Source organism: Schistocerca cancellata, chromosome 4, assembly GCF_023864275.1.
Source record: "Schistocerca cancellata isolate TAMUIC-IGC-003103 chromosome 4, iqSchCanc2.1, whole genome shotgun sequence".
In the NCBI taxonomy this organism is placed as follows: Eukaryota; Metazoa; Arthropoda; class Insecta; order Orthoptera; family Acrididae; genus Schistocerca; species Schistocerca cancellata.
Window position 1 is genome coordinate 160878478 of NC_064629.1, and position 144179 is coordinate 161022656.

The 144179-nt window shown below is 44.8% G+C and overlaps 2 protein-coding genes and 1 pseudogene across 2 annotated transcripts; all 3 read left to right on the forward strand.

The window, feature by feature from the left end:
* Positions 1–5158: 5158 nt before the first annotated feature.
* LOC126186089 (5S ribosomal RNA) lies at positions 5159–5276 on the forward strand (annotated as a pseudogene).
* Positions 5277–16130: 10854 nt separating this feature from the next.
* On the forward strand, positions 16131–62876 carry LOC126183976 (trichohyalin-like). Its single transcript, XM_049926326.1, has 3 exons — positions 16131–16217; positions 47475–50517; positions 61915–62876. Exons 1-3 carry the CDS (start codon positions 16131–16133, stop codon positions 62874–62876), a joined length of 4092 nt encoding a protein of 1363 aa, XP_049782283.1.
* Positions 62877–80216: 17340 nt separating this feature from the next.
* On the forward strand, positions 80217–81704 carry LOC126183977 (axoneme-associated protein mst101(2)-like). Its single transcript, XM_049926328.1, has one exon. It carries the CDS (start codon positions 80217–80219, stop codon positions 81702–81704), a length of 1488 nt encoding a protein of 495 aa, XP_049782285.1.
* The last annotated feature ends 62475 nt before the right edge of the window (positions 81705–144179 follow it).

Here is a 144179-nt window from a genome sequence, read left to right on the forward strand (position 1 = left end):
GAGCAGTTTGGTCAGACCTGCTGTACATTGAAGATTTAATCACAGAAAATTTGTCACCAAGCCCAAAATTTGAATACGTTAAAGCAAAAAGCTGCAACCTAACATCATTAGAAATACATGAAGATACCAGTTTCTCATGTGTGAATGTTAACCTTATGGAAAAGCAATATAACTGAAGTTTATATGTATATTATAAACACCATATCTACGAAAAACACGAGCATGTAGCTGAGGCACTGAGTGGTCTGTAGGCACATTAATAAAGGTGAAAATCTTGCTTAATTTTCAGAAAACCCTTTTCAGAGTTATGTAATACAGAACACACATACAGATATATCCGCCATTGAAGAAATAATTCCATGTAACAGAATTCTATAATTTTCCCTATTTCGGATAGTTACCATACTCAACTCAACAGACTTTCTATTACTGTAAAATTTTTTGGAAATTTGTGGTGAGGTCTTATGGGACCAAATTGCTGAGGTCATCGGTCCCAAAGTTTACACACTATTTAGTCTAACTTAAGCTCACTTATGCTAAGGACAACACATACACCCATGCCCAAGTGAAGACTAGAACCTGTGACGGAGGGAGCAGCGCGGACCGTGACAAGGTGCCTGAGACAAGGCGCCTATTACTCTGAAAATGCGGAAGTTTCATTATTTGTAATGAAAATGAAGCCGAAAGATTGCAGCATAAGTAAAAGAAATGTAAATTTCACAGAAGTGCAAAAGAAAGAACTAACGCATGACTGCCGGCCGGGGTGGGCGAGCGGTTCTAGGCGCTACAGTCTGGAACCGCGCGACAGCTACGGTCGCAGGTTCAAATCCTCCCTCGGGCATGGATGTGTGTGATGTCCTTAGGTTAGTTAGGTTTAAGTAGTTCAAAAATGGTTCAAATGGCTCTGAGAACTATGGGACTTAACATCTGAGGTCAGCAGTCCCCTAGAACTTAGAACTACTTAAACCTAACTAACCTAAAGACATCACACACATCCATGCCCGAGGCAGGATTCGAACCTGCGACCTAGCGGTCGAGCGGCTCCAGACTGTAGCGCCTAGAACCGCTCGGCCACTCCGGTCGGCGTTTAAGTAGTTCTGAGTTCTAGGGGACTGATGACCGCAGCAGTTAAGTCCATAGTGCTCAGAGCCATTTGAACCATTTTTAACGCATAACTGAAGTGTACTCTGTGAAACTGTCATCAGACGATGATATTGTCTATAGGGAGGTCACAACACCAGAAAACTGTTCCAAAATGTAAGAAGAATTTCAGAGGAATGACAATTGGTGCAATGGCTGGCAGCTGTCAATCATACTCAACATCCGATCTCCACTTACATACGCTACTTTCAAGTGAGTAATGACTTCTTTCTCAGTGGAATGACCCTCTTTTGAAACTCCATCAGTTTCCACCAACGAAAGTGTTGGTTTCCAACATGGAGAGATACGTAACAAGCAACAACGAATTTCTCTCTTGTTTATTTGCTTCTGCCTCTCAACCACTCAGCCTGAACTAGGAGGTGAGATGTTACCTACTTCGCTCCCCAAACAAAATGGCTCTACCGGATCCCAGTTATTTCCAAAGTAAAAATCAATGAATATTCCTCTGTTAGCAAAATTCCTCCTAAAATAAGGACTGATTAATCACCTTCTATGCCATGGGTATGACTACAGTATGATACAGATTACCTTACCACCTCATCATGCATCAGACTTGCCTTTTGTCATTCACATAATAGCAGTATATTACTTCTCAAGTCCAGTGACGTGCCTAAACCTACTTCCCCATCCCACTGCTCATGTAAGTGCCACAAGGGAGCCATTAAGCGCTTATCCAGTGTCACTGGAACTCTCAAACAAACTGAATGGTAATAGAAACATTTGACGTATAAACTGAAGGGCTGCATGGTATCACATTGCTAAATCTATTCAGGAGTGCATGAGTAAGAGCCCAGTTGCCTGTCTCTTCAAACATGTTTTGTTTGGCTCTGCGTTTTCAATACAATCATTTATGATGTTTGAACTATTTGTACGTAAAATACACAAAGCGGCAGGTTATTAGGTACTCCACTTCTCCAGGAGACACCAGCTTGTTGAAGTAATTATAGTGTGAGCAGAGAGGCTTGTGTGTTCGTATTAAGCTGAGACTGGAAGGATCTCTCATGCTGGACAGGCCTCAGCAGATGAACCAGATGAAAAGAGTCCAGCGCCCCATCTCTCTCACATCCACTTCAATAGTCCTTCCCCAATTCCCCAGATACTAAACTAAAGGTGTGAAGTAATCCATGCTGAGGTGTATATGGCACATGGGAAGATGTGTCATTAATGGAGTCTCAGGGATACTGGGTGACCTCCCTGAGTAATTAGCCTTGTTTAGCATTGGGTTCTATGGTGTCTACTGAATGGATCCCCAATTCTCGGAGAACCAAAATGAACACAGAAAACAAAAGAAAAACTGAGGGACTTGAGTCCTAAACACCCAAACCTCAGGGTTGGAAATTATGGAAGCTGTTGCCACATTTGGATCAGGTACTAGATCAGTCCCAGAAGTGGAAACTGTTACTTTGAAGTTGGACCAGGGCGAGATGAAATTGTTGTCTTGGACTTAGAAGACGAAACTTCTCCATAAACAAGAAGAAATGGAAGTTAAAGAATGGCTTCATAAACATAAATGGAGGGTACTAAAAGGTCTTGATCCTAAAACCACCAAAAAAGAAAGACTACCTTGGAGTGAAGGGTGTAATCAGACCCATTCTATCTCCAAGGCAGGGAATAAGGGAACCAGCGAGGCATCTAATACTTATACTCCTCATGATGAATGGATCAAGAGAAAGCTGAAGCTGGAAATATGGAAACAGACTTATAGTACTACAGTCTCTGTTTTAAGGATAGTGGTTATCCAACAGGGACATACACTGGTCAACATCATTCTGCAGCAGATGGAAATGGTTCAGGTGGCTCTCTTTGAGAAAACTGGGAGGACAACTCCAGGACTTGTCTGCACACAAGTTTGCGAGCCTACAGTAATGGATGAAGTAAATAGTTAAAAAAATGTCAAGACTTTAAAAGAGGCTGCTGTTAGGATGATTCCCGGCGGGGTCAGGTATTTTCTGTGCCTCGTGATGACTGGGTGTTGTGTGATGTCCTTAGGTTAGTTAGATTTAAGTAGTTCTAAGTTCTAGGGGACTGATAACAATAGATGTTAAGTCCCATAGTGCTCAGAGCCATTTGAACCATTTTGTTAGGATGATTTTGATGAAAATTGCAATGACAGATCAAGTGCTCAGACAGACGAATTATGCAAGTGCACAAAAGACTGAGGTCTGATCAACATGTTGGACGCACCACTACTTACACGACTGTCACAGAAAGTAAACTTTCGCCAATTAACTAGTGCACAAGGTGAGTACCAGAAATGGTCACTGATTGACACAAAGTGCAATGTTAAGTGGGCAAGCGTTTGTGGACCACTGTCGACATGATGGAGATATCTGTATTTTTACATTATGAGGGTTACGATACGTGGATATCTTACGTCAATGCAGAATAATAATAGCAATCAAAGCAATGACCTCAGCCAATAACTCTGAAATAAAAAACTCCAGAAATCATCTTACTTAGGTTAAAAATTGATGGCTACTGTTTCCTGGGATGCAAAATGGTGAACTTTTAGCTGATTTCATGAAACATGGGTCAACAGTTACAATAAATGTTCACTTGAATACACTCAGTCAGCTGAGGCGTGCCATCCGGAATATAAACAAGGAACTGCCTCTACTGCGAAAACATGCATCGACATATCACTGCTTGTACATTTTTTACGCTGGTAACTTTCCAAATAATGCACCCCTCAGTTGCCTTATTGTCAGTAGTTATCAACACTTCTATTAGTTCTGAGCTATTAGCTCAACAGGTTCTTAAAAATGGTAAAACAGACAAATGTGGTGAAGAACCCAAGATTCAGAGGCAAGAGCACATAGAAACGAATGAGCTCTGCACTCCACCTGCCGAAAAACAGCTGCAAAAATTTATACAGCAGAGTAAGAAAATCAAGGCAGCTGGCTTGGATAACATAAGAATAAAGTAGATAAAAATATTCCAAAAAATATGGAGGCAAACTAAGATAATTGCTATGTTGAAACTGATACTCAGAGTTATTAGCCTCCATCATTATGCCATCTTTATAAGAGATTTGAAAGGATGATTTTTAACTGTGTCTCCGAACACTAATACCTTATTTGCACCTCAACAGGTATGTTTCTATGTTACTATGCCCATATTAGCATACCCGGCTAGCCGTGCGATCTAACGCATTACTTCCCTGGCGAGAAGGCGTACCGGTCCCTGGCTCAAAACCGCCCGGTGGAGTAGTGTCGGGGTCCTGTGTGCCGGCCAGCCTGTGGGTGGTTTTTAAGGCTGTTTTCCAACTGCCTCAGCGAATGCGGTCTGGTTTCTTTTATTCCGCCTCAGTTACACTATGTCGGTGATTGCTGTTCAAACAGTCTCCACGTACGCGTACCTCATAATTACTCTACTGCGCAAACATTGGTGGTTCCACCCGTCTAGAATGAGACCATACGAGGGGGGGGGGGGGTCCACTGGGGGCCGAACCACACAATAACCCTAATAACCCTGGGCTCGGCGTGGGGCGGAGGTAGGGTGAGTGGACTGCTGTAGCCTGTTGTGGCTTTGTGTACCACTGAGGGCTGCGACGGGGATGAAGCCTCTCCATCGTTTCTAGGTCCCCAGTTCAATACATACATACATATACACATTCATACACGCATGCCCATATTTGTTCACTGTTACAAACTTGGAATCTCTGTTACAGTAACAAAATGGGATTATTTTCCTGTACATGGTAAATTTCTGTTCCTGTATCAAAATTACAACCAGCCATAAATTTTACATTACAGAATATGAAGTTTAACATGAAAACATACTCGGTTTCTTAACTTCCAAATCCAAACTGCCTCCACTGCCTGAACGTACTAGTGCAGATACGGCAGACTTGTCACACAAACTAATATGGTCAACCACCAAATCCAACATCCCAAGAACACTTGGCCAGGAGTTTTTTGCATAGACTGAAATTAGATATGATACTCATCATTTAACAAATTAAATACCATTAATTTCAGTCAGTGGTGGTCTACAAGCCAACGGCCTTGCCGCAGTGGTAACAACGGTTCCCATCAGATCACCGACGTTAAGCGCTGTTGGGCTGGGCTAGCACTTGCATGGGTGACCAACCGGTCTTCTGAGCGCTGTTGGTAAGTGGGGTGCACTCAGTCCTTGTGAGGCAAACTGAGGAGCTACTCGATTGAGAAGTAGTAACTCTGGTCTCAGAAGCTGGGATACGGCCGGGAGAGGGGTGTGCTGACCACATGCCCCTCCATATCCGCATCCAATGACGCCTATGAGCTGAGGATGACATGGTGGCCGGTCAGTACCGTTGGGCCTTCATGGCCTGTTCGGGAGGAGTTTAGTTTCAGGTAGCCTACAACTGCAGTCAAAGTGAAGAGTACTACTACAACTTTAAACAGTAAAATCAGCATTGCCCATATCACAGTATTTGCTTATAATGTGACAACGATTATTTTGTCATCAAGTTACATAGTTTTCTTTTGAAATTTTTAAATGGCATGGATTGAGCAGAAAGGAAATTTGTTAAAAATTGATAAAATTTACTGTTCTTACTAGCCTGTGGCATGAAGCGTCAATGTTTGCCTTATTTTTGGTATCGAGATTGAGAATAGCTACCCTGGCACCACATTCTTTAATGTTGCTCTTAACAGAGTGCAGTGACATAGGTAGATTGACAACTGTTACTATTCCAAGCCCGGTAAAAAGGAGGTGACAGAGCTCCATAAGACCAGTCTTGGATATTATATCGACAAACTTTATTTAAGTTTTTAAAATATTGTTGATATGAGGAGAAAGCCATCACATGAGTAAGTCTGAAAGAACCTGAAATACGGTGTGCCATATGGAAATGATTATTACTAACTACATCTCTCAGTTTCCACATGAGGTAGGACACTCATGACTTGGTTGGCAGACTAACCCCAATTCAGTTCGGTGTCAATGCGAATTCCTAAAAGTATGAAACATTATTCTCAGGCAAATGTAACATAAGCTACTGAATTTTGTCTGGATTACAAAAAAAAAAAATTACTAGCTTTAGATCAATTTAATGCTGAGTCAAGTCTTTCCCACATGCACTGTAATCTTGTCGAGAGCTGGGCTGTCACGATACAAAGTAAAGTTTTATCATGTGCATAAACTAACAGTCTGAGATACACAATGAGGCAGGTCACTGGTAGCTACAATGAATAACATGTCCCTGTGGGCCAGCAATACAAATGCTTGCTGACGACTAATATCTATTTCTAAGTGAGAAACGGCCTTCTGTTCTGCAAGTTGGAGAATTGAGTTAGACTGATGGGGACCAAACTACGAGGTTATCAATCCCTCCATTCAAGACGGGAAGATTTCTTAGAGAGGAAGGACACAGAATAAAAACTTTGATGTGCCCGATTGTAACAGAGAATTGGCAAAACCCAGTGACAGAAGCAGGTAGACGTGAGAGAGGGTTAAGAGGGAGCAGGTGCGTGAGTTGCTTCACCCAGAAAGCAGCTGTAGGCCTCCAGAACATGTTACGCAGTAGGAGACACTGAAAAGTCCCCTTAGAAAAATTGTACATGACTGTGCTTAAACTGATACACAACATTTTTAACGTAACGGAATCTGACTTTCAATAATCCCTACAAAAGAATGGCCCTGACTAACATTAACCTATACCTTTCACAAATCACTTACCTCACAAAAATCTTTGTTACTCAAGCTACTGCAATACAGCGAGCGCCACTACTGCCAGCTAAATAAAAGATTCAAACTACTGAAGGCACTAACTACTGATAGGCATAGTTAGCAAATGAAAGATTTTGATACAGAACAAACAATGTATTTATCTTAATAGTGTTCAAAAGTCATTATATATATATCAGTTCATGATATCCAGTCTTACAAATTTACTGTCTCTGTCCAGATCATCCGCTCTCAAAACCCCGCGATCTCACTCCCCACATCCACCACTGCTGGCGGCTCACCTCCAACTGCGCAACGCTACGCGCTGTTAACAGCCAACTGTCCAGCACTACAATAGCGAATATTATAACAATGCTAACCAGCCACAGGCTGCACACAGCACAGCCAGTGGTTTTCATACAGAGAGCTACGTGGCGTTACCAATATGAAAACCTAAACAGCCTACTTACAACATATTCTCTTCATGCAACTGGTATTTCCTCACCCTACATTACCACAAAAAAACTAACAGCGTGGACAAGTTGATAAAATCTCAGGAAAAAGAAGTTCAAATGTGTGTGAAATCTTATGGGACTTAACTTCTAAGGTAATCAGTCCCTAAGCTTACACAATACTTAACCTAAATTATCCTAAGGACAAACACACACAACCATGTCCGAGGGAGGACACGAACCTCCACCGGGACCAGCTGCACAGTCCATGACTACAGCGCCCTAGACCGCTCGGCTAAGCCCACGTGGCTCAGGAAAGAGATCAATAGAAACTAGATAATAAATCAATGAAAGATGTAAAAGAATAAGAATAATTTAAAAGTGGGAAGGGCAGGAGCCAGGCCGGACCACTGAGCAAGGTCAGCCATGGACCCCCTGGATCAGGGCAGGTTACTGGGCACCCCTCATAATCCCTCAAACATCCGACAAAGCCAATGTGCCATACCTCACAGAGAGTAGAAACTACCTTCACTGGTAAAACGTAAAAACAGAGCAAACACTTTGGCATCGTCCGCTAACCCCAGAGATGGCGTGTCAGCAAGTTTCAGGTTTCGCCTTAACGTAGCCAAATTAGAGCAGTCCAATAAGATGTGGCCCACTGTCAGCTAGGGGCCACACTGGTAGTAGGGTGGATCCTCATATCATAGGATGTGGCCATTGGTCAGCCAACTGAGGCCAGCGCAAAGCCGACAGAATGGTAGATTCTTTGCGAGAAGCATGAAGGGAAGAATGCCATATAGTTGTGATCCACGGCACACCATTCCATGTTCCAGACCTCCCATAACTGATGGTGTGGAAGTGACTGAAGGTACAGTTCTGGTACTCCTATATTCAAAGTTGGCATCCTTGTAGCCAACTTGGCCAGCCAGTCAGCATGTTCAGTAAAGGCGACAGTCAAGCTGGATGGAGATCAGAAAGGAGATCCTGGATTTTGATTTTGTGGCATACCAACCATGCATGGGCATAATAGTGAGAGACTGAGAGGTGTACTGCAGCAGCACTGACAGCAGATAAGTGCAGGATGTTGTCACTTCAATAATTCAATGAGGGTGATGCAGTGTTGAGAGATATGTTAGCTTGTAGAAACAGCAAAGTCAGTGGTATTGCAGAGCCTAGTGGGGCAAGGCAGATTTCGACTTTGACACTAGCAGTAATGTTTTACAGTATATGATTGGTAGTAGCGCATGTGCACAACAAGTGTGCCACTGCCCACTGTAAGTACTGGTCAGTTTTATAACAGAATTATTCTTAGTCTTGCTTCCCTATCAGGATGACAGGGCTGTGCCAGACAAGAATGCCACATTGACCTGCCAGTAGAAGTCTCCAGTTCGAGATCATGGCAGGGCAAGAACCTGACAAACGAAATTCCTCCCTGGACTTTGTGCTACGGTGCAGCAGGCCACACTAGGTCATCTCCAGCAGCACAGGTGACTCCTGCCCAGAATACAGCTGGTCACCCCATGTGCACACCAGCCATTGCATGTCATCGCAAGATGGGCATCTCCACGTCGTGGGTACCCCCGCCGTGATACTGCTGGACATGGCCAAGGGCTTTATAAGATACACCATCATTGAGAATACGCTGCTGGTGCAGAAATCATGTCACTGTCTTACGTAATGATGGTGCTAGCACAGTGGAGTACCATTTCAGCATCACAAGGCATACACAGCCAGCGCAGTAGAATTCAGCAGCCAGCCAGCCATGGCCTGGTGTATCAAGCAGTGCAGATGCATCAGTATAAGAACTTGTTACATTTGCAGCTGCCTTTCTTTGGAGCCTCTTGGGCTCCCACCTCATCTCCATCATTAGCTCACACAATCCTCGCTCACAGCTGCCACACCCTGCAAGGGTGCTGTAATTTGACTTGATTTGAGCAGGGAGGTATAAATAGCAGCAGTCCTTGCCCACTATTGTCCGCAATGAAACTGGGTATGTTATGTTGTTTCACTTCCTCTGGTTCTAGTAAAGCCAACGAGTGTCCTTAAAGAGTAGTAGGAGGCCCCTTACTAGTACTTTATTAGACACATTTCATAAGAACTTGAAGACCTTGATATTCTGTTTCTTTTGATCTCTGTGTGGTACGGCCTCATCACCCTCACCACACAGCCTACCAATATGAGCTGCTTTTCTATACCCATTGTGTGTAGGTGAGATCCTGGAGAGGTTCAGCTAAGAGGTGTCGAGGATAGCGCTGGTCAGTAGCCTGAAGACTGCTCATGGAGTGACTGATGATTAGGAAAGTCTTGCCAGCGGAAGAATGATTGTGACTAAGGGCTTGAGTGAACCACAGTGTATGCACTGCATTCGTTCTGCAGGGAGTGTAGTTCATGTGTACCTTGCATGTGTGTAGGGAAAACTGGTTCATTCATCGATCGTAGAGCTGTCAGTGTGTACCACTTCCAAATCCGCAAATGCATCAAGGCGCCCCCTGTTGCAGAGTGGGGCAGCTATGTGACAGGATTGTTAGAGCGTATGGTAGAGGCGAGGTGGCAGCCCAGGAGGCTCCAGAGAAAGGTAGCTGCAAATGTAAGAAGTGCTTATATTGATGCACCCAGGTACAGGTGGCGAAAAACCATGGCGTCAGCAGTGTGTTTCTGTGAAAGTATAGGTCCAGACAGATCTGAGGACAGGGTACACACCATGTGGGAGAATGCAATTGCTCCCTGGCAATGGGTGACAGTGGGGGAAAATTGGGATTCAGAGCAGAGACATTGTATGCGAACTGCGACCCTGACTCCAGTTCTGGACCCTTGTTGTGGGAGGTGTATCTCCTTACTAGGAGAAAGTACATGGTAGTTCAGATGCTCAGGGGACCAGTGAATGTGTATCGCATAGTTTAGCAGCAGTTATTGATGCCTTATATGTAGTGGAGCAACCCCAGCCTCCATGAGTAGGCCATTCGCTGGGCTGGTCCAAAATGCAACTGCCACAAGTCGGACCTCACAGTGGTGTATAAGTACAGCGCCCGCAAGTCAACATGTTTTACTACAAAAATTTTTTAAGACCAGAAGATGACAGCAAAGACTGTTGAAACTGGTTGTCTTGAATAAAATGTATTTTGTGAGATCTCGGCTTTTGAATGGTTTTTAAAAATTAGAAGAGATAGGTCTTCAGTACTCTCATAAAGAGAAAATTCAAAGCAGTGGCTATTACTGCATTTTTGCTTAAACACAATCGGGCATTCCTATGCAGCACTATTGCTGGTGGCAAGCTATGATGCCTTTCGTAAGAATAAATTAACACCTGAGCCATAATAAGGGACATATACTCGAGCAAACGGCAGCGTACACATGTTTTTCACGTAGGTACTGGCTGAGAAAGGGTGTTGTGCACAAGCAACTGCTTACCAGGGGTGTGGCATTTGTAGCCAACAATTGAGACACCTATTGGTTGCAGTGTAAGAAAACTGTGTCGGGTGTTGCTACTACATGATAACTCACTCTGCTGATTTCAAAACAGTATTAACCTCTCACTTTTGCTCCAATGGTGGCTAGGACCGACGTATCACAACATGAAAGGCGAGATTAGTAGCAACTTCTATGTGGAATGACTTTCCTGGACTCAACCATAAACTGATAACCTTAGGTCTCACCTTAAGTGAAACTCACAAAGATTATTCAATGGTAATGACATGTAAGATCAAGTGAATTTATCGGGACGATTCTGTGCCATCCAGCAAGTAACTATCGTCGGTCGCACATTTACCAAATTTATTCACTGTTGTTGCCAATATTCAGTTATACTACCTGCAGGAAGAATACTAGGCAATGTGTGCCTTGAGTGGGCTTGGAAGTGATTAGGCTTACAGCTTACGTTTCATAGACGTGGCTGCTGAGGCTCATAATACCAAAAGTATATTTCATTGAGTTTTATTGACATCTCTGTTAAAATGGTTCAAATGGCTCTAAGCACTATGGGACTTAACTTCTGAGGTAATCAGTCGCCATCTCTGTAACTAGCTCCAGGGACTAGAGTGAAATCTCTTATTATACTTAGGCGCACAAACTGCAAATTAAATACAATAAAATAATAAGATTTAACAACTATTTCTGCTTTTCTGCCTAAGTTCAAGGAATAGTGGAAACATCATTCACAGTTGTGGATAATTCTAGTGTTTATAACGTAAACATTATAAGTAGGCAACACGTCTTTTGATCATTATACACGCCAACCCCCCCCCCCCCCATGAACCACAGACCTTGTCGTTGGTGGGGAGGCTTGCGTGCCTCAGCGATACAGATAGCCGTACCATAGGTGCAACCACAACGGAGGGGTATCTGTTGAGAGGCCAGACAAACGTGTGGTTCCTGAAGAGGGGCAGCGGCCTTTTCAGTAGTTGCAGGGGCAACAGTCTAGATGACTGACTGATCTGGCCTTGTAACACTAACCAAAACGGCCTAGCTGTGCTGGTACTGTGAACGGCTGAAAGCAAGGCGAAACTACAGCCGTAATTTTTCCGGAGGGCATGCAGCTTTGCTGTGTGGTTAAATGATGATGGCGTCCTCTTGGGTAAAATATTCCGGAGGTAAAATAGTCCCCCATTTGGATCTCCGGGCGGGACTACTCAAGTGGACGTCGTTATCAGGAGAAAGAAAACTGGCGTTCTACGGATCGGAGCGTGGAATGTCAGATTTCTTAATCGGGCAGGTAGGTTCGAAAATTTAAAAAGGGAAATGGATAGGTTAAAGTTAGGTAAAGTGGGAATTATCGAAGTTCGGTGGCAGGAGGAACAAGCCTTTTTGTCAGGTGAATACAGGGTTATAAATACAAAATCAAATAGGGGTAATGCAGGAGTAGGTTTAATAATGAATAAAAAAATAGGAATGCGGGTAAGCTACTACAAATAGCATCGTGAACGCATTGTTGTGGCCAAGATAGACACGAAGCCCACGCCTACTACAGTAGTACAAGTTTATATGCCAACTAACTCTGCAGATGACGAAGAAATTGAAGAAATGTATGATGAGATAAAAGAAATTATTCATATAGTGAAATTTAATATTCATGGGAGACTGGAATTCGACAGTGGGAAAAGGAAGAGAAGGAAACGTAGTAAGTGAATATGGATTGGGGGGTAAGAAATGAAAGAGGAAGCCGCCTGGTAGAATTTTGCACAGAGCGTAACTTAATCATAGCTAACACTTGGTTCAAGAATCATAAAAGAAGGTTGTATACATGGAAGAAGCCTGGAGATACTGACAGGTTTCAGATAGATTATATAATGGTAAGACAGAGATTTAGGAACCAGGTTTTAAATTGTAAGACATTTCCAGGGGCAGATGTGGACTCTGACCACAATCTATTGGTTACGAACTGTAGATTAAAACTGAAGAAACTACAAAAAGGTGAGAATTTAAGGAGATGGGACCTGGATAAACTGACTAAACCAGAGGTTGTACAGAGTTTAAGGGAGAGCATAAGGGAACAATTGACAATAATGGGGAAAGAATTACAGTAGAAGAAGAATGGGTAGCTTTGAGGGATGAAGTAGTGAAGGCAGCAGAGGATCAAGTAGGAAAAAAGACGAGGGCTGATAGAAATCCTTGGGTGACGGAAGAGATATTGAATTCAATTGATGAAAGACAATACAAATTTAATTGATGAAAGGAGAAAATATAAAAATGCAATAAATGAAGCAGGCAAAAAGGGATACAAACGTCTCAAAAATGAGATCGATAGGAAGTACAAAATGGCTAAGCAGGCGTGGCTGGAGGACAAATGTAAGGATGTAGAGGCTTATCTCACTAGGGGTAAGATAGATATTGCTTACAGGAAAATTAAAGAGACCTTTGGAGAAAAGAGAACCACTTGTATGAATTTCAAGATCTCAGATGGAAATGCAGTTCTAAGCAAAGAAGGGAAAACACAAAGGTGGAAGGAGTATATAGAGGGTCTATACAAGGGCGAGGTACTTGAGGATAATATTATAGAAATGGAAGAGGATGTAGATGAAGATGAAATGGGAGATATGATACTGCGTGAAGAATTTGACACAGCATTGACAGACCTAAGTCGAAACAAGGCCCCGGGAGTAGACAACATTCCATTAGAACTACTGACAGCCTGGGGAGAGCCAGTCCTGACAAAACTCTACCATCTGGTGAGCAAAATGTATGAGACAGGCGAAATACCCTCAGACTTCAAGAAGAATATAGTAATTCCAATCCCAAAGAAAGCAGGTGTTGACAGATGAGAAAATTACCGAACTATCAGTTTAATAAGTCACGGCTGCAAAATACTAATGCGAATTTTTTACAAACGAATGGAAAAACTGGTAGAAGCCGATCTCGGGGAAGATCAGTTTGGATTCCATAGAAATATTGGAACACGTGAGGTAAAACTGACCCTACGACTTATCTTAGAAGTAGATTAAGAAAAGGCAAACCCACGTTTCTAGCATTTGTAGATTTAGAGAAAGCTTTTGACAATGTTGACTGGAATACTCTCTTTCAAATTCTGAAGGTGGCAGGAATAAAATACAGGAAACGGAAGGCTATTTACAATTTGTACAACCAGATGGCAGTTATAAGAGTCGAGGGACATTAAAGGGAAGCAGTGGTTGGGAAGTGAGTGAGACAGGGTTGAAGCCTATCCCCGATGTTATTCAATCTATATATTGAGCAAGCAATAAAGGAAACAAAAGAAAAGTTCGGAGTAGGTATTAAAATCCATGGAGAAGAAATAAAAAATTTGAGTTCCGCCGATGACATTGTAATTCTGTCAGAGGCAGCAAAGGACGTGGAAGAGCAGTTGAACGGAATGGACAGTGTCTTGAAAGAAGGATATAAGGTGAACATCAACAAAAGCAAAACGAGGATAATGGAATGTAGTCGAATTAAGTCGGGTGATGCTGAGGGAATTAGATTAGGAAATGAAACACTTAAAGTAGTAAAGGAGTTTTGCTATTTGGGGAGCAAAATAACTGATGATGGTCGAAGTAGAGAGGATATAAAATGTAGACTGGCTATGGCAAGGAAAGCGTTTCTGAAGAAGAGAAATTTGTTAACATCGAGTATAGATTTGTCAGGAAGTCGTTTCTGAAAGTATTTGGAGTGTAGCCATGTATGGAAGTGAAACGTGGACGATTAATAGTTTAGACAAGAAGAGAATAGAGGCTTTCGAAATGTGGTGCTACAGAAGAATGCCGAAAATTAGATGGGTAGATCACATAGCTAATGAGGAGGTATTGAATAGAATTGGGGAGAAAAGAAATTTGTGGCACAACTTGACTAGAAGGAGGGATCGCCTGGTAGAACATGTTCTGAGGCATCAAGGGGTCACCAATTTAGTATTGGAGTGCAGCGGGGAGGGTAAAAATCGTAGAAGGAGACCAAGAGATGAATACACTAAGCAGATCCAGAAGGATGTAGGTCGCAGTAGGTGCTGGGAGATGAAGAAACTTGCACATAATAGAGTAGCATGGAGAGCTGCATCAAACCAGTCTCAGGACTGAAGACCACAACAACAACAACAACAACAACAACACACTTCAAAAAAATTTTACTTATGAATGCTGTCATTGGCTCTATTCTCGAAACAGAGGAACACAAATGAAAAGATAACAACATAGCAGTGACTGCAAAATGTAAACACCCACATAGAAATTTCTTATTTTATGAACAACAATGTTCGATACCAAGTAGTCTGCTGTGCATTGAAACCACACGCCATGTCCGCAAAACGGGGTCTCCAGAAAGAGTGGTGACAATTAAACCAACTAAGGCAAATGGAGGCGTAGTTGTCACCAGAACATGGAACAAGGAACACAGAATGCTGACAGTAATGTCTGGAATAAGTCATCGTTAAGCAAAACCGTCACTCAATCTATAAATACCGAAAGAACGAAAAAAATTATCTACTTGCAATGATTACAAAATGGCTGATATGGATCTGAGCACTACGGGACTTAACATCTGAGGTCATCAGTCCCCTAGAACTTAGAACCACTCAAACCTAACTGACCTAAGGACATCACACACATCCATGCCCGAGGCAGGATTCGAACCTGCGACCGTAGCGGTAGCGCGGTTCCAGACTGTAGCGCCTAGAACCGCTCGGTCACACCGGCCGGCTGCAATGATTACAATATACTAGTTCTGATTCTCAGTCGAAAAAACCAAAAAGCGTCTATACTGAAGAGGTTTTCAACTTGCATTGCATTTGGGACAGAACCCAAAATAACAACTAGTTCACCAAGTTGAGATTCTACACAGCGTCTGTACAGAGTTTTAATAATTTAACCCTTGACATTAGTAGGTATTCCAAAAGAGTTCAAGCGTAAAGCGTATCACAGACGATGTCATCGATGTATCATCGATGAGTCATGGGTTTTCCTTACAAAGGTCAATTTCCCTATGTATAGAATGACGGGAAATCCAAATTTGGACAGAACATTCAAAATATGTCGGGGAAATTAAGTAAATAGCCCAAGTGCACTAGTGTGGTAGTATGGTTGTTGTCCTAAGGATAAATTGGTGGGAAATTGAAGAAGGCATGTTGTCATTCTGCTTAATTTGGAATACTGGTACAGGGAATCTGAGCCTTGGAATACTAGTGCAGTCTTGCTGTGACGTCAGAATACAAGATGGCGTTGCAAGATCGCAGACGGGGATAAAACATGGCTGACACAGTGTGGCTGACCTGGAATTCTGTGCAGTCTTAGTATGACAACACAACCCAAGACTTGGCACACTGTCACAGCCCTGCTATGAGATGAGAAAACAAGATGGTGACGCAAAATGGCAGATTTGGAATACTTGGGGAGGAATTTCAAGACTGGTACAGACTCTATGATGTCAGAATCCAAGATGACCGACCTGGAATACTGGCCCAAAGAAGAGGCACTGCACTGGTTCTATGACATCACAATTCTACTCAGACCTATTGTGAAATCTGTAAGAAAGTGGAATTCCAGCATACTGGCCCAGACCTGAGATACTGGGACAGGTTATGTGACGTTAGAAACCAAGTTCCAGAATACTGGCATACGAACTCTGAGATAAAGGATGATTGTGCGGTCCAGTCCCGTCTGCCAACCTATTTGACATGTTTTCCTGGGCTACTATGCACTCACAGGTGGGTGTGTGGCCATTGTTTCTCTTCATTCTAAGTTAATTTCCTCCCACTTTTCACTTTAACATCATACTGGGAGTGAAATGATCTCACGTAGAGGTGTATGGCTACTAATAGAATTCCTGTGAACTGCTTCCCCTAACTCCAATTTCTCTATCTCGCCCTGGAGGTGCACCGGTGACAGTTATATCCACAGAGATGTCATGTGTATACTGTTCATTCAACTACCTTACACGAAGTGGAGTAATCCTTGCAGCCACACCCCTTGTCCTAAATTCAACTCTGCATGTGCTTTGTTGAAAACAACTTCAAGGAGTACGATAGTACAATTCATCTTTGTTTAAACAAACAAATACCAGGTTAGGGAGAAGTCCCCTGTTTGTGATCGCAATGATCTTGATAAAGAAGTCCGCCCACGGCTGCTAAGAGCCACGTCACCGCACACCACTGCTGAGGCCGGAAGTCAAGGTCGCAGAGTCTGATGTGCTGCGTTAGCCAAGAAAGTCCCGAGTTAAAATGAAGGAAAACTTGGAAACACTTGCACTTTAACCCAAGTGACAGGTAAGGGGTAACAGCAGTGAGAATGAGAGAGGAATGCTGGGATTGAGAAGCACTTGAGAGTCGTTCCAGCCAAGTCTATGGAATAGATGAGAGAGAAATGCAGCTACTGTGAAGCACCAATAATCTATAACCCACGCATACATACACGTACATACATCATTCATACACACGTTCTGGATGGAAACTGAAAATCAAGAAATGGATATTCGTCCTCCCGAGGATGGACACTTTTGCCGAGGCTCTGGGAGGAAAAAACTGTGCATATAACATTCACCACAAAAATAAATTGTGTATTCACCACAAAAATAAATTGTGTATGGGATGTAGTGTGGCTATTTACTGACAATAACATAAACAACATCAACCAGCTGTCAAACATGCAAATTTATATAAGGAAATCATGTAGCATTGACAATTGAGGATGAAACACCTCTACACTTATTTACAACTCGAATTGGACCCATCAAAACGTGGCAAATAGAAATGATGAAGAACAGTGGCATATTACGAGAGTTACCGCCTGTACCCTTCTTTTCTTCGGAATTTCAACACGTAAAACTATCACTAGTTTTATGCTAAAGAATATGGCCCAGAAACTAAAGGTGAATCGAGCCTTCATTCATTCGTGTAGCAGGAAAGTATGACGCTCCCAGAATACTTCGGATATGAAGCACGTGGTACAGCACGGAGTGCTTGTGGGTGGCGGCGAGTTCACACGCTTCTTCGCGAGTGCCAGAGAGCAACAGTTTACGATATACTCTATGCACTGAATAAAGACCTGCAGAATATAACGTCGTCACACGTCCCACTGGATCTTTATGTCGGGCGACGAAAGGACCACGAGATAAGTCGTATCGTTTCCACAGAAGTCACTGGATTTTAACGTCGGTTTTAAGGTGAAATAAACAGTCTTACCGTGAAACCAACGAATAACATGTCGAAAGTTACGCTATCTAGGATCGCCAACAGACAGAGTGAGTTCCTCACCTTTAGGAGAAACATGGCATTTGCTAGGACCTCATCAATTCATTCATAATTACCGCATAAACATTCAGCATTTTGCTCATATTGTAACATCTTGGAGCTCAACACTGAATTTGTGTGTTGGTCCACCTCCTTTCTGTGCCGTGATTCTGTGCTACATGGGTTAAACAAGCTCTTGATAGCCTGAAAGAGAAGGAATACATACTGATTTTATTCTGTCCCCAGAAAGGGCTTGATGTCCCGCAAAACTGAACAGCTGACTAGCTCTAGCAATACAAACCTTTGGATGTTCCAATCAACTCGATGATATTTCTGTTGTTACTTCAAACACGCAGAATAGGTGTGGCTCTGACATATAGTAGTACTATCCATTGCACTATCACGTTAAGGTATTTGCATTTCTACCGCAGACAGGAAACCACCACAACTTGGTGGCTGATATTTCGATACATATTTTTAATAGGCAGTGCAAACTATTTATCTGGCAACACATGTTCTACATCATGGAACTTTCGAACTGAGGGAGAAATAAAAGAAAACCAGGGAAATGAATATGTACACATACACACACATAAAGAATATTAATTGTTGAGAAAGATGAATGGCTTAATGCTTACAATTCGGTGTGCGAGCCAGTTTATTCTGCCTTGAAGTGTTAGATCTCAGATGCTGCTGCTGATCATCATCATCATTCTCATCATCGTCATCATCATCAGTGGGAAGGTAGATGGTCGAAGTGCAATGGTAACTGAAGCAACTGTTTTGGATCGCATTCATATCGTGACGTCAGACATCTTGGATTCTGGCGTCATCAAAGACGTTATGGATTATATACTTAACACCTGCAGAGTGACATCATGAAAAAACCGTTACTGTGGTCAGTGCCTTACTATGTTGGAAAAACAGGTGAGAATAACATGTTAAAAATTCATAGCAGAAACTTCGTTCTTGAGGGTAATAAGCCTGGACAATGTAGATGAGTAGTGGATGGAAATCTGCTGGATATCTTAGATGTCCTATGTACAATGTAAAACACTTATAATGTATGTGAGAAATCACTTTAAAATGCAGTGGCAGTTGGACATGAGATCACATTCAGTTTATAGGAAGGATGGTTGGAGTTTAACATTCTATCTGCATCCACATCAAATTTCCACCACACTAAGGCATGTCTATAACGAAAATCGGTGTTAGTTAAAAAAAAGTTGTACTGCTATCCATCAAAAGATTGTGTGGATCGCCATGATACAGCTGGCTGGGAACATGCAGTTAGTCGAAAACCTATTGCAATCTTAATGCGTCATGGGGTCTACATTTTGATCTATTAAATCTACTACTACACATGCTAGTATGGTACCGTACTAGAAGAGCCAAAGCTACCCACACATCTGTATGAACTGTTATAGCGTATTTTTCTATTCAGATACCCTTACAATTCATCAGACATGAGACGTGTGATATGCGGTGTCTCGTGTGTGTTGTATATGGTATTAAAGACTTTGATGCTGTCTTGCTCCAGCATATTCTTGATGGTTAGTAAGCCTGTATATAACAAAATATGGAGACTATCTTGTACCACTTCTAGCTGGTCTTTTTTTCTATTCCACGTACATACGGAGCAATGGGAGAAGGAGTATGTGCCTCTGCTAAGTACCTTTAAGCGTTCAGTTCTGGTGAATCTGTGTGACTTGTGCTCTGAAATGTAGGTCCCTATGGGGAGACTCAACCTATGGTGGTCATAGACTATGTGATCAAAAGTACCTGGTCACCCACAAAAACATACGTTTTTCATATTACGTGCATTGTACTGCCACCTACTGCCATGTGCTCCATATCAGCGACCTCAGCAGTCATTAGAAATCTTGAGAGAGCAGAATGTGGCGTACCGAGAAACTCACGGACTTCGAACGCAGACAGGTGATAGGGTGTCACTTGTGTCATAGTCTGTACTCGAGATTTCTACGCTCCTAAACATCCCTAGGTTCACGGTTTCCGATGTGATAGTGAAGTGGGAAGGTGAAGGGACACATACAGTGCAAAAGCGTACAGGACGCCCTCGTCTGTTGACTGACAGAGTCCACCGACAGTTAAAGAGGCTCTATGTGTAATAGGCAGACATCTATCCAGACCATCACACAGGAATTCCAAAATGCATCAGGATCCTCCGGAAGTATTATGACATATAGGTGGGTGGTGAGAAAACTTGGATTTTATGGTCGAGCGGTTGCTCATAAGCCACACATCACACCGGTAAATACCAAACGACGCCTCGCTTGGTGTAAGGAGCGTAAACATTAGAGGATTGAACAGTCGAAAAACATTGTGTGGAGTGACGAATCACGGTACACAATGTGGCGATCCTATGGCAGGGTGTGGGTATGGCGAATGGCCGGTGAACGTCTTCTGCCAGCATGTGTAGTGCCAACAGTAAAATACGGAGGCGGTGGTGTTATGGTGTGGTTGTGTTTTTCATGGAGGGGGCTTGAACTCCTTGTTTTGCGTGGCAGTATCACAGTACAGGCCTACATTGATGTTTTAAGCACTTTTTTGCTTCCCACTGTTGGAGAGCAATTCGGTGGTGGCGACAGCTCTTTCAACACGATCGAGCACCTGTTCATAATGCACGGCCTGTGGCGGAGAGGTTACACGACAATAACGTCCCTGTAATAGACTGGCCTGCACAGAGTCCTCACCCGAACCCTATAGAACACCTCTGAGAAGTATGGAACGCCAACTTCGTGCCAGGCCTCAACGACCGACATTGACACCTCTCCTCAGTGCAGCCCTCCATGAAGAATGGACTGCCATTCCCCAAGAAACCTTCTAGCTCCTGACTGAACGTATGCCTCCGAGAGTGGAAGCTGTCATCAGGGCTACGGGGGGGCCCAACACCATCTTGAATTCGAGCATTACCGATGGAGGGCGCCACAAAATTGTAAGTTATTTTCAGCCAGGTGCCCGGATACTTTTCATCGTATAATGTATCTTAAATACTCTTCGATATGTTGCCAAGTATTCGTTAGAACACGAAGTTAGCATTTCTGACTTGTGGCCAGTGTTAAATACATTGCGTGCTGTGGTCTGCTGACGGTTTTCGTGTTGAGGTGCTGTGTGGTGTAGCACTGGTGACTGTTGTTCGAGTTGAAATGTCTTGGATTATAAGGGAACAGGTTATTACTATCGTAAGACGTTGCTGTTTCATCACATACGTTCACCATTGTTGACGATCATTTCGTAGGGTATAATGTGAACACATTGCAATTTACGAACTGTAATCAGATATGCTTTTCATAAACCTATAAATGGGTTCTGTCAGCAGAATTGAAGTATTTCGCGTTGTAACGCTACTGCCCGCTAGGGCGTACGTTAGCGCTCTAAAGCCTGTACTGTAATAAGTTCACGGGCTTCACCTTATAAACAAGGATTTTAGTACATAAGTTGACCGTGTGTACCTAATTGGAAGCAATTCGGACTTATATCCAGTCAGTAACTACAGTGATGCGTCAAGCAAATGTAAAGTATAATTACTCGTTCGCATGGACAAGAAGTACACACAGTAGATACTACCAATGATTAATAATTCGGTCGCCAGCCTAATTAGGCATTGAGTGAGTTTTTCCTTGTACAAGTGGGTGCATGTACAAGCATAATAACACGTAGTAATGTTGCGTTTTGTGGCAAAGTTTGGAACCGGAAAAATCCACTGAACTAAAGTTTTCTCCTTTTGTACTAATTTGGACGAGCTATAAATACACAACACCACACTGCAATGATTACTACGAACTGCATTTTGTATATTGATCAGACTGAAATCGGGCATAGATTACCCTAGAATTAGCAATCTTGAAAGTACACATACAATGTCACTATTAAGGATGGATAAACACTAACACACTTAAGTTTAATATGGAACTTAACTTTGCTGGTCAAATCTGATCAGTACACTTCAAGGTTTGAAAGAATGGACAAGAGAAGGGGGGGCCCTGAAACTGTTATGGTCGTTATACTGAAACTATTAACTACTGAAGGTAAATTAACACTCAGAATTATTAACCTATGGATTACTACTCTTTTGTCTCACTTCTGGATTATTTAACTATCATTCTTTCTGTCTCAAATTAATTAAGAGTCATTGCTAGCTCAATTCAAAAAATTATCTTCCAATTTAATCAAACTGTTGTTCTTTACTAACATTTGCATTAACACACAGAACTTTAAACTTCTTTATAGCATAGATTTGTCTGCTAATAATTCTCATTAACACTAACTTTAAACTTTCAGTTCGGAATACTCGGGTTGCACAATATGTGGTAAGGACCCTGTCTAGGTCAGTGATAAGGATGATTAATTGTTAGGGCAATTCTGGTAAAAGTCACATTATTATTGAACAGTTAGAAACATTTTCGACACTGGTCCACACAGATACAATTCTAAAGATGAATTAAATGTTTGACCTGTGCAAGTCGGTGCGGCGGATGGCGGGCAGCGAGATAGCGAGAAGCACAGCACACATACAAGCACGGCTAAGGCTCTCACTGCATCGGCACTTTCCTTCTTCTTAGCGTCGTAATCTTTCCAATTTTGCGCCTAAGAATATAGCCATGCCATGTAGTCGTCGGGATCGGCACATCCGAGGCTCAATGGAATCCACTTTTCCTGGATAGCCTCCTCGATACGGTACGTGTTCCTCTGACCGATGCCCAACTCCGACTGTAATACTGAGCCCGTTGTGCCGAACCGCGCCAGTGTGCGTTTTCCCGCACTCGCCTGCCTCCACCTTTTCCCGCTCCCCTACAGGTAGGGTATTCACCACAGGTTTTCTACTCAACATATATTAATACCTTTCCTACGTATGGACCAGGCGTATAAAATACAATTTTCACATCTTACAAGAGTTTCAACATTAAGTAAACTTCCCTTTGATTACCACATTACTTGAAATCTAACATAATAATAATATTCATTTCAAAAGTTGCTTATAGTTTCTTTAACATAACGATACGAAAATAAAAAGAAATTCAAAACATTGCTTACATTAATCTCTCGAAATTCAGAAAGAAAAAAATTTATAATATGTACAGTTGTTATTGTTACAGCGTCCTAGTTAGTAATTCCACATTCTTAAACTTTACGACTCTTGCGTGTGGAACTTACTAGGTTCATGTATCATTAAGGATGGCGTTAAATTACCATCAGCATTTTCGCATTGTGCGTGATCTGCACACCCAGCTTGTGTGGTTAGTCTGATTCTTAAGAAAGAAGAAAAAATGGTCTACCAATTCAAAAACTGCACTACTCGTCAGGAATGTGTATGAAATGATCAGCTTCCAAGATGTTATGGTTTCGGGTCTGCTGTACGAGGGTGAATACCTCGACATCATAATTAAATCATTAGTACTACTATACATCAGAACTACACCTATTCTACAAGTTTGAAGTTAAAGCAGTAATGTAAAATGTGTTGTGCGAAATATCATCGAATTGATTCATACAACTGATGGTTTACATGGCTAGCGCTAGTCAGCAGTTCAGTTTTGGACAATGTCTTACGCTTTTTATGGAGACAGATCAATATGCGTTCTTTCCCTTTCAGCCTATCAAGAGGAGAAGGAGGAGATTAGTGTTTAACGTCCCGTCGACAACGAGGTCATTAGAGACGGAGCGCGGTGGCGCAGTGGTTAGCACACTGGACTCGCATTCGGGAGGACGACGGTTCAATCCCGTCTCCGGCCATCCTGATTTAGGTTTTCCGTGATTTCCCTAAATCGCTTCAGGCAAATGCCGGGATGCTTCCTTTGAAAGGGCACGGCCGATTTCCTTCCCCATCCTTCCCTCACCCGAGCTTGCGCCTATCAAGAGCTTGTTTAATGAATCACGATGCGGAAAAGAGGTGGACCAACACAGGAAAATTCAGTGTTGAGTCCCGAGATTTTACAACATGAGCAAAATAATAAATGTTTATGCGGGCATTGCGAATGAACTGATGAGTTATAGCGAATACCATGTTGTTCTTACAGGTGCGGGGCTCACCATGTTGGTTCACAATCCTGGATAGCGTTACTTTCGATACGTTATTCGTTGATTTTACCATAAAACTGACGTAGAAGTTCAGGACTTGCTTTCTGAATTCTGTAGGAACGGTACTGCATAACTTGCAGTATTTCGTTGCCAAACTTAGAAATCCAGCGGCATTTCTGATGTCATTATACTCTGCAAGTGTTTATGTGGCTAGCAGTCGCGAAGGAGACAGCGAGCGCGATCCCTACAGCACCGCTCGCGAGCGCTCCACTTTCTTTTTTCTTTTTTCTTTTTTTTTTGTTGGGGGGGGGGGGGGGAGCTTTTCTTTATTGTTATGTCAGTTCCGAACGACGAGGACGAGCTGGCAGCGGACAAAAACAGTTCTTCAGCACAAGGTTACAAAAACTGTATTTAAAAGTGGTTAAAACATATAAAATGTGACAATAATACGATTTTGTAAAAAATACACATGTGGACAATAATGACGATTTAAAGAAAAAAGTGACAATAGACGACGAGGATTTGTGGAATACACATAGATGACAATACCGATAGTCTTAAGACTCGTTTGACGATTTTAAGTTACAGTTAAAATACAGTCATTCCTGAACATGAAAGATATCATGGTGTAATGGTGATGCGAGGTGTCACACGAAAAAATTGTCATGATGAAAGTGCGATGATCAGTATGACTATGGGGCCTTGTAGAATCGCAGTTAGTGGCAGAAAGTCGGCGAGGTGGGTAAAGGGGGAAGGAGAAAATTGGAGGATGGTGTGAGGTGGAGCGTTGTGATTAGGGTTGGAAAGAGGGGTCTATCTTGGGATGGATTTGATCGCTGGGGAGGGAGAGTTGGTTGAAATTACTGCGCGAGAGGATGGATAAGGCATGGAGGTGCGTGGAAGGTGGAATATGGGTGTTATGGTGCAGCAGGGTACCTTGAGTGGGTGCCGGAACTGAATTTTGCTATTAATGTATCGGATCCGAAGGTGCTCTAGGAAGAGAAGATGGTGTGGGAAGTGGATGAGTTGGTACAGGATGCGCGTTGGGGAAAATAGGCGGATGCGGAACCTGAGGCGCAGTGCGTATCTTTCCAGGATTTCAAGTGACATAGAATTTAGGTGAGGCAGAGATACAGAAAACGTTAGCATAGGTTAGGATGGTGTGGATGGATTTATGGTTGAGGAGAATGGTAGAAGGATGTAGACCCCAGGTCTGTTAGTAGATTTAGCAATTTTAGTCAGTTTCGGGCTTTGTGTTGTGTTGGAGATGTGTGTTCCATGATAGTTTTCTGTCGAGAGTTAGGCCGAAATACTTTACTGTGTTAGAGGGATGGGCGCTCCGCACTGCAATGCCTGATTTATACGTGCAGTATGGGAGCATCATACCTCCCCGTTACACGAAGGGTCAGGGCTCTATTCGCTTGTAGTTTCTGGACCATATCGACAGGATGTGCTGTGTTCTGGTGTCTGAAACTGGTAACAGTTTTTCGTGTTGAAATGGCGTGAATAAGGCTACGCGCCCTTTCACTCTCGTAAGATGTCACTGTTCTTCATCATTTATGTTTGTCACGTTGTCATGGGTACAACTCGCGTTGTAAATAACTATAGGTGTGTTTCATTCTCAATTGTCGATGCTACATGGCTTCTGCACGTAAGTTCGTGTGTTTGACAGCAGGGTGTTTGTTTGTTTTGTATTGTTTAAGGGCGCAAAAAGAACAGGCGTCATACGCGCCTAAGTCCAAATTATAGAACACAAAGACAGAGAGGAGTTAAGAGACGACTATACGTTGATGCAGACTGACATAAGAGAAGGCAGCTAAAAACAGGGATGTGGATAAAGGGGTACTAAAGATACCATACAGAAACGGAGGGCCAAAACTAAAAATTAAATGGCCTTCACCATATTGCTTTGAAAGATAAAAGGTAAAACGTAGTCGACAGCCCGCGTGTCGTTTGCTCAAACGGCCGATAACTCATACGGCAAACCCAAGTGGGAACGTAAACGGTTAAAAAATGGGCATTCCGTCAGGAAGTGGCGGACAGTTAAAACTTCGGCACAGCGTGTACAAAGTGGTAGCGGAGCGCCACTTATGAAATGACGATGGCTAAAAAGGCAATGCGCAAAACGCTGCGAGAGGCTTCATAATCCAGAGCTTATTCCCGTGAAGGGAGGACCAATGGCGATGCCAAAGGGGCACCACCTCCTGACAGACGGCAACACAGAGATCATTGGGGGGAATATAGGAAATAGTGGACTGACGTATGATGACCGCAGCTTTGGCAGCAGCATAAGAAGCCTCGTTTCGTGGCAGACCGACATGACCAGGAACCCACATAAACATCACAGTGGCTCCACCAAGAGTGAGAAAGTGACAGTTCTCGTGGACAAGTGGCACTAAGAGATGGGCTGTGTACAGCGCATATAGACTTTCAAGCACGCGGAGAGAATCTGAGCAGAAGACACAACTGTGTCGCCGGATGTACTTCGTGGTCTCATACAGCACGAAGAGCTCGGCTGTAAATACTAAGCAGTTTGCCGGAAGCCGATATCGAAAGACGTGGGCGACAATGACGAAGGCACACCCGACACCACTGTCAGCCTGAAAACCATCAATGTATTGAGACGGCTTAGGAGGGACGGACTGCAGACGCAGAAACAAAGCACACATAGTCTAGTTTCGAACGGACAAGGGACCGGTACAAACGGAGGAGGGCGGTTTCATTTACACCTCAGGAAGTACCATTGAGGACACGTAGAACACTGAGGCACCGTGTACAGCGGGCTGCCAGGTAAGACATATGGGAGGGCCAGAAGTGTTTCCTATCGAGCATGAGCCCCAGGAACTTCGTAGTTTCAACGAAAGGAAGAGCAACAGGCGATAGCAAAGAGGACGACGCTCAGGACGGAAACCTGAAGCACACCGGTTTCCTGGATAATGATGTCCGACAAGGTAGAACTCACACGCCACAGTCTGGGATTTTCGCAGAAAACCATTCATGACATGAGTGGACAAAGTAATGAGATGGTCAACTAAAAACGGTGCGCTCGAAACCCACACTATGCAGTCGTTAGTAAATTGCGAGACTCGAGCCGCCACACCAGCCAGGCATGATCATACATTCCATCACCTTGCAAACACAGCTGGTGAGAGAGATGGGACGGTAGCTAGAAGGAAGGTTTTCATCCTTACCGGCCTTAGGTACGGGTATGACGGTGGCTTCACGCCAACGTCTGGGAAATGTGCCCTCTGACAAGATGTGGCTTTACGTGTTAAGCAGAAAGTGATTGACTGCAAGAGAAAAGTGCTGCAACATCTGAATGTGGACAGCGTCTGGCCCTGAGGCGGGGGTGAACTGAGAGCATGATCTAGCTCCCTCATAGTAAAGGCGGTATTGTAGCACTCGCGATTCTGGGAAGAGAAGGGTATCGCCCAAGCGTCCTCCGTTCGTTTCCGATGGAGGAAGGCAGCGTCATAGTGAGAAGAGCTCGAAATTTTCGCAAAATGGCGGACCAAGGTGTTGGAGGTAGCAATAGGGTCTATGATGACATCGTCTGCTACTGTCAGGCCAGAAATTGGCGAACGGATCTTGGTCCTAGAGAGCCGTTGGAGATTGGTCCACACGATAGAGGAAGGGGTGGAACTGTTAAAAGAACTAGTGAATGAAATCCAGCTACCTTTTTTGCTACCCCAAAGAACGCGACGACACTTTGCATGCATCCGTTTATAATGAATGCAGTTTTCCATCGTAGATGATGGTTAAAAAAGCGGAGAGCACGTCTCTGCGCGCTTTGCATCGTGGAATGCTTCAGTCCACTAAGGGGCTGGGACACGGCGCGGTAAAGAGAAAGTGCAAGGAATGCAATGTTCTGCAGCAGTAAGTATATAGTTTGTGAGATATTCCACCTGGTCATCACAACTGAGGAAATTTTGTTCTTCGAAGGTCGCCAGGGAGGAGTAAAGCAGTCAGTCAGCCTTAGTAAGCTGCCATTTGGGTGTGCACCCAGGTGGGGCAGACGTCATCAAACGGATAGCACATGGGAAATGGTCACTCGAGTAGTTGTCAGAAAGAATGGACCACTCAAGACGACGGGCAAGCTGGGCAGTGCATAAGGATAGGTCCAAATGGGAATAGGTGTGTGAGGAGTCAGAAAGGAATGTGGGTGCTCCAGTGTTAAGGCAGAGGAGGTTGAGCTGATTACGAAGATCAGCCAAGAGGGAACCTCTGTGATAGGTTCTGGGAGAACCTCAAAGGGGATGATGCGCATTAAAGTCACCTAGTAGCAGAAATGGCGGAGGTAGCTGCCCGATAAGCTGAAGGAGGTCCGCCCTGGTGACATCGAATGATGGAGAGACATAAATGGTACAGAGGGAAAAAGTCAGGTAAGGAAGGAAAAGGCGAACTGCAACAGCTTGAAGATGGGTAGTCAGGGAGATGGGTTGACAATGAACGTCATCCCATATGAGCAGCAAGACGCCCCCATGAGATGGAATACCAGTCTCAGGGGGAAGTTGAAAACGAACTGGTAAGAAATGTGAAAGCTCAAATCAGTCGAGAGGACGCAATTTTATTTCCTGAAGGCAGAGTGCAAGGAGATGCTGCAACACTAAAAGCAGCCGTAAGTCCTCTTTGTGGGACCGAAGGCCACAAACGTTCCATTAGAGGAGAGTCATGAGGAGGAAGATATGAAAGGGTGTCACATCGATGGCTGCCTTTGTTGGACTTCTTCGAGCCTTTTGGTTAGCAGAGGAAGACTCAGGTGTTGTTTGGTTGGAGGGATGTAGGAGTGGCTTCGCCCCTTGAGGCGAGAGTTTGATGGCTTGTTGCACAGCTGGATGGGGGATTGGCGATGCTACCTCGACACTGGGCGATTTCACAACTTCAGAGCTGAATTTGAGCGAGCAGTAACAAGAACAGAACTATAAATACCACATTGGAGAACGCAGGGTTTGCGACTAGCCAATAGCTTGCGAGCGGCTGGGTATGGCACCTTTTACTTTGTCCGGGTCTCCTGTTCAGCCCACTCATCAAGATACACAGGAAAATCCCGAGAGGAGGTGGCATGGCTGTCATTGCAGTTGATACAGCGGGGAGAAGGAGGTAGTCAATCGGCCTCGTGCGCATCCCTACCAGAGGTTACACATTTGGCTGGGTGGCGAAAAGATGTTCTAGTGTGGTTGAAACGAAGACACTGGTAGCAGCGCATCGGGTTTGGAATGTACAGTTGGACTGTGATAATTTCATAGCTTGCTTTGATCTTGGATGGACGCACTACTCTATCAAAGGTGAACAAAAGAATGCAGGTGGGTACTAAGGAGGAATCTACCTTTTCCAGCACCTGATAGACTGGAATGACACCATGATCAGAGAGGTAAGATAGGATTTTGGCCTCGATCAGACCGTCGAGCAGCCTAATGTAAATAATACCATGGAAATAATTCACAGTTCTATGGGCCTCGACACTAACAGAATAGCAGTGGAGAAGTGAAGTGGCAAGCAGTTGTTGTGCTTGGGAATCAGAAGTAGTCTCCAAAAGCAAAGTGCCATTCCATAAACGAGAGCAGGATTTCAGAGGGCCGGCAATAGCATCAGCACCTTTCAGAATAAGAAACAGATTTACCGTTGTGAAGGACTGTCTGTCATCAGTACGTGAAGCCATCAGGAACGATGGTGCAACTGGAAGGGTCTTTGAATCGTTAGCCTCATTCCGTTTATGTTTCGTAGACGTTGACTGTGAGAATGATTGGCTCATTGCGAGAAAATCCCCCAGGATAGCCAGTGTCTCCGATGGCGCACTCCTTCCGACTGGGGGCTCCATTCACAAGGGACCAATCAGCAATTTGGGAAGGTAGTAGCTCAGGCAGTCACCTCTCCCTGGGCCTGGCCTGTACCAGGGGGTACGTGCGAACCCTACCTGTCGACCTGGGGCTGGGAATTACTCGTTACCCAGTCACCTGTTACGTGTCAGACGCTTCGGTGAGCTGTCAGGAGCGCACAGGGAGGGAGAAGAAAAAGAGGAACCTGAAACGGCGAAGTGGAGAAACGACAGGAGAAGGGAAACAAAGAAAGAAAACGGGAACGAAAAAACAGGGGTGAGGCTATACTTATGTCAGTGACCAACAATGTGGAATATGAAACTGTGTGCCGGACCAAGACTCGAAAACGGGACCTTTGTCTTTTGCGGGCAAGTGCTCTACCAACTGAGCTACCCAAGCACGACTCACGCCCCGTCCTCACAGCTTTACTTCTGCTAGTACCTCCTCTCCTGCCTTCCAAACTTTACAGAAGCTCTCCTGCTAACCTTGCAGAACTAGCACTCCTGAAAGAAAGGATATTGCGGAGACATGGCTTAGCCATAGGCTGGGGGATGTTTCCAGAATGAGATTTTCACTCTGCAGTGGAGTGTGCGCACACTCCGCTGCAGAGTGAAAATCTCATTCTGGAAAGTGGAACATTGCCAATAATACCCCCAGACATGTTCTCCATGGGAGGGTAAAAAGAGTAGCAAGAGGACAGACATGCATCATGGAAGGGCCAAGATGCTCAAAAGGCTGGGACATCGTGGTAGCCAAGCATGAACCCGCCAAATAGTGGCAAGCCTCCTGGGGGGAGGGGGACATGGGGAACATGGGGTTTTGATGGTTACGTTATTGTCACTTAACAGGAATAGTCCAATCAACCCACAATTTACACAGTTTATTTTTGTGGTGAATTGTACAAGCATGGCACCCGAAATAATAATAATCATCATCATTATTCTATTTTTTTGTTGCTTCAGAGCCCATGTGCAAGTATCTGCCGTCAGGACAATGAATGTCCATTTTATTTGTTTTTATTTCCATCCAGTGCTTCTCACTAGCTGTCCTAGCATTCCTCTCATTCCTTATTGAGTAGACTTGGCTGGGGCTACTCTGAAGTGATTCTCAGTCTCAGCATTCATCACTCATTTCCACTTCTGTTACCCCTTGCCTGTCAGTTTAAGGTACCAGCGTTTTCATGTTTCCCATCATTTTTAATGCGAGACCCTCATGGTCTATGCAGCACGGCAAGCCCTGCGAACCTGTGTTTCGATGTCAGCAGTGGTGCGGGGGGAGTGGGAGGACTTCTCAATCATGAACATGGCTACCACACTCAGACCTGATATTTGTTTGTTTCAACGAAGATGAATTCTTACCATCTTACTCTCTGCAGTTGTTTTAAACATAGCACATGAAGAGTCAAACTTAGACAATGGGCGTGGCTGCACCGATTACTCCACTTAGTGTGAGGTAGTTGAATGAACGGTATACATATGAGGTCTTTGTGGACAGAACTGTCACCAAGTTAGATGAATTGGAGTTAAGAGAAGCAGTACGCAGAAATTCTGTAAGTAGCCATACACATCTGTGTGAGAGCATTTCGCTCCCAGTGTGATGTTAAAGTATACAGTGGGAAGAACTAAACTTAGAGTTAGGAGAAGCAGTGACCACAGAACCCTGAGTGAATAGTAGCCGAGGAAACCACGTCAAGTAGCTCAACAGACAAGACTAGACCTGCACAAACATCTTTTGTCTCAGATGTCATAGTGCAAGTATTCCGGAACTTGGATTGTGGCCAATCTGCCGGAATTCCACATTGTTAAAAATAGCACGACAGTCTGAGCAGGATTGTGATGTCATAGAACCAAGGCGAGTATCCCAGCTCTGGGCCAATATTCCAGGTCGGCCTAGATGCCCGGATTCAGGAATCAGATGTCATAAAGCCTGCCCCAGTATTCAGAGTTTTGGATTTCCTCCCCCTACTGTTCCAGGTCAGCCATCTTCTATTCTGACGTCATAGCAACACTGCACCAGTATTCGGAGTCAGAGACTCTCTGTCCTAGTACTAAAAGTCAAGCAGTGTGACAATGCATCTTCTTGAATCTCCCCCCTCCCCCCCGCCGTTTTACTTAGGACAACAATAACCCTACTTCCACAACAGCTCAATTGGTCCATACTGAATTTCCCACCAACATTTGAATGTCCCGCCATTTTATACATATGAAAATTGGTCTTTGTTAGTGTGTTAAGGGGTGGGGGTATGTGGAAAACTCTTGATTCGTCGATTATGACACTGATGACATACTTTGGGCCAGAACTCTCCTCGAATACATCTTGACATTTTCACATGAACGATGCCTCTAACTTACCAAAACATTCAGACGCGAATTATAATTACGCTGATGTGTAAAAACAAGCAGTCATTTTACCTTCAGCACCAGGCTCAATCAGTTTACACGCAGGAACTAAAAAATTCAACCGTGCTCGGAAATATGACACAGTTACTTGTCAGCCAAAACACCCACTCGTTAAGACTGACACAAATTGCGGTTAACGCCACTGTTGTAAACTCGATGCACCTGCCCCTAGGAGGCGTGAAGCTTTACTGTCGAGGCAGGGACCGGCTGTCGCCGTTCGAGTTAATGAGATGTTCCAGGTGGTCTTAATGACATAGGTGTGGCGGGGGATAACCTAATGATGTCTGATTCTTCCCACCTGCTGATGCACAAGAAATTATCACGTTCTATTACTATTGGATGTGGCAACATACCCGTATTTCTCTATAACGTCTCTGTGTTTGCCATGAATTGTGAATATACATATATATGCATATTACATAAGAAGTATCCCTGACAACGATATTTTGTTTACATATTTGAATTTTCCACGGTAAAATGGTCTAGAAGCACATACTTTAATATCAGAAATAGAACCCATGTCGAACAGTGTTATCGAGTTATAAGGACACAGCATAGGTGGGAGGTCGGCTGGAGAATTTGCCAAGACTGTTCGTATGCTGCTCATTCTTGAAGCCAGACTACTACTACTACTACTACTACTACTACTACTACTACTATTTGAGATTATAACCCAGACAATGTTTGCCTGTGAAAGAATTGCTAAACTTCAGGTGAGCAGCACCAACACCTCTGTACCTCACTCACAACACAGACCCATTAGATGACAATCGCAGTGAAATGCTCTATGCTTTTATCTTTGTGCCAACAACTTAATTTCTTTCGCAGCTATCTATCACCTCGTTGTAGAGGCGTGAAACAAGTGTTATGATCTACCACACCATCGTTCAAGCCTATTCCCTCCCTCCCCCTCCCCCCCCCCCCCCCCTCGCTCCACACCACATCCACAGTGGGTGCCTCATAACTTATTTTTACCTACACGGTGATTCCGTGATGATGGTACAAACTTTCAGAAATGATGGAGAAGAGTAAGTGTATCAAATTGAGGTAAGGGACCGTAGTCCATAAACGACAGAGTCGCAATTTATAAGCGAAAATCTTTCTGACACCTCTAAGAATGGGCCAGTAACAATAGGCTCTAAAGTCAGGGCAATGAGTACTTTTTCATCCTTGATACCGTGAAACACCTCTTCCACTAAAGTCTTCAATAGCTCTTACGGTATGCACTTTAGACAATTTTTTCTTGTTTCGCTTCGTACTACCTCCTCCTAAAATAAGAAAATCAAAGAGCTTGCAGTGAAAGACGTCCAATGTCAAAGGTATCAGAGCTACTTTCGCTTATAACTTTCGACTCTGACGTTTCAGGACCAGGGTCCTTTACCCTCAGATTGTTACATTTACCTTTCTTCATCATCGCCGAAAGTTTGTACCATTATTACGGTATCACTCTGTTGGTAGAAATCTACGTTCATTGTCATAAATTGAGACGCATCCACAGTGGGTGTGGTGGGTAGGGGAAGGGAGTGGACGTGAGTGATGTGGTAGCCTGTAACACTTGATTCTTGCCTCCACAACGGGGTGACAGTCGGCTGTGAAAGAAATTAAATCGTTGGCAGAAAGATGCACGCACAGGGCATGTTGCTGTGCTTAATTGGCATATAATGGGTCTGTGTGACACGTGGGGTGCAGGGGTGTTGATGCTACTCATCCACTGTTGTGTACTTTTGTCGCTGGCAGAAATAAAGTTTGGGATATAACCCAATGCAGTGGCAGTTTGGTGTCATGAATCAGTGGGGTATGGATAGTCTGAAAACTCTAGAACCGTCTGCCCAATCTGTGTGATTACCTTACAACTCCGTAATTCTCATGTGAAATTTCTGGTAGCTTAGAGGCATCGTTCAAATGAAACGTCGGCGGCTAAATTAATAACACACTGCGCAGGCGCTGCATGTAATCTCAACACCACACTTAGCTTTATGATTCTGTTGTCACTTCGGGTTCTCCCTGTTTTAAGCATACTGGACATCGAAAAGCTCGTCAACGTAGGCACTTTTTGCTTTTGACAGTGTATCAGCAGCGGATATATTGTACTCATAACGAGTAGATGATACTTGTTCTTTGAATATTTATAGACAATGCCAGTTTTGCTTTAGGATGACATATCGTAATCATTATCGTCAGCATTTTGCGTTTCTTGTTGCACGTTTTGATAACTGCTTCTTAGACGACTGCTTATTGGAAGAAGCTGGAATATGTGGACTGAAAATATTCATTTGTTTCGCTCGCAATGGATTTTTGAGCCCAGGATTCCTGTCACTGCATATGGCTTCCTGCACAGTAGCCTGTCTTGCTTCGGAACTTTATTTTGTTCGTAGCTTACGAAGTTCCCTGTGTACATTCATGTTTTGGAGTCGGATCCGTGTTTTTGTGTCTGTATTAGGACGGTTCTCTTTTAGGGATAGTACTGATTCGTGAGTGCGTACGAATTTTTCTATCTACGGCTACCAAACACTATCACTGTAATTGTAACATACTCTGTATGTATCACAAATAACAGCGAAGAATCAGGTTTTTATTATTATAACGTGATGGACAGAACGCATTGTGGATGAAGTAAAGAAATTTTAACTGACGCATATTTAAATATTTTCTTTGTTAAAATTCACAAGATAAATGAATGACGAACATACCCTTAACGCACTCTATAAAGCCACTGCTACATTTTTTGTGGTTCTCGGTAACTGCGTTATTCCTGTTCCTAATTTGGTCCCTTTGCTCCCAAACCAATCATCCAAATATGGCTTATAGTCTGGACTTCGGCGTTGGTCAGCTTATCGCTTGACATGTTACTGACCTGACAAGACTAACTCAAAGAGTTAGTAAATTGATGTGAAAATTACGAGTATTTTGAGTAATTCAAATAGCTAAGGTATATTTTAGTCATAGGGTAGTTTTATTACTGCTATGAGTAACAATGACTTTGTTGGGGACACTACTACTGAGAATGAAGTTATAGAACTCGCGTACAACACACTAGCGGATGAGAGACGTCACACACCGGTGCTCTTGCTGTTCCTGTCGAATGCCTTTAAAGTGCGTAAGTCGTATGTAAATCAATTCAACATGGGCTTAAACGCAAGACAAAAGATGCCAAAACTACAGAAAAATCCACAAGACGTCAGTAATTATTTGCTGGGTCTTATTCACATGCTCTTTTCGAGGATTTATTAAAGGGATCTGCTGTTCTCTTGCATATACATGGCCGTAAAAAAAAGTACGCGGAACGAAAGGAGGAAACGCAATGAAAGGGATGGAGTTTACGTCCATGCTGGTCTCACACATGTTCTATCAGGGACAGATTTGGGTACCTTTCTGAGCACATGAGTACATCAACACATGCACAGATCAGAGAGGCACGTGCCTTGTATGGAGGAGCATTTTCCTGTGAAAAAATGGCAGCATGATACTGTAGCACGAGGGTAATACAGGGTGACGAATATTGAACTATATGAAATAAAATCGTAACTTCTGAACGGTTTGCATTAGTACATTCAAATTGCACGGTTGGTCGTGGGCTATTATGGGAGTTAGTATGGTTTGGCTTAGCAACGAAGCCCACTTTCATTTGGATCGGTTTGTCAATAATTGGTGTACCTTGAAGACAGAACCTGTATTTCGCGATGGATAAGTCTCTTCATCCTCAACCGGCGACTGTGTGGTGTGCAATGTCCAATCACGGAATAATCGGTGTGATATTCATTGATGGCACGGTGACTAACGAATGGTACGTGGTGGTCTTGTAAGTTGATTTCATCCCCATTATCCATAGTGACCCTTATTTCGACAATGTGTGGTTCATGCAAGACGTAGCTCGACCCCATCGAAGCAGGAGTGTTTGATATCCTTGGAGGAGAACTTTGGGGGACCGCATTGTAGCTCGGCCGCAATATTCTCCGGATCTGAACACATGCGGCTCCTTTTTGTGAGGCTTTAATAAAGACAAGGTGCACAGCACTAACACTAAAACCATTGCTGAGCTGAAAACAGCCATTCAGGAGGTCATCGACAGTATCGATGTTTCGACACTTCAGCGGGTCAGGTAGAATTTCGCTGTTCATCTGCGCCACATCATCGCCAGGCCTATCGAACAAGTCTACCTAAATCCGAATATCTGTAATGACGCTTACATGTTGAATAAAGCGTGTGCACGCTGTAGTTTGTAACTAATTTACGTTTTTTGTTCATATAGTTTAATAATTCACACATGTGGCCGCAGGATATACTTTGCCATCAAAGTTCCGTCAGTCACTACCAGCCATAACCTGAAGTCATGCCAAATAGCTCCCCCACTCGATGAAGCGAGCAGTAATGCCACTGGGCTTCTCCAATACATTTGAAGAATGGGATTTCTCACCGGTCGACGCCACACGTCGCCCACGACGGTCAACCATAGTAGTGCAGAAACAACACACCTCGCTGAATACAATGCGACGCAATTCAGCCGCAGTGTCTGCTTCCTTGTCATAGCACCACTCTAAGCGTAGCCTTTCTCGTGATGTTAATGGCAGCCTACGCGTGTGTCTTAATGTTTAATCTGGCTGCTGCTTATCTTCGACCTATGATGCGGGATGACAGGTAATGTTGTAAGGTGTCCATTACTTATTCTCGGATGGCAAGCACAGACGTAAGCTGTCACGACGCGCTTTGTGCAAAATGCGGCAACTTCTGTTGTGGTCATTCTCAACGAATAGGAACCTTAATGACGAGTACTACTGCCCCCATGCAGTCCAAAATCTGGCCACTGCCACAGCTGAATACCGCACAGATCTAGATATTGCACCATTCGACCGCCTGGCCAAGGAGCCAGTGTGGGGCCCGTTAGATACTTTCTGGTGCAGATAACGCTGCCTCTGAAATGTACGCAGAATCTCACTGGCGTTCACAGTGATCACTTATCTGACTCTGCTCACACCACTTACCTACCGTACCAGCCCTTGAACTAACACGAACAGCACAAATGCATTCTGGTGGCTGTTCTGTATAATCATTTACATATTCGCCAACGGTATGTACGTCTGCAAAGTTACATTGCATCTGATCATGTCTTCTGGGTGCTTCACTTTGTCTGGCAGTGTAATTTAGATCTACAGTGATATTTCTTGTACTGGAGACTAGAGCGCCGCATGTGGGCGGTGTCTCGATTGATGTATAACCTGATACCAAGTAAACTCAAAGGTCGTATTGGCAAAAAATCAAATAGCTCTAAGCACTTAGGGACTTGACATCTGAGGTCATCAGTCCCCTAGACTTAGAACTACTTAAACCCAACTAACCTAAGGACATCACACACGCCCGAGGCAGGATTCGAACCTGAGATCGTAGCAACTGCGCGATTCCGGACTGAAGCGCCTAGAACCGCTCGGCCACAACGGCCGGCTCGTATTGTCGGCTCAGCAATAATGAAGTAGTGAAGTTTTGTATCTGTATTATCTGTCGTGGTCCTGTCAGTGATCAGTTAATTTTCGACACTTTAAAGCAAACATGTGATCGTAAAATACACAATATAAATTGAATTGTGTGAAGTCCCTTTTGTCGCAACACGATGTGTAACACAAGTACTTCTGCATTTCCTGTTGAACAAATTATTACCATCTGTGTGAACGAGGGCTTATTTTTGTCTCATGTACTAATACGTCACATACCTGATGGACACTTAAAATGGAAATTTCAGTCGTCTGAAATGCCGATATCGCCACTATTACTGTGAGGGTTCTAATAGAGACGAAAAAAACCACTGCTGTCAGATTGTGAAGGTACCATGACAACAACAAGTCCCCCATCTCCTCCAGAACAATATTTTTATATGAAAGGGCGTAATATTTGTCAAGAATCCTGCCATAATCTGTACATGTGAGGTAGGAGAGCGGGTGTCGTCGATGGAGCCGATCTCCCTTCTTTAGTGAGCTCTTTGTACTGTACACGGTAGTAAGGCAAATTTTAGCAGCACTGTTATGGCTCTGTTAGCAACTAAAACTCACCAGATCCAGAGACTGAAGCAGCAAGTTTTTCCAAGCGTGTGTTTCACCAACCTGGGATTTTTCAAAACGAAGATTGTCTACAGGTAACGAATCTTTGCACGCCGAGAGTGTAAATGGAACAATGGTTTAGGCTTTTGTTGTAAAGTGCCTATATTTGTAAATATTACTGGCAGTTTATGTTTAATATGTATCACCGTTGATGGAAATAACACTTTAGGCAGCCTGCAAATATGACTAACTTCATAAAAGGTAGATGATGTAGGCGTGAGCGGTTATGGAAGGCGACAGCTTACTGACTCATTGGAACCACTCTTAATACTGCATCACGGATTTCGAAATATGAATATGTGAATATTTCTTATTTCAGACAGACCTGAGTAACCTAAACGACAGATTATCACTTGCCTCTTAGTACTACTGTGCTGCGGAATAACGCACTTTGATACAGATTGTCGTCTAATGGATGAACAATTTTAGTCATTAGCCTGAAGCCACTTGTAAGTATACAGCTGATAATTGTCTGATTTTTGTCTAACGTGATCAACAGGAATTACTGGGAAACTGTCAGTCATTTAGAATAACAGCAACAAGAACCACAGGAAGGAGGGACTGCTACATGGCAGCTGCTCACTATTACCCCATCGTCACCAGAACCCAACGTTTCCTTTCCTAGCACCAAGATACATTATTTTGAGGACATGTACCACCAGAACAGGTTCATACAAATCAACTTAACTAGGTGTTTTAAGCTGTTTTATTGGCATTAAAAATCCGCCTAGCTATAATAAAATACATTGCCTGCAATGAAATATTTCTTAGTTTAATTTATACTATAAAGTAACAGTTACAAAAGTCGATAAAAATATCTAAATCAGTGAAGTTTTAAAACACAACGTAGCTTAATAACTAAAATTGAAGAACAAAATTTTCATAAAGCTGTCACTCTTAGACCAAATATTCTGCAGTGAAGTCTCTGCTTTTCCTCTTGATATGAAAAGCCCGAGCCTTATATAATCACATTTTAAAATTTCGTATTTCTTGCATCATACATTCTATTTTTTGATACGTTAGTGCAATAGCTCCAGTCCAGCCTCAGATTGGTAGCTGCTGTGCGGCTGCCGACCATCCGTTTCATGGCGTTAGTCTATGTTTCCCATTGGAGGAAAGGGTGTGATCGCAGCTCGACCTCTCAAGACGAACATGGCCACATACTGTAGGAGCAGCGGCGTCACCTGCAGCTGCTGCGATGGTAGCGTTATTGGCACTGTAGACAAGGTGTACATTAGTGTCCAATTACGTTCTACATGTTCAACAGCACAATCGTCTGCATATATATTACTATATTACGACCCGTTAACGATCAAGTACAATCTTAAAACTGATTGCTCTGAAGTATTCGATGCCCTTCACGCACATGTAATACATTTACATATATATTTCACTCTTCGCACACGCACACATTAAAGTAATTACACAGTTGATGAAAAACTGTTTTTAAATGTTTATAGGCGATCACTTTCTGAAGAACCCTATTTTAAGCGGCCGGCTTCTGTGACCGAGCGGTTCTAGGCGCTTCAGTACGGAGTCGGGCGGCTGCTACAGTTGCAGGTTCGAATCCCGCCTCTGGCATGGATGTGTGTGATGTCCTTTGGTTAGTTAGGTTTAAGTAGTTCTAAGCCTAGGGGACTGATGACTTCAGATGTTAAGTCCCATAGTGCTTGGAGCCATTTGAACCATTTTGTTTTAATCAGGCACATTATATATTTGTTATATACCCCAGATATTACCTAGGGTCATAAATTTCAATATTTTCTCAGTAGTGGCTTGTAGAATACATAACTTTAATGAGAAGCTAATCCCACAGTTGTTAGGAGGATAGCTATACGAGATATCAGCCTGAATGCAGAAAAACTAATTCTTGATGACCAATAGACTGGTCGACAATTTTTTTTATATTTATAAGAAGAATTAGTTTCTTACAGAGGAAATGTCTAGCTAGGTACTCAGTGTTAGGCCCAATTGTGGCATTGTTAAAATACAGTAAACTTCAAGTGTCGCAAAACAAAGAGTGAAGGAGCCACACTGAGCCACGTATGTTCAGCAAGTGCGTCAGTCTACTCTTAGATATAATCTAGCTGAGACCTCAATGTTCGCTATGAACGTAATCGTTTTCCATTTTCGATCTAGTCATGTTTACTGACAGCCAGTTACTGAAGAGATGTTAGTAGTTTTAATTACAATGAATGCACCATGATGGCCTCTAAATTTTTCCATCTGTTAGTGGTAGTTATCTGCAGTACTGCCATAAGCCACCACACTCCATCAGTTTGCAGCATGAAAACTAGCTGAGTGTTAATCGAAATGAGCTGCAGCGTCGAGATGGAAAGATACTGCGCTATCTGATCAGAGGCATCTGGATACCCTTTTGCAATACAGAAACTACCACTGTTGGTTGATTGAGGTTGAAGGGGCCAAACAGCAAGGTCATCAGTCTTGTTACAAAGGTGGTCCATTAGAACGGATTTACATCTCAGAAGAACCATAACGATAAAAGGTAAAAGGCTAAAGAAGTAAAATTGCAGTCATATTGTCAATGGTGAAAACAAAAGGCTATGCCAGAGGCAGGAAATATCCGAGCTCTGATGCAATACAACCAAGACAACCTGCTATTCAAAAGCGTCCGACTGCGCTAGAATGTAGAAGTGCGTATTGTAAAATGAAACTAACCGAATGAAGAAAGCGATAAAAACAGAGTATAAGGGAGAGAAAAGAGGATCTTGGCCAGGGAGGGGAGTCAGGAATCTCCGAACAGTGGGAGACACCCCAACCCTCACCACCCTGCCCCTACTCCAGAAGGAGATTAAAAATCTTAGAACTGAAAATCAGAACCACTTTCACGGAGGAAACAGAACCTGGTCAACCAGCCAGGAATCGTCTGCCAACATTAAGGGTAAAGTATGGGGAAGTCTGTACTTAGTACACAGAGCCAAAAGAAGGGGGCATTCCATCAAAATGTGGGCTACTGACTGGAAGGCTCCACAACCACAAAGTGTGGGTGGCTCATTACGCAAAAGAAAACCATAGGTCGGCCTGCTATGACCGATGCCAATATGACACAGGGTGGTCCAGTCCTTTCGGGAGAGGGTGAAGGAAGAACGCCACGGGAGATGTCAACATAATCTCACGAAGTTTATTAGACAGCGATGTAGCTTCCCAGGAGTTGGCCCATGATTCTGGAAAGTGGAGTTTGATATGAAGCCGTAAATCCGCTGCAGGAGGGGTACAGAAGGGGAGCAAGTGACTGCTCCTCCAGCCAAACGATCAGCAAGCTCATTACCTGGGATACCCACATGGCCAGGGACCCAAAGGAAGTCAACACAACAAGCAGCATGATGATCAGCGAGATGGTCATGGAGCGCGGGGACCAAGGGATGCTGGGAGAGACACCAGGCAATAGCCTGAAGGCCACTCATTGAGTCTGTAAATAACGAAATGTGGTTGAGTTACGACTTTTTTTGTGGTTTTAGGGCGCACAACTTCAACGGTCATTAGCGCCCAGATTATGTTAGGAATGCACCGCGAGTCACAAGTTTAAAACAGCAACCAAACGGAAAACACGATAAAAGACAGACTGACAGGCATAGGATTAAAAATCAGCATCATCAAATGTCCTTAGCGAGGTTTGTCAAATTGATAAAATGAAGAACGCGAGCAGCTGCTCGTGGGTCATCCGCTAAAAGGGCTTCTAGAGTACATGGCAGGCCAAGATCAAGACGCCGTGTGTTAAAATCCGGACAGGACGTTAAAATGTGGCGGATCGTCAGCAATTGCCCACATGGACAGAACGGTGCCGGTGCAGCCGTCAGCAGATGGCGATGGCTGAACCGGCAGTGTCCAATTCGTAACCGGGACAAAACTACCTCCTCCCGCCGAGAAGGGAGTGAGGAGGACGTCCAAGCCACGGGAAGAGGTTTCAAGGCCCGAAGCTTGTTGGCTGTAAGGGCAGCCCAATCGGCATGCCACAGCGATAAAATGCGCCGACAAATGACCCTGCTAAAATCTGACGAAGGGACACAACAAGAAGCTGTCCGAGGCTGGAGGACCGCAGCCTTGGCCGCGGCATCTGCAGCTTCGTTCCCAGGGATACCACCATGGCCAGGAACCCACATGAAGCTAACCGGAGAACCGACGTCCACCAGCTGCTGAAGAGAGCGTTGGATCCGGTGCACGAAAGGGTGAACCGGGTACGGATCACTGAGGCTCTGGATAGCGCTCAGGGAATCGGAGCAGATGACATGCAGAATGTCGGTGGCGGCAGATGTAAAGAACAGCCTGGTAGAGGGCAAAGAGCTCAGCTGTGAAGACCAAACAATGGTCATGGAGCCGGTATTTGAAACTTTGTGCCCCGACAATAAAGGAACACCCGACCCCGTCATTGGTCTTAGAGCCATCTGTATAAATGAAGGTCATATTAATGAACTTCGTTCGAAGTTCCAAAAAACGGGAGTGGTAGACTGAACCGGGGGTAACCTCCTTCGGGAGAGAGCAGAGGTCAAGGTGGACGCGAACCTGAGCCTGGAGCCAAGGTGGCGTGTGGCTCTCGCCCACTCGAAAGGTTGCAGGGAGTGAGAAATTAAGGTGTTGAAGGAGGCGACGAAAGCGAACTCCAGGGGGGTAGCAGGGCAGAGACATACAACCCGTATTGACGGTCGAGAGAGTCGTCAAAAAAGGAACGATAAGACAGATGGTCGGGCATTGACAGTAGCCGACTGGCATACCGACAAAGCAGTATATCGCGCCGGTAGGTGAGTGGCAATTCGCCAGCGTCAGCATGAAGACACTCTACGGGACTAGTATAAAATGCTCCGATCGCAAGTCGTAAACCCCGATGTTGTATGGAGTTGAGGCGGCGTAAGATGGATGGCCGTGCAGAGGAGTATACGAAGCTCCCATAATCCAGCTTGGAGCGGACGATCGACCGATATAGACGAAGTAGGACGGTTCGATCCGCTCCCTACGACATACCACTGAGAACACGGAGGACATTTAGAGAACGGGTACAACGGGCAGCCAAATATGACATGTGGAGACCAACTAAGTTTCCTGTCAAATGTAAGACCTAAAAATTTTGTTGTCTCCACGAATGGGAGAGCAACGGGACCGAGTCGTAAGGACAGTGGGAGGAACTCTTTGTAGCGCCAGAAGTTAATACAGACCGTCTTCTCGGCAGAAAAACGGAAGCCATTGGCGACACTCCAGGAGTAAAGACAGTCAAGAGAACGCTGAAGACAGCGCTCCAGGAAACACGTACGCTGCGCGCTGCAATAGATGGTAAAATCGTCCAAAAAAGGGAGCCTGATACATCAGCTGGGAGGCAATCCATTATTGGATTGATCGCTATGGCGAAGAGAGCGACGCTCAAAACTGAGCCCTGTGGCACCCCATTCTCTGGCGAAAGGTGTCCGTCAGGACAGAACCCACACGTACCCTGAACTGTCGATCCATTAAAAAGGAACGAATAAAAAGAGAGAGGCGACCGCGAAGGCCCCATGTATGCATGGTGCAGAGAATGCCCGCCCTCCAACAGGTGTCTTAAGCCTTTTCCAAATCAAAGAACACAGCCGCGGTCGGGCGATTCCGCAAGAAGTTATTCATAATGAAGGTCGACAAGGTGACCAGATGGTCAACAGCAGAACGGCGCCTACGAAATCCACATTGTACATTGGTAAGTAGGCGTCGAGACTCGAGCAGCCAAACCAATCGAGAGTTAATCATTCGCTCCATCACTTTACAGACACAGCTGGTAAGCGAGATAGGCCGATAACTGGAAGGCAAGTGCTTGTCCTTCCCCGGCTTAGGAATCGGGACAACAATAGACTCGCGCCAGCATGCGGGAACATGTCCCTCAATCCAGATGCGATTGTATGTACGAAGAAGAAAACCTTTACCCGCAGGAGAAAGATTCTTCAGCATCTGAATATGAATAGAATCAGGCCTTGGAGCGGAGGACCGTGATCGGCCAAGTGCGTTTTCGAGTTACCGCATGGTGAATGGGGCATTATAACTTTCACAATTCGAGGAGCGGAAGTTAGGTGGCCTAGCCTCCTCTGCCTGTTTGCGGGGGAGGAAGGCAGGGTGGTAATGAGCGGAGCTCGAAACCTCTGCGAAAAAGCGGCCGAAGGCATTGGAGACAGCCTCAGGGGCCACAAGGACGTCATTCGCGACCTTCAAGCCAGAAACTGGGGAGTGGACCTTAGTGCCAGATAGCCGGCGCAGGCTACCCCAGGCAACAGAAGGAGGAGTAAAACTGTTGAAGGTGCTTGTGAAAGCAGCCCAGCTGGCTTTCTAGCTTTCGTTAATAATACGACGACACTGAGCACGTAATCGTTTATAATTAATACAATTCGCCACTGTAGAGTGGCGTTTAAAGGTGCGTAAAGCACGTCGACGAGCACGTAAAGCGTCTCTACATGCCGCGGTCCACCAGGGGACCGGTACGCGACGTGGAGAAGTAGGGTGAGGGATGGAATATTCAGCAGCAGCGAGAATTACTTCCGTGAGGTGTGCGACCTGACGATCGCAGCTTGTGAAGGTTTGATCCTGAAAGGTCGCCCTGGAAGAGAAGAGCCCCCAGTCTGCCTTGGAGATGGTCCAACTAGAGGAGCACGGAGAGGGAGTATGCTGCAGGAGATGGATAACACACGGGAAGTGGTCGCTCGAATATGTATCAGCAAGTGCATACCACTCAAACCGGCGTGCAAGTTGGGGAGTACATATAGAGAGGTCTAAATGGGAATAGGTGTGAGATGTGTCCGAAAGGAAAGTAGGGGCGCCAGTATTGAGGCAGACAAGATTGAGCTGGTTGAGAAGGTCTGCTAACAAGGAGCCCCTCGGGCAGGATGCTGGAGAGCCCCAAAGGGGATGGTGGGCATTGAAGTCTCCAGTTAACAAAAATGGTGCAGGTAGCTGAGCAATAAGTTGCATCATGTCTGCCCTGGTAACGGCAGATGACGATGGAGTGTAAACGGTACAAAAGGAAAACGTAAAAGTGGGGAGAGTAATGCGGATGGCAACTGCCTGCAGGCCGGTGTGCAACGTGATGGGATCGTAGTAAATATCATCCCGGACCAGCAACATAACCCCTCCATGAGCTGTGATACCTATCACAGGGGTAGGTCAAAACGCACAGAGGTGTAGTGTGCCAAGGCAATTTGATCGCATGGGCGTAGCTTCGTTTCCTGGAGGGCTACGACGAGCGGACGGTGCAAGCGGAGCAGCAACTTCAAGTCCTCTCGGTTGGAGCGAATGCTGCGAATATTCCAGTGAATAAGTGCCATCGTAGGAAAAGGAAGATGAGAGAAGGGGTCACCTCGAAGGCCGCTTAGGGCCTGGCTTCGAGCGAGCACTGCCGCCGCTATCAGGAGGCGGACAGTCATCGTCCATGGGGTCTATAGGGTCATCGGCCATCTCGGGAGGATGGCCGGGAGGGGGAGCTTCCTCCGCCGGTGAACGGCCAGATGTACGGCTACCAGCGGTGCGGCCAGGCGAAACGGATGACGGCCTGGGGCGGCAACCGCTGGGTGGCGCAGGAGGAGAAATGCGCCGTGGCGGAGAAGGAGAACTGTGCTTCCTATGCGCCTTTTTGGAAGGACGTTTGGTGGAAGTACCGGTCGAAGGCTGGGAGGTTGAGGGACGGAGGAAGTCTGCACGGGATGGTTCCTTCTTGAAGGCCCGTGCATCTGACTTCGGGGTCTTCGACTTAGCAGAAGCTGAGGAAGGGGCTGGTGTCTGTGGGGTGATGGATGGAAGAGGAGACGTCGACCGCGCGATCTTAGCACTGGCCGAACGGACGACCGTGGTGCTGAAGGTCAGATCGCATGTCTGGGTTGCTACCTCCCGGGTAGTCCGAGGAGAGGCGAGGACAGTACTATATTTCCCCGCTGGGAGCAGCGCGGGCTTCCTACTAGCCAATAGCTTGCGAGCAGCCGAGGTGGACACTTTTTCTTTGACCCGAATTTCTTGGATACAGCGTTCTTCCTTATAGACAGGACAGTCGCGGGAGGATGCGGCATGGTCACCCTGACAGTTCACACAACGAGGAGACGGAGGTTGACAGTCACCCTCATGGGCATCCCTGCCACAAGTGACACATTTAGCCGCATTGGAACAAGACTGTCGAGTGTGATTGAAACGCTGACACTGGTAGCAGCGCGTAGGTGTCGGGACATAGGGGCGAACAGAAATAACCTCGTAGCCCGCCTTGATGCGCGATGGCAGCTTAACAGTATCGAAGGTCAAAAGTGTCCGGGTCGGTACAAGGTCATTGTTGACCTTTTTCATGACCCGATGGACAGCCGTCACGCCCTGCTCAGCGAGGAAAGATTGAATCTCCTCGTCAGTCAATCCGTCGAGGGAGCTAGTATAGACTACACCACGAGACGAATTCAAAGTTTGGTGGGCCTCCACCCGGACAGGGAACGTGTACAGGAGGGTGGCCCGAAGCAGTTTTTGTGCCTGAAAGGCACTCTCAGTTTCTAGTAATAAGGTGCCGTTACGCAACCTGGTACAAGATTTGACAGATCCGGCTATGGCATCTACGCCCTTCTGAATAACGAAAGGGTTGACAGAGGAAAAATCCTTTCCGTCCTCAGATCGAGAAACGACGAGGAACTGTGGGGCAGGCGGTAGTACTTTTGTCACTGTTGGCTGGTCACGTTTCCGTTTTTGGGTCGAAGTCGAGAGAGATGGAGTAGAATCCATTGTGGAGGAATCCCCGATGATTGCCAGCGTCTCCGATGGCGCGCTCCTTCCTTGTGGGGACCCTCTCAGAGGGCACTCCCGCCTTAGGTGAATGTTTACACCTCAGGTCACACCTCCCGAGAAACAGACGGAGGGACCAATCGGCATGGTCAGAAGGTATCAGCTCAGGCAATCACCCCTCCCCGGGCCTGGCCTTTACCAGGGGGTACGCGCGTGCCTTACATGTCTACCCAGGGCGGGGACTTACGCGTTACCCCGTCACCGGCTACGCGTGCGAACGCGTGGGTCGGCCTTCAGGCACGCACAGGGAGGAAGGAAGAATAGGAAAAAGAAGAGAGAGAGGGAGAAAGAGGACAGACTGTCTCAAACGCCAAGGCGGAGACCAGAGAAGGCAACGAGGAGAAGTCAACGAGGAGAAGTCAACGAGGAGAAGTCAACGAGGAGAAGTCAACGAGGAGAAGTCAACGAGGAGAAGTCAACGAGGAGAAGTCAACGAGGAGAAGTCAACGAGGAGAAGTCAACGAGGAGAAGTCAACGAGGAGAAGTCAACGAGGAGAAGTCAAGGAGGAGAAGTCAAGGAGGAGAAGTCAAGGAGGAGAAGTCAAGGAGGAGAAGTCAAGGAGGAGAAGTCAAGGAGGAGAAGTCAAGGAGGAGAAGTCAAGGAGGAGAAGTCAAGGAGGAGAAGTCAAGGAGGAGAAGTCAAGGAGGAGAAGTCAAGGAGGAGAAGTCAAGGAGGAGAAGTCAAGGAGGAGAAGTCAAGGAGGAGAAGTCAAGGAGGAGAAGTCAAGGAGGAGAAGTCAAGGAGGAGAAGTCAAGGAGGAGAAGTCAAGGAGGAGAAGTCAAGGAGGAGAAGTCAAGGAGGAGAAGTCAAGGAGGAGAAGTCAAGGAGGAGAAGTCAAGGAGGAGAAGTCAAGGAGGAGAAGTCAAGGAGGAGAAGTCAAGGAGGAGAAGTCAAGGAGGAGAAGTCAAGGAGGAGAAGTCAAGGAGGAGAAGTCAAGGAGGAGAAGTCAAGGAGGAGAAGTCAAGGAGGAGAAGTCAAGGAGGAGAAGTCAAGGAGGAGAAGTCAAGGAGGAGAAGTCAAGGAGGAGAAGTCAAGGAGGAGAAGTCAAGGAGGAGAAGTCAAGGAGGAGAAGTCAAGGAGGAGAAGTCAAGGAGGAGAAGTCAAGGAGGAGAAGTCAAGGAGGAGAAGTCAAGGAGGAGAAGTCAAGGAGGAGAAGTCAAGGAGGAGAAGTCAAGGAGGAGAAGTCAAGGAGGAGAAGTCAAGGAGGAGAAGTCAAGGAGGAGAAGTCAAGGAGGAGAAGTCAAGGAGGAGAAGTCAAGGAGGAGAAGTCAAGGAGGAGAAGTCAAGGAGGAGAAGTCAAGGAGGAGAAGTCAAGGAGGAGAAGTCAAGGAGGAGAAGTCAAGGAGGAGAAGTCAAGGAGGAGAAGTCAAGGAGGAGAAGTCAAGGAGGAGAAGTCAAGGAGGAGAAGTCAAGGAGGAGAAGTCAAGGAGGAGAAGTCAAGGAGGAGAAGTCAAGGAGGAGAAGTCAAGGAGGAGAAGTCAAGGAGGAGAAGTCAAGGAGGAGAAGTCAAGGAGGAGAAGTCAAGGAGGAGAAGTCAAGGAGGAGAAGTCAAGGAGGAGAAGTCAAGGAGGAGAAGTCAAGGAGGAGAAGTCAAGGAGGAGAAGTCAAGGAGGAGAAGTCAAGGAGGAGAAGTCAAGGAGGAGAAGTCAAGGAGGAGAAGTCAAGGAGGAGAAGTCAAGGAGGAGAAGTCAAGGAGGAGAAGTCAAGGAGGAGAAGTCAAGGAGGAGAAGTCAAGGAGGAGAAGTCAAGGAGGAGAAGTCAAGGAGGAGAAGTCAAGGAGGAGAAGTCAAGGAGGAGAAGTCAAGGAGGAGAAGTCAAGGAGGAGAAGTCAAGGAGGAGAAGTCAAGGAGGAGAAGTCAAGGAGGAGAAGTCAAGGAGGAGAAGTCAAGGAGGAGAAGTCAAGGAGGAGAAGTCAAGGAGGAGAAGTCAAGGAGGAGAAGTCAAGGAGGAGAAGTCAAGGAGAAGTCAAGGAGGAGAAGTCAAGGAGAAGTCAAGGAGAAGTCAAGGAGAAGTCAAGGAGAAGTCAAGGAGAAGTCAAGGAGAAGTCAAGGAGAAGTCAAGGAGAAGTCAAGGAGAAGTCAAGGAGAAGTCAAGGAGAAGTCAAGGAGAAGTCAAGGAGAAGTCAAGGAGAAGTCAAGGAGAAGTCAAGGAGAAGTCAAGGAGAAGTCAAGGAGAAGTCAAGGAGAAGTCAAGGAGAAGTCAAGGAGAAGTCAAGGAGAAGTCAAGGAGAAGTCAAGGAGAAGTCAAGGAGAAGTCAAGGAGAAGTCAAGGAGAAGTCAAGGAGAAGTCAAGGAGAAGTCAAGGAGAAGTCAAGGAGAAGTCAAGGAGAAGTCAAGGAGAAGTCAAGGAGAAGTCAAGGAGAAGTCAAGGAGAAGTCAAGGAGAAGTCAAGGAGAAGTCAAGGAGAAGTCAAGGAGAAGTCAAGGAGAAGTCAAGGAGAAGTCAAGGAGAAGTCAAGGAGAAGTCAAGGAGAAGTCAAGGAGAAGTCAAGGAGAAGTCAAGGAGAAGTCAAGGAGAAGTCAAGGAGAAGTCAAGGAGAAGTCAAGGAGAAGTCAAGGAGAAGTCAAGGAGAAGTCAAGGAGAAGTCAAGGAGAAGTCAAGGAGAAGTCAAGGAGAAGTCAAGGAGAAGTCAAGGAGAAGTCAAGGAGAAGTCAAGGAGAAGTCAAGGAGAAGTCAAGGAGAAGTCAAGGAGAAGTCAAGGAGAAGTCAAGGAGAAGTCAAGGAGAAGTCAAGGAGAAGTCAAGGAGAAGTCAAGGAGAAGTCAAGGAGAAGTCAAGGAGAAGTCAAGGAGAAGTCAAGGAGAAGTCAAGGAGAAGTCAAGGAGAAGTCAAGGAGAAGTCAAGGAGAAGTCAAGGAGAAGTCAAGGAGAAGTCAAGGAGAAGTCAAGGAGAAGTCAAGGAGAAGTCAAGGAGAAGTCAAGGAGAAGTCAAGGAGAAGTCAAGGAGAAGTCAAGGAGAAGTCAAGGAGAAGTCAAGGAGAAGTCAAGGAGAAGTCAAGGAGAAGTCAAGGAGAAGTCAAGGAGAAGTCAAGGAGAAGTCAAGGAGAAGTCAAGGAGAAGTCAAGGAGAAGTCAAGGAGAAGTCAAGGAGAAGTCAAGGAGAAGTCAAGGAGAAGTCAAGGAGAAGTCAAGGAGAAGTCAAGGAGAAGTCAAGGAGAAGTCAAGGAGAAGTCAAGGAGAAGTCAAGGAGAAGTCAAGGAGAAGTCAAGGAGAAGTCAAGGAGAAGTCAAGGAGAAGTCAAGGAGAAGTCAAGGAGAAGTCAAGGAGAAGTCAAGGAGAAGTCAAGGAGAAGTCAAGGAGAAGTCAAGGAGAAGTCAAGGAGAAGTCAAGGAGAAGTCAAGGAGAAGTCAAGGAGAAGTCAAGGAGAAGTCAAGGAGAAGTCAAGGAGAAGTCAAGGAGAAGTCAAGGAGAAGTCAAGGAGAAGTCAAGGAGAAGTCAAGGAGAAGTCAAGGAGAAGTCAAGGAGAAGTCAAGGAGAAGTCAAGGAGAAGTCAAGGAGAAGTCAAGGAGAAGTCAAGGAGAAGTCAAGGAGAAGTCAAGGAGAAGTCAAGGAGAAGTCAAGGAGAAGTCAAGGAGAAGTCAAGGAGAAGTCAAGGAGAAGTCAAGGAGAAGTCAAGGGAAAGAGTAACGAAGACAGTGAGGTGGAGTAGAACAAAGAAAGGAACCAACCAAAGGAAGGCAGAAACGAGAAGTGAAAAACCAAAAAGACCACGATTATAGGTCGTGGAACCGTCCGTCTCCGGACGCAGGCGCTAACTACCCCCGTGAGGGGGATTGACTCCTTTTAGTCGCCTCTTACGACAGGCAGGGATACCTCGGGCCTATTCTAATCCCCGGACCCGCAGGGGGGGTTCAGTCTAGGTTACCGAGTGCAGTCTGTAACAAGTGCAGTCCTTAACATACAGCCCAGTAGTGGCCAGGGCTGGGGAGAAGTCACTAGCTTATTTATGGCGATGAGTAAGAGTGACACCACAGAGCTCTGTGGGAATCTCTCTCGTCGACACATGGAGAGCCGAGTGTAGCACCAACTCTAAGCTGGACCAACTGAATGGATAAAAAATTTACGAATAAAAATTGTTAGGGAGCCTTGGAAAACATTGTCATGGAGGGCAATTGAATGTGACTATTTCAATCCTTACGTAGGTCAAAAGAGACTGCAATGAGGAAATTCAATTACATTATATTTAATACAAAATGGCCCTGTCTTTTCTGCAGGATTAACAGTTTGAGCATAACGAGCCTGGGAATATCAAATCTTGTGTGTGGTATTTGAAGGTGGTGTGGGCTGCAATAGAACCCAGTGATAGGGGTAGCCGAATCACCGTGCATAATTCAGTTTGGTGAAGGATGAAACTTTGGGGGACGACTAGTGTGTCATTTCTTCCTTACAAAGGTAGCCAGGTAAGTAGAGGGTGCTGAAATTTTACCGAAATGGGTTGCAAGGAGCTCATCAAGAACTGATGCATCGGTACAAAGACCACCCTGAAGTACAGGATGCGGAATAGTTTTAGTTCGATGGCGGTTCAGAAGACAACAGAGCTTGGCCCACACCTGGGATTTTTTTGTTTTGGTTATAGGACGCAAAACTGCTATTGTCATTAGCGCCCGGTCTGTGACTTAGGAAACAGTAAAAAACCGAAAACGGAAACCAGCAGCAATGGGACCGAAAGTCATAAAATTGGAGAAACTAAAAGCAGAAGGAAGGCTTAAAAATCCTCTACAGAAAGGGTTTGGTTGTCCCAAAAAAGCTTCAAATGACTGACGTCATTTCACTGGCACTAATGAACTCTAGAACGCGATCGGCCGAGCACGCGTAATCTGCTAAAATTTACGATATATCATGCGACAGCTGTAGACGGATTAAAATAGGGGCACTCAATTAAAAGGTGTCTTACCGTCCACAGCTGAGAGCAGTGGGGACAGAGTGGGGGAGGATCGCCGCTTAAAAGATGTCGATGGCTAAAAAGACAGTGCCCTACCCGGAGTCTAGTTAAAATTACCTCCTCCCGACGACGCGTTTGGGAGGAAGAGGTCCAAGCACAAGGAAGAGTTTTCACGTCCCGCAATTTATTTTGGGGAAGTGTCGACCAGTGCGCGTGCCATAAATGAACACGACGACGACATAAAACGCGCCGTAGATCGGGACGGGAATCGATGGAATAGCTGGCCGAAGAAGAGAGACTGCAGCCTTGGATGCAATATCGGCCGCCTCATTTCCGCAGATACCAACGTGTCCCGGGAGCCAGAGGAACGCCACCGAGACGCCCCCCAGGTGGAGCAAGCGCAGACAGTCCTGAATCCGGTGGACCAGAGGGTGCACAGGGTAAAGAGTTTGGAGACTGAGGAGAGAGCTGAGAGAATCGGAGCAGATAACGTACTGTATCCGCTGATGGCGGCGGATGTAGTGGACAGCCCGGAGAACAGCGTAAAGCTCCGCAGTATAGACCGAACACTGGTCGGGAAGCCGAAAGTGATTTGGGGTGTCGCCAACAACATAGGCACTCCCTACACCTAACGATGTTTTCGAGTCATCGGTGTAAATATATGTGGCTTCCGTCATTTGTGCACATAGAGCAGCAAATGCCCGACGATAAAAAAGTGAAGGGGTAACATCCTTGGGAAATCGACAAAGGTCACGGAGCAGGCAGATACGGGGACGGAGCCAAGGCGGTGCTATACCGCAAGTTGTCAAGAAGGTTATAGGAAAGCGGAAGGAAAGAGAATGGAGCAGTTGTCGGAAGCGGACTCCCGGTGGTAGTAGGGAGGAGGGGCGGCCTGCATACCCTACATCAAATGAGGCGTCGAAAAATATGTCATGGGCTGGATTAGCAGGCATGGAAGACAGATGGCTGGCGTAACGGCTCAGAAGGACTACTCGCCGATTGGACAGCGGAGGTTCAGCAGTCTCAGCATAAAGGCTTTCCACAGGGCTGGTGTAAAAAGCTCCAGACACTAAACGTAATCCACGGTGGTGGATAGAGTCGAGACGCTGAAGAATAGACGGCCGAGCAGAGGAGTACACTATGCTTCCATAGTCCAATTTCGATCGCACTAAGGCGCGGTAGAGGCGGAGAAGGACCACTCGGTCCGCTCCCCAGGAGGTACCATTCAGGAGACGGAGGGTGTTGAGGGATCGCAGACAGCGAGCCGAAAGATATGAAACGTGGGAGGACCAGCACAGTTTTATGTCAAACATAAGACCCAAGAATTTAGCGACGTCTGAAAACGGAAGGTTGACAGGACCTAGATGTAAGGAGGGCGGAAGAAACTCCTTATGTCGCCAAAAATTAACACAAACGGTCTTACTGGGAGAAAAACGGAAGCCGGTGTCGATGCTCCAAGAGTGGAGGCGATCGAGACATCTTTGAAGACGTCGTTCAAGAAGGCTGGTCCGTTGAGAGCTGTAGAAGATCGCAAAATCGTCCACAAAGAGGGAGCCCGAGACATCAGGAAGGAGACAATTCATAATTGGATTGATGGCAATGGCAAACAGTACAACACTCAGCACGGAGCCCTGGGGTACCCCGTTTTCTTGGGAGAAAGTACGGGAGAGAGTAGTGTTCACCACCACCCTAAATGTGCGCTCTGCCATAAATTCGCGAAGAAAAAGGGGCAGCCGACCTCGAAAGCCCCAAGAGAACAGTGTGCGGAGGATGCCTGTCCTCCAACAGGTATCGTATGCTCTCTCCAGATCAAAAAATATTGCTACTGTTTGGCGTTTCCGGAGAAACTTGTTCATGATGTAAGTGGAGAGAGCAACAATATGGTCAACTACAGAACGATGCATTCGGAATCCGCATTGGGCAGCTGTTAAAAGACTGCGGGATTCCAGCCACCCAGCTAAACGGTAATTCACCATACGCTCCAAAACCTTACAGACACTACTCGAGAGAGAAATGGGGCGATAGCTAGAGGGGAGATGTTTGTCCTTTCCAGGTTTCGGAACAGGAACGACGATAGCTTCCCGCCATCGTCTGGGAAAAGTACTGTCGGTCCAAATTAGATTATAAAGGTGAAGGAGGTAACGCAGACTATGGGTTGATAATTGCAGCAACCTGTGGACGCGGATACCATCCGGTACTGGGGCGGAGGAGCGAGAAGAAGAGAGTGCATGTTGGAGTTCCCGCATGGAGAAAACAGTATTGTAGCTTTCGCGTTTTTGAGAGGAGGAAGCAAGAGGTCACACTTCCGCTGCACGTTTCTTCGGGAGAAACGCTGGCGGGTAATTTGAAGAGCTCGAAATCTCAGAAAGTGCTGACCCAATGAGTTAGAAATTGCGATGGGGTCCACTAATGAATCAATTGCGATGGGGTCCACTAATGAATGATGTGCGACGGTGAGCCCAGAGACTGGGGAGAAACTAGGCGCGCCTGAGAACCGTCTAAGCCGACTCCAAACTTCGGAGGAGGGAGTGAAGGTGTTAAATGAGCTAATAAAGAATTTCCAGCTTGCCTTCTTGCTATCGCGGATGACACGACGGCATCGCGCTCGGAACTGCTTATAGCGGATACAGTTGGCCAAAGTAGGATGGTGGCGGAAAACGCGGAGAGCACGTCGCCGCTCACGCATTGCGTCACGGCATGCCTCGTTCCACCAAGGAACTGGGGGGCGCCGGGGCAATTCGGAGGTGCGTGGTATTGTACGTTCCACAGCTGTAAGAATATCGTCTGTAATATGAGTGACCTCATCGTCGACGCTAGGAAAGTGACTGTCATCGAATGTCGCTAGAGACGAAAGAAGTGTCCAGTCGGCCAGGGCAAACTTCCAGCGTCTCGGGCGCATATATGGCAGTTGAGGCTGCAGTCTGAGGACACATGGAAAGTGGTCACTCGAGTGTGTATCAAGGGCGAACCATTCGAAGCGCCGAGCTAGCGGAACAGTACCGACCGCAAGGTCCAAATGAGATAAATTTGTCGTGGAGGCAGACAAAAATGTAGGGAGCCCAGTGTTGAGGCATACTAGATCCATTTGGTGGAAGACGTCTAGCAAGAGTGAGACACGTGGTCAAGGATGTGGAGATCCCCAAAGCGGGTGGTGGGCATTGAAGTCCCCAACCAGCAAATAGGGGGTGGAAGCTGACCAAGAAGATGAAGGAGATCAGCTCGTGCCATTGGTGTGGACGATGGAATGTATACAGTACAAAGAGAGATCGTGTATCCAGAAAGGGAAAGACGGACGGCGACAGCTTGGAAGGAAGTGTTTAAGGGGATTGGGTGATAATGGAGAGTATCATGGAGAAGAATCGTGAGTCCTCCATGGGCTGGAGTGCCTTCAACAGAAGGGAGATCATATCGGATGGACTGAAAATGAGGGAGAACAAAGCAGTCATGGGGACAGAGCTTTGTGTCCTGAAGACAGAAGATGACCGGCGAGTAGGATCGTAAGAGGATAGACAATTCAGCCCGATTGGCTCGAATGCCGCGGATATTCCAGTGGACAATAGACATAGGGTGAACAGAAAATGGAGGAATGTGACCAAGGGTGCTGTCAACCCAACGACTGCTCAGAGCTTGCGACCGACAGCATGGAATGGCATTCAGCCGAAGGCAGAAGATCCTGATCCATAGGTTGTTCAGGAGCAGCTCCCGCCACCAGCGATCGGCCGGTTGATCGGCCGCCAGCAGTGCGCCTCGGCGACACAGAAGACGGCCGAGGGAGATTTCCGCCAGGTGGTGCTGTAGATGGGACACGCCTTGGCGGAGAAGGAGGTGAACTGAGCTTCTTTGTAGCCTTCTTGGAAATATGATGTTTAGATGAAGGAGGAACCGATGGTTGGGAAGTTGGGGTACGAAAAAATCTTCACGAGTATGCTCTTTTTTCGAAGTCTTCGTGTCTGACTTTTGGGCTCGAGATTTAGCAGAACCCGATGAAGGGTGAGAGAGTGGGCAGGCGAAAGGGGTGAGGTTGAACGGGTGATTTTTGCGCTGGCCTATCTGACGATCGTGTCACTAAAGGTGAGGTCGCAAGTCTGCGCGGCCGCCTGCTTTGTTGGCCGAGGAGAAGCAAGGACAGTGCTGTATTTTCCTGTGTGAGGCACGGTGGGTTGTCGACTGGCGAATAATTTTCGAGCAGCAAAGGTCGACACCTTTTCCTTCACTCTGATTTCCTGGACGAGCTTTCCGTCCTTAAAAACGGGGCAATCTCGAGAGGAAGCAGCGTGGTCACCCATACAGTTGATGCAGCGAGGGGATGGAGGTGGACAAGCACCCTCACAGGCATCCTTGCCACATGTAACACATTTGGCCGGATTGGAACAGGACTGGCTCGTGTGATTGAACCGTTGACACCGATAACAACTCGTAGGGTTTGGGACGTAAGGGCGAACGGAAATTATCTCATAGCCTGCTTTGATTTTCCAATGGGAGTTGAACTTTGTCAAATGTCAAGAAGACAGTGCGGGTTGGAATGATGTTCGTGTCAACCCGTTTCATAACTATGAACAGCCGTTACGCCCTGGTCAGACAGGTAGTGCTGAATTTCTTAATCAGACAATCCATCGAGGGAGCGTGTATATACGACTACATGCGAGGAATTTAAAGTTCGCTGCGCTTCAGCCCGGACGGGGAAGGTGTTGAGTAGAGAAGTACGCAACAATTTTTGTGCCTGGAGGGCACTGGCTGTTTCTAACAATAAGGTGCCATTCCGTAATCGGGAACAAGACTTTACAGGACCTGCAATTGCGTCGACACCTTTCTGAACAATGAAAGGGTTGACCATGAAGAACTGTCTGTGGCTGAGACTCAGTGAACTTACGCTTGTGGGCAGACATAGTGGAAGGTGAGGAAACCATTGCGGAAAAATCCCCCATGATTACCGGCGTCTCCGATGGCACGCTCCTCCCATGTGGGGGCCCTCTCTGAGGGCACTCCCGCCTTAGGTCATTGTTCAAACCTCAGGTCACACCTCCCGACAAACGGACGGATGGACCAATCGGCACTTTCGGAAGGTATCAGCTCGGTTAATCACCCCTCCCTGGGCCTGGCCGTTACCGGGGGGTACGTACGTGTCCTACCTGTCTACCCAGGGCGGGGAATTACGCGTTACCCTGTCACCGGCTACGCACAAAAGGCGTGGGTCGGCCTTCAGACACGCACAGGGAGGAAGAAAGGGAAAGGAAAGAAGAGAGGTCTCAAATGCCGCAGTGGAGAAAAGGGTAAGGAGAAGAAGTAAGGAAAAGAGAAGGACAGAGGAAGGAAGAAGACATACAAGCAAAGAAGGCGAGGAATGCGTTACATTAACGAGCGTCCGTCTCCGGACGTAGGGACAAACCATACTCCCAGATGAGGAGAAATGGAAGGAAAGAGCCAGAGGTGAGGAGGAGGAGGGGCGAAGATAGGGGATGTTGAAGGATGCGGAAAGGGAAGGTATGCAGCCCGTAAAGGAAGGAAGGCCACATTAGCTCGGGGTCCCGTGCTCGCTACGCACGTATCCACAAAAGAGTTGGACTGCCTGGGGGGGGGTGGGGGTGGGGGTGTTATGCTGAGTGTAGACAGGGTGCAACATATCCGCGTAAGACAAAGGTAAGATTCCGAAGTAGTCAAGAAATACAGAATTAGTTGATAGATATATCTCGCTACAAGTACAGAATTAACTAAGACCAGAACGCCAGGTAATGAGTCTGGTGATTGAAGATGTACTAGGATTTTACGCAGGTTTGACTAAGCCAGGTGATATTGTCACAGTGGGTGGGTCGGGCATTGTACTGAACCCAATATACCAGGTGGCCCACGCAAGCCGTCCTCTGTAGTTCTGTTTTTCCCACAAGCGTTAGTGCGAGAAGGGTCGCCTCGTCACTGCTGTCCAGAGGAGAGTGGATGTACAGGAGAAACTCCGAGCTTAGCCGCCATCTGCGTGCGTTTTCCTCCTGGTTGTGCTTTGGTAAGTTCGCGTGGCGTCTGTGACGCCACCGTCTGGCACGATAACGCTTCAAGCAGCAATGTGTCGAGACATGCTTAAGGAGGTCACGACGCAGAAAATGTAAGGTGAGCTAATGATGTCGTACTGGCACCAAATTTCACCACAATCCTGCCAATGCCATCGTAGACTTGACAGACTCTTCACACCCCATTTCACCCATTTTTTTGACGCTATGCGATGGTGGTCAGAACCGCGACGCCCAGCGTTGAAATCACGAGTTTGTTTATGTGTGGTCCAGGGAAACATTGCAGACATACCACCGTTCAGAATCGGCACGGGAAGACCGTAGTTGGTGGCATAAAGGGTGTCAGTGTAACCACTTCTTTCCCTGGTCCACTGATTGCCACACATTTCGCGGTCTAAAACGACAGTTCGCATTGCGATGGCCAACAGGAAGACTTTATTCACAGTCTTTGGCACCGACACCCTCGGGCATTTCAACCCTTCTGTAAGGCCACTGCGGTGCTGCATTACCATCAAATGTGATCGTGCCCGTTGAAGCGCAGCCTGAATTCAATTTTTACTCTTGCCTACAGATTGTTAACGCTAAGGACCGTTAGATACCGTTCAACGAAATTTAACGGGATACGAAACAGCTAAGGTTTCTTATTCTTCTTCAGCGCTCCTATTTTTGTGTCGTCCTGCGGTGGAAACACGGAGGAATACGAAATAGCTGCGAAGAGCTCCTCCAAGACCCATCAGTTTGATAAAATTCTTGGTGACACCCGCCCACCTTTTGACCCGCCAGGTTAGCCGAGCACGCTAACGCGCTCCTTCCTTGGCTCCTTCCGGGTCTAGGATCGAATCCACCCGGCGGATTAACGACGAGGGCCGGTGTGCCGTCCTGCCTCAGTCACATGGCTCGTTGACATCTGAACACTTTCGCACTATTCCATGGATTACACTAGTCGCAGACATTTGGGGTACACTAATTCCTTCCCGGGGGGTACGGGGGTTGTGGCAGGGTGGGCATCCGGCCACCTCTTCAACTAACATTGCCACATCCGATTAACCATGCCGGCCCTGCGTATCCACAGGAAAAACGGCACAAGCAAAAGAAAGAAAATCCACCCACCTTTTATTGATAATTTGAAAAAATATACCTGTACCGACAGGATCCGTAACGAAGTCTTAGTTGCTTGCAGACTAGCTATGCCTTCCATAGTCTCCTATTCCGAATGACCTATCAGGTGTAAGAGGAGCAGTAGCGTAGCCTGCCTGCAGTTTCTCTGTACTCTTGTCGTGGATTCTGTCTGTACAGATACGTTTTTAGGGCGTTCAGCGAAGGCGGGTGGGTGGCACCCAGGGTTTTGACGAACTAGGGCTCCTAGAAGGACCCTTTGCCGTATCATTCACACATGCGTCAACATCGCGCACCCTGTGAACATTCCACAGGTTTGTTGGTTCATTTGGTGGAAGAAACGAAACAGCGAGGTTATCTGTCTCATCGAATCAGGGAAGGATGGGTAAGCAAGTCGGCGGTGTCCTTTCATAGACCCATCCCGGCCTTTGCCTGAACCGATTTAGGGAAATCACGGAAAACCTAAATCAGGATGGCCAGACGCAGGACTGAACCGTCGTCCTCCCGAATGAGAGTTCAGTGTGCAAACCACTGCGCCACCTCGCTCTGTAATGCCACAGGAGCACGCGGAATAGGAGTGATGAGAAAACAGAAGCATCCTCTGCTGCTTCAGATCACTTTCGTGTTTCGTGGAATGTTGTTGAACGGTCCCTAGCGTTTCCACGAGAGTAAAAACAGCGGTCGCAATGCACTCTAAAGGGGTTGGATCATGTTAAATTGATGTGCAGTCCCACGAAATCCTTAAAGGTTAGGATCGTCCGGAGGTTATAAGAAGCGTCATAGGTTGTCAAGAATGTCATTCTATTGCTCATCGCACTGTGAACTGTCGTTTTCTGCCACGAAATTGGTGGGAATCAACACCACAGAGAATGGGTGGTTTGATTGTCGACTTTCATGCCACCTTCTAAGGCGTTTTAGTGTCGCTTCTGAGTGGCTGTTTGAAATATTTTCTTAGGCCACCCACAACAACACAGTGCGATTTCAACGCTGGGCATCTCTGTTCTGTTCTCAATCGCAGAAGTCAGAAGAGGGATGAAATGGAGGTAAGAAGAGGTTTGACGACCTTCCTATCATGTTACATGTCCACGTTAGCTTTAGGCAGAATTGTGGCCAAATTTGGTGCCAATTTGTTGTAATTAACCCTCCTTACACGTCACATGACCTTCTGGACTCTTTCTTCGCATGTATCAACAAATTGCATTTTGATCCTAGTCCGCTGCCGCTGCCGCCACCGCCTCCACCGTTGTTATTGCTTCTTGTCGATAAATCGTCAGTCATATTAGAGACTGAAGTGTTTGGCGGAGGATTCTAAAGTAAAAAAGGTAAACGATGAAACTAAAGCAGTGCCATTTGGATTCGAAGCTGCCACCTCAGCCCGTTACCCAAACGCTACCGCTCGATAGCTGTTCTCATCTGGTATTCAACAGGCTAGTAAAATGATTTATCTCTACTTCTCGGAAGTGCTTGAAGCACATCGTCGCAGAGCAGCATTTTCTACAGTGAAGTAAGTACTACAACTCTACGAAAATGAAAAAATCGGTGACACGTTTGGTGCATACTTAGTTTGTAAGACGAGCCTAAAGAAGTTATTAGTGACAACCTCATACTCTTGATCAATTTGTTAGAGGAACCAATTAAAACATATGATTAATGACATAACATGAGTGTTGTAACAACGGAGTTTTGAGTTTCTTGAGAGCTGCAATGTTATTAGTGTAAACAAATGTTCAAAATGCTTATAAATTTTATGATGCGTAGTCCAATAGATTAAGAATTACAGCATACACCTCAGTTACACAGCTACTCATCTTATGGCAAGTTGGTTATTACCTTGTAAACGAAAATATGTTTAAGGTAGTTTTGATATATACACCCAAAGATTTGGTTTAGCACTTGTGGATCAAATGGTTCAAATGGCTCTGAGCACTATGGGACTTAAATTCTGAGCTCATCAGTCCCCTAGAACTTAGATCTACTTAAACCTAACCTAAGGACATCGCACACATCCATGCCCGAGGCAGGATTCGAACCTGCACCGTAGGGGTCGCACGGTTCCAGACTGTAGCGCCAGAACCGTTCTGCCACCCCGGCCGGCCTTGTGGATAAAAAATGGGTTTAACACTTTCTTTTAAGTGTGAAGTATTCTTGTTTTGTGTGTTATAAATCCTTGAGGCTCTCATAACCATGGTGTTATGGAGCAAAATGTCTATCTTAATGTAATTCACACAAGCCTCCAGAGGTCACATGTGAGATAACATTTGCCTTAACAAGTTATCTCTGATATATAAGCTAAACTTTCTAGACTACACTATGAAAGTTCAATCACAAAATTCAGTTTAGGCCAATACACACTATCTAATGTTTCCCATGCATGGATCTGACTCCGTCCTTCAAACTCTGAAAGGAACAAACTGCTGCACACACACAGACACACACACACACACAGACACACACACACACACAGACACACACACACACACAGACACACACACACACACACAGACACACACACACAGACACACACAGACACACACACACACACACACACACACAGACACACACACACACACACACACACAGACAGACACACACACACAGACACACACACACACACACAGACACACACACACACACACAGACACACACACACACACAGACACACACACACACACACAGACACACACACACACACACAGACACACACAGACACACACAGACACACACACACTTAGCAACATGAAGAAGGAACAGCCGAAATAATAGTAAACAACACAAACATAATCGTTACCGTTGAAAATAGATGCTGCAGCAGCTACATTCGTCGCTGTGGTGAAATCTTTGAGGTTGGGTGTCCTGTGACAGCCTGCACTTTGTACTCTGTTCTCACAGTCTTCGTCGTTGCAACACTGCGGTGTATAGCTACAATACTGTGCTTTGGTTTCAGACCCGTGTTGTGTCCAGATGTCTGTGACTGCCGACTCGAATTTGGAACCTGTGGCAGTGATACATGTGGTACTGGTTTTATGCTGTGGCTCCGCTTCGAGTGGTCGCCCTGCACCGACTGTGACCGCTTCGAGTGGTCGCCCTGCACCGACTGTGACCGCTTCGAGTGGTCGCCCTGCATCGACTGTGACCGCTTTGTGCTACTGGCCAGTGACGACACCGAACACTTCGACGGGTCGGCCTGTGTTGAATGGGACCACTTCGAGTGGTCGCCCTGCGTCGACTGCGACCGTTTTGTGCTACTAGCCAACGACGACACTGACGACTTTGTTGGGTCATCCTGCATCGACTGCAACCACTTCGACGGGTCATCCTGTGTCGAATGCAACCGCTTCGTGCTACTGCCCTTCGACGACAGTGACCACTTTGTTGTACTGCCCTTCGACGACAGTGACCACTTTGTGGGATCCGCCTGCGATGACAGTGACCACTTTGGGGGATCCTCCTGCGATGACAGTGACCACTTTGGGGGATCCGCCTGCGATGACAGTGACCACTTTGGGGGATCCGCCTGCGATGACAGTGACCACTTTGGGGGATCCGCCTGCGATGACAGTGACCACTTTGGGGGATCCGCCTGCGATGACAGTGACCACTTTGTGGGCTCACCACGAGAGGATAGTGAACACTTAGAGGTATCATCCTGTGAGAGTGATTTCCACATTGAACTGCACTGGCAGAGTGATTTCTTCACTGAATCACTCAGCGGCAATGATTTCCACATCTCATCACACTGGCAGTACCGTTCTGAAGCAGACTCGCGGTGTGAGGATGGTAGGTATGATCTCCGCTGTGTTGTTGAGGTTTTAGGCGCTGCTGGCTGCATTGTTGACGTCCGTAAGTGTTGATGAGATGTCTCCTGGAACAGTGGATTTAACAACATTTTACTTTGCTAAATGTCCCTTCAGTGTCACAAAAAACCAGTCAGAGAACATTTATATTATGGCGTATATCAGTGATAAACATACTAAAAACTTATGCACAACTTCACATTCTGACTTTCTATTAGAACTTATGACGAATTCGCCACAAAGTAAACGTATTTTATAGCAGTTTGAATGAACAAAGTAACCAAATACAAATGACAAGGTGACGAAATTTGAGGGTTCAATTAACTATATCAGCTGTTTAGTTAATATTAATGTCCGCATTTTATGTACTGATCACTGAGGTGTTTCCTTAAGAATAAGCAATTCTACAATGAACTATTTTATTAGTTTTGATACAAAATATGATTTCATTGTTTTGGAGGACGTGAAGGGCTACCCTCCCTCGTAAAATCTCTGCAGCGAGATTATACCCGGGAATGCAGATAGCTATTGATTTCGTACTGTCTCAGATTAAAAATATTGCCTGAGTGAGCCTAAAACACACAAAATGTTTAGTTTCTCGATAATTAACGTCATAAATAACTTAAAGTAGTACATAAAAATTAAAATATGAATATAAATAATTATACTTGACCGTAAATGGCCAAGCCCAAGTCCACACAGCATTTTAGTAGTCCCAACAAAAACCGTTACTTCGTGAAATGAAATTTACTTTGATAAAAGCACTGAAACTGTCCGCACTCACGTTTCTGGCTCACTGCTGTTATGAAAGACAGGAAGACGCGAGCTACTCAGTCGATGATCTGCTCTGTTCGAGCACTAATTCATCACAATCTTTTAAAATCCGTACTACACTCGTACAATCATCGCTCAATATAGAGGAAATAATGTCCTCAGTTCAGCTTACAAATAACACGCATTTAAAATATGGCAAACTGTTTACTGACGCCACATTCTTGAGGATATTCGTAATATAGTTAGTTACTTGTTCCACTGATCAATCTCACGGTAACCGTTATGATGTGGAATGTGTGAAGTGCATAAGAAATGCAAACATGAAGGATTTTTAAGAAAGCTTAAAATCCGTGTCACTTACCCAATGCCCTTAGATAGCACAAAATACATCTCGTAGTTATAGATTTATCTACTCCTATTCAAAAATTCCTCTGTGGTATAGGAGTTATCAGATATAGTTTCAATTTAATTTTAAAACTGTTACTGATGTTTGTCAGACATTTTATTTCACCTGGTAATTTATCGAAAAGTATTACAGCAGCGTATTTTATCCCTTTCTGTGTCAAAGACAGGTTAAGTAGAGGATAGTGTAAGTATCTTCTGGTATTATAATCGTGAATGTTACTGTTTTTAAACTGGTCCATGTTGTTGAGAACAAATTTAATTACTGAGTAAATCTACTGGCTCTTGTAAGAATTCCTAACCTTTTAAAGAGATGCCTACAAGATGTGCGGCCTTGAGCCCCACACATTATTGCTATCACTTCCTTTTTGAGCAGTGAATACTTTTTGCCTAAGTGTTTAGTTACCCCAAAATATTATTCCTTATGACATCATATAGTAAACGTATGCAAAGTATATTAGCTTGCTAATTTCTATATCATCAAAATTAGCAATTATTCTGATAGCAAAAGCACCCGAACCTAGTCGCTTTAGGAGTTCCAAAAAATGAATTTTGGAATTAAGATTCTCATCTATATGTACACCCAAAAACTTAGTATGCTCTACCCTGGCTAACGACTTTTGTTGATGAGATATTTATTGAACAAACTGTACTCCTTGCAGGAGAAAATTGGATGTACTGTGTTTTTTCAAAGTTCAGAGCGAGCCCATTCGCAGAAAACCAATCAATAACTTGTCCAAAGATGTTATTTATATCATTTTACATAGCAGTTTCTTTCCCTGGATTAATAATAATGCCTGTATCATCCGCAAACAGTGTCAGTTTAGCTTCATGTTTCAGATAAGAAGGGAGGTGATTCACATATATCAAGAACAGAAGGGGGGGACATGATCGAACCCTATGGAACACCTAATGTATTTTTTTTGTGGTTTTAGGGCGCACAACTTCAATGGTCATTAGGGCCCTGACTACGTTCAGAATGCACCGCGAGGCATAAGTTTAAAACAAGAACGAAAAGGGAAAACACGATAAAAGACAGACTGACAGGCATAGGATTAAAAAACAGCATGATCAAATGTCCTTAGTGAGGTTTGTCAAATTGATAGAACGAAGAACACGAGCAGCTGCTCGTGGGTCATCCGCTAAAACGGCATCTAAAGTACATGGCAGGTTAAGATCGAGACGCAGTGCGTTAAAATCCGGACAGGACATTAAAATGTGGCGGACCGTCAGCAATTGCCCACATGGGCAGAACGGCGCCGGCGCAGCCGTCAGCAGATGGCGATGGCTGAACCGGCAGTGTCCAATTCTTAACCGGGCCAAAACTACATCCTTCCGCCGAGAAGGGCGTGAGGACGTCGTCCAAGCCACGGGAAGAGGTTTCAAGGCCCGAAGCTTGTTGTCTGTAAGGGCAGCCCAATCGGCATGCCACAGCAAGAAAATGCGCCGACAAATAACCCTGCTAAAATCTGACGAAGGGACACAACAAGAAGCTGTCCGAGGCTGGAGGACCGCAGCCTTGGCCGCGGCATCTGCAGCTTTGTTCCCAGGGATACCGACATGGCCAGGGACCCACATAAAGCTAACCGGAGAACCGACGTCCACCAGCTGCCGAAGAGAGCGTTGGATCCGGTGCACGAAAGGGTGAACCGGGTACGGATCACTGAGGCTCTGGATAGCGCTCAGGGAATCGGAGCAGATGACATGCAGAATGTCGGTGGCGGCAGATGTAAAGAACAGCCTGGTAGAGGGCAAAGAGCTCAGCTGTGAAGACCAAACAATGGTCATGGAGCCGGTATTTGAAACTTTGTGCCCCGACAATAAAAGAACACCCGACCCCGTCATTGGTCTTAGAGCCATCTGTATAAATGAAAGTCATATTGATGAACTTCGAACGAAGTTCCAAAAAACGGGAGTGGTAGACCGAACCGGGGGTAACCTCTTTTGGGAGCGAGCTGAGATCAAGGTGAACGCGGACCTGAACCTGGAGCCAAGGTGGCGTGTGGCTCTCGCCCACTCGAAAGGTTGCAGGGAGTGAAAAATTAAGGTGTTGAAGGAGGCGACGAAAGCGAACTCCAGGGGGTAGCGGGGCAGAGACATACAACCCGTATTGACGGTCGAGAGAGACGTCAAAAAAGGAACGATAAGACGGGTGGTCGGGCATTGACAGTAGCCGACAGGCATACCGACAAAGCAGTATATCGCGCCGGTAGGTGAGTGGCAATTCGCCAGCGTCAGCATGAAGACTCTACGGGACTAGTATAAAATGCTCCGATCGTAAGTCGTAAACCCCGATGTTGTATGGTGGTGGTGGTTGTTGGGATGTTTAAGGGGGACTAAACAGCGAAGGTCATCAGTCCCCCATTCCAAAATCAGGCGAGCCGAAAATCTACGGAGCAGGTAAAAACCAAAGGGGGAGGAGACGACCCCCCAGGCGCTAAAAGAACACAAATGGAGCAACAAACATTACAGACAAGAACAGGACAGAGGAACACCAGACAGAAAGAAGCAGAAGAAAGGAAGACGGCCGGAGACTGGTTGACTGACCACGAAAACAAAAAAGGGAAAGAGCCAACCATCTCACGGCACACCAGAACAGCAACAGACACAAGGACAAAAGACACAGAAAAGGAAAGGTGCAGGACCTCCCTAAATCGAACCATAAAACGGACTACCACGGATAAAATTTAAAACGGCATCAGCCATGGAGGCATCGTCAGATAAAACCAAAGCCAAAGTGCCCGGGAGATTAAAAGATTGCCGGAGGGTGCGCAGTCGAGGACACTCCAGCAAAATGTGGCCGACCGTCAGCCGGGACCCACACCGACACAAGGGGGGATCCTCCTGACGCAACAGATGGCTGTGCGTCAGGTATGTATGGCCGATGCGCAGCCGACACAGGACTACCGAGTCCCTGCGAGAAGCCCGCAGGGAGGAACGCCACACATCGGTCGTCCCCTTGACAGCCCGCAGTTTATTCGGGGCTGTCATGCCACGCCACTCAGCAGCCCACATCCCAATCAGCTTACGGCGCAACACCATCTGCTGGTCGCGAGCCGTAAGGCCGACCTCCAAAGCCGGGGCGTCGATCGCCCCTTTGGCCAGCCTGTCTACACGTTCGTTCCCTGGGATGCCAACATGACCGGGCGTCCAAACCAGGACCACCGAACGACCAGAACGGGCAATGGCGGAAACAGTCTCCTGAATGGAGGACACCAGAGGAGAGGAGGGATAGCAGCGGTCGATGGCCTGAAGGCTGCTCAGGGAGTCACTGCAGATGACGACGGACCTACCTGAGCAGAAACGCATATGCTCAAGAGCGCGCAATATGGCCACCAGCTCTGCAGTAAATATACTGCAGCCAGCCGGCAAGGAGCGTTGCTCAACATGAGCAGCATGAGCAAAAGAGTAGGCAGTGCGACCATCAACCAGGGAACCATCAGTGTAGACAGTCTCACAGTCCGAAAATGAGGCGAGGAGAGCAAGAAAACGGCGACGGAGGGCCACAGGCGGAACCGAGTCCTTGGGTCCCTGTGCCAAGTCCAGACGGACGGACGGCCGGGACAAACACCAGGGAGGCGTAGGTGCACGGACCCGGAAGGGAGGCGGAAGAGGGAATGAACCCAATTCCGACAGCAGGGACTGAACGCGGACAGCGACGGAAAGCCCAGACCTAGGTCGCCGTTCGGGCAGATGGAGGACCATAGCAGGGAAAAGCAGGCGACGATTGGGATGATCTGGCGAGCAATGAACGTGGACAGCATAGTCGACGAGCAGACGATGGCGGCGAATCCGCAGCGGGGGAACCCCGGCCTCCACGAGTAGACTATCCACGGGGCTGGTGCGAAAAGCGCCAGTGGCAAGCCTAACCCCACAGTGGTGTATGGGGTCTAACAACTTCAACACTGAGGGGGACGCAGACCCATAGGCCAGGCTCCCATAATCAAGCCGGGACTGCACAAGGGCTCGGTACAACCGCAGCAGCGTGCAGCGATCTGCACCCCAAGACGTGTGGCTAAGGCAGCGGAGGGCGTTGAGGTGCCGCCAGCATTTTTGCTTCAGCTGAGTAACATGAGGAACCCATGTGAGCCGGGCATCAAACACGAGTCCCAAGAAGCGGCAAGTGTCCACCACTTCAAGCAGGTGGCCGTCGAGGTAAAGTTCAGGATGAGGGTGGACCGTCCGACGCCTGCAGAAGTGCATAACTCGAGTCTTGGGTGCAGAGAACTGAAAACCGTGAGTCAGAGCCCATGATGCTGCCTTGCGAACGGCGACTTGCAGCCTGCGTTCGGCGACTCCCGTAGTCGTGGAGCTAAATGAGATGCAGAAGTCGTCGGCATACAAAGAAGGAGACACCGACGACCCCACTGCTGCAGCCAGACCATTAATGGCCACTAAAAATAAGGAGACGCTCAACACCGAGCCCTGCGGGACCCCATTTTCCTGTATGTAAGAGGAACTAGAGGTGGCACCGACTTGCACCCGGAAAGAGCGGCGCAATAAAAAGCTTTGAATAAAAGCCGGGAGCCGACCACGAAGACCCCACTCATGCAATGTGGCGAGGATGTGATGCCTCCATGTGGTGTCATACGCCTTCCGCAGATCGAAAAACACAGCAACGAGATGCTGACGTCGGGCAAAGGCCATACGGACAGCAGATTCCAGCCGCACCAAATTGTCCACTGCAGACCGGCCCCGACGGAAGCCACCCTGGGATGGAGCGAGGAGACCGCGCGACTCAAGGACCCAACACAAACGCCGCCCCACCATTCGTTCGAGCAATTTGCACAAAACGTTGGTGAGGGTAATGGGACGATAGCTGTCCACCGCCAGTGGGTCCGCACCGGGCTTCAAGATGGGGACAATAACACCCTCTCGCCATTGCGACGGGAACACGCCTTCGCTCCAAATGCGATTAAATATCGCGAGAATATGTCTCTGGCAGTCCCTGGAGAGATGCTTCAGCATCTGTGCGTGGATGCAGTCCGGTCCTGGTGCTGTATCAGGGCAATCGGCGAGGGCAGCGAGGAATTCCCTCTCGCTGAAAGGAGCATTGTAAGTTTCAGAACGACGCGTGTGGAACGATAATGGCGTCTGCTCGGCCCGCTCCTTGAGAGAGCGAAAGGCGGGGGGATAAGTTGCAGTCGCAGAGCTCGTAGCGAAGTGCGCAGCAAGGTGTTCAGCAATGGCGGCAGCGTCCGTGCACACAGCGCCGTCCAAAGAGATCCCAGGGACACCCGTAGGGGTCTGGTGTCCATAAATCCGCCGTATCCGGGACCACACGAGCGAGGGGGAAACACGGGAGCCCAAGGAGGAAACATACCGCTCCCAGCACTCCTGCTTACGCCGTGCAATAAGACGGCGGGCGAAGGCACGGAGCCTCTTAAAGGCGATGAGGGTCTCCAGAGACGGGTGCCGCCTATGACGCTGGAGAGCCCGCCTACGGTCGCGAATAGCCTCAGCAATCTCCGGCGACCACCAGGGGACAGCCTTCCTCCGAGGGAGGCCAGAAGAACGGGGGATGGAAGCCTCGGCCGCTGAAATGATGGACGTGGTTAAAACACGAACCACCTCGTCAATGTCACCCTGTGGGGGAGACTCAATGGTTGCAGCGGAAGTAAAAGCTGGCCAGTCAGCCCTGTGGAGAGCCCAGCGGGGCAAGCGCCCAGAAGAATGACACTGGGGCAGCGACAAATAGATGGGAAAATGGTCACTACCACACAGGTCAGGGTGCACTCTCCAGTGGAGGGATGGGAGAAGGCCAGGGCTGCAAATAGAGAGATCGATGGCCGAGAACGAGCCATGGGCCACACTGAAATGCGTGGGAGCACCGGTGTTCAAGAGGCTAAGGTCGAGCTGAGCCAACACATGCTCCACGGCCCGACCGCGAACATCGGAGACAGTCCCACCCCATAGAGGGTTGTGGGCATTGAAATCACCCAGCAGCAAAAAAGGTGGCGGCAGTTCGGCTATCAGAGCAGCCAGGACATGCTGTGCGACAACACCATCAGGTGGAAGGTAAATACTGCAGACGGTGATAGCCTGTGGCGTCCACACCCGAACAGCGACAGCCTCTAAAGCTGTTTGTAGAGGTACAAACTCGCTGTGAAGAGAGTTAAGGACATAGATGCAGACGCCACCAGACACCCTTTCATAAGCTGCTCGGTTCTTAAAATAACCCCGATACCCACGGAGGGCGGGGGTTCGCAGTGCTGGAAACCAAGTTTCCTGCAGAGCAATGCAAAGGAAAGGATGACGGCTGAGAAGTTGGTGGAGCTCAGGTAGATGGTGGAAAAAACCGCTGCAGTTCCACTGGAGGATGGTATTAGCCATGGATGGGAAAGGCGTGAAGGGACTGGGGAGGCAGATTACGCCTCCGGGGCCCCTGCTGCTACTGAGTCACCACCTGGACAACAGCTATCTATTGCATCCGAGGGACTGGCGAGATCCATGTCCTCAGCGGACGCCAGGATCTCCACCTCATCTTTGGACGCAGAGGGAGAGGGTTGCGGTGGGACAGGTGCCACCGCAATTTCAGGATGCTTGGGAGCCTTTTTCTTCGACTGCTTTGCGCGCTGAGCCTTAGGTGGTTCTGGCTGGGAGGGCCTCACTGGGTCAGTCTCTGGGACTGAAGACGACCGTGACGCCCTACGACCAGCGACCGGTGGTTGTTTGACAACCTTGCGGGTGTCCGCTTTGGCACTGGGCAAAGCCTGGGATGGGAGGGTCCCAAGGGACCCCTTCCGAGCGAGAGGAGCCGAAGAAGGCTCACGCTTCTCCGGCTGTGAAGGGGGAACAGATGTCCCTGGTGGTTGGGGTGGTGTTGCTCCTGAAGTAGATGGAGCAGGAGCAACAGGGAGTGAAGTGCCCCCCACAACCAAGGGGGCCGGTGAATGCTGACCGAGCTGAGATCGAACTGGTGTTGCAGCAGCGGCATAACTAGTTGGCATTGGCACAGGATGTAGCCGCTCAAATTTCCGCCTTGCCTCGGTGTAGGACAGGCGGTCCAGGGTCTTATATTCCATTATCTTCCTTTCTTTCTGGAAGATCCTACAGTCCGGCGAGCAGGGGGAATGGTGTTCTCCGCAGTTAACACAGATAGGAGGCGGGGCACATGGAGTATCAGGATGCGAAGGACGTCCACAATCTCGACACGTGATGCTGGAAGTACAGCGAGATGACATGTGCCCAAACTTCCAGCATTTAAAACACCGCATCGGAGGAGGGATATATGGCTTCACATCACAACGGTAAACCATCACCTTAACCTTTTCGGGTAAGACATCACCCTCAAAGGCCAAGATGAAGGCACCGGTGGCTACCTGATTATCTCTCGGACCCCGATGGACGCGCCGGACGAAGTGAACACCTCGTCGTTCGAGGTTGGCGCGTAATTCATCGTCGGACTGCAGAAGAAGATCCCTGTGGAATATAATACCCTGGACCATGTTCAGACTCTTATGCGGCGTGATGTTAACTGAAACATCCCCCAACTTGTCACAATTGAGCAACCTCCGTGACTGGGCAGAGGATGCCGTTTTGATGAGCACAGAACCAGAGCGCATCTTGGACAAGCCCTCCACCTCCCCGAACTTGTCCTCTAAATGCTCCACAAAAAACTGGGGCTTGGTTGACATAAACGATTCCCCATCAACTCGCGTACACACAAGGAACCGGGGTGAATAGTCTCCACTGCCTTCTTTTGCCATACGTTCCTCCCATGGAGTGGCCAGGGAGGGAAATGAACGTGGATCGTATTTCCTGCCGTTGAGGTTAGACCTCGATCGCTTAGAGACTGCTGGTGGTGGCCCACCAGCGAGAGATGATGTACCACGCTTCATTGCGGGTCATCCGCCCTGATGCCACCTACTCCGACCAAGGGCCCTCCCCACGGGCGCCACCCAGCCGCAGCAATAGCCACCTGGCAGGATGGCCATTGCCGGGAGTCCTGATGCCCCAGGGAGATGGGCATCTACTCCTTGGCATACGTGGGGAGTGAACGGCGCAGGCATCAGTAGAGCGATCCCTGTGTTGTCAGGGGGCTACAACCAAGAGGGTACATGGCGGCCCCACCACAACGGGCTGGCTACCGTGCTGGATCTTAGGTGCAAAAATGGCCAAGGTCGTCGTCGCAGTTAAAAGAAACACTGCAGAGTGCAGTGTGGTAATCGCCCAAGAGATCGAAAACGAGCGGGACACCATTGCAACGACGAGAAAGACGGCTAAAGGTCTAATTGCACGACGGATACAGTGCACCATGTAAGGCGCCCTTCCCCAATTGGCTCGCTCTTCGGAATAATTTAGAAAGATGGAGGTCAAACCCGAGAGGGGACCATCACATAAGGCCGAAACATGTGAGACTCCTTTTAGTCGCCTCTTACGACAGGCAGGAATACCGCGGGCCTATTCTAACCCCCGAACCCGCAGGGGGGCCCGATGTTGTATGGAGTTGAGGCGGCGTAAGATGGATGGCCGTGCAGAGGAGTATACGAAGCTCCCATAATCCAGCTTGGAGCGGACGATCGACCGATATAGACGAAGTAGGACGGTTCGATCCGCTCCCCACGACATACCACTGAGAACACGGAGGACATTTAAAGAACGGGTACAACGGGCGGCCAAATATGACATGTGGAGACCAGCTAAGTTCCCTGTCAAATGTAAGACATAAAAATTTGGTTGTCTCCACGATTGGGAGAGCAACGGGACCGAGTCGTAAGGACGGTGGGAGAAACTCTTTGTAGCGCCAGAAGTTAATACAGACCGTCTTCTCGGCAGAAAAACGGAAGCCATTGGCGACACTCCAGGAGTAAAGACGGTCAAGTGAACGCTGAAGACAGCGCTCCAGGACACGTGTACACTGCGCGCTGCAATAGATGGTAAAATCGTCCACGAAAAGGGAGCCTTATACATCAGCTGGGAGGCAATCCATTATTGGATTGATCGCGATGGCGAAGAGAGCGACGCTCAAAACTGAGCCCTGTGGCACCCCATTCTCCTGGCGAAAGGTGTCTGACAGGACAGAACCCACACGTACCCTGAACTGTCGATCCATTAAAAAGGAACGAATAAAAAGAGGGAGGCGACCGCGAAGGCCCCATGTATACATGGTGCGCAGAATGCCCGCCCTCCAACAGGTGTCGTAAGCCTTTTCCAAATCAAAGAACACAGCCGCGGTCGGGCGCTTCCGCAAGAAGTTATTCATAATGAAGGTCGACAAGGTAACCAGATGGTCAACAGCAGAGCGGCGCCTACGAAATCCACATTGTACATTGGTAAGTAGGCGTCGAGACTCGAGCAGCCAAACCAATCGAGAGTTAACCATTCGCTCCATCACTTTACAGACACAGCTGGTAAGCGAGATAGGTCGATAACTGGAAGGCAAGTGCTTGTACTTCCCCGGCTTAGGAATCGGGACAATAATAGCCTCGCGCCAGCATGCGGGAACAAGTCCCTCAATCCAGATGCGATTATAAGTACTAAGAAGAAAACCTTTACCCGCAGGAGAAAGGTTCTTCAGCATCTGAATATGAATAGAATCAGGCCCTGGAGCGGAGGACTGTGATCGGCCAAGTGCGTTTTCGAGTTCCCGCATGGTGAATGGGCATTATACCTTTCACGATTCGAGGAGCGGAAGTTAGGTGGCCTAGCCGCCTCTGCCTGTTTGCGGGGGAGGAAGGCAGGGTGGTAATGAGCGGAGCTCGAAACCTCTGCGAAAAAGCGGCCGAAGGCATTGGAGACAGCCTCAGGGGCCACAAGGACGTCATTCGCGACCTTCAAGCCAGAAACTGGTGAGTGGACCTTAGTGCCAGATAGCCGGCGCAGGCTACCCCAGACAACAGAAGGAGTGAAACTGTTGAAGGTGCTTGTGAAAGCAGCCCAGCTGGCTTTCTTGCTTTCTTTAATAATACGACGACACTGAGCACGTAATCGTTTATAATTGATACAATTCGCCACTGTAGGGTGGCGTTTAAAGGTACGTAAAGCACGTCGACGAGCACGTAAAGCGTCTCTACATGCTGCGGTCCACCAGGGGACCGGTACGCGACGTGGAGAAGAAGTAGGGTGAGGGATGGAATATTCAGCAGCAGCGAGAATGACTTCCGTGAGGTGTGCGACCTGACGATCGCAGCTTGTGAAGGTTTGATCCTGAAAGGTCGCCCTGGAAGAGAAGAGCCCCCAGTCTGCCTTGGAGATGGTCCAACTAGATGAGCACGGAGAGGGAGTATGCTGCAGGAGATGGATAACACACGGGAAGTGGTCGCTCGAATATGTATCAGCAAGTGCATACCACTCAAACCGGCGTGCAAGTTGGGGAGTACATACAGAGAGGTCTAAATGGGAATAGGTGTGAGATGTGTCCGAAAGAAAAGTAGGGGCGCCAGTATTGAGGCAGACAAGATTGAGCTGGTTGAAAAGGTCTGCTAACAAGGAGCCCCTCGGGCAGGATGCTAGAGAGCCCCAAAGGGGATGGTGGGCATTGAAGTCTCCAGTTAACAAAAATGGTGCAGGTAGCTGAGCAATAAGTTGCATCATGTCTGCCCTGGTAATGGCAGATGACGATGGAGTGTAAACGGTACAAAAGGAAAACGTAAAAGTGGGGAGAGTAATGCGGATGGCAACTGCCTGCAGGCCAGTGTGCAACGTGATGGGTTCGTAGTAAATATCATCCCGGACCAGCAACATAACCCCTCCATGAGCTGGGATACCTACCACAGGGGGTAGGTCAAAACGCACAGAGGTGTAGTGTGCCAAGGCAATTTGATCGCATGGGCGTAGCCTCGTTTCCTGGAGGGCTACGACGAGCGGACGGTGCAAGCGGAGCAGCAACTTCAAGTCCTCTCGATTGGAGCGAATGCTGCGAATATTCCAGTGAATAAGTGCCATCGTAAGAAAAGGAAGAGGAGAGAAGGGGTCACCTCGAAGGCCGCTTAGGACCTGGCTTCGAGCGAGCACTGCCGCCGCTATCAGTAGGCGGACAGTCATCGTCCATTGGGTCTATAGGTTCATCGGCCATCTCGGGAGGATGGCCGGGAGGGGGAGCTTCCTCCGCCGGTGAACGGCCAGATGTACGGCTACCAGCGGTGCGGCCAGGCGAAACGGATGACGGCCTGGGGCGGCAACCGCTGGGTGGCGCAGGAGAAGAAATGCGCCGTGGCGGAGAAGGAGAACTGTGCTTCCTATGAGCCTTTTTGGAAGGACGTTTGGTGGAAGTACCGGTCGAAGGCTGGGAGGTCGAGGAACGTAGGAAGTCTGCACGGGATGGTTCCTTCTTGAAGGCCCGTGCATCTGACTTCGGGGTCTTCGTCTTAGCAGAAGCTGATGAAGGGGCTGGTGTCTGTGGGGTGATGGGAGGAAGAGGAGACGTCGACCGCGCGATCTTAGCACTGGCCGAACGGACGACTGTGGTGCTGAAGGTCAGATCGCATGTCTGGGTTGCCACCTCCCTGGTAGTCCGAGGAGAGGCGAGGACAGTACTGTATTTCCCCGCTGGGAGCAGCGTGGGCTTCCTACTAGCCAATAGCTTGCGAGCAGCCGAGGTAGACACTTTCTCTTTGACCCGAATTTCTTGGATACAGCGTTCTTCCTTATAGACAGGACAGTCGCGGGAGGATGCAGCATGGTCACCCTGACAGTTCACACAACGAGGAGACGGAGGCGGACAGTCACCCTCATGGGCATCCCTGCCACAAGTGACACATTTAGCCGCATTGGAACAAGACTGTCGAGTGTGATTGAAACGCTGACACTGGTAGCAGCGCGTAGGTGTCGGGACATAGGGGCGAACAGAAATAACCTCGTAGCCCGCCTTGATGCGCGATGGCAGCTTAACACTATCGAAGGTCAAGAAAAGTGTCCGGGTCGGTACAAGGTCATTGTTGACCTTTTTCATGACCCTATGGACAGCCGTCACGCCCTGCTCAGCGAGGAAAGATTGAATCTCCTCGTCAGTCAATCCGTCGAGGGAGCTAGTATACACTACACCACGAGACGAATTCAAAGTTCGGTGGGCCTCCACCCGGACAGGGAACGTGTACAGGAGTGTAGCCCAAAGCAGTTTTTGTGCCTGAAAGGCGGTCTCAGTTTCTAGTAATAAGGTACCGTTACGCAACCTGGTACAAGATTTGACAGATCCGGCTATGGCATCTACGCCCTTCTGAATAACGAAAGGGTTGACAGAGGAAAAATCCTTTCTGTCCTCAGATCGAGAAACGACGAGGAACTGTGGGACAGGCGGTAGTACTTTTGTCACTGGTGGCTGGTCACGTTTCCGTTTTTGGGCAGAAGTCGAAAGCGATGGAGTAGAATCCATTGCGGAGGAATCCCCCATGATTGCCAGCGTCTCCGATGGCGCGCTCCTTCCTTGTGGGGACCCTCTCAGAGGGCACTCCCGCCTTAGGTGAATGTTTACACCTCAGGTCACACCTCCCGAGAAACAGACGGAGGGACCAATCGGCATGGTCAGAAGGTATCAGCTCAGGCAATCACCCCTGCCCGGGCCTGGCCTTTACCAGGGGGTACGCGCGTGCCTTACATGTCTACCCAGGGCGGGGAATTACGCGTTACCCCGTCACCGGCTACGCGTGCGAACGCGTGGGTTGGCCTTTAGGCACGCACAGGGAGGAAGGAAGAAGAGGAAAAAGAAGAGAGAGAGGGAGAAAGAGGACAGACTGTCTCAAACGCCGAGGCGGAGACCAGAGAAGGCAAGGAGAAGAAGGCAAGGAGAAAAAGGCAAGGAGAAAAAGGCAAGGAGAAAAAGGCAAGGAGAAAAAGGCAATGAGAAAAAGGCAATGAGAAAAAGGCAATGAGAAAAAGGCAATGAGAAAAAGGCAATGAGAAAAAGGCAATGAGAAAAAGGCAATGAGAAAAAGGCAATGAGAAAAAGGCAATGAGAAAAAGGCAATGAGAAAAAGGCAATGAGAAAAAGGCAATGAGAAAAAGGCAATGAGAAAAAGGCAATGAGAAAAAGGCAATGAGAAAAAGGCAATGAGAAAAAGGCAATGAGAAAAAGGCAATGAGAAAAAGGCAATGAGAAAAAGGCAATGAGAAAAAGGCAATGAGAAAAAGGCAATGAGAAAAAGGCAATGAGAAAAAGGCAATGAGAAAAAGGCAATGAGAAAAAGGCAATGAGAAAAAGGCAATGAGAAAAAGGCAATGAGAAAAAGGCAATGAGAAAAAGGCAATGAGAAAAAGGCAATGAGAAAAAGGCAATGAGAAAAAGGCAATGAGAAAAAGGCAATGAGAAAAAGGCAATGAGAAAAAGGCAATGAGAAAAAGGCAATGAGAAAAAGGCAATGAGAAAAAGGCAATGAGAAAAAGGCAATGAGAAAAAGGCAATGAGAAAAAGGCAATGAGAAAAAGGCAATGAGAAAAAGGCAATGAGAAAAAGGCAATGAGAAAAAGGCAATGAGAAAAAGGCAATGAGAAAAAGGCAATGAGAAAAAGGCAAGGAGAAAAAGGCAAGGAGAAAAAGGCAATGAGAAAAAGGCAATGAGAAAAAGGCAATGAGAAAAAGGCAAGGAGAAAAAGGCAAGGAGAAAAAGGCAAGGAGAAAAAGGCAATGAGAAAAAGGCAATGAGAAAAAGGCAATGAGAAAAAGGCAATGAGAAAAAGGCAATGAGAAAAAGGCAATGAGAAAAAGGCAATGAGAAAAAGGCAATGAGAAAAAGGCAAGGAGAAAAAGGCAATGAGAAAAAGGCAATGAGAAAAAGGCAATGAGAAAAAGGCAATGAGAAAAAGGCAAGGAGAAAAAGGCAAGGAGAAAAAGGCAAGGAGAAAAAGGCAAGGAGAAAAAGGCAAGGAGAAAAAGGCAATGAGAAAAAGGCAATGAGAAAAAGGCAATGAGAAAAAGGCAATGAGAAAAAGGCAATGAGAAAAAGGCAATGAGAAAAAGGCAATGAGAAAAAGGCAATGAGAAAAAGGCAATGAGAAAAAGGCAATGAGAAAAAGGCAATGAGAAAAAGGCAATGAGAAAAAGGCAATGAGAAAAAGGCAATGAGAAAAAGGCAATGAGAAAAAGGCAATGAGAAAAAGGCAATGAGAAAAAGGCAATGAGAAAAAGGCAATGAGAAAAAGGCAATGAGAAAAAGGCAATGAGAAAAAGGCAATGAGAAAAAGGCAATGAGAAAAAGGCAATGAGAAAAAGGCAATGAGAAAAAGGCAATGAGAAAAAGGCAATGAGAAAAAGGCAATGAGAAAAAGGCAATGAGAAAAAGGCAATGAGAAAAAGGCAATGAGAAAAAGGCAATGAGAAAAAGGCAATGAGAAAAAGGCAATGAGAAAAAGGCAATGAGAAAAAGGCAATGAGAAAAAGGCAATGAGAAAAAGGCAATGAGAAAAAGGCAATGAGAAAAAGGCAATGAGAAAAAGGCAATGAGAAAAAGGCAATGAGAAAAAGGCAATGAGAAAAAGGCAATGAGAAAAAGGCAATGAGAAAAAGGCAATGAGAAAAAGGCAATGAGAAAAAGGCAATGAGAAAAAGGCAATGAGAAAAAGGCAATGAGAAAAAGGCAATGAGAAAAAGGCAATGAGAAAAAGGCAATGAGAAAAAGGCAATGAGAAAAAGGCAATGAGAAAAAGGCAATGAGAAAAAGGCAATGAGAAAAAGGCAATGAGAAAAAGGCAATGAGAAAAAGGCAATGAGAAAAAGGCAATGAGAAAAAGGCAATGAGAAAAAGGCAATGAGAAAAAGGCAATGAGAAAAAGGCAATGAGAAAAAGGCAATGAGAAAAAGGCAATGAGAAAAAGGCAATGAGAAAAAGGCAATGAGAAAAAGGCAATGAGAAAAAGGCAATGAGAAAAAGGCAATGAGAAAAAGGCAATGAGAAAAAGGCAATGAGAAAAAGGCAATGAGAAAAAGGCAATGAGAAAAAGGCAATGAGAAAAAGGCAATGAGAAAAAGGCAATGAGAAAAAGGCAATGAGAAAAAGGCAATGAGAAAAAGGCAATGAGAAAAAGGCAATGAGAAAAAGGCAATGAGAAAAAGGCAATGAGAAAAAGGCAATGAGAAAAAGGCAATGAGAAAAAGGCAATGAGAAAAAGGCAATGAGAAAAAGGCAATGAGAAAAAGGCAATGAGAAAAAGGCAATGAGAAAAAGGCAATGAGAAAAAGGCAATGAGAAAAAGGCAATGAGAAAAAGGCAATGAGAAAAAGGCAATGAGAAAAAGGCAATGAGAAAAAGGCAATGAGAAAAAGGCAATGAGAAAAAGGCAATGAGAAAAAGGCAATGAGAAAAAGGCAATGAGAAAAAGGCAATGAGAAAAAGGCAATGAGAAAAAGGCAATGAGAAAAAGGCAATGAGAAAAAGGCAATGAGAAAAAGGCAATGAGAAAAAGGCAATGAGAAAAAGGCAATGAGAAAAAGGCAATGAGAAAAAGGCAATGAGAAAAAGGCAATGAGAAAAAGGCAATGAGAAAAAGGCAATGAGAAAAAGGCAATGAGAAAAAGGCAATGAGAAAAAGGCAATGAGAAAAAGGCAATGAGAAAAAGGCAATGAGAAAAAGGCAATGAGAAAAAGGCAATGAGAAAAAGGCAATGAGAAAAAGGCAATGAGAAAAAGGCAATGAGAAAAAGGCAATGAGAAAAAGGCAATGAGAAAAAGGCAATGAGAAAAAGGCAATGAGAAAAAGGCAATGAGAAAAAGGCAATGAGAAAAAGGCAATGAGAAAAAGGCAATGAGAAAAAGGCAATGAGAAAAAGGCAATGAGAAAAAGGCAATGAGAAAAAGGCAATGAGAAAAAGGCAATGAGAAAAAGGCAATGAGAAAAAGGCAATGAGAAAAAGGCAATGAGAAAAAGGCAATGAGAAAAAGGCAATGAGAAAAAGGCAATGAGAAAAAGGCAATGAGAAAAAGGCAATGAGAAAAAGGCAATGAGAAAAAGGCAATGAGAAAAAGGCAATGAGAAAAAGGCAATGAGAAAAAGGCAATGAGAAAAAGGCAATGAGAAAAAGGCAATGAGAAAAAGGCAATGAGAAAAAGGCAATGAGAAAAAGGCAATGAGAAAAAGGCAATGAGAAAAAGGCAATGAGAAAAAGGCAAGGAGAAAAAGGCAATGAGAAAAAGGCAATGAGAAAAAGGCAATGAGAAAAAGGCAATGAGAAAAAGGCAATGAGAAAAAGGCAAGGAGAAAAAGGCAAGGAGAAAAAGGCAAGGAGAAAAAGGCAATGAGAAAAAGGCAATGAGAAAAAGGCAATGAGAAAAAGGCAATGAGAAAAAGGCAATGAGAAAAAGGCAAGGAGAAAAAGGCAAGGAGAAAAAGGCAAGGAGAAAAAGGCAAGGAGAAAAAGGCAAGGAGAAAAAGGCAAGGAGAAAAAGGCAAGGAGAAAAAGGCAAGGAGAAAAAGGCAAGGAGAAAAAGGCAAGGAGAAAAAGGCAAGGAGAAAAAGGCAAGGAGAAAAAGGCAAGGAGAAAAAGGCAAGGAGAAAAAGGCAAGGAGAAAAAGGCAAGGAGAAAAAGGCAAGGAGAAAAAGGCAAGGAGAAAAAGGCAAGGAGAAAAAGGCAAGGAGAAAAAGGCAAGGAGAAAAAGGCAAGGAGAAAAAGGCAAGGAGAAAAAGGCAAGGAGAAAAAGGCAAGGAGAAAAAGGCAAGGAGAAAAAGGCAAGGAGAAAAAGGCAAGGAGAAAAAGGCAAGGAGAAAAAGGCAAGGAGAAAAAGGCAAGGAGAAAAAGGCAAGGAGAAAAAGGCAAGGAGAAAAAGGCAAGGAGAAAAAGGCAAGGAGAAAAAGGCAAGGAGAAAAAGGCAAGGAGAAAAAGGCAAGGAGAAAAAGGCAAGGAGAAAAAGGCAAGGAGAAAAAGGCAAGGAGAAAAAGGCAAGGAGAAAAAGGCAAGGAGAAAAAGGCAAGGAGAAAAAGGCAAGGAGAAAAAGGCAAGGAGAAAAAGGCAAGGAGAAAAAGGCAAGGAGAAAAAGGCAAGGAGAAAAAGGCAAGGAGAAAAAGGCAAGGAGAAAAAGGCAAGGAGAAAAAGGCAAGGAGAAAAAGGCAAGGAGAAAAAGGCAAGGAGAAAAAGGCAAGGAGAAAAAGGCAAGGAGAAAAAGGCAAGGAGAAAAAGGCAAGGAGAAAAAGGCAAGGAGAAAAAGGCAAGGAGAAAAAGGCAAGGAGAAAAAGGCAAGGAGAAAAAGGCAAGGAGAAAAAGGCAAGGAGAAAAAGGCAAGGAGAAAAAGGCAAGGAGAAAAAGGCAAGGAGAAAAAGGCAAGGAGAAAAAGGCAAGGAGAAAAAGGCAAGGAGAAAAAGGCAAGGAGAAAAAGGCAAGGAGAAAAAGGCAAGGAGAAAAAGGCAAGGAGAAAAAGGCAAGGAGAAAAAGGCAAGGAGAAAAAGGCAAGGAGAAAAAGGCAAGGAGAAAAAGGCAAGGAGAAAAAGGCAAGGAGAAAAAGGCAAGGAGAAAAAGGCAAGGAGAAAAAGGCAAGGAGAAAAAGGCAAGGAGAAAAAGGCAAGGAGAAAAAGGCAAGGAGAAAAAGGCAAGGAGAAAAAGGCAAGGAGAAAAAGGCAAGGAGAAAAAGGCAAGGAGAAAAAGGCAAGGAGAAAAAGGCAAGGAGAAAAAGGCAAGGAGAAAAAGGCAAGGAGAAAAAGGCAAGGAGAAAAAGGCAAGGAGAAAAAGGCAAGGAGAAAAAGGCAAGGAGAAAAAGGCAAGGAGAAAAAGGCAAGGAGAAAAAGGCAAGGAGAAAAAGGCAAGGAGAAAAAGGCAAGGAGAAAAAGGCAAGGAGAAAAAGGCAATGAGAAAAAGGCAATGAGAAAAAGGCAATGAGAAAAAGGCAATGAGAAAAAGGCAATGAGAAAAAGGCAATGAGAAAAAGGCAATGAGAAAAAGGCAATGAGAAAAAGGCAATGAGAAAAAGGCAATGAGAAAAAGGCAATGAGAAAAAGGCAATGAGAAAAAGGCAATGAGAAAAAGGCAATGAGAAAAAGGCAATGAGAAAAAGGCAATGAGAAAAAGGCAATGAGAAAAAGGCAATGAGAAAAAGGCAATGAGAAAAAGGCAATGAGAAAAAGGCAATGAGAAAAAGGCAATGAGAAAAAGGCAATGAGAAAAAGGCAATGAGAAAAAGGCAATGAGAAAAAGGCAATGAGAAAAAGGCAATGAGAAAAAGGCAATGAGAAAAAGGCAATGAGAAAAAGGCAATGAGAAAAAGGCAATGAGAAAAAGGCAATGAGAAAAAGGCAATGAGAAAAAGGCAATGAGAAAAAGGCAATGAGAAAAAGGCAATGAGAAAAAGGCAATGAGAAAAAGGCAATGAGAAAAAGGCAATGAGAAAAAGGCAATGAGAAAAAGGCAATGAGAAAAAGGCAATGAGAAAAAGGCAATGAGAAAAAGGCAATGAGAAAAAGGCAATGAGAAAAAGGCAATGAGAAAAAGGCAATGAGAAAAAGGCAATGAGAAAAAGGCAATGAGAAAAAGGCAATGAGAAAAAGGCAATGAGAAAAAGGCAATGAGAAAAAGGCAATGAGAAAAAGGCAATGAGAAAAAGGCAATGAGAAAAAGGCAATGAGAAAAAGGCAATGAGAAAAAGGCAATGAGAAAAAGGCAATGAGAAAAAGGCAATGAGAAAAAGGCAATGAGAAAAAGGCAATGAGAAAAAGGCAATGAGAAAAAGGCAATGAGAAAAAGGCAATGAGAAAAAGGCAATGAGAAAAAGGCAATGAGAAAAAGGCAATGAGAAAAAGGCAATGAGAAAAAGGCAATGAGAAAAAGGCAATGAGAAAAAGGCAATGAGAAAAAGGCAATGAGAAAAAGGCAATGAGAAAAAGGCAATGAGAAAAAGGCAATGAGAAAAAGGCAATGAGAAAAAGGCAATGAGAAAAAGGCAATGAGAAAAAGGCAATGAGAAAAAGGCAATGAGAAAAAGGCAATGAGAAAAAGGCAATGAGAAAAAGGCAATGAGAAAAAGGCAATGAGAAAAAGGCAATGAGAAAAAGGCAATGAGAAAAAGGCAATGAGAAAAAGGCAATGAGAAAAAGGCAATGAGAAAAAGGCAATGAGAAAAAGGCAATGAGAAAAAGGCAATGAGAAAAAGGCAATGAGAAAAAGGCAATGAGAAAAAGGCAATGAGAAAAAGGCAATGAGAAAAAGGCAATGAGAAAAAGGCAATGAGAAAAAGGCAATGAGAAAAAGGCAATGAGAAAAAGGCAATGAGAAAAAGGCAATGAGAAAAAGGCAATGAGAAAAAGGCAATGAGAAAAAGGCAATGAGAAAAAGGCAATGAGAAAAAGGCAATGAGAAAAAGGCAATGAGAAAAAGGCAATGAGAAAAAGGCAATGAGAAAAAGGCAATGAGAAAAAGGCAATGAGAAAAAGGCAATGAGAAAAAGGCAATGAGAAAAAGGCAATGAGAAAAAGGCAATGAGAAAAAGGCAATGAGAAAAAGGCAATGAGAAAAAGGCAATGAGAAAAAGGCAATGAGAAAAAGGCAATGAGAAAAAGGCAATGAGAAAAAGGCAATGAGAAAAAGGCAATGAGAAAAAGGCAATGAGAAAAAGGCAATGAGAAAAAGGCAATGAGAAAAAGGCAATGAGAAAAAGGCAATGAGAAAAAGGCAATGAGAAAAAGGCAATGAGAAAAAGGCAATGAGAAAAAGGCAATGAGAAAAAGGCAATGAGAAAAAGGCAATGAGAAAAAGGCAATGAGAAAAAGGCAATGAGAAAAAGGCAATGAGAAAAAGGCAATGAGAAAAAGGCAATGAGAAAAAGGCAATGAGAAAAAGGCAATGAGAAAAAGGCAATGAGAAAAAGGCAATGAGAAAAAGGCAAGGAGAAAAAGGCAAGGAGAAAAAGGCAAGGAGAAAAAGGCAAGGAGAAAAAGGCAAGGAGAAAAAGGCAAGGAGAAAAAGGCAAGGAGAAAAAGGCAAGGAGAAAAAGGCAAGGAGAAAAAGGCAAGGAGAAAAAGGCAAGGAGAAAAAGGCAAGGAGAAAAAGGCAAGGAGAAAAAGGCAAGGAGAAAAAGGCAAGGAGAAAAAGGCAAGGAGAAAAAGGCAAGGAGAAAAAGGCAAGGAGAAAAAGGCAAGGAGAAAAAGGCAAGGAGAAAAAGGCAAGGAGAAAAAGGCAAGGAGAAAAAGGCAAGGAGAAAAAGGCAAGGAGAAAAAGGCAATGAGAAGGCAAGGAGAAAAAGGCAATGAGAAGGCAAGGAGAAAAAGGCAATGAGAAGGCAAGGAGAAAAAGGCAATGAGAAGGCAAGGAGAAAAAGGCAATGAGAAGGCAAGGAGAAAAAGGCAATGAGAAGGCAAGGAGAAAAAGGCAATGAGAAGGCAAGGAGAAAAAGGCAATGAGAAGGCAAGGAGAAAAAGGCAATGAGAAGGCAAGGAGAAAAAGGCAATGAGAAGGCAAGGAGAAAAAGGCAATGAGAAGGCAAGGAGAAAAAGGCAATGAGAAGGCAAGGAGAAAAAGGCAATGAGAAGGCAAGGAGAAAAAGGCAATGAGAAGGCAAGGAGAAAAAGGCAATGAGAAGGCAAGGAGAAAAAGGCAATGAGAAGGCAAGGAGAAAAAGGCAATGAGAAGGCAAGGAGAAAAAGGCAATGAGAAGGCAAGGAGAAAAAGGCAATGAGAAGGCAAGGAGAAGTCAAGGGAAAGAGTAAGGAAGACAGTGAGGTGGAGAAGAGCAAAGAAAGGAACCAACAAAAGGAAGGAAGAAACGAGAAGTGAAAAACCAGAATGACCACAATTATAGGTCGTGGAACCGTCCGTCTCCGGACGCAGGCTCTAACTACCCCCGTGAGGGGGATGGACTCCTTTTAGTCGCCTCTTACGACAGGCAGGAATACCTCGGGCCTATTCTAATCCCCGGACCCGCAGGGGGGAAACCCTTCGGTGTAAGAATGCAGGTCAGCTTCGGAGATGCCCATCTCCAGAAGCAGTCTATGCGTCGCATGTACGGCCAGCCTGTCGTCAAGTTCGTTGCCGGGGATTCCGACGTGTCGTGGGTCCCAATGCATAGATGGACTCCTGAATGTACGCTATCAGAGGGTGGCGAGGTTAGCACTGGTCCATAGCTTGTAGGCTGCTCAATGAGTCAGTACACGGGAGAAATGCCTCGCCACGGCATGAGCGGATGTACTGAAGAGCACGAGATATGGCCGCCAGTTCTGCTGCTCAATATGTCCTCCATGAACATATGCGAAGCCTACGTGACGATCAGCCATCGAGCTTTCGGTGTAAATAATGTCAGAGCCCCGTAACACGTCAAGAATCGAGAGGAAGTGACAGCTGAGAGCGGCGGGGTTAACTGATTCCGTAGGGCCATGCAAAAGGTTCAGACGAAGCTGCGGCCGAGGTGTACACCATGGAGGCGTACGTGAATGAACCGCAAGTAGAGGTGGTTAAGGGAAGGACTCCAGTTCGGAGACAGGGGACCACACGCGAACCACAATCGTTAGCCTCGATCTGGGCCGCCGGAGCGGGAGATGGACTGCCGTGGGCGGGAAAAGCAGACGGTAATTCGGATGCTAAGGGGAACTATGAATGCGTGCTGCGTAACTGGCGAGCAGTTGCGCACGTCTGATCTGTAGTGGAGGGACACCAGCCTCCACCAGTACACTGGTCACTAGACTCGTCCTAAAAGCTCCTGTCACTAACCGAACCCCTGAGCGGTGCACAAGGTCGAGTAAATGCAATGCTGAAGGCGCTGCCGAACCACAAACCACACTCCCATAGACAATTCGGGATTCGACAAGGGCTCTGTAGAGCTGCAGCAGCTTAGAGCAATCTGCACCCGAATTGGTGTTGCTCAGGCAACAGAGGGCATTGAGGTGCTGCCAGCATTTCTGCTTAAGCTGACGAAGAGGGAGCCAAGTCAATTGAGGGTCAAAAACCAGTCCTAGGAACTGATATGTCTCCACTACAGTGAGTGGACCATTATGAAAGTAAAGTGCGGGTTCCGGATGAATGGCACAACACTGACAAGTGCATGACATACCACTTCGCGGCTGAAAACTGGACTGGATGGCTCCCTGGAGGCGCCACTGAGCAACAACAGTACTGGAGCAGCAGTATGAAATGCTGAAGTCGTCTGCATACAGAGAAGGTGAGATGGAGAGCCTGACAGATGCCACTAGACCGTTAATGGACACTAAAAAAAGAGACCCACTCAATACAGAGACCTGCAGGACTATTCTCCTGGATATGGATGGAACTATGGGAGTCGCCAACTTGGACACGGAAAGTATGGAGCGACAGGACGTTTTGGATAAAAATCGGGGGTAGTCCCCAGAGGCCCCACTCATACAATGTGGCAAGGATTTGTCGCCAAGTCGTGTCGTATGCTTTATGCAAGTCAGGTGTTGCCGTCTGGAAAAGGCTGTCGGATGGCAGACTCAATGGAGCCAGTAGGCCACGTGACTCCAGGACCCAACCCAAAGGCCGACACACCATGCATTCCAGCAGCTTACAAAGAAAGTTGGAGAGGCTTATAGGCTGATAGGTATCCACATCAAGCGGGTTTTTACAGTGTGTGAGCACTTGAATGATGGTGCTCCCCCGCCTTTGGGATGGAAAGACGCCATCGCACCAGATCCGGTTGAAGATGACGAGGAGATGGCGCTTGTAGTCAGATGAGAGATGTTAAATCACCTGACTGGATCCGATCTGTCCCAGGAGCTGTGTCGGCGCAATGTGCAGGGGCACTGAGGAGCTCCCAATTTGTAAATGGGGCGTTATAGGATTCTCTGTGGCATGTTGTGAACGAGGACTTTCCCCTCCCATTCGCCGTTTGAGAGTGCGAAAGGCTGGGGCTTAATTATGACACAGAGGCTCTAGCATGGTGTTAATAAAAGTACTTGGCAATCGCCTTTGCGTCGGTAGGTAACACGCCATTATAGTATAACTGGGAGCACCTGTTGGGGTCTGGTACCCGAAAACACGTTTGATCTTTGGCCAGACTTAGGGAGGTGACGTATGGCACCCAGTGGTCGACATGTATCTCTCCCAACACTCCTGCTTCCATCGTTTGGTAAGGCGGCGAACGCGGGCACAATGCCGTTTGAAGGCTATGAAGTGCTGCAGGGAAGGGTGCCACTTCTGCAACTGTACAGCTCGCCGACGCTCCTTAATTGCTTCAGCGACTTTTGGCAACAACCAAGGGACTGCCTTTCGCCAGGGGGAACCCTAAAGAGCGAGGGATCGTGTTTTTTGCTACAGAAACAATTGTTGGTGTTGTTACCTGCTCAACCTTTCCATAGATGTTACTGTGTGTGGAGATTCAACGGTGACAGAAGCCTTGTTTAAAGCCCATCTGGGCACGTGTCCGTGGGCCTGACGCCAGAGCAGTGACAGGAAGATGGGGAAGTGGATAGATGGGACAAGTCCTGGGCTGCAAATTGATAAATCAAAGGCCGAGTAACTACCATGAGCCACACTGAAATGTGTAGCGGCCCAAGAATTTAAGAGACAGAGGTCGAGTTGTGACAGTAAATTTTCGACATCTCTGCCGCTGCCAGTAAGCACAGTGCCATCACACAAAGGGTTATGGGCGTTAAAAGCTCTGAAAAGTAGGAAAGGTTTAGGGGTTGACCAATCAGTGCAGCTAATACATTCAGGGGTACTGCACCATCTGGAGGAAGATATACATTGCAGACAGTAATTTCCTTCCTCGTCCTTATTCTCACAGACACAGCTTCAAAAGTGGTTTGAAGGGGCACAGTGTTACTACAGACTCCGTTTACGACACCAACTCAAACCCCATCTGACACTATTATAGTCGCTACAGTTCCTTTAATATCCCTTATAGCCACAGAGGGCAGGGTTCCGCACTGCAGGGAACATGGTTTCCTAGACGCAATGCAGAGAGCAGGTGTAAAGCTTAACAGTTGCCATAGCTCAGACAAGCGGTGGAAAAAACCACAGCAATTCCACTGGAGGATGACGCCATCGTCAGACTGGGAAGGCATGGAACATTCAATAAGGCAGTTTACAGCTCAGGGTCACCTAGGGCTACCGACTTATTTCCTGAACAGGCTCTATCCAGATCTATGTCTTCAGTGGACGCCAGACTCTCCACCTCATCTGCAAGTGCGGAGCTTGTAGGTAGCGGTGGTGTGGGTGCAACCCCTATTCCCTTGGTCTTAGGAACCTTCTTTTTGGATTTCTCTCGCTGCTCCTTGGGTTTCTCAGGCTGCGAGGATTTCACTGAATCAGTCTTTGGGACTGAGGATGAGCATGAACCCCTATGACCAGCTGCTTTTGAGCTCTTCAGCCACTGGCAGGTGTCTTCTTTCCCACTACGAGAAACCTGGGAAGGGAGTGACCCAAGGGACCCTCCTAGCGAGAGGAGCCAAAGAAGACTTATGCTTCTCCAGCTCAAGTATGGGGACTGATATCCCAATGGTTGGGGGGGACAGTGCTCTCGAGGCAGGTGGCATGGTAGCAACAGTGAGGCATGTGCCCTGCATCGTCAATTAGGCAGGTGTAGGCTCCTGGCTGTGAGAGGGGACAGGATTGCAATGAACTGATGGGGCGACAACTGTTCATGTAGCTGCAGTGTAAAAGGACATAGCCACAGGATGTAGGCGCTCACATTTCCTCTTAGCCTAAGTGTAGGTCAGTCGGTCCAGGGTCTTATATCCCTGGATTTTCCTCTCTTTCTGGAAAATCCTGCCATCTGGTGCGCAAGGTGAATTATGCTGTCCGCAGTTGACACAGATGGGAGGTGGGGCACATTGAGTACTGGAATGTGATGGACATCCACAATCTCGACATTTGATGCTGGAAGTACAGCAGGAAGACATATGGCCAAACTTCCAGCACTTAAGGCACCGCATCGGGGGAGGGATATATGGCTTGACGTCACAGCAGTAGACCATCACCTTGACCTTCTCGGGCAATGTGTCATCCTCACAGGCAAAGATTAAGGCACTGGTGACAATATGATTATCCCTCTGACCCCAATGGACGCGCCAGACGAAATGAACACCTTGCTCCTCTAAATTTGTGCGCAGCTCGTCTCCACACTGCAAAATAATGTCTGGGAATATTTTTACTCTGGTCCATATTTAAGCTCTCTTTTAGGGCGTGATAGTAACAGAAATATTCCCCAACTTGTCTCAAGCGAGTAATGCCCGCGACTGGGATGAGGATGCTGTTATGATCAAGACTGACCCAGAGCGCATTTTGGACAAGACCACCCACTTCCCCAAAGTTGTCCTCCAACTGCTTCACAAAAAAACGGTGGCTTGCGAATAAGCTACACTGCCATCCTTATCCTGACGTTCCTACCATGGTGCGGCCAGGGAGGGGAAGGATTTGGGGCTGTATTTATTAGCACTGAAATTAGACTGTCCTCCCATGGGAGCCACGCACTCTCAGCCTGTAGCGTCAGTCACTAGAATGGGCCGAGCATATCTGAGAGGCTTACGCACTTACTAAATGCATTTATAACGAACCATGTTATTCTGTGCAGCTTCTTTGTTTCGTCATCGAGTCCCATATGGTGCTGATCCCAAACTGAATAGCATTATTCAAGTACTGGTCCAACGAGCGTTTTTTTTAAGCTACAACCGTGGTGGATGGGTTACATTTCCTGAGGATTCTTCCAATGCACCTCAGTCTGGCATCTGCCACATCTGTGAAAAATTTTAAGTAGTCGTTCCATTTTAAAACGCTCAATACCTATATTAATAGATATTTATAGATGTAACTGCAGCAACTGATTGTTCCACAATCGTATAATCATACAATAATCGGGCTTTCTGTCTATTTATGCTCAATATGTTACATTTTCTTATTTTGAGGGTCAATTGCTACTCCACTAACTGTGTGTCCTCTGCAGGTCCCTCTGCATTTCGCTACTGGTTTCTGGTGTACTCAGTAGCTGTGTAGATTTCGCTCGAAAGCTCTCGCGTTGGAGGAACTGTAGGACATGCTAAGTCGTCAACGCAGGATGGTGGGTCTATAGATTTCTCACTGCCTGTTCCAGTCGCTTTACTGCTATCAGTAAGAGTCACGCCCAGGAAAGAGCCTTGTGAAACTTTGCTTTCCTGTGAGAAAATTTTGGATGAATATCATGAGAGCCATGGAAGCTTTACTCATTTCGGCTAGTAGGCCCGAAGCGGAGTAGGTGATGACTAGTTGACCAGCCCTCCTGAAATTCAGTGTGAGAGTATAGAGCCTTAGTCTCAAGGGATCCAGCACAGTCATTGGCTTGCCATTCGCTGACATTTGCAACTGCCTATGATACAACAGATTGGTCTGTAGCTACCCACTTCCGTGACATTTTTCTTGCTTTGAAACTGAGATGATCGACAAGTAGGACAACGCCTTCTGTCTCCGCTGAATGTGGGTATTCTGTCACACTGTCTTCCAACACACAGTGTATGGAACTCTTCTACGTACTTACAATGCTCCGAAATACAGCTCCGAGCCTTAACAGAATATTTCATCAAAAGTTAGAACACATAACATTAAAGCACCCTCTCTCTGCTATTTTTAGCCACATCTGGCTTGAGGGTGAGTTCCATCCACAGGTATCTCAAGGACAACTGTACACACTCTACTAGACACTTTCAGGGTCAGTTCTGTGTTCTTATAATAGGCTCAATGATGACGTAAAATGGGTGCTTATGTTACAGAAAATCTGGTTTCCTGAAGAACCGCGCGAACTGCTGGATAAAGCAAGATCAACGTTTCATTTCAACAAGGTGGTACAATAGTTATTACAACTCCATGTGACTATGTTACTGTGTGGGTATAAGGGAAGTGTGGAGAGGATGGAATTTTTGATCATGATTTGGTTTGGGTTAGCACCATCTTTTGCCTCATCAACCTGCACCATTTCAATTGCAATGGAATGATGGGGCCCAGAGCATTCAGAGCAGCAGAGACTGGTTAACCTTTTCTTTGTTTCTTCTTGCTCCTCCTCCTCCTCCTCCTCCTCTGAAATTTAGTTTCTGTTGGAGGCGTATCCTGATACAAGCCTGGTAGAAATGTGGAGTGGCCCATTCTGTGGCTTGATGTCTGCGCCTCTTGCAGCTCATGGCTGTCGTTAGGGCGCGGGATTTTTGTTGTTTGGGCAGTAGGGCCAGGGGCTATCGGTTGGATGGGAGACAAGGGGAGAGATGGTGCGGATGTTACTTTTTGGGAGTAAATGGCTGTCATTTGGAAAGGAAGATGGCGATTGGACATGTTCGTGACTTCCCGAATGTTAAACGTTTCACTGTCTTCAACTATTAAGTCTCATTTTCTTCCTGTGAGATGAAAGATCGGTGATCAGAGTTAGGTAGTGATCCTCTCAGTAAATGGTGCAGGAATGTTGTAGACAGAGGGAATTCACATGAAGTGGTCGTCTACTATCTTTCCATTTCGGCTCATTCGTAGACCTACCTGACATGTGACCAGATTTCGTTCACTTGAAGCCTCCGCGACGCCCCCCCCCCCACAGTATGTAGTGATTTACGTCACACCAGTAAACCATACCCTCAACTTCACGAGGTATTGAGACACTAAATCCAAGATAAATGCTCCAGCGCCTGTGTTCTTTAGGCACTTACTGCAACCAAAGGATAAAATAGACAGTACGCCATTCCAAATAAGCAGGTAATTCCGCAGCCAACTGAAGTACAAGGTCCCTGTGGAAGGTTAGGCCTTTGACCGTATGTAGGTTTCTATGGGCGGTAATTGTGACGCGGATTTCCGTAAGTTTGTCGCACCTTAACAATGCCTGTGAGTGGAGCAGCCTGTTTAAATTATGGATCCGTTCCGCATTTTGTATACCGAGATGACCTCGTAATTTTCTTCCATTTCCTGCACAATATTGGCTTGACATCTGAGAAGCAGTCACAGTCAGCCTAGTTACAGACTAGGAACTGAGGCACATGTAGCTCCATGTTTGAGAGGTTGGTTTTCACTTCGAATCATACCTAATAAGAGAAACGCTGCATTAATGTGAGTTGATCACTGTAATGAGACTGCTGGAGCCATATGCCCAGTGTGGTTAAAAACTCTGCAGTGCGATTGGTCCATCATGGTGCCATCCACTCTGACTGGAGACTATCACCAAAGCGACCTCTGCACATGGAGATCGTTGGCCAGAGAATGTGTGTGAAGTAAAGTAAGCACATAGTTCTCAGCAATGAGGATGAAACAGCGACGGTATCAACAGCGCATTCCCTGCATTATATAGTCATGGATCTACCACCATATAGGTACTTGACTAACCCTCCTTCCATCACCCCCCCCCTCAATGAACTAGGTATTTGGCGACCTATCTCTCATACGACTCAAATAGTTTCTAATTAACGGATATCACACATTTCCAGTAAAATGAAATGCAAATAGTTGTCAAAAATTGGCAACGCTACTTTCTTCTTCCCTGCCGCCGTTGGATAAGCAGCTGCCAGCAGAAAGTCGTATGCTCTTAGCTCACTCATTTGTTACATAGTTAAATTCTTAATTTCACTGCGTGTTTTTGGTACTTGCATTGTTTAATTCATAAATTTTGGGCCTATTATAGTAGTCGAGAGTTGTAGCATCGCGTTTTAGTACCTGAATAGTGTAAAATCGCGTAGTCTCCTTCCGCCGCCGAGCAGTGCTCAAGTAGCAGCATTACTGCATTTACTAGGCAATCTTGTATTTTAATAACCGTTTAAATTTTGCATCTGTTTGTGCTCTCTGTAGATTAGTTCAGATGTTCTTTGCACAACAGTTTTTAGCATGGATAGGGACTGCAACTGCTGTGTTCGGATGCAGGCTGAGTTGGCATCCCTTCGCTACCAGCTTCAGGCAGTGTTGGCTTCGGTCTCACAGCTTGAGGCTGTTGCTAATGTGCATCATGTGGGGGTCTGGATGGGGGTTTGTCGGGGACGGCCAGCTCGTCCCACGCATCCCCCGATTAGACTACGACTTTGGCTGCCTGGGATACTGCCCACATTGAGGCTGATCCCTCACCTGTGGTAGAGTGGGAGGTCGTCTCGAGGTGTAGCAGGGGGGGCGAAAGACGTTCCTGACGGCTGAACGGAAGACCTCTCCAGTTTGACTAACTGGTTTCAGGCTCTGTCTCAGGCTGATACTGATCTTCGGCCAGACATGGCTGCTTGTTCTGTTCCAGAGGTTGCCCCTCAGTCCGCAAGATCCGGGAGGTCGCAGAGGGTGGGCTTACTGGTAGTTGGGAGCTCTAACGTCAGGCACGTAATGGGGCCCCTTAGGCATATGGCAGCAAGAGGGGAAGAAAACCAACGTGCACTCCGTGTGCATAACGGGGGGAGTCATTCCATATGTGGAAAGGGTCCTTCCGGATGCCATGAAGGGTACAGGGTGCACCCATCTGCAGGTGGTCGCTCATGTCGGCACCAATGATGTGTGTCGCTATGGATAGGAGGAAATCCTCCTGGCTTCCGGCGGCTATCTGATTTGGTGAAGATTGCCAGTCTCGCTAGTGGGATGAAAGCAGAGCTCACCATCTGCAGCATAGTCGACAGGACTGACTGCGGACCTTTGGTACAGAGCCGAGTGGAGGGTCTGAATCAGAGGCTGAGACGGTTCTGCGACCATGTGGGCTGCAGATTCCTCGACTTGCGCCATAGGGTGGTGGGGTTTCGGGTTCCGCTGGATAGGTCAGGAGTCCACTACACGCAGCAAGCGGCTACACGGGTAGCAGGGTTTGTGTGGCGTGGACTGGGCGGTATTTTAGGTTAGATGGCCTCGGGCAAGTACAGAAAGGGCAACAGCCTCAAAGGGTGCGGGGCAAAGTCATGACATGCGGGGACCAAGCAGCAATCGTATTGCAATTGTAAACTGTCGAAGCTGCATTGGTAAAGTACTGGAACTTCAAGCGCTAATAGAAAGCACCGAAGCTGAAATCGTTGTAGGTACAGAAAGCTGGCTGAAGCTAGTGAAATTCTGCCGAAATTTTTACAAAGGCACAGACGGTGTTTAGCAAGGATAGATTGCATGAAACCGGTGGTGGCGTGTTTGTCGCTGTTAGTAGTTTATCCTGTAGTGAAGTAGAAGTGGATAGTTCCTGTGAATTATTATGGGTGGAGGTTACACTCAACAACCGGGCTAGGTTAATAATTGGCTCCTTTTATCGACCTCCCAACTCAACAGCATTAGTGGCAGAACAACAGAAAATTTGGAATACATTTCACATAAATTTTCTCAGCATGTTATAGTCTTAGGTGGAGATTTCAATTTACCAGATATAGACTGGGACACTCAGATGTTTAGGACGGGTGGTAGGGACAGAGCATCGAGTGACATACTGAGTACACTATCCGAAAATTACCTCGAGCAATTAAACAGAGAACCGACTCGTGGAGATAACATCTTGGACCTACTGATAAACAGACCCGAACTTTTCGACTCTGTAAGCGCAGAACAGGGAATCAGTGATAATAAGGCCGTTACAGCATCCCTGAATATGGAAGTTAATAGGAATATAAAAAAGGGAGGAAGGTTTATCTGCTTAGCAAGAGTAATAGAAGGCAGATTTCAGACTACCTAACAGATCAAAACGAAAATTTCTGTTCCGGCACTGATAATGTTGAGTGTTTATGGAAAAAGTTTAAGGCAATCGTAAAATGCGTTTTAGACAGGTACGTGCGGAGTAAAACTGTGAGGGACGGGAAAACCCACCGTGGTTCAACAACAAAGTTAGGGAACTACTGCGAAAGCAAAGAGAGCTTCACTGCAAGTTTAAACGCAGCCAAAACCTCTCAGACGAACAGAAGCTAAACGATGTCAGAATAAGCATAAGGAGGGCTATGCGTGAAGCGTTCAGTGAATTCGAAAGTAAAATTCTATGTACCGACTTGACAGAAAATCCTAGGAAGTTCTGGTCTTACGTTAAATCACTAAGTGGCTCGAAACAGCATATCCAGACACCTCGGGATGATGAAGGCATTGAAAGAGGATGACACGCGTAAAGCTGAAATACTAAACACCTTTTTCCAAAGCTGTTTCACAGAGGAAGACCGCACTGCAGTTCCTTCTCTAAATCCTCGCACAAACGAAAAAATGGCTGACATCTAAATAAGTGTCCAAGGAATAGAAAAGCAACTGGAATCACTCAACAAAGTCCACTTGTCCTGACAGGATACCAATTCGATTGTACACAGAGTACGCGAAAGAACTTGCCCCTCTTCTAACAGCCGTGTACCGCAGGTCTCTAGAGTAACGGAAGGTTCAAAATGATTAGAAAGAGCACAGGTAGTCCCAGTCGTCAAGAAGGATCGTCGAGAAGATGCGCAAAACTATAGACCTTTATCTCTGACGTCTGTTGTAGAATTTTAGAACATGTTTTTTTGCTCGCGTATCATGTCATTTCTGGAAACCCAGAGTCTACTCTGTAGGAATCAACATGGATTCCGGAAACAGCGATCGTGAGAGACCCAACTCGCTTTTTTTTGTTCATGAGACCCAGAAAATATTAGATACAGGGTCCCAGGTAGATGCCACTTTCCTTGACTTCCGGAAGGGGTTCGATACAGTTCCTCACTGTCGCCTGACAAAGTAAGAGCCTACGGAATATCAGACCAGCTGTGTGGCTGGATTGAACAGTTTTTAGCAAACAACACAGCATGTTATCAATGGAGAGACGTCTACAGTCGTTAAAGTAACTTCTGGCGTGCCACAGGGGAGTGTTATGGGACCACATTAGAAAATTGTAGCGAAATGCAGGAAGATCTGCAGCGGATAGGCACTTGATGCAGGGAGTGGCAACTGACCCTTAACAGACAAATGTAATGTATTGCGAATACATAGAAGGATCCTTTGTTGTATGATTATATGATAGCAGAACAAACACTGGTAGCAGTTACTTCTGTAAAATATCAGAGTATGCGTACGGAACGATTTGAAGCGTAATGATCACATAACAATTGTTGGTGAGGCGGGTGCCAGATTGAGATTCATTGGGAGAGTCCTCAGAAAATGTAGTCCATCAACAAAGGAGGTGGCTTACAAAACACTCGTTCGACCTATACTTGAGTATTGCTCATCAGTGTGGGATCCGTACCAGATCGGGTTGACGGAGGAGACAGAAGATCCAAAGAGCGGCGTGTTTCGTCACAGGGCTATTTGGTAAGCGTGATAGCGTTACAGACATGTTTAGCAAACTCAAGTGGCAGACTGCAAAAGAGGCGTTCTGTATCGCGGTGTAGCTTGCTCGCCAGGTTTCGAGAGGGTGCGTTTCTGGATGAGGTATCTAATGTATTGCTTCCCCCTACTTATACCTCCCGAGGAGATAACGAATGTAAAATTAGAGAGATTCGAGCGCGCACGGAGGCTTTCAGACAGTCGTTCTTCCCGCGAACCATACGCGACTGGAACAGGAAAGGGAGGTAATGACTGGCACGTAAAGTGCCCTCCGCCACACACCGTTGGGTGGCTTGCGGAGTATAAATGTAAATGTAGGCATCTAAGGGAACTTTTATACTCAACTTTGTACCCCCAATGATACAACAACTTAGTTACGTGTTAACTATCTGGAACAACTTGACTCACTGCAATATATCAATCATTTTTAAATGAGGAAAAGTAGTGTATTCAGTACATAATTAAATGAATATATATAACGCTTATTTTAATTTTGGCACAGACCCTGAGATGCCTTCACATACATCTGGGGGGTAGGGCTACCCTCTGTTTTATACCACTGCTTTAATTCAATTAATGAAAATCCTACGGACTACCTCAACCAACCGAAACACTAAGAATGGTTTCAATTTAAAGGAAGAATACGCAGTTCAACCAGAAGAACTACAGACTAGTTTTACTTTAGAATAATGAGTCAATATGCCAAATTACAGTCGACTGTTGTCATTCACTTGTTCCCGTCACTATCTGGAGTAATATTTGAGCTAACTGAGTTGGTAGGGGGAGGAAAGGAGGGTGCGGAGTAGGAGATGGACAAAGAGGAGGGAAGAGAAGATGTGACTGTAGACTTTCCCGAAGTATTATCAAACTCTTGTCGGGTCTTCACCAGGATCAAACTTGTCCGTACACGATATTTCCGCGGTCTATCTGGCAGCCATCATCAGGCGAGAAAAGCTAAGCCGCTCTCGCCATTAACAGTGAGGAGGATATATTTCCAATACATGTGACTTACGCGTACACCAGTGAAGCTCCGAGTAGAAACCTAATGTATATAGGGTGTCCCAGCAGAAATTGACAGTCACGAATATGAGAGAATGATTACTCGAAGCAAAAAAGTATAGTAAACAGACTAAAATTTACACTTTGTTCATCTTAGCAACTGTGAAATACGTCTCTTCTACGACGAACCCGTCATCTCTCTTTAGGGCCCATATGTATTAGACGTTTTACTTCGAATGGTCGTTCATGTCATATCCATGCATACAGACGATACCTCCTGGGACACCCTGTATATAAATAATCATATAAATGAAAAATATAATCAAATTATGTAAAATCCATTCACAAACCCAAGACAAAAGAATTATGTAAATAAAAGATATTTTAATATAACACGTTTTTAAATTGGACTAAAACGTATAAAATAATTTCTGCTACCCAATATAGATTCCTGACTCCATACAGATAGCCCTGTAAATTTATGTTTGTGAATTTTTATAGCTACGAAAAGACAGAACTTACAACGTAAGATGTGGGACGCGTGCAACATTATATTTAGGTGGTGAACTATTCACGCGCTGGTTATATATTGCATGCACCTCACGGTTTGTTATAAATCTTAGAACTATTGTTATAGCTATTAACAGTTCACAACCACAAATTTTTAAGACTATGATGCTAGCAGATATATATTACTTTTTAGTGCGATTTAAAAACTTATTACGAAAGTTCTCTTTGAATTACACTATTCAACAGCCATTCTGCATCTGGGATGTGATACATCAACTGGTATATATTTTGGTGTGTAGAATCCCAATATACCTTTCAAAGTGTTCTAGCACGTACCATTTTTGAGCGTTTAAAGGTTTTATTTTTCGTATTGAGCAATTAGCTTTTTCTGTTCTGTTTTGATGTTTAATTGTTTGTTTTTGATTTGCAGAGGAGAGCTAGAAGATCTACAAATAATCAGTAAATGGTTGGTGTGGTAATCCAGTGGTGTGAAAGATCTGCAAAGTTTCCTTTGAAAGACAGTGCAAACTTGGTTAGTTTAAAACTTGCACTAAGAAAAATGGCAACTAGTAGATCTCGTTGCTGTCTAAACCACCCTGACAACTTTTGTTGTGTGTTGGAAATTCACTTCAAAAGCCCAAAGAGAACCAATCACTCATTTGGTTAAGAATGACACAAACTGTGTTTTGATTGTTCTATTGTTGATCAAGATAAAAATTTTGCACCTCATATTGCCTGCATAACCTGTAATACAACCTTAACCGAGTGGTTGAAAGGGAAACGCCATTCGCTGTTCCGATGGTGTGGTGTGGGCATGAAGAAACTTATTCAGACTTACTTCTGTCTTACAGAAATTTCGGGACATTCAAGCAAAACTAGACACAAAATAAAGAATCTTCAGTGCATTTGCCTGTGCCCTAGAATGCGGGGTTGCTTTTTCTTGTAGAACTTTAAAGCCACGGAACCAGACACCATGTCAAGTGAATAGAAAAGTATTGAACATATAGAAGAGTACTGCCCTCAATATCATGACACTTCACCTCAGCTCTTTAATGAGAAGGAACTGAACGATTTGGTTCGTGATCTAAAACTTTCGAAACAGCAAGCTGAACTCTTGCGGTCGAGACTGCAACAATGGAACCTTCTAGCTCCAGGGACAAAAATTTCCTGTTTCAGATCAAGAGATGCCTCCTTCGCTCAGTATTTCGATATGCAGAATTCAATGTGTGCATGTAGAGATGTCAATGGTCTGATGACGCAGCTAGGTGTACAACATAATTCACAGAAGTGGCGACTATTTATGGACTCCAGTAAAACCAGCTTGAAAGCATTACTACTGCATAATGGCAAAGAATTTCCAACGGTACCTTTGGCTTACGCAGTAGACATGGAAGAGACTAATGAAACCATGGATTTGCTGCTAGAGGCAATCAAATATGAGGATCATGAATGACAGCTTTGCTGTGATTTAAAAGTTGCTGCACTCCTTACAGGTTTACAGGCTGGATTCACGAAATACTGCTGCTTTTTGTGCCTTTGTGACAGCCGTGACACCAGAATCCATTATGCAGTCCAGGAATGACCTGTAAGGAAGTTCTATGTTCCTGGAAACGCATATGTGAAAAATACCCTATTGGGTGAGCACGATAAAATCATTTTGCCTCCCCTTCATATCGAGTTGGGTATTATCAAGAACTTTGTAAAAGCTCTTGATAAAGAAGGTGAGGTCTTCAATCACTTAAAAGAAAATTTTTCCAAATTAAGTGAGGCAAAGCTGAAAGAGGGTAAGTTTGTTGGTCCGTAAGTAAGAAAATCGCTGAAAGATCCAACCTTTGTTACCAGACTCACATACCCAATTAGCTACTTAGTCTTTTAAAGCAATTGAGGTCTTTTTGGTTAACAGAAAAGACAAAAACTGTTACCCTTGTGAATCTTTTGGACACTATAAGAACATGGGGTGTAGAATGTCGCTTAAAATTCACTTTTTACATTATAGCCTTGATTTCTTCCCGGAAAATTTGAGAGCCGTAAGTGATAAGCATGGTGATCGCTGTCACCAAGACATTCTTACCATGGAACACCTTTACCAAGGCCATTGCTACACTTCGATGATGGGTGTCTACTGCTGGGATCTTGTTAGGGGTAGCAATGAAACGGCAAACGAAGGAAGAGGTCCGTCGTCGAATTTTTCAAAAACCAAAGACGATTAAAGTTAAATATCTTCTGAACTAATTTGGACCTTTTATTGGCATCATGCCCATATATACATACAAAATAGTGTTTATTTCAAACGTTCTGAATGTATTTTTGTTTGACTTAATTGTGTCGATTTTCGTTATTACCATTTTTTATTCTGCTGTGTATACAGGAAATGTTACGTCATAGAGAAAACTGATTTTACCAGTGTATTCAGCACCCCAGAATTAGGTAAATCCACCCATTTACAAACCAAATGCAGAAAGAAGTTTACATTTGTTACCTAGTGTTATCACGCAAATGAACTAACACTTTATCACTAAATTTACAGACATGATTAAATATTGCATTCAAGGAACAAAATGAATACGTTAATGGAATATATTCTCCTTCAACAAGCCTTCAAGCAATGTTGTACCACGTCTGCCCGCGGAGCGGCCATGCGGTTTGTGGCGCAATGTCACGGACTACGCGGCTATATGAAGGACAGGGTCTTCGTCACACTAGTTGACGACGACGAATTGAAGGCTAGGACACAAGCTGCTGTGAGTACTGCGACAGAACATGTTACAAAACACGTGACAGGAACTGGAATACAGCCTCGACATTCTCCGAGCTACCAAAGGAGCACACAATGAAGTTTACTAACGTAAGTGGTCTTTCAAAAACTAGTTGGCTAACCTATGTAACGGCATCGAATTTAACTTATATCAAACGGTTATTCTGCTACAATTTTTTATAATCAGGGCAAGACTGTGCTCACCGTGTAAGATAATCATTCCCAAAAATATTTTTATGTACATGCCACCTAAATATTAAGAACTCTTAGAAGAAAGATCTGATATCTAGGCCAGGCCACCGTTCAATGTAGTAGACTAACAGCCGAACAATACATTTATTCTTATGAGAAATGTTACGAAGTACACGTCCATTTGAAAACAATAACATTCATAAATATAACGCCATGCACAAAAATGGCCTCCACTATCGCAAAGAAAGTATATTACGCAGGCACCTACTTTTGACCATCTCCCTTGTGAGTTAAAGGTGCTGGCAGACAATAGTTTTTCAAATGGCTCTGAGCACTATGGGACTTAACATCTATGGTCATCAGTCACAAAATAGTCCAACAACAAATTTAGACTTTCTGCTTGACAACTCTTCCATAGATTTTTCTGAATAGATAATACTTGTGTGGTATAGTTACAGTTATTAATTTTACTGTAGAGTCACAATGTAAAATGCGAATAGTGTTATGGATAGCTCATAATATCACCACGAAAGTTGTATTGATCGTAAAACCTACTAAGACGTTCCATATCATAGTTGTCTCAAATGTGACTAAAGGAAGATGGAAACAAATTTGAATAGAGCGCTCAGCATCGTGGTTACTTGCGCCTTTGTCGGACATCGACCACACGCATTTAGTCAATTGAATAAAGAAACACGTGCGCCTCGCCACCTATTCTGCTGAACAAGGCTTAGTACAGCAACGGGCCGTAACCACCTTGAAATATCCTAGTATCTGCAAAAATTTAGAAAAAAACAAGGAAACTTAAATCTGGATGTTTGGACAGAGACGAAGCTGGTCTTCGGAAAACAAACGGACCCACAATCTTGACCAGTGCGCCGTCTCGCACTCTGCGTTCCTCAAATAGTCATGCAAGAAACCGTCCTGCAAGTGTAACAAATCATGTTTTACAGTCCGGCCAGTGAGTATGCGGCGAATTTTCGAAAATTTACTTTAACGATTACTACTGTACCATGGTAACCTCGCTAACAAATTTTTCTGTAACTCCACGAATCATTCACTATGTTTTAGTGTTGCATAGAGTAATTTTTTCCGTCTGGCACAGACACCGTTGATACCAATTTTCGTTATGGTGGTACACGTTTCTGAAATGTGAAAGATCCGCGTGTGGTTTGGTGCTCAGTGTATTTACAGCGCTAACCAGTTACATTCAAATTGAATAACTGGAATGCGCTTCGCGACCATATGGCTTCTGGTCAACTGAAATTAATTGTAACTAATGTTTACAACGCATCAGATTCATTTTCAACAAGGTTGCGGAAGGCTTCTCTTCGAGAATCCACGTGAAGGACATAGTGTAGCTTTAATCATACATGAAAATATTTGGAAAACGCTTAATGTGTCAATCGCCGCCAAGTAACGCTTCATGAAACAGATGAAACCGTGGAGTGACATGACATAACGGCATATTGCAATGCATTTACGAGTAAGCTCTGTATAGGACAGTACATTTGTTTAATGCTGACCAAAAACACATGCAAAACCCAATTCTGAACAATGTTTGAACAATTAAAAAATACGTGCCGAGTTCTTACTACGGATGAGATGAGTTCCAACCAGAAATTATACAGCGAAGCTAAGGCTTAAAGCCAATGGCATGCCTCGAAACAGGAAAATCTAACCATTCTTTGGTTGTCATTCGATCGGGTTATGTCAAAAGTTTTCTCGAATGCATAAGTATAACAAATTACCGATACCAGGAAACGACGCGGTACCATGTGGATGAAAATTTAATAGAAAGACCTCTTTGTAGGTAGGCAAGGCTTGCTTTGGCAATGTTGAAACTGACGTGTCTCAAATAGGAATTATTGTAACATCCACCATAACCATCAGATCTGACGATATGACACTTGCTGGGAAATCTCAACAGACCTATTTCTGAGCAACGGTTCCCAAAAAAGGAGGAACAAACTTAGGGGTAGAAGTATTATGTACTTTTAATGTCTTGTCTTCAAACCCGTCCAGATAACCGCGCTCCTTAGCATGCAACTTTCGGGATTCGGGGAACAGCACCGGCCCCGCATCGAATTCGCCCGACGGATTAGTGACGAGAACCGATGTGCTGGCCAGCCATGATGTGGTTTCTAGGCTATTCCCCGTATCCGACTAGACGAATACTGGCCTAGTACCCAAGTCCAACCTCAGTTACACGATTCGGAAGCATTCCAAAACGTTCTCTCACTTTCTTGTGAGACGACACTAGATGCACACGGTTGCTGTACATAAATTCCGTCCCAAGAGGCCGGGGGAGGTTTTGACGTAGGGGTGACTACAGCAAAGGCAGTGGGCTACCCTGCCAAATGAGGATTAACATATCGACCCCGTCAAAAAACGAGATAAGTCCAGAAAAAAATGTTTTCTCAACGAAATTTGTGTATGATAATTTTTTCCCCTCGGCATCTGTCCCATTGTAGAGCAATGTTCATTTCTTAGCATATTATCTTTCATCTAGGGCAACATATAGGCTATTAAATGGTAACTCGCGCAGTGGACACATTCCGTTGTCAGTAGAGTTGCGCTTCCTCACTGCAACTACTGGAAGTACAACAACCATAGTTCTGAAGTGATAATTGAACATTAATTCACAAGTTGCTTCCACAAAGAGGTGAATAGGAACTGTCCATTTATCAACTGAACCATTAATTAAGGTAGGTTTGTCATTGCAGTTCGGAGAAGGAATGTACTCCAGTTTTAGTTGGCTACAGAAGCGTCAGAAAGATAACTATAAACTGTTCATCGTAAGAATGAACCTGATGTAAACATTGCACTATGGATTCTTCCGTGTTTGCTGGAACCTCATTGGATTTCCGTTTCACGTGGAACTGCAGCCAAGCTGTCTCGAGTACTGTGAAGTACGATAATAAGTAAGTTTTGTGCTGTGCGTTACGCGCACATCGGCTCAGCGATAATACGGGACAACAGCTTTACCGGGCCATTTAACTTTAGTAACATTGGCCGGTCAGCTGGTACAGCCAGCCTTCAGCGACGTGGTCAGCTGCAGTTCACACGTAAAGAGACAAGCAGAGGAGCAATACAGCTTCGAATGTCGTAATTTTTAAGCAGAATGAAATAATACACTGAAAATCTCCCACAATGCGATCCTTAGACGGCTAGACGAAAACCGCAACACGTTATCGTTTTTCAGCTAACGTACAACTGTAATTAAAAACAAGAATGATAAATTCCTGACTTAACCACAGGGTAATTTTTCTGCGTAAGCTGTGTGTAACTTGAGAGTATTAAGGCATTTCACCGAATAGATAAATATTGAAGACACTGAAGGTATTACAGTCCGTCGTCTGGTCATCTCTTGGCTCCTTCCCTATCTGAATCCGAGAAATACGTTTCATTTCTGGATGTCACCTGGTACGTGATAATGAGCCTATCAACAACAGAATCCACGAAGCCAACCAGCCGCAGTATTTTCTAGTCTTGTTTTATGACGAGCCGTTCTTTATCTCGGCAGTGACGTGTGAAAAAGCTGCGTGCTTCAGTTCCAGTACGTCCGGCAGCTTAACCGTCTTGTTAGTTCTCGGGCCAAATCTCGCAGCTTGGAGCCAGATCAGTTACATTGAGTTCATATTGTAAAGGTACAGTTGTAGTCTTCAGTCCAGAGACTGGTTTGACGCAGGTCTCCATGCTGCTTATCCTGTGCAAGCTGCTTCATCTCCCAGTACCTACTGCAACTTACATCCTTCTGAATCTGTTTAGTATATTTATCTCTTTGTCTCTCTACGATTTTTCCCCCCACGCTGCCCTCCAATACTAAACTGGTGATCCCTTGATGCCTCAGAACATGTCCTACCAAGCCATCCCTTCTATTCAAGTTGTGCCACAAATTCCTCTTCTCCCCAATTCCCTTCAATACCTCATTAGTTATGTGATCTATCCATCTAATCTTCAGCATTCTTCTGTAGCACCCCATTTCGAAAGCTTCTATTCTTGTCTGAACTATTTATCGTCCATGTTTCACTTCCATACATGGCTACACTTCATACAAATACTTTCAGAAACGACTTCCTGACAAATCTATACTCTATGTTAAATTTCTCTTCTTCAGAAACGCTTTCGTTGCCACTGCCAGTCTACATTTTATATCGTCTATACTTCGACCATCATCGGTTATTTTGCTCCCCAAATAGCAAAACTCGTTTACTATTTTAAGCGTCATTTCCTAATCTAATTCCTCAGAATCATCCGATTTAATTCGACTACATGCCATTATACTTTTTTTTGCTTTTGTTGATGTTCATCTTATATCTTTCAAGACACTGTCCGTTCCGTTCAACTGCTCTTCCAAGTCCTTTGTTGTCCCTGACACAGTTACAATGTCATCGGCGAACGTCAAAGTTTATTTCTTCTCCATGAATTTTAATTCCTACTCCGAATTTTTGTTTTGTTTCCTTTACGGCTTGCTCAATACACAGATTGCTTAACATCGGGGATAGGCTACAACCCCGTCTTGCTCCCTTCCTACCCACTACTTTCCTTTCATGCCCTTCGACTCATAACTGCCATTTGGTTTCTGTACAAATTGTAAATAGCCTTTCGCTCCCTGTCTTTTACCCCTGCCACCTTCAGAATTTGAAAGAATATTCCAGTCAACATTATCAAAAGCTTTCTCTAAATCTACAAATTATAGAAACGTAGGTTTGCCTTTCCTTTATCTTCTAAGATAAGTCGTAGGGTCAGTATTGCCTCACGTTTTCCAACATTTCTACGTAATCCAAACTGATCTTCCCCGTGGTCGGCTTCTACCAGTTTTTCCATTCGTCTGTAAAGAATTCGTGTAAGTATTTTGCAGCCGTCGATTATTCAACCGATAGGTCGGTAATTTGCACATATGTCAGCATCTGCTTTCTTTGGGATTGAAATTATTATAATCTTCTTTAAGTCTGAGGGTATTTCACCTGTCTCATACATCTTGCTCACCAGATGGTAGAGTTTTGTCAGGGCTGGCTCTACCACGGCTATCAGTAGTTCTAATGGAATGTTTTCTACTCCCAGGGCCTTGTTTCGACTCAGGTCTTTCAGTGCCCTGTCAAACTCTTCACGCAGTATAGTATCTCCCATTTCATCCTCTTCCATTTTCATAATATTGTCCTCAAGAACATCGCCCTTTTATAGACCCTCTATATACTCGTTCCAACTGTCTGCTTTCCCTTCTTTGCTTAGAACTGGGTTTCCACATGAGCTCTTGACATTCATTCATACAAGTGGTTCTCTTTTCTCCAAAGGTCTCTACTTTTCCTGTAGGCAGTATCTATCTTACCCCTAGTGAGATAAGCCTCTACATCCTTACATTTGTCCTCTAGCCATGCCTGATTCGCCATTTTGAACTTCCTGTCGATCTCATTTTTGAGACGTTTGTATTCCTTTTTTCCTGCTTAATTTACTGAATTTTTGTATTGTCTTTCATCAATTTAATTCAATATCTCTTCCGTTACCCAAGGATTTCTATCAGCCCTCGTCTTTTTAACTACTTGATCCTCTGCTGCCTTCAGTACTTCATCCCTCAAAGCTACCCATTCTTCTTCTACTGTATTTCTTTTCCCAATTCCTGCCAATTGTTCCCTTATGCTCCCCGTGAAACACTCTACAACCTCTGGTTCTGTCAGTTTATCCAGGTCCCATTTCCTTAAATTCCCACCTTTTTGCAGTTTCTTCAGTTTTAATCTACAGTCCATAACCAATAGATTGTGGTCAGAGTCCACATCTGCCCATGGATATGTCTTACAGTTTAAAACCTTGTTCCTAAATCTGTCTTACCATTATATAATCTATCTGAAACCTGTCAGTATCTCCAGGCTTCTTCCATGTATACAACCTTTTATGATTCTTGAACCAAGTGTTAGCTATGATTAAGTTATGCTCTGTGCAAAATTCTACCAGGCGGCTTCCTCTCATTTCTTACCCCCAATCCATATTCACCTACTACGTTTCCTTCTCTTCCTTTTCCCACTGTCGAATTACAGTCACCCATGACTATTAAATTTTCGTCTCCCTTACTATTTGAATAATTTCTTTTATCTCATCATACATTTCTTCAGTTTCTTCGTCATCTGCAGAGCTAGTTGATATATAAACTTGTAGTACTGTAGTAGGCGTGGGCTTCGTGTCTACCTTGGCCACAATAATGCGTTCACTATGCTGTTTGTAGTAGCTTACCCGCACTCCTATTTTTTATTCATTATTAAACCTACTCCTCCATTACCCCTATTTGATTTTGTATTTATAACCCTGTATTCATCTGACCAAAGGTCTAGTTCCTACTACCACTGAACTTCACTGACTCGCACTATAACTTTAACCTATCCATTTCCCTTTTTAAATTTTCGAACCTACCTGCCCGATTAAGATATCTGACATTCCACGCTCCGATCCGTAGAACGCCAGTTTTCTTTCTCCTGATAACGACGTCCTCTTCAGTATTCCCGCCCAGAGATCCGAATGGGGGACTATTTTACCTGCGGAATATTTTACCCAAGAGGATGCCATCATTTAACCGTACGGTAAAGCTGCATGACCTTGGGAAAAATTACGGCTGTAGTTTCCCTTGCTTTCAGCTGTTCGCAGTACCAGCACAGCAAGGCCGTTTTGGTTAGTGTTACAAGGCCAGATCATTCAATCTTCCAGACTGTTTCCCCTTCAACTACTGAAAAGGCTGCTTCCCCTCTTCAGGAACCATGTGTGTCTGCCCTCTCAACGGCTACACCTCCGTTGTGGCTGCGCCTACGCTACGGCTATCTCTATTGCTGAGGCAAGCAAGCCTCCCCACCAACGGTATGGTTCATGGGGGTACAGTAGCAAATGTAAAAACGCAGTATTTGTATGTGCTCCATGCTGTGAAAATGATTGTTTTTCATGTTTCTACGATACTTCTCTACCTCTGGGGTATAAAACGATGGACATAGACCAAATAAAGAGGATTTGGTTTTTCATTTTTGCCTTAAAAATTAGACTTATGTTTTCTTAATTTAAACAGCTTATGGACAGTCTTTCATAAAACATCGATAATTAAAAATTTGTATTTGAAATGGAAACAGGAATTTTGCGTCCAGTACGTAATCAGAAACAAGAAGACGTGCATTATTCCTAAAACATGACAAGTTTTATAATTACGACATGTAGGTATTTCAAATTTGAAGAAAAAACTGATGACGGGAGATTTGATCCGAAGCACGTGTAGCCGCATTTGGTTCTCTGTTACGCTACCGACTGCGCTACACGTTCAGTAACTAATAATTCAGAACTGCATTATATACACCGCTGGGAAAACTTAAAAGCCGATTATCTCCATAAATTTATGAAAAACCGTAAGAACAGCCTATTTCTCGGCACTTTTTAACCGTGTTCCACGCCGGAGCAAAAACAGCCGCAGCCATTTCGTACTGGCAATAACAGCGCGACAATCAGCACAACGATACAGAGGCTGTGACTGTACAATAAAGACTACGTAGCTAAAACGTGATTAAGAAAAACATGGATGGCTGTTAATACATTTGAATATGTTGAAGTTTCATTTAACGTAACTTAGTAATAATATATCCAATACTTAAGTAGGACCTACTTCCAAGAGCGCAACAACCAGTGTACGTGTGCTACGGCTTCTGAACAATCATCGCGTTTGTGTTTACAACAGGTTTCTTCTTATGATGAACGGATTATAGTCTCGCATACTAACGGTAAATCTAGCATAATACTGGAAGGCATAAGCTGGCTCAAGCCACAAGTGAATACCAACGAACTTTTAAATTCCAATTAGACTGTACATCGCAAAGATAGGGAAAGCATCATTTGTGGTAGGAGGTTTATAGCCGTAAATAATATGTCTGGACGTGAATTTCATTGGAAGTAGGTATAGAAGGTAGTTCAAGCACGGTGATTTTGTGTTTATAGACCCATCCCTCAGCAACCAAAGTACCGGAGTATTTTGGGGAAAACTTCGAGAATGTTGAAAATGTATCTCCTGGTCACCTTACGGTACTAGCGCAATATTTTAGTTTGCCAGATAGAGGCTGGCTGGTTACAGTGATTACTGCAGATAATGCGGATCTATGTGATTACTGTAATGTCTTACCCGAAAATTACTTTGAGGAACATCTTGTCTGGCTCCGAAACTAAAGACCATGTATGGAAGGCCAAAATAATAATTGCCTTCTCCGAAAGTGTTAACTGAGGAGGATCGTACTATGGTTCCTCCTTTCAACCGTCGCGCCGATCATCAAAATGACATTTGTGTGTGTTAATGGGATAGGAACTCCCATTATCGCTCAGAAGAGGAAAGGTTGCTCACTAATAGGAGACCTATACGAATTAACGAATACTAAATAACTCTTCTACTAGCAGTATTCAAGTTATCCTTTATCCTATTTTATGGAAGGGAAGTCCAAATGCGCCCACAAGTACAGTTTTATACGTATTACGAAAATTCGTTGCAAAACACTGGAACACGGTTTTTACTCACGTATTATACTCTTCCTAGGGTACTAAACTTCCTCTAAAGGAATCTATGTGGACTGCGGAAATACCAGTCCTGTGAAACTTCGTTCTGTACATGAGACCCAAAAGGTTTTAACTTCTGGCATCCAGTTTCTGTTCACTGACTGCTAGAATGCATTCAATACAGTTCCTCAGTGTGAATAAAATACAAGCTTTGTATTTATAAGTTTTTAGCAAATGGAACAATATATAGTTTGTCTGACAAATTTTCAGACATGATAGCAGCTGCGGGTATACCCCATTCGATTGTTATGCGACCATTACTCAACACTACACATGCCTGACTTAGAAGATAACGCCGGAAGCTCCACGAGAATGTCCGTGGTTGATGCTGTTTTATGTTAAGAAGTTACTGCGCTTGAAAATTGTAGGGAAATGCAGGAAGGCCTAAAGAGGATCGACGCTTCGTGCAAGCACTGCTAGCTTATCCTTAAAATTAACAAATTTAGTGTATTTCGTATAAAGATGTGGCTTGGCGACACTACTGAATCACTTTAAACGATCGCAACCGTTAAATAGGGTTATACGAACGGAATGGTTTAAAGCAGAACGAACACACAAAAATAATCGCGCGGAAGTCAAATACCGGTGAGATTCTTTGTAATAATCCTCACTAAGGAGGTAGTTTCAGAAGTGTCGTTCGACCATTACTTGGGTGTTGCTCCTGTCGGGGTCCCCCTCTCATATAGGACTGATACGGTAAATAGAGCGTATACAAAGAAAAACAACGCTTTTCGGAAAGGTTTGGTTCAGGAAATACTGAAACTGTCACAGCGAAGCCCATTCAATTGCATTGGCAGACACTACAAGAGGCGTTGTCCATCAGGGTGTGGTTTATAGTTAATATTCAGAGAGCCTGCGTTCCTAGACAAATCTTGAAAAGGTAGGAAAGTAAAATTAGACTCCACATGAAATCCAACAGTCGTTCGTCCCGCGTGTCACTCACGACAAACAGCAAAGGTTGTCAGTGCGAGCAATACACCTATTACCCCCCCCCCCCCCCCCTCCATACGCCTTAAGGTAGCCTACGGAGCATAGATGTTTATTTTCGGGCGTATTACACCAGTTTTAGAAGGGCGCGTTTCGTTTCACGATGACGTGGAAGAGGAATAAAGTTAACCAGCGTACATTCTACAAAATATTTTGATCAGGTGATCAACTGATGACCACATTTATGAAATAAAAATCCGCTTCAGGTGCTGGTAATTTTTATTATCTGGGGACACCTGAAGGTGAAGCCGCATCGTCATTGAATAAATTAAAATTACTAGCAATGAAATGGATTTTTATTCTGTAAATACTATTCAAGTACAGCGATATGGGCATGCTGGGGTAAGTGGCAAAAACGACCCAAAAAACAAACGGGAGCCTTTACGATGTCGAAAAAACATTCGTAAAATGAGGAATTAAGCATGCTATTGTATTTTCCACGATGTCTCAATAGTCACTTTTTCATAAAAAAAAGTGACTAAAGTCGTCAATAGGAGTTAATATGTTAGAATCAATATTTCATGAAAATGTGAAAAAATTTAAATTGTTCCATCCTTTATTTTGCTTTTTCAACTACATAAAAACAGTAATTCTAAGAAAGATTAAACTCTAGAAATTATGTGGAGTTCTTGGCTGGGGGGGGGGGGGGGGGAGGAGGAGTTGGGCTCAGAAGTGCGCACCACTAAATCAGCCAGTGGTTATGACTGCTGTACACAGGTACTTCGCACAGCTTCCAGGTCCTACAGTCCAAGAGAAGAATCTGCTCAGTAGAAAAACGCGGGACAATGCAATGACGTAAGAGATGAGTACATCCAAAATAAATACTACTCCCCCTATACAGCAACGATGAAAGTAAAATGTAGCAGAAAGGTTTGTATCTGAAATACGTACCATATCGTAAATTAACCAAAAGTCTTTCACAAAAAAAATATGCAGTCGCCAACGCCATAGGCACAGGTGTAAGTTCAATAACAGTGTAAAACTCTAGAATCAAATAGAAAGTAGAAAGGGGCCACAGAAGTTCGAAATGAACTATGTCAACATAAGTCATTTTGGGCAACAATTAGTCTCAGGCGTGGACGTGCAGGAAATCCAGATACCTACCTAAAGCATTGTACTGCTACACACCCGCATCTTCAGATGTACTGCGGACGTTAAGCGATCCCTAAGAGTTGAAGATACGCAACGCACAGAATGACACCTAGAAACTGCACACACGCTACATCTATTTGCGTTACAAACTGCAGTTTCGATGAAAACTGACAAACGGCAACGGAAAGAAACATTCCAATTTACGTTCTGGTTGCAGTAAGTATGGAACAGTATTTATGGCAATTCGCTAACCTTTCAGAAGCGCCTCAGAAAACGCTATTTCAATTTCTTATCAGAATTCAGCCAAGGATGTGAATTCAGCCAAGGATGTGAACCTCATCTTGAAATGTTTGTAGTCAGAACCTGCTACACCTGCCACTTTAACGGGAATGGAGCTTAACTACCAGCAACAAATCTAGGCATAACGAGATTAACTGAAAATTTAAGCTGTTAGTCTTTTTGTAAATGTTGGCACCGAGTGCTATGTGCTGCATTATACACTGCCAAGTATTAAAAATAAAGTTTGGTTAGTAAATGGAGACCATAACGCAATACATAGATATCAACTCTTAACACCACACTCCACGAGATAAAACTGCTATTCATGCAGAAATATGGCTCAGTACTGGAGATGAACACACAACTTACGAAATATTACTTTCTTCGGATCTACGTTCTCCCTTGGATTACACCGGACTTCCAAGACGTTGGATTGAATATAAATCCCTATTTTTACAGTAAATAATATTAGGCGGAAAACATTCCTACAAAAGAACACAGTTTACCTCAAGGATGCAGTAATATTCCGTACGTTGTGAAGCGTTTACAGCTCTCTCTCACAGCAACAAACACCTTTTCCCTTGTTGACTGGAAGTAGGTATCATCAAAGATTATCAATACCAGGCACTCTTAAGGCAAAGATTATAATTTGTCTTTAAATCTAGCCTCATTCGATAGTTCACTTTATCTTTGTAGGCATGAGGTGTTTCGTAGTTATAAGCAACGTGACAGCTGATACACATAAATATGTCAGTTTATTTATTTGCTAAGTATCACATAGCACACGTTATTTACAAGAAAAATACTATTATTCCTATTAACTACTACGACGGCTTCAAAAGCTACTGAGAATTTAACAAATGGCTGTCCTCGTTAAGAACACCCAGAAAGTTTTTCAGATTATTTACAGAATCAGTTAAAGTATTTTCTAGGAAAGTATTCACCCCATAGGCGTGGTGGTGAATTCACAGTGACGCTGAGCGTTCGACACTAAGATAACCCATTCAAAAAGTGGAAGGAAGGATATTTAGGTGTAAATTCCAATCGACGAAGCATAAGCTGAGGAAAATCATATGGCATTAAACAAGTAACGCACATTTAATAAGAAACGTAGCGGCATTCGCCTTATCTGGTTTAAGGACAGCAAGGAAAATGTTGGTATTTGCGACTGGACGGGTTTTGGAGGCCGCTCCTTACGAATACACTCTTACGTCTTACCCACAGCGTCGTCTCGGTAGGGAAAGCACGTATAATTACTAGTGCTGGAAGCAATGTATGGTTTCAATGTCAAGGAGAGTGCTGCAGATTTTGCTTGTTTCTTCTATGGCCTACTCCAAGTTATCGAATTAATCTCTTTGAGCGATCTCATTGCATGACTAGACAGGCAGTTCACATCTTTGGGAGGTCAGTCTGGCCATCAGAGACAGGGAAGCCTACACGATTTTCAAACCACGGCGTCTTCCTTGTTGGAGGGCGCATTCACCATTTTGTTTACCTACTTCTCTTCCGCTTGGAGTTCTTTTTGGTTTGAGAGGAGGTCGCACTACGTTTGATGTCGGTGCGAGCTGCTTTGGAGTTTGTACAGTGATGAAGAAAAATGGGTAACGTCTTTTCATTTACTTACCATGGTAAGTATTATGCGCATGTGTAGGTTATTTTGGGAGTTCGTTCTAAATTTCTGGACAGTTTACTTTTGATTACCCCACTTTCAGACTTGTTGAGATGTCCTTCCACATGATGAAATGAAGGCCCATAGGTTGCTCATTTTTTGTTAAATGGAAACTGATTATAGGAGTAAACATTGTCTTTTGAATCCATCATATTGTCAATTCTATTATGCTGATTACACTTTGTGAGATTTACCTTTGAATTTGCTTCTCAGAGAACACGTGTGATTTAGTGGTAATTAATTATTAATATACCTTGTCACATTTAGCTAACAATGAATACGATATCTGAAACCAACTCACAGCAATGGTATTCTGGAAAGTAGTGTTTCTGTTGACTGGTGTTATTTACACTGTGTTATCTTGTATTACACTGTAAAAGGAGTATTTCGTCAAACTTTTTTGTAGTTCAGAGGTGAACACTATATGGTGAAGTTGGGACAGAATTAATTTTCAACTGTGGTTTAAAAGAGGAGTGCGGGTTAGTAATGATCAGTTGACATTACTTGTGAAATGAAGCGATATATCCAGGAGCATTGGTTAAATATTTTGGAATTGCTGTGTGACTAGAATTTTTTGTTTGAAATTTAAATATACAATCGAAAAGGATCTTTTATTTGGAAATAAGTGCTAAATGAATGGGAGATAGTTATCAGGCCATTACAGGATGAAATAATGCTATTTTCTTGTTGAATACTGCATAGCACTGTAAGAAGTGTTTTGCAGGGTGTTGAAGTAGGAACTTTGCGCTTTGACACCTATCTTTTCTTGCAGTGTTGTTTATTATTTCTCACTGGTGTATTTGACCAATATGGATCTATACACTGCTTGACAATTGCTAAGGACAGAGACATTTCTATACAGGAATGATAACAGACAGTGATTGGTTGGTTGGTTCGGGGACCAAACAGCGAGGTCATCGGTCCCATCGCATTAGGGAAGGATGGGGAAGGAAGTCAGCCACGCCCTTACAAAGGAACGATCCCGGCATTTGTCTGAAGCGATATAAGGAAATCACAGAAAACCTAAATGAGGCGGGCCGGACGCGTGTTCGAACCGTCGTCCTCCCGAATGCGAGTCCAGTGTGTTAACCACTGCTCCACCTCGCTCGGTAACAGGCAGTGGTGGACTACATGAAACACAGATACAGATTTCGCCACATGGTACAGCAGACATAAATAACGTTCATGTTTGTCACAGACTCCCAACATAATGATCGATATCGGGCTCTCAGTGAGGAATATGGACTCCTAGGGCACTAATGCTCATTTTGTACGTGTTTTCATGATGGCTGTCAAAATGCTGAGGAGTCCTTGGGGGGTATTGTTCCACTGCTCTCTGAAAGCGGATTTCAGTTCTTGAATGATTCTGAAAGCGGGCGTGCGTTGAGAAAACACTTCTGCTTATAGTAACCCAGGAGTGAGACCATCACTCTGGACCACTGTCGCTGACCCCAACCAACATGCTGCCTACACCAACGAACCCTTTCTCGACGATGGAGTGCTTGAAGTGGGCTTACTAGCAGTTAAATCAGTCTGATTTAATCACCGCGGAATGGTTCTGGCAGAGACACGTGTACTGGTAGCGGTTGCAAGGTATGCAACGATCTGCCTATGAGTGAGACATCTGTTCCTTTTCGTCTCTAGGGCTATGTATCGATTCTCTTGCAGTATGGCCACAGTAGCGATACTTTGAGCAGCTTCGAGCCAGCCCTCGTCCAATATCGTAATCAGTGGAATGATGTCTTGCAGAAATGCTGCCCTATCATATGAAATGTCGCACTAATAGGTTGCACAACAACCGTCGTCGAACACCATACTGCATGAACTATCAAATGAATACAGAGCGTTATGCACCGGCTTCGCTGCAGTTAACACGCCCAGCCTTATACATTTCCTTTTACAATCACTAATCGGTTGTTCCATAGCCATTGTCGGTTGCTCTGTAGCAATTGGCAGTTATTCCTTAGCAAGTGTCAGATGTTCCTAGAAACTGTCAAGCATTGTATTTTCAAGTGTAGCGTTTGTTCACTGAAATTATATTTTGTTGGCAGACGAAAATTGTGGAACTGCTATTTATTTTGTTCAACTTCGTGATTTACATGTTAATAAGGAGCGGTAGATCTGGAATTTCTCTTGCGTCATACAGCAACTATACTGAAACACCAAAGAAACTGGTATAGGCATGCGTATTGAAATACAGAGATGTATGAACAGGCAGAATACGGCGCTGCGGTCGGCTACGCCTACGTAAGACAACAAATGTCTGGCGCGGTTGTTAGATTGGTTACCGCTACTACAACGGCAGGTTATCAAGATTTAAGTGAGTTTGAATGTGGTGTTATAGTCGGCGCACGAACGATGGGACACAGCATCTCAGACGTAGCGATGAAGGGGGGATTTTCCCGTACGACCATTTCACGAGTGCACCGTCAATATCAGGAATCCGGTAAAGCATCGAATGGCCGACATCGCTGCGGCCGGAAAAAGATACTGTTAGAAAGGGACTAACGACGACTGAAGAGAATCATTCAACGTGAGAGAAGTGCAACCCTCTCACAAGTTGATGCAGATTTCTGTGCTAGGTCATCAACAAGTGTCAGCGTGCGAACCATTCAACGAAACATCACAGATATGGGCTTTCGGAGCCGAATAACCACTCCTGTACCCTTGATAACTGGAAGACACAAAGCTTTACGCCTCACCTGGGCCCATCAACACGGACGCAGGACTGTTGATCACTGGAAACATGTCGCCTGGTCGCACGAGTCTCGTTTCAAATTGTGCCGAGCGGATGGACGTGTACGGGTATGGAGACAACCTTATGAATCCATGGATCCTGCTTGTCCAAAAGCGGACTGTTCAAGTTGGTGGAAACTCTGTAATGGTGAGGGGTGTGTGCATCTGGAGTGATATGGGACCCCTGACACGCCTAGATACGACTCTGACGGGTGACACGTACATAAGCATCATGTCTGATAACCTGCATCCATTCATGTCCATTGTACATTCCGACGGACTTGGGCAATTCCAGCACGACGATGCGACACCCACACATCCAGAATTGCTACAGAGTGGCACTAGGAATACTCTTCTGAGTTTAAACATTTCCGCTAGCCACCATACTCCCCAGAGATGAACATCATCGAACATATTTGGGATGCCTTGTAACGTGCTGTTCAGAAGAGATCTCCCCCTCCTCGTACTCTTAAGGATTTTCTTTGGTTCTTCAGTGTATTTATGCTGTTAGCTGTGTAGTGATGTAATTTTGTTGGTGATTCAGCTTTTGCAACTTGTGGAACAGAGTCGGAAACCTACCCCTCCCCCCCATCCCCCTCCCTCCTGCCCCTGCAAATACAGTCTGGTAAGGGAGCTGTATCACGATGTTGAGTTAGGAGACATTTTCACTTGATAGAAGGGTTTCAAGTTCATAGAGCAAACTGTAATTTACCTCATTTATTTTTTACCTATGGAAAATACATGCTTATGACTTCTGAGTAAAACTGAAACTGAATTGAAATGATCTGGTCTAGTGTTGAGCATACTGAGGGAAAATTAAGATTATTTGAGCTTTTTTGATCATTCACATGATGCTTCTGGTGAATGGTTTCCTGTGTTGTTTCACATATTTGATTTCTGATATGCTATTCTATTGAATACTGAGTGTTTATCATATCATATTTCCTTTGACTGAATTTATTGCTCTGGAACTGTTAGGTGGTATTGAGGGCGAGTGGTAATCTTTGTCTTGAGCTAATGGAGATTTCGTAGAAGATTGTTGATTTTTGAATTAGATTTGGACTTGTGAATCTTTTTTTCAGTGTTAAATTTGCAGACAGTTTCACAACTAATGATCGAAGGGATCGCTGCGTCAAAAATCTACGGATACCAGTCACTGAATGCTGGCCCATATTTTATCTGGACCAGTCGGTCAGAGGGCTGAAGTTGGCGTAACATAGCACCGAAACTGGTTGCTTAAATAAAAAAGCTGGAAATTTAGACGGCTGAAAGGCATTTTGATTTGACATTTTGTACAGAAATGTTTTCAAATGTAATGGATTAGGAATGGGAGGTGGGCAGAAAATGTCAGACAAGCGAGACGGGCATCATTTTGATTTTATTATTAACTTCTTAACACAGTTTTTTTAATATGAGCACCAGAGACGTAGACGAGATGCTATACAGCGTCAGATTTGGAACTAATTTTTTTCCAGCTTGAATTGGTACTGCATTAACACATTAACATATCTACCAAGTTCTGCTGTTACAGATAATTACAGACTACACGGGACTTCTATAAGTAGCTGTACTTTAATTATAGCCTCTTGGTAGATGTGGATAATGATTAGTTTTTCCTTGAGTGACGGAACTGGAGACAAATAAAATATATTGCTCGAGAATTAGTAAGTTGCTAATTTAGGATAACGTCCTGAGTATTCTTGAGGAGGTATCTATGGAGTCTTTCTACTTGCGTTGTGGAACCAAAGTGGCAAAAGGTAGAATACAAAGCTCGGGTTCTTAATACTGAAGGAAGATTCGCCCTCAGTTTGGAAGTGTTTAGCAGCATTGTAATTTTCATGAGATCTGTTTAGCAGAGAGTTTCCAGTGTTTTCTATTTGTATAAAAATTAATAGCTTGTCTTTTAGTGAGCGCAATTAGGCAGTATACTCGTGGTTTTCCGCGAGTGTTGTAGTTAAGAGTTGTTGTGAGCATCCACACCGTTTTCCCATATTCTTCCTGTTATTTGTTTCATCGTGTGGTAGGATTTTTGGGGATGTTGAGGCACTTATCACGTGTTTGACACTGAACTAGTCCATGGAGATAACATACATGAAGTGAAGGTGCGTAGCAAATTTCAGGTAATTAGGTTTCTTGTGAAGGATGCACTTCCCCTGTGTTCTTCTGTGTCCCTTTAGTGCTAGCGTTTTATTCCTGATAAGGTGATTTGCTGTGTGGTTCATACCACTTCTTCTCTGTTGGTGTGTGTGATGTCTGATATGATGAAAATCAATGCCACTACTTATGGTGTCTGAGGTTCTGGTAAGCATGCATAAGTGTTTGTTTCTTGATGAATGTTTTCCATGCAGTGACAGCTGGTCTGCGTATTTTGTGAGACAGTGAGTTGGTACGTAATGATTAAGTTGTTTCCTGTTTCTGAAATTCTGATAAGTGATCGCAGTAGGAGGTTTCTTCTACCCACTGTAGTGCAACCCTTGTTGGATACTGAACGATAAATAATAACTGCTTGTGGCAGTGTACGATTGTCTTTGTGTGTGGATGTTGAGCATGGTTTGACAGTGTACTGAGTGCAGTATTAATACCATATTTGTCCCTCAAGGGTGCATATAATCTGAACATGTCACGTTCTTCGGAAGCACAAGGTGTTCTAGCTGCAACAGAACATACTTAATCTTCAATTATGTGCTGTTTCTTTCTGTTGTTATATTCTATAAAGGGCAGTCAAATGAAGATGAGGCAGAAGAAAAACAAGTTAGTAAACTGTATATTATTTCAAAAGCAAGCACCATAACTGTTAATACATTCATCCCATTGTGAGACAAGACAGTCAATGCTTTCATGGAAAAATGTTTGCGGTTGCCTAAGGATTGTACCAAGGCGCGCATATCTTCGTTCGAAGCAAATCGATGAGTAGGGATGTCTTTCTTCAGGGATCCAAAAATAAGGAAGCCGTGTGGGGACACAGCGGAAATGTATGGAGAATGTGTGGGATCTTCACAGCATTCTTGAAATAACCTCGGCAACATGTGGGCGGGCCCTGAAGAAAGACATTCGTGGCCATCAATTTGCTTTGGACGAAGAGGTGCATGCCTGGATACAATCGTGGTTCCGTAGGCAACTACAAAAATTATTACAAGAAGGACTGACGTCTTGTCTCATACTAGCATAAATGTATTATTAGTTGCGGTGATTATTTTTGAAATAATAAATAGCTTGAATGGAATTTTTACTATGCACCCGAGTGTGTGCTGATATGAAACTGTGTGACGGACCGAGAGTCGAACTTAGGACCTTTGCTTTTCGCGAGCAGGTGCTCTACCGACTGAGTTATCCGAGCATGACTCAAGCCCCGTCCCCACAAGTTTACTTCCGCCAGTACCTCATCTTCTAACTTCCAAACTTCGCACAAGCTCTCCTGCGAACCTCGCAAGACTAGCACTCCAGGAAGAAGGGATACTGCGGAGATGTGGTTTGGTCACAGCAGGGAGGATGTTTCCAGAATGAAAATTTCACTCTGCAGCGGAGTGTGCGGTGATATGAAACTTTCTGGAAGATTAAAACTGTACGTTGGACCGAGACTCGAGCTCGAGATCTTTGCCTTTCGTGAGCAAGCTTACTTATTTGTTTCATATTTGTCTTGTTTTCATTTAACTACCCCTTATACATGGCGGTTCATTGATCGTAACTGGGCTAAATATCTCACGCAATAAGCGTCAAACGAAAAACTTACAAAGAACGAAACTTGTCTACCTTGAAGGGGAAAACCAGATGGCGCTATGGTTGGCCCGCTAGATGGCGCTGCCATAGGTCAAACGGATATTAACTGAGTTTTTTTAAAATAGGATCCCCCATTTTTTATTACATATTCGTGTAGTACGTAAAGAAATATGAATGTTTTAGTTGGACCACTTTTTTCGCTTTACGACAGATGGCGCTGTAATAGTCACAAACATATGGCTCACAATTTTAGACGAACAGTTGGTAACAGGTAGGTTTTTTAATTAAAGTACAGAACGTAGGTACGTTTGAACATTTTATTTCGGTTGTTACAATGTGATACATGTACCTTTGTGAACTTATCATTTCTGAGAACGCATGCTGTTACAGCGTGATTACCTGTAAATACCGCATTAATGCAATAAATGCTCAAAGTGATGTCCGTCAACCTCAATGCATTTGGCAATTCGTGTAACGACATTCCTCTCAACAGCGAGTAGTTCGCCTTCCGTAATGCATGCATGCATGCATGCATTGACAATGCGCTGACGCATGTTTTCAGGCGTTGCCGGTGAGTCACGATAGCAAATATCCTCCAACTTTCCCCACAGAAATAAATCCGGGGACGTCAGATCCGGTGAACGTGCCGGCCATGGTATGGTGCTTCGACGACCAGTCCACCTGTCATGAAATATGCTATTCAATACCGCTTCAAGCACACGCGAGCTACGTGCCGCACATCCATCATGTTGGAAGTACATCGCCAGTCTGTCATACAGTGGAACATCTTGTAGCAACATCGGTAGAACATTACGTAACAAATCAGCATACATTACACCATTTAGATTGCTATCGACAAAATGGGGGCCAATTATCTTTCCTCCCATAATGCCGCACCATACATTAACCCGCCAAGGTCGCTGATGTTCCACTTGTCGCAGCCATCGTGGATTTTCCGTTGCCCAATAGTGCATATTATGCCGGTTTACGTTACCGCTGTTGGAGAATGACGCTTAGTCGCTAAATAGAATGCGTGCAATAGAATCTGTCATCGTCCCGTAATTTCTCTTGTGCCCAGTGGCAGAACTGCATACGACGTTCAAAGTCGTCGCCATGCAATTCCTGGTGCATATAAATATGTTACGGGTGCAATCGATGTTGATGTAGCATTCTAAACACCAAAGTTTGTGAGATTCCCGATTCTCGCGCAATTTGTGTGCTACTGATGTGCGGATTAGCCGCGACAGCAGCTAAAACACCTAATTGGGCATCATCATTTGTTGCAGATCGTGGCTGACGTTTTACATGTGACTGAACACTTCCTGTTTCCTTAAATAACGTAACTATCCGGCGAACAGTCTGGACACTTGGATGATGTCGTTCAGGATACCGAGCAGCATACACAGCACACACCCGTTGGGCATTTTGATCACAATAGCCATACATCAACACGATATCGACCTTTTCCCCGATTGTTAAACGGTCCATTTTAACACGGCTAATGTACCACGAAGCAAATACCGTCCCACTGGCGGAATGTTACGTGATACCACGTACTTTATACGTTTGTGACTATTACAGCGCCATCTATCACAAAGCGAAAAAAGTGGTCCAACTAATACATTCATATTTCTTTACGTACTACACGAATATGTAATAATAATGGGGATTCCTATTTAAAAAAAACTCAGTTGTTATCCGTTTGACCTATGGCAGCGCCATCTAGCGGGCCAACCATAGCGCCATCTGATTTCCCCCTTCAAGCTAGACGAGTTTGGTTCTTTGTAGTTTTTTCGTTTGATGCTTACTTCGTGAGATATTTGGCCCGGTCACTATCAATGGACCACCCTGTACATTTCTATGAATGTGTAACTTCTTCTATCAGTATATTTGATGTGAAGGTGTTGTGAAGTGAGCCATTAGTGAGTAAGCGCATCTGAGTTTTGTGTTTAGAATACGTAAAAGGTTTTTGTTACTGATGAATGTGGTTAGCGATTGGAAATTTTGAACTGATTGTTTGATTTCTAAGTTCATGTTTTGTGATTTTATAATGAAATGCCAATAAGAAATAGTTACTAACATCCAAGGATGTACACTCTTTTCCAATAAGGTTGTTCCTTTGTGTAATTGGCGGTTATGTAAAGATTTTGGTGCGAAGGAATATTTGCGAAGTGGTTTTTAAAAGTGAAGTTTGTGTGTGTTTTACTGATTCCCTGTAAGTGAAGATGATACTGCAATTCCGTAGTTATGCAGTGTTATTTAAGAGTTTATTATGTTTTGTGGATTAATACACACATCAGACCTTTGACAGTCATCGGACCAACGCCTTTTTTCATACGCTTGACTGTTCGAAACTTCTGCACAGATACTGGAGCACGGTCATCGCTCTCTGAAAAGAGCTTTACTAGCAGAGCGTGATCCTGCTTTGACACAATCGTGACCAGCTTCTCGGAGGCAAACTCAGGAACAGCCGTGTACCCTGCATCTTTTATTCTACATATACTGCCGCTCACAGCGCAGTCTAGGGATAAAATTTTGACTTTTTTTTTTCATAATGTTTCCACCTTCGTCGATAATATTCCGTTCAAATTTGACGTCGTTCTGAGCAGCGGTTCTTTCTTTACACCGTTTTGAAACTGGAACTTTAATTATAATCACCTCGTATATCATTTTATTTAATTTTGTTTCTTAGGTTTATGCTGTTCAACAAATTAATGTTATGCGATGATTTACTGTCTTCCGTAGTAGTATATTACAGAGGGAAATATCATGTACTGACTGTGATTTTCGAGGACGAAGGAGAGTTGTAGGATTGGATCAATGATAAACGTAAAATGTTAACCTAGTTTTCGTTGCAATATGGATAGTGTTCAAAGGAGATGGTTGTATCAAGTATCTGTACAACTCTGACCAAATCTTATACACTTTTGTGCTGGTACATTGTTTGCTTGATATTTGAAAGTAATCTACAGGTAAAGAAGAATCCGCATGGAGAAGAAGCATCCAACAAATTACACTGAAGCCCCAAAGAAATTGGTATAGGAATGCGTATTCAAATACAGAGATATGTAAACAGGCAGAATACGGTGCTGCGGTCGGAAACACCTATGGAAGACAGCAAGTATCTGGCACAGTTGTTAGAGCGGTTACTGCTACTACAACAGCAGGTTATCAAGATTTAAGTGAGTCTCAACGTGATGTTATAGTCGGTGCACGAGTGATGGGACACAGCATCTCCGAGGAAGCAAAGAAGAGGGGATTTTTCGTACGACCATTTCACGAGTGTACCGTCAGTATCAGGAATCTGGCAAAACATGGCTGCGGCCAGAAAAAGATCCTGCAATAACGGGACCAACGACGACTGAAGAGAATCGTTCAACATGACACAAGTGCAACCCTTCCGCAAGTTGCTGTAGATTTAAATGGTGCACCGTTAACCAGATGCCAGCGTGCGAACCGTTCAACGAAACATCATCGATACGGGCTTTCCGAGTCGAAGGCCCACTCGTGTTCTCTTGATGATTGCACGACACAAAGCTTTATGCCTCGCCTGGCCCCGTCAACACCGACATTGGACTGTTCATGACTGGAAACTTGTTGCCTGGTTGGACGAGTCTCGTTTCAAATTATATCGAGCGGATGTACGTTTACGGGTGTGGAGACAACCTCATGAAGGCATGGAACCTGCTTGTCAACAGCGGACTGTTCAAGCTGGTAGAAACTCTGTAATGGTGTGGGGTGTGTGCAGCTGGAGTGATATGGGACCCCTGATACGTCTAGATACGACTCCGACAGGCAACACGTACGTAAGCATCGTGTGTGATCGCCTGAATCAATTCACGTCCATTGTACATTGCAACGGGCTTGGGCAATTCCAACAGGACAATGCGACACCCCACACGTCCATAATTGCTACAGAGTGGCTCCAGGAACGCTCTTCTGAGCTTAAACACTTGCACTGGCCACCAAACTACCGAGACATGAACATTATTGAGCATATCTGGGCATCCTTGCAACGTGCTGTTCAGAGCTTCATGGTTCGGTCCCTTCCACCACTACTTCAGGCATTAGTCGAGTCCATTACATGTCGTATTGTGGCACTTGTGCGTGCTCGTGGGGGCCTTACACGATATGAAGCAGGTGTATCTGTTTCTTTGGCTCTTTAGTGTAGAACAAGCGGCCTGTAAATTATGTTGGAAGTAGCCACGAATAGAAAAATTTGATATTTGTGTAGGACAGAAGTAGCAGTTGTGGCTAATGTAGAGAATTTGGTGGTGGAAATAAGCCATGTATAGTGGGTAGAAGGATGGTTAATGATTTCATGGATCATTGACTAACCACTTATACCACGAATATTATTTTTTGTTTCTGTGTAAGATGATACAAAGGTACCAACAAATCATGGGTATTGTTTATTTTGTTTTGATTTAATATGAGATCTATCTTCATTTACGTGATTAGGGTGCTAGTTAAGTGTATGTATAACGATTATTATGTTTACTGTTATGAATTAAAGAGGTTTGCCGGATCTGAGGAGGAGCAGAGTAGCTATTGGTGTCTAATATTGGACATCTGAATTTAGTACATGATATGTATTGATTATGCATAATTTGATATGCCAATAAGTCAATTTTCTGTGTAAATTTTCATGTATCAATCTATGGGATGGATGACATGACCAGGCTGAGACATTACTGCACAAAATGTGGGCTGACTGATCATCTATTGGTTGAGGCCGCAGGTGATTCACCTCAACAGAGTGTACAGAGGATAATGAATCTGCCAAGAAGAATGACACACGTCACATACCAAGCATTTCATTGCCCACATGATGTGCAAGCTGCATGGTTGGCGCAAACAGAGGACTATAAGGTATTGCATCCCTCTAAAACTTCAGCAAGTCTGCAGTACCTCAGTCATGAACAGTCTAGAAAACAGTGGAATGGATAGCTGGTATAATACATCAAACATATACATCTGACTAGATTCCATTGTTCCAATCTTTACCGCCGGCCGGGGTGGCCGAGCGGTTCTAGGCGCTACAGTCTGGAACCGCGCGACCGCTAAGGTTGCAGGTTCGAATCCTGCCTCGGGCATGGATGTGTGTGATGTCCTTAGGTTAGTTAGGTTCAAGTAGTTCTAAGTTCTAGGGGACTGATGAGCTCAGTAGGTAAGTCCCATAGTGCTTGGAGCCATTTTGAACCAATCTTTACCACCACAGCTAATAATTTATTGGTTTTGAGAGAAAACAACCATATGAGGTTATTTGTAGGATGTTGTATGTATGTTTTTTGCAATTAATTTTATTAAGAAGAATGAATGTTTTCTATTATCATTTTTAAGTGTTAAACTGAAATTTCGTTCACCAGATGTACTGGACAGATATCTAAGATAATTAGCTTCTTTCAATGTTAGACATCTCATTTTGAGCATTTTCTCTTCCAAATACATTTAATTCATGTTTTCTTATTATTTTTCATTGGTTCCTTTTAAGTGAACTGAAAATATGGATAAAAAGAAATATAGACTAACTTTTGTAATATCTGACTTGAAAGTCTTGCCATGTTGTTAGTCAGGTAACACATTAGACTCACGAAGAGGAAAATTGGAAACTCGTGTCTTGGTATTGTGTAACATCAAGCCAATAGGCTCTTCCATGAGGTCTCATTGACTTACTTAATTTGAAAACAATTTTAATTAGGTTTTACATCATTATACAACTTTTAAAAAAATGGCTCGGAGCACTATGGGACTCAACTTCTGAGGTCATTAGTCCCCTAGAACTTAGAACTAGTTAAACCTAACTAACCTAAGGACATCACAAACACCCATGCCCGAGGCAGGATTCGAACCTGCGACCGTAGCGGTCTTGCGGTTCCAGACTGCAGCGTCTTTAACCGCACGGCCACTTCGGCCGGCATACAACTTTTATTTCTTTGAATTGTGTTAGGATATCATATACCAATATGTAATATCCTCTGGTGGTCCTCTCCAGAACACACTAGAAACCTATTCAAATAGACAAGGAGGGAGTGATGAAAGTACCCTGCTAGTTTGATATTTCATTTTTTGGAAACTATATTTTTCATTTTACTGCATGTTTCTGCTTGGTGAACCTAGACTGATCGAAATAAGCTCTTTGATCAATCTCTTTGCATGTCCACTGTGACATTTTGTATCATTGGGAGGTTGCTTTGGCCATCCGATGATGGAATGTCTTTGCAGTTTTTAAACAATGAGGTCTTCCTTGTTCGAAGTTGCATTACCATTCTGTTTACCCGATTTCTTTCTGCTTGGAGTTCTGTTTGTTTTGAGAGGAGGTAGACTTTGTCTGATGTTGGTTTAAGCGGCTTTAGAGTTTGAACAGTAATGATGAGAGTAAGTGAGATCTTTTCAGTTTCTTGCCACAGTGAATAATAGGTGAGTGCGTAGGCAGTTTCAGGAACAAATTCTAAATTTCTCCCTAGTTAATTTTTGATTACTCCGTGTTCAGACTTGCAGTAATATCTTTCCTCATGGATTGGATTAGATTAGATTAGTACTTGTTCCATAGATCATAAATATGACACTTCGTAATGATGTGGAACGTGTCAGGTTAATAAAAGGTGTCTATACAAGATATTACATTGCACAAAATATTACATGACACTTAATATTTTTAATTTTTTTGTGGTGGTTGGGGAAATTACCCATTACTATATCCAAAAATTCATCTAATGAGCAGAAGGAGTTGCCATTAAGAAATTCTTTTAATTTCCTTCTGTCAAGCCTGTTGATGCTATTACGTAAGTGACCAAAGACTTTTGTGGCAGCATAATTTACCCCCTTCTGAGCCAAAGTTGGATTTAACCTTGAGTAGTGAAGATCATCCTTTCTCCTAGTGTTGTAGCAATGTACTCTGCTACTACGTTTGAATTCGTTCGGATTGTTAATAACATATTTCATAAGTGAATATATGTATTGTGAGGCTACAGCGAAAATCTATAGTTCTTTAAATAAGTATCTGTAGGATGATTTTGGATGAGCTCCAGAATGAAAATAGGCGTGGTAAGCTAATTTACTCAGATGTATATCGCCAAAATTTGCAATGACCCTAACTGCATAAGTAGCTGAACTCAAACGTTTTATCAGATCCTTAGTGTGTTTTTTCCAGTTCAACTCCTCATTAATGCAGACACCTAGAAATTTTGAATATTCTACTTTAGCTACCGATTTCTGAATCAAGTCTATATTTATTAATGGTGTCATTCCATTTACTGTGTGGAACTATATATACTGTGTTTTGTCAAAGTTTAATGAGAGCCCATTTGCAGAGAACCACTTAATGAATTTCTGAAAAACATCGTTCACAATTTCACCAGTTAATTCTTGTCCGTTGGGTGTAATAGCAATACTTACATCATCAGCAAAAATTATCAGCTTTGCATCTTCGTGAATATAGAATGGAAAGTCATTAATATGTATTAAGAACAGCAGAGGACCCAATACCGAACCTTGTGGCACCCCATTCTTGATTGATCCCCAGTTTGAGAAATCACCCGTTTTTTGTATATTATGTGAACTGCTTATTTCAACTTTCTGCACTCTTCACATTAGGTATGATTTAAACCATTTGAGCACTGTCCCATTCATACCACAGTACTTGAGCTTATCTAGAAGTATTCCATGATTTACACAATCAAATGCCCTTGAGAGATCACAAAAAATCCTAACGGTTGACTTCCAGTTACTCAGAGCATTTAATATTTCATTAGTGAAAGTATATATAGCATTTTCCGTTGAAAAACCCTTCTGGAAACCAAACTGACATTTTGTTAAAACTTTATTGTTACAAAGGTGTGAAGCTACTCTACACTACATTACTTTTTCAAGAATGGTGAAATGGATCCTCATATGTTGTGCACATTTTGTGAAGTGGAAGGTGATTATAGGAGCAAACATTATCTTTTCGGTCCGTCATGATGTAAATTCTAAGTTACAATCCTCTCCTGAATTATAAAAGAGCTGTTGTCTTGTTTAAAGTTGACTATTGAGATCATATTATTCTAATTGCACTTTGTGTGATTTATCTTTGTATTTGCTACTCCGGGAAACTAACGTTGGTTTGTAAATCAACTGCATTCTTTTGCTAATAATATATATTTATCATTGCTATTCTTCTCAGAACTGTTTTATCCATAACCAAGTCATATCACTGCTACTTAGTACAGCAACACGCTGCTATACCACCATATTGCTACCACTTGTTGACGCCGTCTGTCACGTAAATATTCTGATGTATTAGAAACAAATAACTCCATTAGGTGTATGATTGCAAACCACTAACTGTAAGTTCTATTTCTTTGCATGACAGTAGGATTCAGATGGTGTAAGTTGGGTCTTGAGCTACTGTTACAGACGAGCTCTACTTTCTAAATATACTGCTGAGTGCTGTAGCGTATTAGTGAGATGTATGGCGGCATACATGATACTGAGGGCTTGTTAACTATGATAGTAGGTGGAAATTAAACTCTGAACTTGTGTTCTACTCTTACTAATTCAAGAAACCGTTAGTTCGGTTATTCTCTCAAATTTAGAGTCAGTGATCACATACCCGAGAAAAAAATGTTCAAATATGTGTGAAATCTTATGGGACTTAACTGCTAAGGTCATCAGTCCCTCAGCTTACACACTACTTAACCTAAATTATCCTAAGGACAAACACGCACACCCATGCCTGAGGGAAGACTCGAACCTCCGCCGGGACCAGCCGCTCAGTCCATGACTGTAGCGCCTAAGACCGCTCGGCTAATCCCGCGCGGCTACCCGAGAAAACATCCAAAGCTTCACTGCTTGGACATGTAACACGAAAGCAAACATATTATTAAATTTGTAGCCAGTTTCTTAGTGAATCTTCATTTGTTATTTAATTTTTACAATAGCTGTATAAAGGCTATTTTTCGTTACGCTTAGATTATGTAAGCACATTTGTCTGTGACTAATCTATTAAATATTCGTCGTCAGTGTGCTAATCCCGCGTGGCTACCCGAGAAAGCATCCAAAGCTTCACAGCTTGGACGTATAAGACGAAAGCAAACATATTATTAAATTTTTAGCCAGTTTCTTAGTGAATCTTCATTTGTTATTTAATTTTGGACAATAGCTGTATAAAGTCTATTTTTCGTTACGCTTACATTATGTAAGCACATTTGTCTGTGACTAATCTATTAAATATTCGTGTCCAATGTGCGTGTCCAGTTGGTTTCAGGTAGTATTTCAGTTTTTACCATACAACGAGAGACATGATGACAACACCCACTACAGCAGTACAAGTTTATATGCCACCTAGCTCCGCATGTGATGAAGAGATTGAAAGAATGTAAGATGAGATAAAAAGAATCGTTCAGACAATTTGGGGAGATGTAAATTTAATTCTGGTCATGTATGGAGTTCAGTAGCAAGAAGAGGAAGAGAAGGAAAAGTATTGGGAGAACGTGGACTGACGGAAACAAATGAAAGAGGAAGCGACCTGATACAATTTTACACAGAGCGCACTTTAATCATCGTCGACAACTGTTTTAAGAATCATGTAAGAATTTTGTATAAGTGGAAGACCCATTGGGACACTGGAAAATCTCAGCTAGATTTCATGATGGTGAGACAGAGATTGTAAAACAAGGTTGTGAATTGTAAGACATTTACAGGAGCAGCTACGGGCGCTGGCCATAATGGATTAGTCATGAACTGCTGATTAAAACTGAAGATATTGCGAAAGCTTCGGTGTCAAAGAGACGAAACCTAGATAAAATTAAAGAACCAGATATTATTAAGAGATTCAGGGAAACCTTAGGAAACGAAGGGAAACTTAAAGGAGGGATGAATATATATAAGGGCGATAAAAGGGAAGAACTTGAAGGCGGTATTATAGAAAGGGAAGAGGAAGTGGAAGAAGATGACCTGCGAAATATGATAGTCAGAAGGATTTGATAGCGCACTGATAGATCCAAATAGAAACAAATATCGTGAAGCAGACGTCATTCCCACATAATTACTGAGATCAATGGGAGAGAAAATCATGACAAAACTATTCCAACCGGTGTGCAACACACGTGAGACAGGGGAATTAACCTCAAACCTCAAGTAGAATGTAACAATTACACTACCAAAGAAGGCAGGTACAGGCTAGTGAGAATGTCGCAGGCCTATTAGCCTAAAAGTCATAGCTGCATAATACTGACACGAATTATTTACAGAAAAATGGAAAACTGGTAGATACTGAACTAGCGGAAGATCAGTTTGGGTTGCGGAGAAATGTAGGAACAAGCAAGGCAATGCTGATCCTACGACTTACAGGGACTGGACAGAAATGTACAAACACCAAAAACACAACGCATTACCATGTGTAATGTTGTTGTTGTGGTCTACAGTTCAGAGATCGGTTTGATGCAGCTCTATATGGTACTCTGTCTTGTGCAAGCTTCTTCATCTCCGAGTAACTACTGCAACCTACATCCTTCTGAATCTGCTTAGCGTATACATCTCTTGTTCTCCTTCTACGATTTTTACCCTTCACGCTTCACTCAAATACTAAATTGGTGATCCCTTGATGCCTCAGAACGTGTCCTACCAACTGATCGCTTCGTCTAGTCAAGTTGCGCCACAAATTCCGCTTCTCCCCAATTCTATTCAGTACCTCCTCATTAATTACGCGATCTACCTATCCAATCTTCAGCATTTCTCTGTAGCACCACATTTCGAAAGCTCCTATTCTCTTCCTGTCTACACTATTTATCGTCTATGTTTCAATTCCCTACATGGCTACACTACATACAAATATTTTCAGAAAAGACTTCCTGTCACTTAAATCTATACTCGATGTTAACAATTTCTTCTTCAGAAACACTTTCCTTGCCATTGCAAGTCTACATTTTATATCCTCTCTACCTCGACCGTCATGAGTTATTTTGCTCCCCAAATAGCAAAACAAATTTACTACTTTAAGTGTCTCATTTCCTAATCTAATTCCCTCAGCATCACCCGATTTAATTCGACTACATTCCATGATCCTCGTTTTGCTTTTGTTGATGTTCATCTTATATCCTCCTTTCAAGACTCTGCCCATTCCGTTCAACTGCTCTTCCAGGTCCTTTGATGTATCTGACATTATTACAATGTCATCGGCAAACCTCAAAGTTTTTGTTTCTTGTCCATGGATTTTAATTCCTACTCCAAACTTTTATATTATTTCCTGTACTTCTTGCTCAATATACAGATTGAATAACATCGGGGATAGGCTACAACCCTGTCTCACTCCCTTCCCAACAACTGATTCCCTTTCATGCCCCTCGACTCTTATAACTGCCATCTGGTTTCTGTACAAATTGTAAATAGCCTTTCGCTCCCTGTATATGATCCCTGCCACTTTTAGAATTTGAAAGAGAGTATTCTAGTCAACATTGTCAAAAGCTGTCCAACTGAGTACACCGAAGGAACTTCTCGATCACTTTATGCCCTAGTATTGACATGTCGCCTGATTACTATCCTTGCCAGCAGCGCAGTGAGACTTCGCTGCAGCGTCAGACACTCATCCATCCGCTTACGAAATTTATAGTTTTGCATTTTCCATCGATACCTGTATTAGTATCAGTTTGCGAGAAATTTGTGTATCTCCTTGGTGGTGCGTCTTTTTATTTTGGTCGTAGAGTGTACAGAAAGCACTACAAATCTGCAGACACCATTCCGCTGCCGATTACAACAATATGATGGTGTTAAAAAGAACACATTTCAAAATTTCATATGAAATATCTTAAAAGGCTGTCAATATTTTAATTCACATCTACATCTATATCATACCTAATGGTGTATGGCGGAAGATACGTTTTGTACATCGAACTGAGCCCTACAACCCTATTCCACTCGCTAACAGTGCGTGAGAAGAATGATTGTCTATAAGTCTTTGTATTGACTCTAATTTGTCAAATTTTCTCCTCGTGGTCATTTCGCGAGACGTATGTAGGGGGGGGGGGGGGGGGGGAGTAATATGTTGTCCGACTCTTAACGGAAAGTGCTCTCTCGAAATTTCAATAGTAAATCTCTCCGTGATGCACAAGGCCTCTCTTGTAACGTCTGCCAATAGAGTTTATGGTGCAGCTCCGTAACGCTCTCGTGCAGACTAAACGATCATGTGACAAAACGTGGCGCTCTTCGTTGGATCTTCTCTATCTCTTCTATCAGTCCCATCTGGTAGTATCCCAGATAGATGAACAATACTCAAGAATCCGGCGAACAAGAGCCTTCGTGGACGAGTTACATTTCCTTAAGACTCTTCCTATGACTCTGAGTCTGGCATATGATTTTCCCACTATTTGTTTTATGTGGTCATTCCACTTTAGGTCGCTCTGGATAATTACTCATAGATGTTTTACGGCAGATACTGTTTCCAGCAGTTTTTCATCAGTAGTGTAGCTATACAGTAGAGGATTTGTTTTCCTAGGTATGTGCAGTATGTTACATTTATTCACGTACGGAGTCAACTGCCAGAACCTGCACCATTCATCGGTTCTCTGGAGGTCATTCTGCAAATTGTTACTATCTTCTGCGTTGCTACTTCGTTATAGAAACCGCATCGTCCGCGAACAGCCTTACAGAGCATCAGCCGCTTTTTGCTAGATCATTTTTGTATATTGTAATTATCGTAAACAGTAATCGTCATGTCATACTTCCTTGGGGTAATCCGGAAATTAGCTTCATATCTGTCGATTTTATTCCGTTAAGAGATAAGTGTTGAGTTCTGTCTGCAAGGGAGTCCTGAATCCAGTCACAAATCTGCTCCGATACTCGATAAGTACATATTTTTTTCACTAACGGCACTACAGGACGGTGTCAAATGCCTTTCTGAAGTCAAAGAACACGTCATCAACTTGAGGGTCATTGTCTACGGCGCTGTGGATCCCATGGAGGAACAGAGCGAGCTGAGTTTTGTAGGATCTCTGTTTGCGGAATCCATGTTGATTTTTATAGATGAGATTTTCCTTCTCCAGAAACGTCATGATTCTCGAGCATATGACACATTCCATAATGCTCACAACACATTGACGTCAACGACAGAGGTCTATAACTGTGTGCACCTTTCGTATGGCCCTTTGTAAAAGCAGGAATGACGTGCTCTTTATTAAAGTCGCTAGGTACCCTTCGTTGCTGAAGCGACCTACGATAAATTACTGCTAGAAGGAGAGTAAGTCCTTTCGCATAATCTTTGTAGAATCTTACTGGTATCTCATCTCGTCCTAACTCCTATCCACTATTCAGCGATTGTAACTGTTTTCCTATTCCGTAATCGGTTATCTCAATATCTGCCTTTTCGACGTTCTTACGATGACTGAAAGGAGGGACTGTCTTACGATCTTCCGCGGTGAAACAATTTTGGAAGACCGAATTCAGTATTTCGGCCTTCGCTCTGTTATCTTCCGCTTCGGTGCCAGTATGGTCACTGGGTGAATGAATATATGATTTTGACCCACTTAACGATTTTTCATGCGACCAGACCTCTTAGGGTTTTTACTCAGATCGGTTGACAAATGTTTACTTTCAAAGTCATTGAACGCTGCTATCATTGCTCTCCTTATGCTCATTTTCGCTTCGTTCAGATTTTATTTTGACATGAAGTTCTCTTTGTTTATGTAGCACTTGTCTAACGTGGCTATTAAACCATGGTGGGTCGTTCCCATCCCTTAACACCTTACTCAGAACATATGTGTCTAGGACATATTGCACGATTCCTTCGGATGTTTTCCATTTGTTTTCCACGTCTTCGAATCATCGAATATTTGATGCTGACTGGTTAGACACTCTGAAATTTGTATCCCGTCACTTGATAAGCAAAAATATCTTCCAACCTTTCTTAACATTCTTTGTCAGACCCGTTGTCATAGATGCTATCAAAGGCTTATTTATGGTCTCTGTTACCTTTCTCTAAGTTAACTGTTTCTTTAAGTTCAGGTCTGTTTGTTGCCAGGAGGTGCAAGACGTTACTCTCAAGAGTTGGTTCTCTAACTATATGTTGAAAATAATTTTCAGTCAAGACATCCAGAACAATTTAAAACGAATTCCTGTCTCAGGCACTGGTTTTGATAGCATGACTCTCCCAGTCTATGCCTGGTAAGTTGAAGTCGTCCCCTATTACAGCAGCATGATCAAGAAAATTATTGACGATATTCTGCAAGCTCTGTCTGAAGCGCTCTACCACTAGAGCTCCTAAGCCAGGCGGTCTATAAAAGCATCCGATTGCCATATTTGACAGATCTTTGATACATAACATCACCCAGATTAATTCACGGTCGGAATCCGTGATAACCTCGCTAGATTTTATCGAATTCTTTACTGCAATAAACACGCGTCACCATTGGCGACTAACCCATCCTTACGATAATTATTCCCATCTGAACTTAGAATTTCACTGTCATTAACATCTGGTTTCAACCAGCTTTTGTTCCTAATACGATCTGTGCATTATAACTTTCGGTAAGCGATACTAATTTTTGGACCTTTCGTGGGATGCTCCTGCAGTTTACTAAAATCACGTTAACCTCTTCTATCTCTGAACTGCGACGACGAACATTCCCTGAGGACACTGTAGCTAATTTATCAGGCAAATCGTCTTTGATCCAAAGGGAGGGTTTCTCTAACATAAAAAGGCTCCATGTGCACGACACACGTATTCCGCAACGCTAGTAGCGACTTCATGCGTGTAATGCATACGTGATCTATTTAGGGGAACCCTAAAATCCTGCACCTGGTAGCGAAAGTCGAGAAAGTCGCATCCGTTATCGTCGCAGAGTCGTCTGAGCCTCTGGGTTAGACATTCCACTCTGCTCCAAACCAGAGGACCGCGATCAACCCTGGATACAACGCTAAAAATATACAACTTAGCGTGCACCCCGCATGCGATGCTAGTTGCCCTCACGAAATCAGCCATCCACCGAAAAAAGCCGAGGATGCCCTCAGAACCCAAGCAGAAGACGTCTTTCGTGCCGACAAGTGCCACTATATGTAGCCAGCTGCACCCAGTGTGTTCGATAGCCACCATCAGGGACTCCTCCACATCATGGAAGAGCCACACTGGCAGACATACCGAGTGCACACTAGCATTCCTTCCCGCCTTGCCTGCTATTTCCCTGAGGGGCTCCATCACTTGACTAAAATGAAGCTCCTAATAACAAGCACACCGACCCTCTGTACTTGACCGGACTGAGTAGAAAACTGGTCGTTGGCCCAGCAGGAGAGGTATCTCGTGGTGTCTCAGAGTTATCAACAGTGGATAGCACCTCGTACCTGTTGCTACGGCGTAGGGAGCCAGTCACACGACATGCTCCCTCTTTGGCCTTGCACCCAGTGACACGCAAACCCGCCACTGTCTGCCACCCACTTTCGAGTGAGCACGGACTGGTCAGATGTTGCGTATCATAAGATTCTGCGACACACGGGTCACCATAGGATTCGAAAGGCACCAAAGGTGTCGCAGGTTGCGTCACCGCGCCCCGATGTCTTCGCAACTTGGAGCATTAGCCGGAAGCATGTTGACGGTAGCCAACGCTGCTTTCAGCTGTTTACGAAGACTGAGAAACTGAAAATGATTAAATCAAATACCGAACGGATGCTATGTATAGTAAAGAGAATCCCACTATGTGGTCGAGAAGATATAACTTTAAGAGGCCACCGAGATGAACGTACTTGAAGAGATGAAATCGGCCAAGAAAATTTTCGAGCAATTTAAAATTTCATAACGAGTCAGGCGATTCGCATCTCCAAAAACATTTAGAAACAATGCCGAGAAATTGTATACAGGGTGAGTCACCTAACATTACCCCTGGATATATTTCGTAAACCACATCAAATACTGACGAATCGATTCCACAGACCGAACGTGAGGAGAGGGGCTAGTGTAATTGGTTAATACAAACCATAAAAAAATGCACGGAAGTATGTTTTTTAACACAAACCTACGTTTTTTTTAAAATGGAACCCCGTTAATTTTGTTAGCACATCTAAAATTATAAACAAATACGTAATCAGTGCCGTTTGTTGCATTGTAAAATGTTAACTACATCCGGAGATATTGTAACGTAAAGTTGACGCTAGAGTACCACTCCTCCGCTGTTCGATCGTGTGTATCGGAGAGCACCGAATTACGTAGGGATCCAAAGGGAACGGTGATGGACCTTAGGTACAGAAGAGACTGGAACAGCACATTACGTCCACATGCTATCACCTTTTTATTGGTCTTTTTCACTGACAAAAATGTACATTACCATGAGGGATGAGGTGCACGTACACACGTGGTTTCCGTTTTCAATTACGGAGTGGAATAGAGTGTGTCCCGACATGTCAGGCTAATAAATGTTCAATGTGGTGGCCATCATTTGCTGTACACAATTGCAATCTCTGGCGTAATGAATGTCGTACACGCTGCAGTACATCTGGTGTAATGTCGCCGCAGGCTGCCACAATACGTTGTTTCATATCCTCTGGGGTTGTAGGCACATCACGGTACACATTCTCCTTTAACGTACCCCACAGAAAGAAGTCGAGAGGTGTAAGATCAGGAGAACGGGCTGGCCCTGCAGATGCTGCTCGCCGACCGTGGCCCGTGTTTGTTACAACACGCAACTGAACGTCGGAGGTTTCAAGCGTCAACTTTAGGTTACAATATCTCCGGATGTAATTAACATTTTGCAATGCAACAAACGGCACTGATTACGTATTTGTTTATATGTTCAGATGTGCTAAAAAAACTAACGTGGTTCCATTAAAAAAAACGCAGGTTTGTGTTAAAAAACATACTTCCGTGCATTTTTGTATGGTTTGTATTAAACAATTACACTAGCCCCTCTCCTCACGTTCGGTCCGTGGAATCGGTTCGTCAGTATTTGATGTGGTTTACGAAATATATCCAGCGGTAACGTTAGGTGACTCACCCTGTATATCTGAGCAAACCAACTAAGAATTAAGTGATTGATTGTTGCCTTTCTGTCGTAATGAGAAAGGTACTCAACAAAGTTAAAGAAGAAACATGTTATGCTGTCCTTGGCAATGAAACAACTGATGGCAGTGGTACAGAAAAATTCCATGTATGTATCAAGTACCTGGATATATAAAATAGCACAATACACGAAGAGATCATATGCCTTCCGTCTCCAGCTGACTTGACTGGTGTTGCATTAAGCCATCAAATAGTTCAGGACTTAAATCAAGTAGGCCTACAATTTGAGAAATTGAGATGTCATGGTTATGGCGAAGGTACCAACATGTCTGGAAAGTTTTGTGTCGTATAATCCTCAATGAAGCAGCTCAAGCAGCTCTAACAGCTAGCGACTTTTATGCATTCTGCAGCACATAAACTAAACGTAGCTATCATCAAATTCTACAGCGTGTCTAGTGTTCGCAATATGGTGGGAGTTGTCAGTAGTGTTATCAGCTATGTGCGTGAGTCAGCAAAATGGTTGGAACTTATTAAGGAAGCAATCCTTGAAACACACACAGAGGCCAAATCGTTACAGCCTTAGTGATACACCTCGTCTTGAAAGGTCTGATGCACTCCTGCACTTCAAAGAGCTCTTTGATCTATTGCACAGTTCCTTGATGAACTAGACAAAGCTTCTCGGTCATTGGAAAGTGCAAGTCTTCTGGCTTCTATTCACCGCTTCGACTTTTCTTATATTTGACGGTAACCAGCACTGTATTTGAGATTACTTTTCGCTTTAAGTTGCATTAGATCTTAACATTTGCTTTCAGATAATAGTGTAATAACAGTGGAAGGGTGCAGAGAAACTAAATATAAAATAAATTTCCAAGAGGCGTGTCGTATTGCAGAACCTTTGGAAATTCGAATGCAGGCACCCCACAAGCGCCTACCGTTCAATTCATCGCCCCAGTATGGAAGCATCAGATGCTAAGGAATACTACACATGAAATAAACCCTTTTTGCTTGATGCAGTATTTCTCTCTTTTCTGTAACGAAAATAATGTCATGACGTGTTTAGTTTCTCATGGAATGTATTTCTTCCTGTCATCGATTTTGTATTGGGACTGTTGAGGAGTCGCTTTTTCGAAGCATAGCACTCTTCAGTTCTCGACTTGTTCCCCCTTTTATCAACTGCCATGTTAAAGACAGAAAATCTGAACTCGGTACTGGTAGCTGCAAGTGTTTACAGTAGCTCCTTGCCTTATCCTCTCTCTTTATTAGGAGAAATAGCTCGTTGGAAGGAGTTTTGGAGAGACCTGGAACGTCTCCCCTAATCAGCAGCAGAGATGTGTCGAGAGGCAAATGAGTTTATCCCAGATATAAAAATTCCTTTACAAAATTCTCGCCACATTACCAGTACCCACTCGCAACGTGGAGCGCAGTTTTTCGTTGCTTAAACTAATATAATTGCTCCTTTTTACGACAGTGACTGAAAACAGATTGAACGGTTTGTCTGCAATTTATAACCATAGCAGCCTCCAGCATGTCGAAGTCATCGAAGAATTGGCAGAAAGTTATACGAGGAGACTTGCTACGCGTTAGATGAACATAATAAAACCTGTGTGCTTTTTTAGTGTTGACGTTGATAGAGCCTATCCTCAGCTGGGTCAAGACCCTTCCAAACCAATTCCGGGATCCTCCACTGCTCCCACGGGCACGGCAAGATTTTCATGTTGTACTGAGTAACGTAATTTACAATAACTGGTTACTTCAAGCTTATATGAATGCAATTATATAACTGACTAGTCCCAATGGGCAATGAATCCACGACGTTTAGTGCGCATGCACAGTTCCGTCCGACCTGCTGAGCGAATCTCAAAGTAGCGGCCATGAATTCACGACGTTTAGTGCGGATGCACTGTTCCGTCCGACCTGCTGCGCGAATCTCAAGGTAGCTACCATGGAGACTGCGACCGGGCACTGCGGATATGTGGCGATGGGTGGGAGTGTAGGTTGACCGAGAACTCCGCCGAGATATTCCATGCAATTGTGATAAATTGTGTTCGGGTGGCACAGTGATTAAGTCAAATGCCTAGTAAGCAGGAGATCTCGGGTTCGAACCCCAGTCTGGCACACATTTTCACTCGTCTTCACTGATTCCGCATAAAGTCCTGATGCAGCTGACATCAATAGCCCCTCTTCTTTCCTTTCAATTCTCCTCCCTACTGCTTTAACTTACATAACACTTCAGGCTTAACGGCGGTAGAGATACACTACTGGCCATTAAAATTGCACCACGAAGACTTGCAGATGATAAACGGGTATTCATTGGACAAATACACTCCTGGAAATGGAAAAAAGAACACATTGACACCGGTGTGTCAGACCCACCGTACTTGCTCCGGACACTGCGAGAGGGCTGTACAAGCAATGATCACACGCACGGCACAGCGGACACACCAGGGACCGCGCTGTTGGCCGTCGAATGGCGCTAGCTGCGCAGAATTTGTGCACCGCCGCCGTCAGTGTCAGCCAGTTTGCCGTGGCATACGGAGCTCCATCGCAGTCTTTAACACTGGTAGCATGCCGCGACAGCGTGGACGTGAACCGTATGTGCAGTTGACGGACTTTGAGCGAGGGCGTATAGTGGGCATGCGAGAGGCCGGGTGGACGTACCGCCGAATTGCTCAACACGTGGGGCGTGAGGTCTCCACAGTACATCGATGTTGTCGCCAGTGGTCGGCGGAAGGTGCACATTCCCCGTCGACCTGGGACCGGACCGCAGCGACGCACGGATACACGCCAAGACCGTAGGATCCTACGCAGTGCCGTAGGGGACCGCACCGCCACTTCCCAGCTAATTAGGGACGCTGTTGCTCCTGGGGTATCGGCGAGGACCATTCGCAACCGTCTCCATGAAGCTGGGCTACGGTCCCGCACACCGTTAGGCCGTCTTCCGCTCACGCCCCAACATCGTGCAGCCCGCCTCCAGTGGTGTCGCGACAGGCGTGAATGGAGGGACGAATGGAGACGTGTCGTCTTCAGCGATGAGAGTCGCTTCTGCCTTGGTGCTAATGATGGTCGTATGCGTGTTTGGCGCCGTGCAGGTGAGCGCCACAATCAGGACTGCATACGACCGAGGCACACAGGGCCAACATCCGGCATCATGGTGTGGGGAGCGATCTCCTACACTGGCCGTACACCACTGGTGGTCGTCGAGGGGACACTGAATAGTGCACGGTACATCCAAACCGTCATCGAACCCATCGTTCTACCATTCCTAGACCGGCAAGGGAACTTGCTGTTCCAACAGGACAATGCACGTCCGCATGTATCCCGTGCCACCCAACGTGCTCTAGAAGGTGTAAGTCAACTACCCTGGCCAGCAAGATCTCCGGATCTGTCCCCCATTGAGCATGTTTGGGACTGGATGAAGCGTCGTCTCACGCGGTCTGCACGTCCAGCACGAACGCTGGTCCAACTGAGGCGCCAGGTGGAAATGGCATGGCAAGCCGTTCCACAGGACTACACCCAGCATCTCTACGATCGTCTCCATGGGAGAATAGCAGCCTGCATTGCTGCGAAAGGTGGATATACACTGTAATAGTGCCGACATTGTGCATGCTCTGTTGCCTGTGTCTATGTGCCTGTGGTTCTGTCAGTGTGATCATGTGATGTATCTGACCCCAGGAATGTGTCAATAAAGTTTCCCCTTCCTGGGACAATGAATTCACGGTGTTCTTATTTCAATTTCCAGGAGTGTATATTATACAAGAACTGACACGTGATTACATTTTCACGCAATTTGGGTGCATAGATCCTGAGAAATCAGTACCCAGAACAACCACCTGAGCCGTAATAACGACTTTGATACGCCTGAGCATTGAGTCAAACAGACCTTGGATGGCGTGTACAGGTACAGCTGCCCATGCAGCTTCAACACGATACCACAGTTCATCAAGAATAGTGACTGGCGTATTGTGACAAGCCAGTTGCTCGGCCACCATTGAACAGACGTTTTAAGTTGGTGAGAGATCTGGAGAATGTGCTGGCCAGGGCAGCAGTCGAACATTTTCTATATCCAGAAAGGCCCGTACAGGACCTGCAACATGCGGTCGTGCATTATCCTGCTGAAATGTAGGGTTTCGCAGGGATCGAAAGAAGGGTAGAGCCACGGGTCGTAACACATCTGAAATGTATCGTCCACTGTTCAAAGTGCCGTCAATGCGAAAAAGAGGTGACCGAGACGTCTAACCAATGGCACCCCATACTACCACGTTGGGTGATACGCCAGTATGGCGATGACGAATACACGCTTCCGATGTGCGTTCACCGCGATGTCGTCAAACACGAATGCGACCATCATGATGCTGTAAACAGAACCTGCATTCATCCGAAAAAATGACGTTTTGCCATTCGTGCACCAAGTTTTGTCGTTGAGTACATCTTCGCAGACGCTCCTGTCTGTGATGCAGCGTCAAGGGTAACCGCAGCCATGGTCGCCGAGCTGATAGTCCATGCTGCTAACGTCGTCGAACTGTTCGTGCAGATGGTTGTTGTCTTGCAAACGTCCCCATCTGTTGACTCAGGGGTCGAGACGTGGCTGCACGATCCGTTACAGCCATGGGGATAAGATGCCTGTCATCTCGACTGCTGGTGATACGAGGCCGTTGGGATCCAGCAGGGCGTTCCGTATTACCCTCCTGAAACCCACCGATTCCATATTCTGCTAACAGCCTTTGGATCTCGACCAAGGCGAGTAACAATGTCGCGATGCGATAAACCGCAATCGCGATAGGCTACAATCCGACCTTTATGAAAGTGGGTAACGTGATGGTACGCATTTCTCCTCCTTACACGAGGCATCACAACAACGTTTCACCAGGTCAACTGCTGTTTGTGTATGAAAAATCGGTTGGAAACTTTCCTCATGTCTCCACGTTGTAGGTGTCGCCACTGTCGCCAACCTTGTGTGAATGCTCTGAAAAGCTAATCATTTGCATATCACACCATCTTCTTCCTGTCGGTTAAATTTCGCGTCTGTAGCACGTCATCTTCGTGGTGTAGCAATTTTAATGGCCAGTAGTGTATATAACTAAGCACTATTGTTTAAAAATTACTGTAGTTTTCATTCTGTATGAACAGCATTGGAATAGTATGTGAAGTTGCTCATTGGCGCATAGTGGGGTCTCATACCGTATCGCATTGGATCTGTGTTAACTCTCGCGACGTAAGCTCGAGCTACTGAAGAAAGTCTCGACGAAGTTGTCAGTGGCATGTACTAGCCGTAGATTCGTCATTTACCGACGAATAATTGTGAGAAAAATTACAGAAGCAATGCATTTTGTTTTGGTTGCGAAATATTTAACGTGTTTCTTTCGCATATCTAAGTCGGTAGCTTTAGCATTTTTCTGCTTCTTGGTGCGTTTTTCCGGTTCATCCACGGTAATGTCAAATGTAAGGCGGATAGTCCCATATCTCTTTGTCATTCTGATTTTCCTCTTTTTGTGTGAACGTAAATTTTCCAGTTAAACAATAGATGGTGAATTGTACTAGTAAGCAATGAGAATGTGTCCAAAAAATTCTAAAGGCGTTACTAAACTTTTGTAATAGTAAACAGGCGTTTCGACTGGTTTCCAACAGGTATAGCACTTTAAATGTTGAGATCAAACGACTTGGTTCATCCAGCAGCGATATACATTTTTGTAACATACTTTCGCCAAATGTATAGTTATAAACTGGAAAAGGGGACTTATATTCCAGAATAATTGTAAGCATTCCACAATGTGCATATGAGCATGCAGGGTGAGAGGGGGGAGGGGATGGCAGAGCGGGTTCATTTCGGTGTGATTGGTGACCAGGTGACAAGTCTGTTACGCTGCAACATCTCAGCTGGGATACAGTGTATTGCATCCCGAATTCTCTGTTTTAACTCATCCAGGGTTCTTGGTCGAGTCGTGTAGACTTTGCTCTTGAGGTAGTCCCAGAAGGAAATATCACAAACGGATGAATCTGGCGATCTAGGTTACCAGGTAATGTTACCGAACGTGAGATCACACGGTTGCCAAACGATTTTCGCACATATACCATCTATTGCCGTGCAGTGTGTGATGTCGCTCCGTCCTGTTCAAACCAGGCTTCCTGAACGTTTGGAAAGTTGTTGAATGCAGGTGTAACGAAAGTTCGTAAAGTCTCCACGTAACGATCGGTATTACAGTTATTGTGTTTCCCTGTTCATTTGCGAAAAAATACGGTCCGATATTCCCCTGAGATAAAACACCACACTATACTGCCACTTTACTAGCGTGACAAGGGTGTTCATGAACGTCATTAGGATTTCTGTTTTCCCAGGAACGTTAGTTCTGTTTATTAACATAACCTGTGAGATGAAAATGTGTCTCATCTGACATTCACAACTTGTTCAGATTTCCATTCAAATGGTTCAGATGGTTCTGAGCACTATGGGAATTAACTGCTGAGATCATTATTCCCCTAGAACTTAGAACTACTTAAACCTAACTAACCTAAGGACATCACACACATCCATGCCCGAGGCAGGATTCGAACCTGCGATCGTAGCGGTCGCGCGGTTCCAGACTAGCGCCTAGAACTAGGAATCCTTCGTCATTGTTTAGTTTTGCTATCATTTGATGACAGAATCCTAATCGTAACCGGCAATCGTCCTCAATTGGAGCACCATCTGTAGTATGTGCGGTTAAAACTTAAAAGCAAGAAGAAGAATTCTGTGACCAATCTCCCGGGACATTCCAACCACCGCCGCTTATTTACGAATTGAGCGCCATGGGCTCCGCAAGACAGACTCGCGTACAACATCAATGTTCGCTGAAGAATGCACAGTTCTGGGTAGTTCTGCTGGTTTCTTCTTGATGGCAGATCCAGTCTCTTCAGAGTTATTAATCCAACATTTTATAGCGTGTTTCGACGAAACGGCATCATGGTGTCCTAAACTATAAAAACGTCGAAACTCCCACTGCGTCGCTACCAAACTGTCATTGTTTTTATAAAACATTTTTGTTGCTAACACCCGCTGTTGTCCGTTCCACTGATCCATGATTACTGAAATGGTGGATTGTTTACTAGCTAACTGTCACTAACCCGCAGAGCTGCCACCTGTCCATGGCTGCCACTACTCATTTCAAACATTCCCGCTGTTCTGTGTCACCCTGTACATCGATTCCTAAAGAGCAAATGTACTTGGCGTATCATGCGATACCAATATATAAGAGTAGCACGACATTCCCGTCAGGTGGCCATACAACCTACACTGAAGCTACGTGAGTAGTATAAAGCTTGGGGCTTTTGCAATTCAGATAGTTCGGATATTTTTGCTCATGGCAGTACAATGAAAAACTGTATTAAATCTAGCTTATTCATTGCAGTGTGTACGTCTGCTTGTTCCTCTGTACTTTGCAGTGTACTAACATATAGGCCACATAGCCGACAAGATTTTCAGGCGAGTTTTAACTGAATGAACTTCCAGCAATGTGAGCGATACTGCAGAAATAGAAATCCAAGTCTAAAGGTTTCCTTTTATTCAGCACAGGCTTTCTTGCATTAGTCCTGTACAGCCAATTGAGGAGCATGGTTGGAACTGTCGCTACCCATTTCTGTAGATGTTCCAATCAGGGTTCCTCAACAACAAACCGATAGCGACTGCATCCCGAAGAAAATGGTTGCTTTTGCTTCTAACTATTGTTATTTTAAGATTCCTGATTGCGGACAAG

Bases quoted from the DNA above. Each gene is read 5' to 3' on its own strand.
- LOC126183976 (XM_049926326.1), top strand. From the start codon at position 16,131: ATGACCGACCTGGAATACTGGCCCAAAGAAGAGGCACTGCACTGGTTC. The intron at 16,218-47,474 runs GTAAGAAAGTGG...AACGAGGAGAAG, and splicing joins TCAGACCTATTGTGAAATCT to TCAACGAGGAGAAGTCAACG. The intron at 50,518-61,914 runs GTCAAGGAGAAG...CTGTTCTCACAG, and splicing joins CAAGGAGAAGTCAAGGAGAA to TCTTCGTCGTTGCAACACTG.
- LOC126183977 (XM_049926328.1), top strand. From the start codon at position 80,217: ATGAGAAAAAGGCAAGGAGAAAAAGGCAAGGAGAAAAAGGCAAGGAGA.